This window comes from Camellia sinensis, chromosome 8 (genome assembly GCF_055761805.1).
Source record: "Camellia sinensis isolate YWXY chromosome 8, ASM5576180v1, whole genome shotgun sequence".
Lineage (NCBI taxonomy): Eukaryota > Viridiplantae > Streptophyta > Magnoliopsida > Ericales > Theaceae > Camellia > Camellia sinensis.
The window spans coordinates 10,939,028-11,083,206 of NC_138968.1; the positions used below are offsets into that span (position 1 = coordinate 10,939,028).

A 144,179-nucleotide genomic window follows, 5' to 3' on the forward strand; every position below is an offset into this window, starting at 1 on the left:
GCACCTTAAAAGTGGTCCAGTGAAGGATCTCCTGTAGAGTTGGCCTTCCACTGTTAGACTGAATCTGGCCGATTTCAGCCTAATTTTATGTGCTTCTTTATGGTCTTCTGGCAGCTTCCCCTCTTTTAGGAATGCAATGATTGCATCCATCCAACTTGGTCCAAGGCCCACGCACATTGCTTCTTGTTCGATGCTTTGTTTACCTATGCTCGGGGCCGACATGTAGTCGATCATAATTGTCCTTGTTTTTCCAGTTTGAATTGAGCTGGCCAAGTTGGCTAACGCGTCGGCGTGGGTGTTGTCATCTCGGCTTACTTGGAGTAATCTGCAGTTCTGGAATAGGGCTGCCAGTCGGATGACTTCCTTTGCATATGCCGACATTCTTTCGTCTCTGGCTGCAAATTCCCCTGTTGACTGGTTAACAATCAATTGTGAATCACAAAAAACAATTACCTCGTCTGCCTCTGCTGCTGCTGCTAGCTTTAGCCCTGCAATTAATGCTTCATATTCTGCTTCATTATTGGAGGCTTTGAACCCCAGACAAATGGACTGTTCTACAATTTCTCCATCTGGAGATATCAGCAGTACTCCTGCTCCTGCTCCCTGGCGGTTTGAACTTCCATCGACGAATAGTCTGAATGAATCGCCGATGTAGATGCTGCATGGTCTGAGCTTTTCTTTTTCTTGCTTTTTTGTCTTTGACTGGGATTCTTTTTGCTTGTCAGGGCAATGTTCCTCTTGGCTCGACGGAGCCCGAGGTGTGATGGCTTCAGGTGTGAGTTCTGCGACGAAGTCGGCCAAAACTTGGCCCTTTATTGCTGTTCTTGGCCTAAATTCTAGGTCAAACTGGCCTAGTGTTACTGCCCATTTTGCTATTCTTCCTGTTAAGTCTCCTTGATGTAATAAGGACTTCAGTGGGTGCTCTGTTAGAACCACAATCTTGTGTGCCTGAAAGTAATGGCTCAATTTCTTTGAGGCCATTACCAAGGCTAGCATCAATTTTTCCAGTGGTAGGTACCTTGTTTCCGCGTTAGCCAGAGTTTTGCTTACGTAATAGACAGCCTTTTGCTCCCCTTTTTCCTCTCGGACTAGCACTGCACTGACTGCGTGTTCAGAGACTGCTAAGTACAAAAACAATTCCTCCCCTGGGATTGGGTTAGAAAGGACCGGGGTTGTGGTCAAGTACTTTTTTAGGTCGGCTAAGGCAGCTTCACATTCTTCTGTCCACAGGAAGTCTGTGGCTTTTTTCACCAGGTTAAAGAAGGGTATGCACTTGTCTGAGCTTCTGCTGATGAATCGGTTTAGGGCTGCGGCCCTTCCAGTGAGCACTTGAACTTGCTTTGCCGATGTTGGGCTCTGTAGTTCCAGGATGGCCTTGATTTGGTCTGGGCTGGCTTCAATGCCCTTTCTTGTTACCAGATATCCTAGGAATTTACCTGACCCAACTCCGAATGCGCACTTTGAGGCGTTGAGTCGGAGCCGATATGTTTTGAGTATGTCAAAGACCTCTTTTAGGTCGGCAAGATGACCTTTTGATTCCTTGGTCTTTACGACCATATCATCGATGTAAACTTCTACCGTTTTGCCAATCAGATGTCTAAACATCTTTGTCACTAACCTCTGATAGGTTGCTCCTGCGTTTTTCAGCCCAAAAGGCATTACCTTGTAACAGTACAGGCCTTTCGGGGTGATGAACGCGGTCTTCTCCTCGTCTGGAGGGTACATAGCAATCTGGTGGTACCCTCTGTATGCATCTAAAAAACTCATCCTTTCATGTCCCGAGGTGGCGTCTACCAGTTGGTCGATTTTGGGCGGAGGAAAGCTGTCTTTTGGGCAAGCTTTGTTGAGGCTGGTGAAGTCTACACAAACTCTCCACTTGCCATTCTTCTTTTTTACTACTAATACTGGGGCTTTTCGGATGGCCCTGGCTTCAAGGAGTCTGTCTACCTCTTCCTCGACTGCTTCGACGTGCATTAACGTCGGCCTTCTGGCTCGTTGAATCACAGGTTTTGCCGATCTGTCGACATTCAGACTGTGGCAAGTGACCTCGGGGTCAATGCCAGGCATTTCATAAGGTGTCCAGGCGAACGCCTCTATGTTTGCCCTTAAAAAATCTTCCAGTTCTTTTTCTTCTTCTCTAGCTAAGCCGGAGCCGAGAAGAAAAAACCGCTCTTCGTCGCCCTCCTGGACGAGGATTTTCTTTAGCGCCTCTTCGCTTTTCTCGGCTGGTTCTTTCCCGACGTCTTCTAGGACTTCCATGTCCTCGTCTTCAACTTCTGCTTTCTTGGGCTCTCGTATACTACAGGTGGATTTTATTGCTGCCATGGAGCAATTTTTGGCTTGTAGTTGATCCCCTCTGACTTCTTCAATCCCATGCTCTGTTGGGAACCGGAGTAGTTGATGTAACGTCGAGGGAACTGCCCCCATTGCATGCAACCACGGTCTTCCCAGGATGATGTTGTATGGTGAAGGTGTGTCAATTACCAGGAATTCCGTCCTGATCTTCTTAGTGTCGGCTTGTACCTCCAAGCTTGTTGCGCCCAGTGGCCATGTCGGCGTTCCATTTAAAGCCGACCATCGGGTCGCTGGATTGTTCTAGGTCGTCGGGGTGAAGGCCTAGCTCTTTGTAACATCTGACGTACATGATGTCACAGGAGCTGCCTTGGTCTATTAGGATGCGTTTTACTTGGCACTCCCCAACCTGGAGGGATACTACCAAGGCATCATTATGCGGATGTTGGACCAGGTCTAGGTCGGCTTCAGTAAAGGCTATCATTGGCCCTTGGCATTCTTCTGGCCGATGTCTCTTTTCCCCGACTTGGTAGATATGCTGTAAATGTCTTACCCTCTGGGTTTCTCCTCTGACTTCGTTTTCGTTGACCCTTGAATGGATCACATTAACTACCCTCGGTTCCCCTGCTTGTGGTAGCTGTGTTGGGGGAGGGGGTGCCGCTGGTGCTTGAGGCAACCTTGCCTGTTCTTCCCTCGTTCTGGCCTCGTCGACCAGGTCCCTCAGAAGGCCTTGTCTTACTAGGTCTTCCAAGTGTGCTTTTAAGGCTTTGCAACCTTGAGTTGGATGCCCTTCTTCATTGTGGTAGGCGCAACGTCTACCAACGTTCCTTCCCATGAATTCCCCTGGTGCTCTTGCTGGAGCCCTGAAATAAGGTTGATTTCGAATCCGATCTAAGATTTTATGGATTGGGATCCGGAATACCGTTGTTACCGCCTGTTTATTTCTCAATTCTATTTCTTGTTTGGTCGGTCCGTTGTTGTTTCGGCCTCGCTTTGGCGAGCCGTTTCCCTTTTCTTGTTTCACCTCCTTGTTTCCCGATGTATCTTCCTCGGCCCTGGCATATTTCTCAATCCTTGCCATGAGTTCTTCCATGCTTTTTGGCAATGTTTTTGCCAAAGATTTCCGTAGTGGGCAGTCATCGTTCAGGCCGTTCTTGAAGGATACGACTGCTACTTCCTGGTTGCATTCAGGTATTCGGTTGAACACCTCGTAGTACCTCTTTGCATAGGCCCTGAGGCCTTCTTCTTTGGTGATTCGTAGATCCATCAAAGCATCAACCCTCAGGGGTTGCAGCTTGTTGGTCACGAATCTGGCCACAAACATCTCGGCCAAGCCTTCCCATGTCTTTATACTTCCTTTTGGTAACTTGTGGAACCAATCAGATGCAATTTCCCCAAAGGACGAGGGGAATACTTTGCAGAGCAACGGCTCGTTTCCGCTATATAGCGCCATTGAATTTAGGTACAACCCAACATGAAAGTTCGGATCTGATTTACCGTCATAGATTTGAAACCTCGGCATACTGAATCTTTTGGGTGGTTCGAATTTGTCCAGTTCCGCCGAGAAGGCTGTCTTTGGTTTCACTGGGGAGTTTACCTCGGCTTCTCCATTCTGTTGCCTCCTCTTGAGGTAGTCCCTCAAGTCTTCTTTGCTCCTCCCTGGAGCTTGGCTGTCTTTGGATTTTAGTCTTTTTGGTATACTGCTTTCGGCCTCGTGGTGGGGTCGTTTGGATCTTTCTTCGTGGGATGTGTCAAAATGGAGTACTTGCCCCTGAACATGTCGATGTTCTCTGGGGTCTGGATTCTTCATGTGGTGTGTCCGTCGGGACTCCTCTTGCCTCGGCTTTTCCCGTCCGACTTCCCTGGAAGGTCGGTGTGAATGCCTTCCGCTTCTGGTATGCTGAGGGACCTCGGGGATTGTTTTTCTTACCTCCTTCTGAGTGTTGTTCGCTGGCATCGGCGTATCTTGCAGCGGGTATGGTGGCTGCATAACATTATTCTGCATCATGAAGTTGACGACTGACTGGAGGTCCGCCAACTTGTTTGCTAGTTCCTTTACTTCCTCATCTCTCCGTAGGCACCTGTCCCTCCATACCTGGAGGTTATCTTCATTGTAGTATTTTCCTTGGTTAGCTCTTTTTGACGTGTCGCCTTCTGGGATGACGTCGTTCTCTCTGTGACCCTGGTCACGGGCTTCTGCATTGCGGTTATCTCCTTCGATATCGAGATCAATTGGGCTGTCCCTCCCAGTGGGAGCGTCCTCCCCAATATTTTCCTGCTGTCCGTTACTGGCCATCTATTCTTCCTTCGTTCCCACAGACGACGCCAAATTGTGTGGGTGAAAATCTGACCACACTGCCCGTTTAGTGATCAGCTGGAGAGCACAAGCAGAATAGATGGCTAAAGTAACCTGAAACTGAAAGAAAAAGCTCCGGCGGTGGTTCTTCCACCCGGGGGTACTCCGACGATCAAGTCAGTATATCTCTCAAAGATAATCAAGTACTAAATTGAATACTCAAAGTATATGTTACATACCTTAGACCCATGGGGGTGCCTCTCTTTTATAATATACTCAATCCAAGTCCCACTAGAAGTATGACTTCTATGGATTCTAGTTCACTGTTTACTCTGGACTCCTTTAAGTGATATAGATAAACTTCTTGAGAGTGTTATCCTTATCTTGGTTCAATCCCCTTTGTGCCTTAGGACTCTTGCCCCATATCTCGGATTCCGATATCTTCGGAGATGACCTCGGCTCCTCCGAGATTACCTCGGCTTAACTACCAGGGCACGTGGCACCTCGGCTGACATGTCGGCGTCACCATGCCACGTGTTGGTATACAGAAAATATATCCCCACATTATATATATCAATAAATGTATTAATGGTATTCTTAGCATTATCCTTTGTAATTGGAAAATACTATAGGCGTCAAATTATTTATCAAACAAATGATCAAATGTCTGAGTGTGGGATTTACAAAATTGTGGACTCTATAGACATTTTATTTGTTTGGTAGAAAATTTGATATTCCTAGCATTATCCTTTGTAATTGAAAAATGCTATAGATCTCAAATTTTCTACTAAATAAATGATCAAATATCTCACATGGGTGTGCAGACTCCATATGAGACATTTGGTCATTTGCTTGATAGAAAATTTAGTATTCCTAATATTATCTTTTTATAATTTGTATCGGTGGTGCTACATACACCAATTAGTGTACACATTAACGTATCAATTAGTGTTATGATATTATTATTGACCACATTTATTATACAGGTTACAAATATCTAAAATTATACAAATAATAATACATCATCTATCAATATACTAATATGTATATTAATTGGTATATTTAATATTGTTCAATTTGTATAATAGGTGAATTGGTAATAATGACTAATACTAATTAATTTATTAATGTGTACATTAGTTAGTCCATGTAGCACCGTTATTGTTCACTGAATGAAGAGTGTTTTGGGAGGTTGATAAAAAATAATTTTTTTGACTTTTTAATTTTTTTGTGTAAAAAAATTAAAAAGTGAAAAAACTGAGGCGCCGTTTGGTAAGACTTTCTAACTATGATTTGAGAATATGAGTTGTATTTTGAATTTGTGTGTTTTAAAATTATAATTTGAGTATAGAAAATTTGTTTGGTTATGATTTTTCAATAGAGTGTTGAATTGAGTTTTGAATTGAGTGTGAAATTGAGTTTTGAAAATTTGATTTGACATGTGAAGTAAGAAAATTTGTTAGTTATGAGTTTTGGAAAGAGTTTTCAAAACTTAATTCAAATTGTTATAACTCATAACAAAACATGCTACTTTCACACTATTGAAAATTCTGATCAACACTCATAACCAAACTCTTTTTAAAATTCAATTAAAAAAATTATTATTAACAGAAAATAACATTAATCAATTTTTTAATTGAAAATATTACAAAGGAAATAATTTTTTTTCAAAATAAATATTCAAAAATTTTAAATCATAAATATTTAAATAATTTAAATAATCTAAAAAATTTAATACGTAAAAAATTAAAATAAATATTCAAAAAAATTAAATCAAAAAAATTTAAATATTCAAAAAATTTAAATAATTTAAAATTTTAATATTTTAAATTTTAAATTTTAATATTTTAAATTTAAAAACAATTCTACACTCAAATCGTAACCAAACACATAAAACAAAACTCAATTAAGAAATTATTTTTAAAACTCATAACCAACCACATAAGTCGAAACTACATACTATTTTTACAACTCTACACTCAAATCGTAGCCAAATACAAAACAAAAAAATTAAAATATTTAAAAATATTTTTATAAAATAGAGTTTGAATTTATTTTTATAAAATATTTTAAAATTTAAAATCGTAATATTTAAAAATTAAAATATTTAAAAGTATTCAAAAAATTAAAAAATCGTAATATATTTAAATATTAAAATATTTAAAATCTTAACAAAATTAAAATATTCTTAAAATATTAAAATATTGATTTAAATTAAATTTTGAATTATGTATTTAATTATGAGTTTTGAAAAGTAATAATTATATTTTGAATTGAATTTTAAAAAATAAATATAAAATTATAATTTAAAAATTCAAGATAAATATCACATTTAAATCAAATGAATAAAATTATAATTTGGTAGGCTTACTAAACGGAGCAAAGTTTTTTAAATTCTTTCCAAAGACCCCGAATGAATGCCTAATAATTATTTGAAATGACATAAAATAAAAGTTTAAATGGGAATATTCACGAACCCGTCATTGTCACTGTCTCGTCTCACGCCCGGCGGGAGAAGTCAAATGACTTTCCTGCTAGAAATCGCGTTGGAGAGTATTGGTCCTACAATCTTTAGGTTTCTCATCTAATTTTCCCGGAAACTTGTAGTTTTTCACGGGAAAATTCACTTTTCAGGGAAAACAACTTCGCGGTTCGGGGATTGAATACTGATTCTCTCTTGGTTTTGCCGAGGTGTTCTTGGATTTTCACGGACCACTCCAAGTAAGCTGATCAAATTTTGTATATACATATATATGTGTGTGCGCGGTTGCTTGCTTGTGATTTTAGCTGGATAAAGAAATTGTAGTTTTTATTGATTTGAATTTTGATATATCTTCTATACATTGTCAGTTGCCGAATTTAGATATTTGATAGTTTTAAAAAAAGTTTGTTTGGTTGGCGAGAAAATGTAGGTAAAGTAAATTTCTATTTGTATTAAAATATTCAATTTTGATGTCAGTAACAATTGGCTATGTTTTCTTATTTGTAGTTTTTCCCTTTACCTTTGGTTTATTGCGAATTAGAATGGAAGGTAAACTCTGTTTGGTTGCCAAGAAAATGGATGGAATTTAAATCATGAATCTAGGGGGTTTCATTGTCTGGGAGCTGCAAAGCTATATACTACACTCAACTATATCGATTTCAATTGCTTGCAAAGTCAAACTGATTATTGAATTTTTTTTCCCACTTTTTGAGTAAAAAACAGTTTTGATAAACGAGCCAAACAACCAGAGGAATAGTTAAAATTGTTCCAGCTTGATTTGAAAATTTTAATGAGTTTCAAAATTTGTTCAAGCTTGATTCATTAAACTTTCGAGGCGATCTCAAACGAGTTTTTGTTGAGCCAAACTCGAATAGTTCGATATTTTTATGTAGTATTAGGCTTATCAAACTGAGCCGAATGAGTAATTAACTGTTCAAGCTCGGTTCAAAAATTGGAAAAAGATTGAGGCCTCGAACGTGGCTCGTATTGTGTGTGTGTGTGTGTGGTTTTTTTTTTTTTTTTTTTTTTTGAGACTGTTGGTTTGGTTGTTTTTATTATTATTTTTTTATTTATTTGTTGGGTTGTATTAGTTTGGTTTTTTTTATTTATTTGTTGGGCTGTTGTTATTTTATTTTTATCTTCCTGATTTGAAATAAAAATATAATAGAGTCTCGTACAAAACTATATGGAATTAACAAATTTTAACCAGCAGTCTAACTGATCAAACAATTTTATCACCCAATCAGTCCAACCCAACTCACTCACCTTATCAAACTACATAGGCTAAGTTGTTGTTTTTGTTGTTGTTGTTCTTGTTTTATTTTTATTTTTTTTTATTTGTTGGGCTGTGTTGGTTTGATTTTTTTATTTTTTATTAAGGTTTAGATTTTAAGGTACACTTAACCACCCTTTCAAAAAAAAAAAAAAAACACCAAACCAAACCAAATCAACATAGCCAACAAAAAAAAAAAAAAATCCAATTCGAGGCAAATTCGCGCCTCTCTTTTCGAGGCCTTTAGCACGGCTCTTGAAAATTGTAATGAACTTCAAAATGTGTTCAAGCTTGGTTTGTTTATTTAACGAACTGAGCTCGAACAAGCTTCTAATGAGCTGAACACAAATTGAGCTTGAACTGTTTGGTTTGTTTATCACCCTAGTTAGAAAACAAAAAAGAGCTTAAAATTCAAAAACTTTCTTCTTTCCTTTTCCGTCATTTTTCTTGGCAATCAAATGGACGGTAGATAGTCCTTTCAATATAATGTGAGCTCTCCATTAGGCTATTTCTCTATTTGATGGCTATTGTAATTGCAAAGTTCAGTTGGAGTGCACTTTGCTTTCCTCTGCATCTGTTTTGTTATAATTATTACTAACTTTTTTTTTTACTTCATTTTTAATCATGAAGTTGGAATTTGATGCAGGCCCTTGCACCAAAATTTTTACCACTTTGATCGGTGATCAAATTCAATAGCCCCATACACAGTAGGATTGGAGTTGAGGGTAGTGTTTCTATCCTCACTCTACCTATAATGAGATGGCAAACAATGTAATTACTAGTGCATCGCTCGTTCTAGCTTCCGAAATCCTCTCTGAGACGATCCTGGCCATATCTGAAGCCATGAATGCCACCAAGTCAGTCCTTATTCAAAAGGAGAATTTCAACAAATTTACAACTTACTTGGAGAGAATTGCATTTGTCCTGAGAGAATTGTTCAAGTCAGATATAAAAACTTCAGTCAGCTTAAAAAATGCGGTAGAGATTCTTAATGGGGAGATCAAAGTTGCCAAGCAACTAGCTCTAAATTGTGGTAATAGAAACAAGGTCTATCTCTTATTCAATTGCCGGAGAATTGTTAAACGCTTGGAGAGCAGTACAAAAGAAATTAGTCAAGCTTTAGGCCTCATCTCTTTGGCTTGTTTGGATGATCCATCATCGGTTATAAACGATGAGGTTAGTATGCTATGCAAGAATATGTTGGAAACTGAATATCATTTGACGGTAGCAGAAGAAGAAATCTTGGAGAAAATTGAGTTGGGAATAGAAGAGAGGAATGTTGATCAATCCTATGCAAATGATTTGATCATTCGTATAGCTGAGGCTGTGGGAATCTCAACTCAGCAGGCAGAATTAAAGAGGGAATTTGAGGTACTTAAAAGTGAAATGGACAATGATGAGCAGAGGGAAGACGTGGTGAGTGCTTTACAGATGGAACGAATCATTGCGCTGCTTAGTAAGGCCGACATGATTACAACCCACAAGGAGAAAGAGATAAAGTACCTAACGAAGCGTAGTTCTTTGGGTAGGCAGGAATTGGAACCTCTCCAATCGTTTTATTGCCCAATCACGGGGGATATTATGGTGGACCCTGTGGAGACTTCCTATGGGCATACTTTTGAGAGAAGTGCAATACAGAAGTGGTTAGCAGATTGTAACCTTTGTCCTATTACCAAGAGTCCATTGAACGCATCACTTCTGCGAACCAACAAGACTCTCCAAAAATCAATTGAAGAATGGAAGGACAGGAATACAATGATTACGATTGCTTCCATGAAAGTGAAAATACAGTCGGACGAGGAGCAAGAAGTACTTCATTCTCTCAGCAAGCTGCAGGATCTATGTGTGGAAAGAGAGTTGCACAAAGAATGGATGATAATGGAGGACTATGTACCGATACTTGTTGGTCTTCTTGGTGCTAAAAATTTTGAAATAAGAAAGCATGCTCTTGACATCCTTTGCACCCTTGCAAAGGACAATGAAGACAACAAGGTATTTCTTACCTCAACCTGAAGAGGCTTAACTCGAATCTTGAAGTCAACTGTTTTAATTTGTCTGATGAATAGTAACTAAACATGCTTGAGTTTTCTTTATGTGGCTCTCTGTCATTTGCCCATATGATTTCTGTCAAACAGTGTTAACAAATGAAGATATCTTAGAATCTATCTTTTTCCTTCTGATAATATATGATAACATCATCAGCGTGTTGCCTGTTAGTCAATTTTTGTGTTCCCAATTCAGTTTTGATCTTACCCTAGTCATGGTAGTTCCTGTAATTTTTTTTTTTTTTTGTGTGTGTGTGGGTAAAGGAGTGGTTTATTTCCAAAAGAGAAAAGATATACATTGAAGCTCAATAGAAAGCATTCAAGTCTACAAACTACAAAGGCTAAAACCTCTACCTCTAAGAGGCTGCAATCAAAGGCCTACGAGGCCTAGGCTCTGCAAACAAAATAAACTCTCACAACCGGAGAGCCTAGCTCTAAATTTAAGTAAGCTCTCACAATATGAGAGGGTAGGTTAGCTAAGAAATCTTGGTAGATCTTGTATGATCTGTATCTTCCTAAAGTATTTGATTATATTTTGTTACCATTACCAGAACTATTTTGTTGGTCTGATGAGCAGTTAGGGTTTGTGTCTTCCTTCAAATTGTGTACTTTTTGGTCTGTTTTCTTAGATCAGAACTCTTTCTCTCGCAGGACAGAATTGCTAAAGTAGATAAAGCTGTTGAATTTATTGTTCGGTCCCTTGCACGTAAGGTCGAAGAGAGCAAGTTAGCATTGCAGTTGCTGTTGGAATTATCAAGAAACGGTGTAGTTCGAAACTTAATTGGAAGGGTTCAGGGTAGTATACTTCTACTAGTGACTATGTCCAGCAGTGATGATACTCAAGCTGCAAAAGATGCACATGAGCTTTTGGAGAATCTCTCCTTTGATGATCAGAATGTTGTACAGATGGCAAAGGCAAATTATTTTGGACCTTTGTTGCACTTTCTTTCTTCAGGTATTCCCTCTGTTTCCACTTCTATTGTCAAATTCTTGACACCATCATCTGAAAATTTATCAGGTACATGCATCTTTTTTTTTTTTTTTTTTTTTGGATAAGTCATATTATAACCAAAAAAAAGAAAGATATATAATGAAGTTCGATACACATCTTTTGTAGGGAGCACAAAAATAAACAAAAACAAACTACTCCCATCAAAAGAAACAAAACTAAGCCTATAGAAGACAAAACCAATATTCACAACAAAAATGATTCAAAATTTCCCACTAACACTCTTCAAGTTATGAAGTTTCGCTTTGAATTTTCTTCTGTTATCCTCCTTTGTAGTCTCTCCATTACTGGGGTTACTTGGAGATAGACTCCCTCCATTTTTTAGGCTCTTCATTTGGCACAAAAACTCTTGACTTGATTCCCTGTTCCCTAATTCTCCCATATTACACGATTCAAGGACATCAAAGGCATTAGATGTTGAGGGGGTGGTAGACTACATCTCTCTGTCTCTCTCTGTCTCTCTCTCTCTCTCTCTCTCTCTCTCTCTATTTATCATTGTTGTTGAACCTTACCCACCGTCTCTCCCCTTTTTCTTCACCTCTTCCCAATTAGTCAGAATTTGTATTTTAGTCTCCTTGATTCTCCACTCTGGTTTGAAAGAGGGAGGATTCACAGTCTATGACTTTTGAGGGCATAAATTAGTGGTATGACCAAATGTCTTACAAACATCACACCTTTGATGCTTCCATGGAACCTCAACTTGAATCTCATACGGGTCATCATAATTGAGATTTATTTTGAAAAACTCAAGGATCTCTTTATTTGCTAGCACTTCAATACATATTCTCACAAACGTAGGGCTGCTTCTCTTGAAAGTAGGCTTATCCAAATAAAGAAGAGTTTCCATGATGCTAACAATGTAACCCAAACCCTCTTCAATCCAAAGCTCTAAAGGAACATTATACAACTTCACCCACAATAGCACACTTGCTCACATTTTGTTAGTTTTAGTTCAGGTTGTCATTTTTTAACAACAATCAATCCAGCCCCAATGTAATAGAAGCCATCTTCCAAAATTTTATCCATAGCCTCTTCACTTTTTACTTTAAAAATAAAAAGGCCATTATCAATGGAGACAACATCCTCAAGCAAATTCCCCCAAAGTTTCTCTACCCAAGTTTTCACATAATGGAAAAAGAATCTTTTATCAATAAAGTATCCAACCAAGGCATTTTCCTAATGGAAAAACCCTTGTTTTGAGATCTCAACAGGGACATTGTACATGCCATCTACTAGGTTCTCAATCTTATGGGCACCTATCTTGTGCTTCAATTTTGACACCTTGTTAATCTCTTCTTTAACTAAAGAGCTCCAAGCTTGTAGAGGCTTACCTGATATAGCTTGTGTATCACCATCAAGACATTTACCCTTGTTAGATTGTGTGTCTTCCATATGTAGTTCAACCGAATCTTCATTTCTACAAGCTCAAACATTTTCATCACTCTTCCGTTGCTTGGTGCCCATTACTTCTCTCCTCTGATTATCATATTTGCATCTTTGTATCTGCCCTAAATCATTGTCATGATGAACCATGTGAAACTTGGTCATGTTCTCTGGCTTCTACATTATCCCTTCTTTTCTTTTCTTTTTTTCTTTTTTTTATTATTTTATATATTGATATTGCTTTAGAATTGTGTTTTCAAATTAGTTAATTTAGGTTTCTTTTCTTTATCTATTTTATTAGACCATAAATATTCAGCCCCAACTGTAACTAATCGTCCAAAGAGTAATTTGCTTAATGGTTCCTGAATTTCAGAAAATGTTGATTCTACATGTTTAAGGACTAATCATCCAAAGAGTAATTTGCTTAGCCGTTCCTGAATTTCAGAAAATGTTGATTCTACATGTTCAAGGAAGGTGTCATGGGTTATTTATCCAAAAAAAAAAAAGGAAGGTGTCATGGGTTTTGTTACTTCTTAGGAACAAGATTTGCATAATTCTTTTAAAAGTCATTCATGTGAACAGGACTTTGGTTACTAATGAACTCTTAGAGGACAATACTAAACATTAGTCCTCTTTCAAGTTTCAAGGCTTCCTTTGGCATCTGCTTATTAGACGTCTTCTTTTTTGTTCAGCTTATTTTCATCTTTAGTGAATTTTTAAAAAAAATTGTGCTAAGTTTTTTTAGTTGATGACCCTGAAATTTTTAAAAATTAAAAACAATTTCAAAAAAAGTTCACAATAAGCCAATTTTTTATATAAAAGAATTAAAAAGAAAATAAAAACTAGAAATTTCTTGTTAAATTGTTCTAACAGGAGGTTTCCAATCCTTAATATAAATTGCCTAGTCACAACTGTATTACATATTAGAATTCTCCAATTGATATGCTAATCAATATATATGTGTGTTGCAATTGATGCAAAAATAGATTATCATAGGTGCATTTGAAGTTATTTTAAAAGCATATATATTCTAAAATTTTAATTTAATTGTCATTCTAGCTAAAAATAACTGCAAATATGTTTCTGAAGTTAGACATGTTCCTATCAAATAACTTATAAAATCGGGTTGAGCTTGTAAACTACTCAATAACTTATAAAACCAGGTTGTTTAGCAACAAAACGTGCAATTATACTTGTTTTGATGCAGGAACTGAAAGTGTTAAAATGATGATGGCCAAGACTTTATCAGAAGTCGAGTTGACCGATCACAGTAAATTGTCTCTATTTAAAGACGGGGCGCAAGGACCGCTTATGCAATTGCTCTCACACGCAGATATAGAGATGAAGAAAGTGGCCGTTAAAGCTCTTCAGAACCTCTCAAGCATGCCACAAAATGGACAGCAGATGATTAGGGAAGGCGCCGTGGGCCCACTGTTTGAACTTCTCTACTGTCACAGGTTATCGTCATCAAGTTTTCGCAAGCAAGTAGCAGCTACGATTGCGCACCTTGCCATATCAAATACTTCCCCTGAAGAAGATGAGATGCAAGTATCAATATTTGAGTCGGAGGAAGATGTTTTCAAACTCTTTTCCCTCGTTTCATTGACAGGACTGGATGTACAAGAAAGCATTCTCCAGATTTTCATTGTGACGTGCCAATCTTCCTCTGGTTTTGAAATCAGGACTGCATTAAGACAGGTATGCATGACTCTCAGTAACAAACTTCTTCTTCTTCTTCTTCTTCTTCTTCTTTTCTGAAAATCTTTGTTGTTGTGTGTTTGTTTCTCTGCATAATGAACAAATTTTATGTCCTGCTAGTATTTGTTTTGTCATTTTTCTGAGGAAATTCAGCTATATTCATGGTTATGTCTGAAACTATGAACAACTGTTTGGTTGTGCATTTTGTTTTTTGGTTCTGGTTTCATGGGGAAAAAATATATTGTTTGGCAAATTATTTCCAAAAATTGTTTTTGGGGAAATTTTCAGAAACAAAAAACGAAAAATTAAAACAAAAACAAACAAGCTAGGCATCCATCACAGAATCATCACTTGTTGTAGTATAACCTGACTACCATTTCTTTGCCTTCGCCGTGTTTTAGTCCTTGTGGGATTACAAAGCTTCCACATCGGAGCATTTTGAACTCGCTTTTGAAATTCAGAAATCATTTTCATTTTTCTATCATATTGCTCACAAACCTAAGCAAAGCAAAATCTAGCTGCTATTTTGATGGTTATAGTTGTGTCTATTTTATTCATCAGATTTCTGCTACTAGAGTGCTGGTCCAACTATGTGAACTCGACGACTGTGCAGTCAGGGCAAACGCAGTGAAGCTCTTCTGTTGCCTGACACAAGATGGTGATGACAAAACCTTTTTGGAGCACGTGGGCCTGAAATGTATCGAGACCTTGTTAAAAATTGCAAAAACTTCTAACAAAGTCGAAGAGATTGCTTCTGCAATGGGTATCGTCTCAAACCTCCCTAAAAATCCTCAGATGAATGAATGGCTTCTTGATGCCGATGCACTTCAAGTCATCTTCACTTGTCTAGTGAATGGTGATACTGATACTTCTTCGTACAAAAGAGAGGTTGTAGAAAACGCTGCTAAAGCTCTCTGTCGTTTTACTCTCCCAACAAATCAAGAATGGCAGAGGAAAGTAGCCGAGGCTGGCTGTATACCCGTGTTGGTACAGTTGCTAGTATCTGGATCTGTTTTCACAAAACAAAATGTTGCCATTTCGCTAAAACAGTTTTCAGAGAGTTCCTCGAGTTTAAGCAGGCAAGCAAAAAAGCAGGTGGTTTTTTTCGGGTGCTGCTTCGCCTCACCTGAAATTGTGTGCCCTGTGCATGGGGGCATATGCACGCTCGAGTCCTCATTCTGTCTTCTAGAGGCCGATGCTGTGAAACCCCTCGTGAGGGTTCTTGAAGAACAAAACAGTGCGTGTGAGGCATCTTTGGATGCTCTCTTGACATTGATTGAAGGTGAACAATTGCAGAGAGGTAGCAAGGTGTTAGTTGAAGCCAATGCCATTGTTCCGATGATAAAATTGCTGAGCTCATTAACGCCGACATTGCAAGAGAAAGCTCTGAAGGCTTTAGAGAGGATGTTTCGATTGGTTGAATTGAAACAAAAATATGGGGGATCGGCAGAGCTGCCATTAGTTGACATTACTCAGAGAGGAACTAGTAGTATGAAATCTCTAGCTGCCAAGACACTAGCTCATTTGAATGTCCTTCATGATCAGTCCTCTTTTTTCTGATCAGAACCAGTGAGGATTTTTTATTCCTCCATTTTACTGCAAAAATTGAGCACTTCCATCTTCTAATACATTGGTTGAGTTTATGCATGCAAAATGGGTGTAGCTAAAATTTTCTTGTGGATAGATTAAATCCAATGGATATCTAGTTATTGATTCAAAGTCGATTGACTTTTCTACACAGTTATGGCTCCGTTTGGTTTAATTTTTGAAATGAATTTTGAGTTGCATTTTAAAAGATAAGTTGTTGAAAAAAGTTTTGAAAGTTAAAAATTTGTTTAATTATGAGTTTTGAAGATAGTTTTTTTGATGATTTGTATTTTTTTTTTTTTTTATTTAGTTGAATATAGGTGTAAGAAAAAAATTAATTAATTGATGTGTAGAATGTGAGAGAGAAGAGAGGAGAGAGAAAAAAATGATTGATTGATTTATTAATAATAAAAAAAGGAGAAAGGAGAGAGGAAATTGAATTTTGAGTTGTATTTTAAAAATTAATTAACTAACCAAACTTTTAAATTTTTTCATCCAAATCATGTTTTAAAAATCAAACCAAATACTACCTATGTTTTTATACAAGTTTGCCGAGGGTAAAAAATAAAAAATAAAAAAATGACTGATACAGGCGACAAATGACCTTGGAGGCCCAAAAAAAACTGAATGATTCTATTCACACGCAAATAATAACTTAGTACGTCCAATTAAAAAATAAAAATTTTAATTCTTATTATACTCCAGTATAAATTTAAAATAAGAACAATACACATTAAATTTTAAAATAAAATATTATTTTTTTTCATGGTACACCCAAACCGTATCATTCATATTCAAGTTTATTCATTTTCTTTTTCAAGTTTCAATTATTTTCACTTTATCTTCTTTCTCACTTCAAAATTAAAATCCATCCCATCAAAACTTATCATTATTATCAACATTATTGTTTCTTATTTAAAAAATAAAATCAAAATTTTAAGTCATGAAAAATGATTGATTTGTGACAAAAACTCAGATTGTTATTGTGAAGTTATTAATTCTATGATTGGTATATCTCAATTAGTTGCCAGACTTAAACAGCATTCCCATGATAAGAGTACACTTACTTGAAACAACTAAAACGGGAATTTTTGGGTTCAACAAATCAACTATCAATATAAAAAATAAATAAATAAATAAATAGAAGTGTGTTGACCGGATTCAACATATAATGGTGTAAAAAACAACCACTAGCTCATCTATTTTTAATATAGATTCCATAACTGTGTTAAAAATCAACAAAGCAAGCATAAACCCCAAACTAAACAAGAGTAGCGATTTTATAAACCCCAGGGTGAGATGGGGATTGTGGAGGAAAATGTAAATTCCCATTAGAACGTCAGGGTGCCGATTACCTGTTAAAACAATTTATAGATTATAACTTAACAGATTATAGATTATGGATTTAATCAGAAGTTGTTAATCTGTTTGATGTAACTGTTGGATTATAGATTTGAGTTATTGAGTAGTGTTTGTTAAATAAACTGTGAAATAGCTTTTTCAATTAATTTTTATTTTTTGTTTTACATTTCTCATAAATAATAATAATAATAATCTATAATCCATTTGAGTCTTTTTCTATTTTTAAAAAAATAAAAAATAAAAAAATTTAAGAGTATAAATATAAATTAACATGTCCACAGCAGAAACTGATAATCAGAAGTAAGGGGTGAGCAATTTCTCAGAATCAACTTTTTTGAGTTAAAATAAATTGTTAAAATCAGAAGCTGTTTGAAATAAGTTTAACCAAACAGTCCAAAATAACTTTTTCAAAGCTAAAAACCATAAGTTAACTCTGAAAAATTGAAACAAACACCAACAATGAGACGCCTTTAACTTTGCCTGACAGATTAGAATACCATGGTGCACAGAGTTAGCAAATAAATCACTCAGTAATAATGAGTTTCCCCTGAATGTTTAAACCGGACCTAGACAATGCAAACTAATGTGCGATGCTCTAATGACGAATGAGAGAGAGAGATGATGTAGTATAATTTAAAATTTTTAATTTGTTTATTATTTGTATGTACTTTGAAGGGTAATTTGGGGGAAAAAAAACATGGGAAGTAAATTATAATCCTAAATAATTTAATAAAACGTACTAAGAAATTGGGCAAACTTGATTTTTTGGGTACAAATAGAATTCTCCAAAGAACATTTAGATTGCAATGATAGACCATTGTCTAGAAAAGCCCCAGAAATCTGAATAAAAACAAGTCTCATTCTAAAATTTAAATATATATCAATAGAGCGACGATCCAATTGACCATCATTGCCATGGCATCTATCAAGACCAGCATGTGAACTTCCTCTGTTGAAAATCCCTTCATCTGGGAAAATAAATTCTTCAGACCGATGCTAGTGTTTGTTATTGGGTACTATTCTCCTTGAAGAAGCCAAAGATGAGGCGAAAAGAACTGCATTATCATTACACTTGCAAAGAAAATTCTTGTTGGATAAGGCTGATCTATGGCCTCTCCGGGAATGCTTTACGAGAGAACCAGATTAGTAGAGGGTCAATAGTGCCGCCACCAAGAAAGAACCAGTTGACATTTGAGTAGGGACTGAGGTCCCCAAAGATGCTGCAATGCCCAACTAGACCCCAAACAAATGCCGTCCACAGGGCGTGTCCACATATATAATTACTAATACAAGTGTGAAATGTTCCCAGAAGGAACCACCTGAAATGTGATCAGTTTAGCTTTCAGTACAAACATTGTTCTATTCTAGGTTCAAATCTTCATTTAGTTAGAAATGTTAAAGCTAGTTAAATGGCATAATAGGATTTCAAAAGAAAGAAAATTTTGTCTCAAAATGTTCCAAAATTGAGTTTGTTTACCTTCCCATTCCATTGATAGGCACTGGAGTTGCAGAAAAGAGCGGCAAATCTGACACCATATGTCCCGATATTCTCGTCAAGAGGAGAGTCGGAATCAACCATTTTCTACATATCGTTTACTGAACCACTCGACATGAAGAAATCATTGCAAAATTATTAAAAAGTTATTGGATTTGTAGATGTTGTACAATGGCAAACATTGGCTGTGGCAAACCATGAGGTAGCTAGTGAACTCCCAAGGTATGTGATCCAAATGCTCTCTACATTCAAATCTTAAGATGCCAATTGCAAGGCCTTGGAAGCCTCTGAGCCACTGACGAACGTTGAGGAAGAACTGGGTCCTCGTCGTGTCACCTTTGGTTCTGTGCTCATCCTCGTGACTTTGGTTCTGTGCTCGTCCCCATGTAAAGCCCTGCAACATATTGGTATGGTAATACATACAATAAATGCGATGCAATGACCCATTACCAGATATAACTACTTAACTGAATTAAAGTTCACACACACCGGTCAAGTCAGATAACAAAATAAATCCGAAAACAACAGCTGCCAAGGAAACTGGACAAGGAATAATTTTTCAAGACATGAACACCTAACGAGACCTGAACCAAATTACCCGACCACTGCATTTCTCCGGCGTGGAACCCTCTATTCCAAAAATTCATATACCTCTGTTACCGATATATTTCCAGCCACGCAATTGTGTCTCAAGATTTTTGACAAGAATTATAGGGACACAAGATCCCTGGTCCATTTGGAAAAGCCCTGTACACACCTAAATGTGAAGAAATTATCAATATTATGATCTTTTCAACATAATAGTAACATCATGGGTAACTATAATTATTCATGATAATGTGCTAGTTCGATTTATGCTTCTACAAAAGAAAGAGGCTATCATTAAATAACTTCTATATATGAACATGTCTTGGTCAGGCAAAAGGTAATTATATTATTATTTCAGAAAATTTCAAAATTTTGTCGAGTTCCATTGACTCAAAAATTGTTCGTTACTTGCCCACCATGATATGACTAGTTAGCCAATAAGATTATGAACAAGACAGAGAGAACATTCGAAACAAATCTGCTAGGATTATTGCATTCGAAGTATCATAGTAAGCTTTTTGAAATACTTTCATATTGTGTTTGGATCTTAAATTTGTGAAGTGATTTGTGGAGAAAAAATAACATAGAAGTAGGACTGCAAAACAAATCAAACTACTAGACCTTGACTTGTACTTAGCTCATTAAAAATTCATTTGAAATTAGCTTGTTATGTAAACTAGCCAAAAACTTAAATACATTTTAAAACTCGTTAAGTTTTCAAACAAGCTTGAAAAACCTACTATTCAACTCGATAAACTATATGCACAATAAAAAAACCAAACTACTCAAATTCGACTCGTTAAAAATTTATTTGAAATTGAATCATTATATAAACAAGTCAAACTTGAACATATTTTTAAATTCATTTAGGTTTTCAAACCATACTTGAACAACTTATTATTTAACTTGACTTGATTACGAAAGAAATTTCTTGAAAAAAAAAAAAAACTTCTATTTCATACATGTTTTTTTTTTTTTTTGGGTACAACTTCTATTTCATACACTATTTCCTCCTTTGTTTTTCTCCTCAAATTTCTTTTCAAATTCAAAATCAAATGAAATACACTCCAATCGCCAATGCTACTCCCCATTTTGTTTGGCAGATAAAGTTAGATGAAATTATGAGTATAATGGGATTGAATGTGGAAATTCTTAGTCTGGTAATATTAGGTAAGAGATGTAAAATAAATTGTATTTATTTGTGCACTAGAGTGGTATTATTAGTTATAGTTGTAACTAATTCTATAAAATTACGCAAAACGTCTTAAATTTGTTGATTTTATAAGAAGGGGGTTTATGGCTAGTCTTACCATTGGAGGGATTGCTAGCCCCATGGGATAGCTAATCCAACACTTTATTACCTCAAACAATGGAATAGCTAATCCCACGGACTACTAATCTAATCCCTAAACAAACAGATACATAAGATTACATTGGAGAGAGAATCCTGGGAGCTCACAAATTCCTTCGCCAACGAAAAAAACACCTACCAAATAGTTTGATTAATTACAAGTCACGAAACTTTAAAGCATTCTGTTCACAATCTTTAATGAGTTGGAGAGGGAAGCAACTGGTACCTACATTTCGTTGTCTAAATTTAACGAAATGTAGATGTTTTGTCTGTGCTGATAAGCAATATATATAACATATGAGACTCACAATCTCAGACTGACTGATATTATTCTCAATAGTAATTCTTGGCAATCTAAATTGTTTATTTTGTTTTTTAAAATTTTCCTTTACTGGACAAAACTATGGCGACGCCAAATTCATTATTTTAAATTACTTGAGAAATATTGCAAAACCAATTTTTTTAAATGACCAATATATATATTCAAACCAATTTGCCGTCTTACTCTTTCAAACAGAAAACAGAAAACGCAACACCCATATCGACAGTATCCCCTAAAAAGTTTTGATTGACAAATACAAAAGGCAACACAAGCACAACACCGTCCAGTCACCATTATGCTTTATTTCTTCTTCTTCATTTGTTTTTTTTTTTTTTTTTTTTCACAAGTAAAAACCACTAACGTTGTGTCATATTCTTTGTTTTCATAGGAGCAATGACAGAGGAAGCAACCCGCCTGTTGTAGCAGGGTGGCCTTGGGTGGCCTTTTTCTTTCACAACAGGAATTGAACGATTATCCCTACCCTCAGTAGTTTACGAGTTTATATCCATCCCACCCTCGACCAACTGCAACGGCATTTTCAAGATGGGTCAGGTATAGAGGATTGTAATGTGGATAATTTTAGCATCCTGAAATGAGACCAGGTTGCAGAGCAAACATTGAGGAAACCAAAAAATAAGTCCTCACAGCGGTCGTTTTCATCAGAAGAATGATGCCCTCATTGTGAAACTTTCCAATATTTGATTGCTATCATTCTTCAGATCAATGTAGACTTCTTCGAACATGCATGCCTCTGTAAAGCAGCCGCAACTGGATATATCCAATTCACTAATCAAGCTGCTTTTCTTCATTCATCAACAGCAAGGATCCACTAGTTAGCACATGCAAATCCGATTAAAAACTACCTGATCCATTATTCTGACGCTAATATGACTAGTTTAAACGATCGATTAAAACTAATATGGGACTAGTACACCCTTCAACGCTTTCGAGGTTAAAATAAGAACATGTGAATGTTACAGCCTAAGTGGTTCAGGTCATAGGCAAAGCTTTCCCACATCTTTAACAAAGCCAGTCACTGTTATTAGTTTCCTTCCATAATTTATGAGCATTAAACACAACACTACTTGAGATTAGGACCTCTTACCATCGTAACGCTGCTCCAACCAAGCTAAACCCCTTGAGGTGCATATGCATAATCATGATCTTCACTCCCCAAAAAGATCTCCTGGGGAACTTCATAAAAAAAGAGTATAATTTCCTGAGCCACAGAATTCCAGAACGATGTTCTTCATCCATCCACCTACTAAAAAGTCCTCACTTCCAACAGCAATTAACGGATTCGAATGCATCAGGACAGTTCGTTGTTTAATTCTCATGAAACCCATTACAACTGTTTGCTAAGAGAACAGTGACTATCTCCAATGTCAAAATAAATCTAGCAACAACCTTTTTCTCCTTTGTTTTGATAGATTGGAGATGAAAACAAGAGGGGAAAATACTTGAAAAATGTAAAATGTTTGAATTTTGCATAGCAAAAACAAACATATGAAAGTGGGGACCTTGACCACTAAACTCTATTTTTGTGGCTTAGAAAATCAAAATTAAATAAAGGACAAAAATGGACAAAGTTTTTTGTGTAGAACTATAAGTATATGAATAAAAATCTTTGGAAACAAGCAAGACAAATAAGAAGTAAAATGCTACAGTGCCTATCTCACAGCCACCATTGTTCATTACTAATTATAATATATATATTTATATATATCCAACTATGAAATCATGATCAAAGGACATAAAAAAGAGAAGCAATCTTTTGTTCTGAATCTAAATATAAAATATAACAGCACCATAGTCTACTGAAACAGTATTCAACAGAAATTAAAAAAAAAATAAAAAAAAATAAGACGCCTTATAACTTGAGCAACCGACCCTCAATTATTAAAATCCCACTCGGTACAAGCTTGTCCTAACGAATGCGCCAACTCAGGGAAATGCAAATTCTTGAAACTCCAACGCCGTTGATTAATCTCTCGCTATCACAAAACTCGCAGACTCAAGTGGGTCCTACACAAATGCGGGGTTTCACAATTTAGTGTGACTCGTCATTCCAAAATATACTTCCTTTAATAGAGCCTGATGGCCATTAATAGCAAAGGGTGGAACGCATGGGGGATAGTATTTGTCACCTGTAGAACCGCATAATTCAACGCTTGCCACGATGCCCGCCACCTGACCTTGCACCAGGGTAGCGAGCAAACTGCAGCTGTAAACTGACCGAGTCACGGTCATGCTCATCGAATTTATAACCTGCAAAATTGAGTTTGACTAATTCACGCCATGCAACTAACCACGCAATTGAACCACGATTATGGATATCATCATATAGGTGACAATTAGACGTACAATTATGACTTCAAACCAAATACAAAAACTCACTCGCATGAAACGTTCGTCATCACTTCCCAGTACCCTAAGGTCATGTTTGTTTGGACAAATTGGATTGTGTATCCTATCCCATGTTTGGATTGGCTCAGCATTTTGAAAAGGAATTTACAAAATCTTACCAATTTTGCAATTTAATTAGTCTAAACCTCTCATTAGTCCTCCATTTTGTATCCCACCCCTCTTGGGATCCAATAATCCCACATATGGGGGTTACTATGTCCGGATAGACTGTTAATCCAGACCTAAATTTTCTTAGCCAAACATCGGATTGGATTATACATTTTGTTGGATTATTAATCCAATCCCAAGTCCATATCCGCCCAAACAAACATGGAATAAGGTTGCAATTGCAGGTCCACCACTTATTATTTGGTTAGGCACAAGGATATGGCTGTACGAGCTGAAGGAAAAAAAAGACCATAGTGGTAGGTAAGTACAGCCAGGCTTTGTGTTGTCAGAGTTCAATGGATTAAAAGCACACAGTAAGGTGCAGTGTTGTTGGCAAGAAAAATAAGGAAAGGTGTCGCTACACATATGATTTATTAACAGCATTGTTGTTTTGTTAGACAAACAGCATGGCATGTCTAACAAGTGATCTGAGAAGCCACCTTCAGCAATCCAGGCCTACAGCGCGTGCATAGACAAGGCACTCATTATCCTAGCTCTTAGCATTGAGTTTTTCACATCAACTTGAAAGATTAGAGCCACCAATATTAGATTGAAGAGTTTTGAGAGTTCTTCATAATTTGGCTTATTTATTTGGCCAAATATCATGAGCTTTGGGACTTTCAACACGTGAAAATCTACTGTTCTTTATTCTTAACAGCACTGGCTGAAAAAATTGTATTGTCCCAGTAAAGTTATTTGCTTTCTATTTTAGTTCATTATATTTTTAAAACTGACTAGAAAATTTGATTATTTACCGATTTGATTTTAATCAAAGATTTGAAAGCTTTGTGAAAATTACAACATACATTTGCCCACAAAGAAATGAGGTAATGTTGCAGAAAACAAAAACAATAATCAAGGAGCCGGCTGATTTTCTTTTTCAGCTCAAATAAGTCATGCCTAAAAGGAACTTTGAGATCCCTAGGAGCTGATTAATATGGTTCTAGATTTTGCATGGATTTTTCTCTAGGTATTATGCGGTAAGGCCTTAGCACAGCATTAAACACAAAAATAGCTTCTCAGCAAGCAGGTGAAAGGTTGCGCACATCTAACTCTCCCCATACTTCAAATTAGGGGTGAAAGAAAAGCTGGTCACACCGATTGGACCGCCCGAAACTAACCGAACCAATTGAATTTGGTTAGTTTTTTATATCCCTCTCTGTATATATATTATAATTATCTCTCCCTTCAGCACTTTTCCACGAAACCCACATATTTTATACATAAGAATCTCACCTCCTAGTAAAAATAAACCCCTCGTCCCTCTCACTTCATCCATTCATTTCAATCATATTCTCCAATGAAAACAAAACCCTCTCTCTCTGTTCATCCATTACACCTCTCAATTCTCTCGCTTTTCTTTCATCATCTGTCCACTTTAATTCTCTTCTCTCTTTCCTCTCTACTCTTTCTTCTCAATTCTATCCACCCGTTATTCTTTTCCCCTCATTTTCTTCGTCACTTTCCCTCTCTGCTCTTTCTTCTCATTTTTTCTTCTCTATTTGCTATTATTTCTTTCCCCAGTTTCACAACTCCCTCCCCTCTCTCCACTACCTTCTCTTTTCACTCTATACCCCTTATGCAACAGACCATCACAATCCAATGAGTGTATAACTTGAAGCATATGTTTTGAAGCCTGAGTTGTTGATTCCACAGTGGTTGACCGGATTGTGGGGAATCCGTGGCTTTTGGTGACACCAAGCATGAAGAAACGAGCGAAAGAGATAACCCCACCAACATTCATTGAGTTACTGGTTTCTATAGTAAGATCCAACACAAGATCTATCACCTCAATGATTCTGGACTCGGAAAATTTTTCATCAACTACTTGGATTTTTCTTTTGGAGATTTGGAAAGGTAAGTTGTACATCTCATTTTCATATTTCGATTGGTGGTTGGTTTTTCTCTATTTATATATGTGTATGTATATACGTATTGTGTGTTTGTATGTAGTTGTGGCTGGAAAATGAATTCTCGCTCTCTTATTCTAAATTTTTCAACTGATGAAACTGAACAAACTAAACCACTATGAGGCAAGGACATTTCAAAACAAGTGTCGTATCTATGTCAGACACGCAAACACTGGGGTCATGCAGACAAGGCGGGTACACGTATGCAACACACTACATTGCACGTCCCCTTATTTAATTAATCTATTTTTAAATCATCGTGTCCCATGTCTGTGCCTACATCCGCATCCGTGTCCATGCTACTTAGTAGAACCATATTGGTATACATCAGTTCAGCTCGACTATCATTGGTATAGTCAGCGTCAGTGCTTGTTTTAAAAAAAATTGATAGATCTGGTTCGGCATGAATGTTTCCCTATACCACCACCAGAACAATCTGGGTCAGCAAGAATGTTTCACATTAGACTAGACCGAATCACACAACTTTCACCCCTACTCCACAATGGCAGGAGCCTTGTGCAATATGCTGCCCTTTCCTCTTCTCTTTTTCTTTTTTTTCTCTAGGTATTATGTATGCCATACATTGCATACTGGGATGTATAAAATCCAGCTATGAAGCATAGAGACAGGACATGGATACGACACAATAAGACACAGACATGTCAACACAACAAATTTCAAAAAAGTTGGGCATAGACACAGTTCAAATATGGCACAAATTTTAAATTATCTAAAAAAAATATCGCATAGTTATATATGTCCATAATATATGCAAAATTAAATAATTACTTTATACAAGTAAATTTTGTTTCTCTTACATGAATTTCTAGACTATTGAACCAAAGTAGTTTCCCTTTTTCATTTAATTTTATGTGAAACTTCTATAAGATTATTCTTAATAATTATACATTTTTTAAGGGTACAAGATATTCAAATCAAATTCTCAAACTTAAAAAGTCATATGTTAGCAAATTTCCAGTAATTGTTGTTCTCATTTATTTTTTAATGATAGATATGGTCAAGAACACGTCACAAAATGAGTTACAGACGTGTCTAAAATTAAAATTTTAATTTTAATTATGGACATGGAAAAAAGAGTTCCAGACACATGTTCAAGAGTATTTGAGTGTTGGTGTCTGACATAGACACATCACATTCTTAGAAGTGTAAGTGCTTCTTATATTTTCAAGCCACCATGGTTTAATTTCAACAATTATCTATATGCATATAAAAATAAATAAACACATCACCACCACAGTTCAACAAAAGACGGTCATTCCCTATTCAGATCATCATAAAGAACATATGAGATCTCACTGTAAGCAAGAACTAAACCACAAAAACGTAGCATGGGATGCATCAAATGTAGCAAAAGAAGAGACAGACTAAAGAGTTCAAAATTTGCAAGAGGAAGTGGCACTACAGCAGATATTGCCAGAACTACTTATATGTTAAAAGAATGTGCAAGTAAAGCTCACCTTGCAAAGCATCCATAGCAGTGGCAGCATGGGCTGGACTGGCAAAATCAACAAAACAAAGTACCAAAGGATCATCCCCAGACTGCAAGAACCACAGTAAGAGAATTTATTGATGAGATACTAATTATTGATCAGCACAAAAGTTTTAAAAAAAATAATTATGAAAAAGATTAAAAAGGAAAACTTACACGTCTTGGTTCCTTGGTCACCAGTCTCACTTCTTTGTATCCTACGAAAGGGCGAAAGATATCTACAACCCAAGTTAAGGAACAAAGCTACAAGCTAAAAATGTTAAGCAAAACAATAAAAGAAGAAAATTAGTATATTATGAAAGGATACGAGAAACCTCCCTACGTGTACAGTTTGCAGGCAAGCCCTCCACAAACAAAGTACTGCTAGCATCAGGAGGAAGTGGCCTACCACCTCCCAATCCAATGGAATGGCTTTTTGTGGTCACCACTGGGTCTGATCCCCCAATTCCAATCATTCGTGGGTCATCAATAGGATGCCCACTTAGTCCACCAGTCAAAGGTCTAGCAGAACCTCCCCCACCATACAATGAAATTTGCTGGTATATTACACCTAGTATTAGATCTGCATATACAACTACATAAAAAGGCACAATATTGGCACCTAGTTTAAAATATGAATAAATAACATATACCGCACTGCGCATGTAACGGTCATAGGATGCTCCAACGGAGTCAGAATCTCCAATAAAACGGTGTGCCACTCTTTCATCAAGACCAAAATAGCTAGGCAAATCACGACCGCCGGAAACATCTACAATGTTAAGCAACAAAATTTCAGCAATTATATGGGAAGGAGGGTGGTGCCCTAAGCAGCACAGACACGGGCATACGACACGACATTGACACGACATGGACACGCTGATACGTTAATTTTGAAAAAATGCAGGACATGATATGTTTAGGACACGTTAAAATTTTATATATTTATAAATTTATTATATTTCATATATGAATAATTTATTCAAAAATAATAAATAAAAAAAAGTAATATTACACTAAATTTAATTAAAAAGTTGCATATTTTTCATAATTGAAACGTCAATATATCATTCACATAAGAATTATATTCTAACGAATGCAAAAAAAATTACATAACATTATAATACACATGACGTATTCATCTTATAAATATTTCAAAACATATTTAAAGTGCATAAGTCAAAACATTGTGATTATGAAGTGATTCATCACATGGGGCATGTTTGGAGGGTTCAAGAAGTGTCGCCGAAGTATCTACGAAGTGTCGTTAAAGTGACCAATAATATAAATATGAATTTTTTAATTAAGATACGTTGAAGAAGTATTGGACACGCTTTTAGAAGTAGTGTTGGACGCGCTGTTAGAAGTGTCCGAAGAGTGTCGACGTCCAACACAAGTGTCGAACACGACATGCTCCCTCCGTAAAAGTGACCGTGCTTCTTACGTGGTGCTTGTAGTTGTGATTGGGGGAGGGGGTGTTTGAAGAAAGAAATAGAAAAAAAGAAAAGAGCAACAAAATAGATAAATCAAAATCCTACAAAGCAGAGGATCACCATTAGAAACTGGGCAGCATTGCTAAATACTTTTCCTAATTGCACTACTTTTTAAAAAACAAATAAACATGTAAATTTTCACAATTATAGAGTACCCAAATATAACTCATAGATCTCACAAACGGCCAAGTACTAATAGCCAGGAACCACCATTCACTCCTAATCGAGATGCTGAAATTGCTATTAAAAAAAAGGGCAAATTACAAACACTCCCCTCGAGATTTAGTAAAAATACAGATCCCCCTGAGGTTTGAGAAATTACAAATTGCCCCCTGAAGGTCAAATTTTCATAATAAATTAGGAAAAATTAGGAGAGAAACTGTATGAAAATAAAAATCTCAGGGGGCAATTTGTTATGAAAATATAAACCTCAGGGGGCGGGATGTAATTTCTTAAACCTCAGGAGAAAATCTGTATTTTCACCAAATCTCGAGGAGGGTGTTTGTAATTTGCCCTAAAAAAAACAAAAAACAAAAAAAAGATGAATAAAGAGGGAAAAATTCACCTTACCCCTCCCTTGTGGTATGACCCCAAAAAGCACTTTGAGAGTGCTACAGTTTCAATTTTCATCCAAACTAACAAAATATGTGGTTCACGGGCCAGATTTGAGAGTGGGTAAGAAAAAAATGCTACAGTTTTTAACCTAAAGTGCTACAGCTTCATTTTTCATCCAAACTAACAAAATATGTGGTTCACGGGCCAGATTTGAGAGTGGGTAAGAAAAAAATTTAGTTAAATTGAAAGTTTTTAAAGTGAAAAGGACCCTTAAAAAAAAAAAAAAAAACCTTATCTTCACCTCTAACTTTAAAAATCATAAACCTAAACTATTCACCCCTCCCGCCACCACATCCCCCATCTCCCCCACAACTGCCAAGTATCAATAGCCAGGAACTACCATGTCACTTCTAATCGAGATGCTGAAATTGCTTTAAACAATAAAAAAATAAAAATAAAAAAGATGAATAAAGAGGGAAAAACACTTTACCCTTGTGGTATGACCCCAAAGCACTTTGCCTTCTCGTGTTTCAAAAATGGTTTTAACCCAATGTGCTACAGTCAAGATTTTAAAAAGCGACCGCAACCATTTCATAACGGTTGTGATGGTTACCATCACTCGTTACGGCCGCTATACTGGTGTGACGGAAATTCACATGTGTAACGGCCGTTTCGGTGTTACATAACGGTCGTAGCGGTAATATAACGACTGTAACGGTCCGCTACACCATTTTATAATATTCTGAATAACTTTCTTTCCTAAAAAAATAAAAAATAAAAGTTTACAAAATAAGAATAAATACTCAAGTGATCCAAACCCAAAGAAAAAAACTTATATAAATTTATTTTCTTTATAATTTTTTTTAATTTTTATTTCATTATATTAGCATGTAAAATAAAAAATATATAAACAATGGTTGCATTTATTTTTATAATCATTTTATTTAATCTTTAATTATAAATATTTTTTATTTTTTTACTATAATGTGTTGTCTAAAAAATGTCTTCAAAAAACTCAAAAATATTTTTTGTTTATGGCACAATTTTTATTTTTATAATCATTTCATTTAATACTCAATTAAAAATAATTTTATTTAATTACCTGTAAAATGTTGTCTAAAAAAATGCCTCAAAATTTTTTTTTATTTATGGCATAATTTTTATTTTTATAATCATTTCATTTAAAAATTGTGAATATTTTTTATTTAATTAGTTTAGGTATTGGTCAAAAATAATTTGTAAAAGTTTAAAATCAATTGTCTTTAAAGTCATTAACTATTGAAATAAAATGTAGAAAGCTTCATTTATAGTAATTTAAAAATATGAAATATAATGAATCATACTTAAAAATTAACAAAAATTGATCAAAATCTATTTTAAGCACTAATAAATGTGATTTTAGAAAGAAAAAAAAATATGTATATCTGTAAGTTTTCTTTAAATTGTGCGAAAAAGTTTTTAAAAAAAATCACGATTTCGGTTACCGCAACTATTACACTACGGCTTTTTTACCCCGCAACCGCAATCACGCCACCGCAACCACGTTTCGAAACCTTGGCTACAGTTAAATTTTTCATCCAACCTAACAAAATATATGATTCACACGCCAGATTTGGGAGTGGAAAAGGAAAAAGTTTAGTCAAAATCAAAGTGAAAAGTGAAAAGGACAAAAAAAAAAAAAAAAAACTTACCTTTATCTTCTACCTTAAAAACCCTAAACCTAAACTTTTCACCCACCCCAACACCACACCCAACTTCTCCTACAACCCCCTCTCTCAGTCCCCCCTCCATATCCCCTACAACCCCCTCCATCCCTTCCAACCTCCCCTACCACCTTTGACCTCCTTCCTCGTTCCTTCACCTCCCTCCTCCCTGATCCAATGACGCTTTCAAAGTTCAAGGAGTTTCAAACTGCAAGTTCTTGTGATTGGAGGGACTGATAAGCTTCCGGCATCAATGTTCACCAAGGAAACGAAAAAGAAGAAGAATAAGGCACTTGAGATGAAGTTAAGCTTGTATAGAAGTACGGTTATGGGAAGTTGGGGAAGAAGTTGAGCTATAGTCTAGATGTATAATTATGTAATCAATATGTACAGATCTATAATTCATTTTGAGATCTATATCTATATCTGTAGATCTGTAATTCATTGAATGGAAATGGTGATTAACATTGCGTATATATATATATTTGTACGTATATATGAAAATATATAAATGTATAATTGGAAATGTAATTAAATTAAGGGCTTGTTTGGCATCGACTGTATAAGTCAAAAAGCCAAAAAGTTACTCCAAAATCCAAAAAGCTATCACTATTCATAAAAAAAAAAAATTTAAAAAATCAATTTTTTTCAACAATAGTACACACGGAATTGATGACCCGTGCAGCTGCTGTGTGGCAGTGGGGAAAACAAGAAATGATTGGGTGTGCTTTTTACACACACCGTTGTTCGTTTCATGGGGGCTATCACGGGTCCCATTTTGACAATCTGAACCGTTCAATGTGTAGAAATCGTCAGGTACTATATATTTGCAAAAAATCACATTGATCAGATATCGATAACTATATGATCAAGTCAGTTATGTACAACTAATGGATGGTGTTATAATTTATGATTGAAAAATAAATAAATCTGATCAGATAGCTATCGATATCCGATTAACGTGATTTTTTATAGGTACATAGTGTTCGACGCATTACACACATTGAACGGTTCAGATTATTAAAATGGGACCCGTTATGACCCCCACGGGCCAAACAAAACCGTCTAGTACAATGCCCAAAAATTAGCCAATAATTTCCTACTCCAATTCACACACGCAGGTTGTACGGCTGGGCCCACTTCTCTCTAATCTTCTCTTACACACTTTTTTTATACAATTTTTTAATACACATTTTTCCATAAAAAGTCAAAAAGTTAACCCAAACCTCCATATTTTTTTCTCAACTTTTTTAGTCCAAAAAGACAAAAAGTGCACTTTTTTAGGACACCCCAAACCAGCCCTAAAGATTGTGTTAGAAAGTTCGAAATTTATGTAAAGAACTATTAATTATTCCTAGATCTATATATATATTCACAGATTTGTAATCCATGAAATGAAAATGGTGATTAACAGTGTTTATATATGTATATGTATGTGTATATATAAATGTACAATTGGAAATGTAATTACGTTTGAGATTATGTTTGAAAGTTAGAAATTTATGTGAAGAGCTATAATTTATTCCCATATATATATTCTGAATATGTAATTAATCCATAGAATGAAAATTGTGATTATCAAGTGTGTGTACAATTGGAAATGTAATTAATTCCAGTTGCACAAAGTGGGGACGGAAAAGCGAGGAAATATAGAAGTTTTTACGGTTTGAAGCACCTATGAGAGCGTGTATATAATTTATAGATTTAATAGAAAAATATAATCTAACAATTTTTTTATGAATGGGTTATAAGGTGAGTGTGCAAAGTTAGGCATAGGCGAGTTGAGGTATTCACAATTTGTGAGATGAGTATTCAAATTTATAATACAGAAGATAGGCACACACCCAAAGAGAGAGTGATATGGTTGTATTGACTCTACGGGTGTGTATTTGGTAGTGTAAATGGGTGTGATTGTAGCAAAGCTGAATTTATAAATTTATGAGCGTTCAAAATACTCTCTATGGATGTGTGTTTGGAAGTGTAAGTAAATATGATTGTAGTAAAGTTGAATTTATAAATGTGGGTGTTCAAATTATGAAAAATTGGCTGATTAATATATATTACTATATATATACAAAGAAAAGAAAAGAAGAAAAGAAAAAGAAAAAAAAAACTAAGGTTATTCAATTACTGTTGGTTATGAGTGCCGCCACCTCTGGCCCCAATAAATCAGGACAAAGGACCATTACCACTATTGAAGAAAAAAGACTTTGAAAGCATATAAGTAAAGTTCAATAAATTCATTGGCGCATAAAGGTGAGAGAGATAAAAACAGCGACGTGCATGGGTTCGGAACAAGTCATATATCTTGTTTAGCAACGGAATCAATGCATCATTTGACAAAACGATACTCTCAAATGATGAGCTCAATCACTCTAAACTCACTCTTATATTTTGCAGGCAGATCTAGGACAACAAACTTCGAGACAGCTAAGCAAACCTACCAACCCAAAAAATCCTAAGAGTACTGACTCCAGAAGATTTGATCATTAAAAATAACCAACCTACCCTAACAAATTTAAACCAGATATGCATGTGTGTATCTGTATATATGGAGATAGGCATCAATCCAACAACATCTGAATCAAAATCTGAATATTTATGCTGAATTGGATATAAATAAATCGAAAGCTCACTGCTCATCTCCGCTAGGTCAAACAGTTGAATGAAATCACAGTCTTAAGTCTAACTATTTACTTTCGTAATTCGTAACCACAAACAACGAGAAATCAAAGATCGGAGAAACTTAACTCATTTACATTTTTTTCTGGGCAAACAAACGGAGAATTCATCACATATCTCGTGAAGCCGAAACCCTAGCTCCTCCGCAAACACACACACACACATAGATAGATAGAGAGAGAGATGGAGATTAAAAAAAAAATCAAAACATCTATCTCGTGAAGCCGAAACCCTAGCTCCTCCGCCAACACAAACACACACACACACATAGATAGATAGATAGATAGATAGACATATATATATATATATATATATAGAGAGAGAGAGAGAGAGAGAGAAAGATAATACCGAAATCGGAGCGAGGGCGTTTCGAGAAGAGAGAAGGAAGAGTTGGCCTCCTGTCGTCTAACCTCCGGTAAGAATCCGCCATTTCCGAGAGAGAGAGAGAGAGAGTATGAACAGGTGGAGACAAGCTGGTTGCGATTCTTTGAGGGGGAAAGTAGCTCTTTCGCGAAGCAATCAAAAGCAAAAGCAGACGAAGGAGTGAAAGAGGTCGATCGGTGGTTTATAAGCATCATCATTGGGCCGGGCCGTAAAGTAGAACCCATGCCCTCTCCTGGACTAGGCCGAGTATGATCCTTTACTAGAAAAGGAAGACTAAACGAAGTCACTTGGTATGTTGTTTGGTAACTAGTTTGTTTACGTAATTTTCTTTTTTTTAGTATTTATAAAAATTTTAAAAACTAGTATACAAACTTGTCTGGTACATTTTGTTAGTTTATAAATAGTTAGTTTCAGTTATAAATAAGGCTGAAAAGCATAAACACAAAAATGATGTTCCTACTTTTTTAAAATATTTTTTTTTTTGGGCATTGAACTGTTCACTTACTGTTGTTGGAGAATCCAATTGGTATTATATGATGGCATGGAATTTGTGTCCCAAAATGAGTAGAAGCTTCACAACTATATAATTGTAGTTTGTATTTATGTATAATATTATTATTAGTAATAACATATTGTGGATGCAATATATTTTTATGTTTCGCTTCATTATTGGTACTTCTTTTAATTAAAAGTTTAATTATTGTAATGGAAAACATAACCTAATTATGTATGTTTAACTTTTAAATGATCTATGGTTGGTATTGTACTAATACTAGGGATAACCCGTGCCTGAAGGCACGGTCAATAGTTTTTTTGGTACCACACGGGTTACGGAATTCAATTGTAATAAATCAATTTAAAATGATATATCACTCTAATTTAATACTTCACAAATAAGAAGTTGAAATTGTTTCTACATAGTAAACTGGCAAAAACATTCATAAATTTCAAATAACAAACTTCAAAATTACAGTCCAAATAATAAATTTTATATTACAGTGTAGCATAAGCAAATAATAGAATCTAAAAATATTTGCTAAAATTCAAGTCCAAACAACAAATTTTAGAATTCAATCCACGCTAAAATGACACATGTACAGCAAACCTTCAATAAAAGGATGTTACTGAATTAGTATCATAACTGATAACCTTTTCAGTTTATCAAATTTCAATACCTTCAAGAAAATGTGAACAAATATTTTGGTACAAAAGAGTAATCATTCTAACTAAAAATAATAATAATTAACCATCCGGTTTAGAATGAGCGCCAACTAACTACACACATAAAGAGAAGCAACAACCCAACGTTTCCAATACGGATCAGCCACCTACAACAAAATCACTCGCTTAAATTCACTTTAAAAAACCAATAGCTATGAGAAATCACATTAAAATACATATGAGAAATCAACAAAATGATTCTTTAAAAGCAACTCTAATTTGACAACAAAATGAACTCATTGCAGTAATAAAAATAATTTGAAGAATAATAACAAATGCATGAATAGCTTAATATAATATTATTGAATCAGATTATTTTACGGTTTCAATTTGAACAATACCAAAACAACTCAACAAACCCATGTTTATGAGTTATCTATATAATAAGAGAGAAAGCTTTTTGAAAATGTATAAAAATGTATGTGAGATACATTTTGATCCAATGGTTGAGATGAATCTTAGATATATATCAATGATTCAGATCAATCCTCTCAAATATTAGTTCCCGCCAAAAAACTCTTCTCTCTCCCATGTCTTTGAAAGGTTGCCGACCTATCCCCCCTCTGTCTCTCTCTCTCCCTCTCTCCTCATCCTTGATTTTAAACTCTGTTCATCATACTGTCACACAAACCTTCTCCATCTCTCTGTCCAGCTCTCTGGTTTCGGTTCTGGACTGGAAAGTTTTGGTTGTGTAACCTCCAACAAATGGGTTTCTAACTCTGTTTCTATCTCCAACAAAGTTTTGATTTCTCTTGAATATATTATTTCTCTTGAATATGAAATGAGTTTTGATTTCTAATATATTATTTCTTTTGATTTCTATCTCCAGCAAATGGGTTTTGATCTCTTGAATATTATTTCTCTCTGTGTAACCTCCAGCAAAGGTTTTTGTGGATTGCCCATTGGGTTTAACCTCCAGCATTTGAAATGTTTTTGTGGATTCAAACATTGGGTTTAATTTGAAATGTTTAATCATATATAATTAATTTCAAACATTGGGTTTTTATGGAGATTTTTGTGTAACAAAGTACTGTGTGTTGCAACAAATTAATTAGTTTTGGTTTAACCCAATGTTTAATTATATATGATTCCAATGTTTGAAATGTTTAACCTCCAGCAAATTATATATAAATCAAAACCATGTCGTCTTTTGTTGCTTTGTAATTGATTTTTGTAAATTGAGTCATCTTTTGTTGCTTTGTAATTAATTTTTGTGGATTTGATGGGTAGTTTGATCCTGTTTTCAATTTTTTGTACTCTTTCATGTGTGAATCTTGAGCAGCATTAAATTTTGCTTATTTCTTGAAGGTTGCCCAATTGCTTGGTTTGCATGAAGCATCTGTTCTGCCTAAAAAAAGCAATTCAGGTGTGTATTTTTATTTTGCTAATTATGATATATATAATTTGCTTATTTGTATATGTGTATGGCCCTGTTTGGTAGAGCTGTGGGAAAGTGCTTATAGCTTATGCCTCAACAGCTTATAGCTTATAACTTTCAGCTTAAGCTGATTTCCAGCTTATTCTTAAAGCATCTCCTGCCCCACTCAAAGAATAAGCTGATTTCTGACTTCCAAAAAGTTATAAGCTATAAGGTATAAGCTAAACTAAACACATCAAAATAGCTTAAATTAAGCTGAAAGCTGAAATAAGTTGTAATTAAGCTCTGCCAAACAGGCACTATATATGATTCCAATATGTATGTTTAATTTGAAATGGTTAATTTGAAATGTTTGCAGACACCCTCTGTAATCTGATGTTTGAAACATTGGGAAAACATTTCAAACATTTCAAACATTACCAGAACTTCAGATCTTGAGTCTAAGATCCAACGGGATATCAGGTCCTTTCCCTCTGATTTTTCCAAACTTGGAAACTTGACTGGCCTCTATCTTCAATTCAATAATTTCTTTGGCCCTTTGCCTTCGGAATTCTCGGCTTGGAAAAGTCTCTCAATCATCAATTTATCCAACAATGGTTTCACTGGTAGTATCCCTTCTTCAATTGCAAATTTAACTCACCTCAGACCAACTCGCTTTCTGGTGAACTCCCCGACTTGAATCTCCCTAGCCTGCAAGTGGTCGATCCATCCAACAATAATCTCACCGGTACTGTACCTCGATCTCTTCAAAGATTTCCAAGTTGGGCATTCTTAGGTAACAATCTTTCTGCTGGAAATTCATCCCCTCCTGCACTTCCACCCAATGCTTAACCATCAAAGAAATCAACAAAACTTAGTGAACCTGCAATACTGGGAATCATAATTGGCGGTTGCGCTCTGGGATTGGAAAGCTTGATTATTATATAGAACATTGATTAGTAATATATAGAACATTGATTAGAAATGAAATCCATATTCAAATTCTCATATCAAAAGCAGCCTAATGTAAACTTGAGTATATAAATTTGAGTGTTAGAAAGCCAACATCCCATTCTACAAAAACACTTTAAAGTTCAAATAGCGACGTCACAAACTCAAACATGCTACCAGGCAAAAGAATAATCCAAACAGTAGAATGCAATATAAATTTAATATACAGCTTCAGTGTTGCAGGTTAAGGCAACCTCGGAAAAATCAAGATATAGACATATATCTGTACAGAACTAAAGAGATAGTAAGCCTCAGCTCCCAAAATAACAAACACTCACTTGCCCAGAAAAGCCAAACCCACAAACAATCACATCAAATTAATCACATCAGATTCATACACAGACGAAAAAAAATAAAAAACACATATTCAAATTTGAAAGAGAACAAAAAAGAGTACCAATTTGGCTTATTGGATCACAAACAGGGGAAATTATACAAACCACTGTAATGTAAACATAAAAAGGTAGCCCCAAATCAAAGCCGTAATTTTCAATTTAAAACATAACTTTTCAATCCGCAAAAAAATGTTATATAAGCTAATTTTTTTTAGGTGTTTTAGAAAAAATAAGCTACACATTCCTAATTTTACACATCAAGTAATGCTCAATTTTGATCTCTTAAACCTATGCTCAACTGATGTTACACAGGTTTCTAATGTATAGAACATTGATTTGAAATGTTTGAAATGTTTGCCCAATGTTTCTAATCAATGTTCTATACATTTCAAATCACATTCCTAATCAATGTTTGCCCAATGTTTCTAATCAATGTTTGCCCAATGTTCACGGGCATACGCTATGTTTCTAATACATTTCACGGGCAAACGCTATGTTTCTAATCAATGTTTGCCCAATGTTTCTAATCACATTCCTGTTTCTAATCAATGTTCTATACATTTCAAATTGGAATCATATATAATTTGAAATGTTTGCCCAATGTTTGATTTTTCACATGGTTTTGATTTATGAAATGAGTTTGATTATTATATATATAATTTTGAACACACACCCTCTGTAATCTGATGGCTCTGTTAATTTGGTCCCCTGTGACTCTTTATTGAAACACCCATTATTCATCTTCTTTATGTAAAAAATTGTGCATATCTGTTAACCTTAAGTTGTGTTCGTATTAATTTTGGTAAAGTTTCTTTTGAATCTGTTAAACCCATGTTCTATTTTATTTTTTTGGTGCAAACCCATGTTCCAATTTTGGTTTGATGAGAATGTTTCTGTTTTTTGTTATTGCTCACTTTTTCAAATTTTGTGAAAGTTAAACCCATGTTTTCAAATTGCTCACTTTTGTGAAAGTTAAACCCATGTTTTAAATTTTGTGAAAGTTAAACCCATTTTGTGAAGTTGTGTTCGTATTGCTCACTTTTTCAAATTTTGTTCTAATTCTTGATGCTATCAATAGGATATTCTTGGTTTAAAATTATATTTAAGCTTGCCAATCTCAAATCGATTAACAGAAAGAGCTGTACAATCATGATATTTCTATGTCTATCTTTGTATTTATTTATTTCTATGTCATATGAACTCATGAAGGTTAAGTTGCATTTGTTGCATGCTAATTCTTATTTGGGCATAATCTGATCTCCACCGTCGCATCGCGTCGCCTCCAATCTCAACCCACAACGGCACCTTCGTCCTCCATCACAGAGAAACTGTAAATCATCTATACCCATCTCTGATTTTTATATTTTTTGAATAAGGGAGAATAGTTTTTTTTTTTTTTCTTCTTCTTCCATTAATTTATTATTAGGTTGGATGCTCTGTATTACTTTGGATGCTCTGTATTACTTTGGACAAATATTTGAACAAAATTCAAATATTGGATGCTCTGTATTACTTTGGACAAATATTGGGTTTGCTCACTCTGTATTATTCACTAAAACTGGCTTCTATTATTATTTTAATAATATTGGGTTCTTTTTTTATTTTTAATTTTACATTTTGTTTGAATGGCTGAGATTTTTTTATTTTTTATTTTATATTTTTTGAATACGGGAGAACGGTTTTTTTTTTTTTTTCTTAATTTATTTGCATTGGCTTTACATGGATTATTCTTAGCTATATCACTTGGTTGCATCATGACTTTCATAGTTGATAAAAAAAAATATTTTTTCTTTGGTTTCCATGTCAGAGAATTTCCTGTTCGATTGGAGAACCCTCATGTTATATCAGCAAATCAGATATGGGCTAGAGTTGTACCAGCTGGTCCATCTGGTTACTCTTTCAACTCTTCATATCGGAGTCGTGATTCCATAAAATACAAGTTGGAGCTTGCTAATGCTATTGGTATGTAATTAGGTACTAATAATGATAGTTTTAGGTGTTGGGTATCACAAGTACTATCAGTGGGTCAATGATTTGCATACCATGCACAATGATAGTTACAGGGGGTGATAAATTCTTTGAGCCCCCTTGGTTTAGCCAGAATGTGAGCTTTTTTAGATCTGATCCTGTTGAGCTTTTTTAGATCTGATCCTGTTTTCCTGACAGAGGGAAATTTGGGCTTTTCAGTGCACTTGATGAAGATGTCATTAACATTCTTAACTAGGAAAATTGCAAATGAACCGTTGATTAAATTAGTCTTCTATTTGATATCAGTAGCATCATTGCCATAATAACTACTTCATAAATTATTTGTTCCTTAAATTTGATGTTGCAGTCAATTTTGCATTATTTAATAAATTATTTTGTATAAGCATTATTTGACAATTTTCCATTTTCCATTATTTTGCAGTCAATTTTCCATTTTTATAAGCATTATTTGAATTTTCCTGTTTAAGTCATTTTATATTTGAATTTTACATTTTATATTTTCCCTTATTATAAAAATTCAAAAACCCTCTTCACTTACTTGACAATATGTTAAACACGTTTTTTTATTTTATTTTACTGTTTTTGTTGAATTTTCTTTCTTTTGGGTCAAAAAATAAGTTTTTGTTAAAGTTTTCATTGCCTAAGTTGCAATACATTTGCATAAGTTTTTTCTTGAATGACCTTATCTTATTTTTTTTCTTTCTTTTTGGGCCCATGATTTTATTATTGGTATTTATTGCAGAGGTGCAATTTTTTAATGGACCTATTTTGAATGAAGTAACTTTCCATACATTTTGGTGATTTTTTTATTATAGAGCCAATGCAAATAATGCTTATTTTGAATTTTGTCTGGGAACATTTTGTTTTGCTCTGAAGTCTATTGTGTAGTATTCTGCTTTGCTTAATTTGATGGAAGGGCTGTGATGGTGAGATAGTGGCAAATGGTTGTGTTCAAGAAATACCGGTATGAAGTTCTGACACAGTTGATTCTTATGCTATGAATGAGAAGAATATACAAATGAAGCATATTTTTGTATGCATATTTTTGTACATGGTGCAGCTCATTTTTCGAATAGGAATGCAAAAAAAATATGTGAAAGACAAACCCCGCAAAGGACTGATGGCTACTTCTTCCTACCGACAAATTTTCTTTGAACACAATTTTTTTCTTCCTAAAGACAGACCCCACATGAATATATTAAATTTTAAGTTTTTTTTTGGGTTAATTTTTCCTAAATTTTAATGATACCTACAATTATTCAAACAAAACTGGCTTATGTGTGGTGGCAGCATACACTGTTTCTAATATATTCATGTTCCCCATGATTAATTAAATGCTGAGGTTGCATTAAATTAATTAATTAATTGACATTATTTACACTGAACATTATAATTATATTTTAATCCCAACATTATTTACGCCGTGCCTTCAGGCACGGGCATACGCTAGTAATTGCATATTTCACAATTTTTTGCAATGATCTTTGACAAAAATCATAGAATCCAAAAATCAACTCAATAGGCAGGATAACAAACTGAGTGAATATTAAATTAAATTAAGTGAAACTTAAGACAAAAATCATAGAATCCAAAAATCAACTCAATCGGAATACTTAAGACGAAGCTTTAAAGATAGAAGTTTGGAATATATAAAACTTAACAAATTGCTTAAAATTTGAAACATTCTAAATGACTCAAATAGCATGATGAAATTCTCAACAACCAATAAGAAATTCTAAAAAAAGAAGACGACTTTTGCTAATGAAAGTTTGAAAAGTATGACACTACAAATTCAAACCAATTAAGATATTAATTTCAAAATCAATTAATTGAAAAATTCAAATCCTAATCATTAACACAAAGAAGCCATGCATTTGACCATGAATTTGAATCTTAGTAAATAAAAACTCGAACTTAGCTTTATAGCTTTAAAACAAATTAACTCATTAATTCTATAATTCTGTTAAGAGTCCATTGGTTGAATTTACAAAATCATTGCATTCATATAATGCCCTAATGTGACTAAGTGGTATTTTGGGAAGATGGTAAAAAGCAGCTTTTTTGCTTTTAACCAAGCTTTTTGGGAGTGTTTGGGAAGTTAGTAAAAAACTGTTTTTTTTTTAAATTAATATTTATTTATGGTGTCACATCACACCAAAATGACTAAAATAACCTCACCAAATTTAAAAAAATTACGTTTGACCCAAATCTATAAGATGTAAATATTGAGAGTAATTATGTAATTTCCTAACCTACTTTTTCTACTTACGAAATGAGCAAAAAAACGCTGCTGTGCGTTTTGCTCCAAACGCCAACCTGGCGTTTTTCCCTTTCCCCAAAAGAGCCCTAAACTAATCATGGAAATGAAAAAGTACTTTAAATAAGAGTAATTACACAGATGATTAATTTGGAAGTCATTAATTATATCAACTACAACCATTTTAAAATTGAAATTGTTGCATTAAAAAATAACTATAGTAAAAGGACTTTAAAATGGTCCAATAGTCATTTTAGTAACTATATATGAAATAAATAATAAAAAAATCAAATCAAATCAGACGGATTAAAGGAATGTTATCCAGAGAAAAAAAAAATGTCTAATATGAATTGCTAGCATATCACTCGTGCCTAAAGGCACTCCCATATAAACAACTTAAATTGTTAAATCTTTTCTCTATAAAAAATAAAAAATAAAAAATAAATCATACAACATAGAAGTTTGAAGAGATTACCTTAATTGGAGCGTTCAAGGGTGCCGTTGGTTTGTTTTCTCCTATCAATGAACAACCCTTGACTCTTTCAAAAGCTTCTTCATCTCATCCAATTCCTATAGATTCATATCCAACCAACAGTGGTAGAGTATTTAGCATGAATAAGGAAGAAGATCAAAAAAGCAAAAGTACTTAGGAACATGACATATTTCAAAAAATTATTTAGGAACATAAAGTCTAAATAGGAGAGTATTTAGGAATATGACATATTTTCATAGTACATACCGTAGAAAAAAGTAGAAAATTTAAAATTTACTTCGCAAAAGTGTCACCCTTTCAAAAATATATATTTAAAAAAAAAATCCATTTTCACTACTAAGATAAATGTGGAACATAAAAACTTCATAAAATTCATGTGAGTTTACCACTTTGGATGCCATTTAGGATAAAGATGAAAAAGATTGTCATATCTTTTCAAACAAATTGAACGAAGTATGCACAAATTGTTGCTCACTCGAGATTGCCACTCTTTCAACACTCATCAATCAAAGAAGTGCACGTTTAGTTTAATATTGTAACTCCCAGACAATAAATACAAAATCATTAGAGAGATAAGAAAAACTTAACCTTAAAAAAATGTAGACCTATAAAAGGGAGCCGATATTACCATTCGCTTCTAGTCTTCATTCACCTGTAAAATACAGAAAAGAGCCAATATGATAATTAAAAGAGACTACCCAATTCAAAACAAACACACGCATTGTCACACTATTAAAAGGTTTTTCATAAACCACCCAATTCAAACTAAACACAAACAATGTTGCACAATAATAATAGATTACCCAATGCAAACACTACCAAAAAACACAACACATTGTCAACACAGATACAAATTAATGACTGATAAAAACATCAAGTTACAAAAATCAATCAATATTTTCTTTGGGTTTTATTTTTTTCAACTCTTACTTTTTGTAACTTCCCTTAATTGATCACATAATGTTAGAGAGAAAATTTAAGAAATAAGTGTTCCTAAGGTCTTTGGTGATTAAATTTAAAAAACAAATTCTTTGCTTGGCAATTCAACAACAAACTCTAAGTAACTTAACTCCCCCATGATTTACAAATCAATATAGCCCCAAAACCCCCATTTACTTTGTCCAAAAACCCAAATCACCCATTCAGATTCATTTTGCTTCCAAGCTTGAACTGAAAATTCTGAATTCTGAAAATTCTAAATAAAATTGGAATATTTGTTAAGCAATACATGACGATAAGCAAAATATCCAACCAACCCCTTGCCACAACAAAAACAAAATTTATCACAGCTTACCAATCCTTACTCCCAAAGAAAGAAAGAAAAAATAATAGAAAAACACAAAAAAACCCAATAAATATAGAAAAACTTCATATCAGTATTTCAAAAGTGTTTAGCAAACTCATAAGTGTTTAGAATTAAAATGCATCAGAAACAACAATAATGCCTTTGTGTGATTTTTTTTTTGGTTGATAAATAATGCCTTTCATTGTGAATGTGACATTTGATGTTTGAGGTTTTTATATTGGTATAAAACTTGGACAATGCACTATTGTTATGAGATTCAATTTGTCTTGTTTTTGTTTTGAAACAAAACAGCATGGTGAAGGACTTTTGGTAAAACATCTTATTTAGCAGTTGTAGCAACCATCAAAATTCAGCTTTAAATTTTTTCTCTACTCTTTCATTCTCTTCAACAAAGCAAAAAAATTAGGTGCTACAAAAATCAACATTTTTTCTCTACTCTTTCATTCTCTTCAACACCGCACCTCATTACCAAACTCTGGATACTAATCTTAAAATGCAAGCTCCCATAGAGAGAGTAAGAATATTTTACAGAGCAACAATATGAAAGTAGTTTAAAGACCCAAGTACTCCATTTCAGCCTTTATCTCATCCACCCAGCCAAAGAAAATGCACTTTAAACTTTGGATACTAATCCTATGCTTGCTTGCCCTTGTTTACTTGCAGGGTTATAATAACAGAACAAAAACCAAACAAAGAAAAGATAACCCTGCTCTTGAAATCATAGAGAATGTTAAGCCCTTTGTGATATTCACGTCTTTCATAATGACTGAGAATATTTTACAGAGCAACAACATGAAAGTAGTTAAAAAAACCCAAGTACTCCATTGTGAATCTGAAACCCAAGTACTCCATTGTAAAAAAACCCAAGTAGTTAAAAAACCCAAGTACTCCATTGGTTTCAGATTCTATAAGGAATGTCTTCGTAATTATGTTACAATTGTGAAATTTGTTGTATTTTTTTTTCAAATCTCAAGGGAGGTTAGTGTAATTTACCCCCATTTTTTTCTATCAAATGTTTTCAGATTATTGCCTTTGCTTTCTAGGTATCTCTTCACTAAATTAACGGCAGTATATCTTAGACTTGGGGTTTTATGAGTTGCTGTGGTTTGATGCTCTAGTGAAACATGATGTTGAAAAACATAATGCATTAAGTTTTCTATTTGTTTATTTTTTGTTGTTATTATTTGAATAGAAAAATAAGAATGCATAGTTGTAAAGGTAGATGTGTAGGTGAAGATATACTTACAAAACCAGATTAGCCAATGTGAGAAGAAAAGGACACCTGAGAGTCTTTCTCACAAAGTTATCCATAATGTTGTATTGTATCCATCAAGTCAAAGTCAATTCTTTTGCCATCTCTTAAGGTTCCCAAATGATAGGGTCTCTTTCATATGTAGAAGCAGCTTCAGATTTGGCATCCTGTCCTCCTATGGATTATTATTATTATTATTATTATTATTATTATTATTATTATTATTATTATTATTATTATTATTATTATTATTATTTGTATATTGTATTTGAATTATAGATTTGAATAGAGATTTAAAAAGAAAAGACAAAACGTGAATGAAATATAATTATATTTTATTTATATTTCATTTATTTTTTTTTCTTTTCCTTTCAAAATTACTTCTCAAATTTATGAGAAGTAAAAAACCCAAGTACTCCATTGTAAAAAATTCTTAGAATCTGAAACCAACAGATTCTGTAAATATTTCTGTAAGTACCCACAAATTTGAAATCCATCTATAAATACCATATTTATAACTTGAGAAATATGAAATCCATCTATAAATACCAAATCTGAAATCCATCAATTAGCAGTAAACTGGAGAAATCTAACCATGTTTGTAATAGGAATCTTCAAAATCACAGAGAATGTTAGAAAAATAATCAAACTAAGAATAACATTAGCATGAATCTATATGTCAAATCACCAAAAGCAGTAGTTAGAGATTGAAAGTGCTAATGATTTTTGCATGGGTCTACCCACAACGCATACCATAATCTCTACTTAATAAGTATATACCATATTCTTAACTCTCAACCTTTTTTTCTTTTTTTCCAGTAATCATTCTGGTTCCAGGATATGAAATCTCATTACCTTAAAGACATTGGTGCAGGAAAACCTTTATGAGTTGAGCGCACCGAATAGAATGAAGCTAGAAAGTAAAAAGTAAGGAAAGAGATGGTCTAAAGATCTGGCAAAGATAAAGAACAAAGGTAAGAAGGTAGATATTATGAAAGGGAAGGTAAGAATAAGAGAAAAAAAAGCCTAAACAATTACCATATTGTTTTGTTTTTATGATATTGAACTAAATTGTTATTGTCAAATTTTTCGTTAAAAGTAATGAGGTATGTTAATCATATTGTTTGATTTTAATAATGTTTAAGTTGGGATGACAAATTCCCCCATCCAACCAACCAAAAAAAAAGTGAAGAAGAAAAAATAGTAGGGTGGGGGGTAACCTTCTTAGAACTCTTCTTCTCTCTTACTTCATACTTCTCTTGGCACATCTCTGACAACCATGCCCCTGACTCACCAACTGTTTCCACATCCAACCACAAATTCACAAATCATTAGAAAGAATCATAACCCACCCAAATCACTGCTGATTTTTCTTTTCTTCTTATCTTATTTTATCTTAGCCAAAAAGAAAAAGAAAACCCAGATCATATAACTGAAATTGAATTCCTTTGCATTCCCAGGTAATAATTTCAGAGACATAAAATCACACGCAGACAGAGACAAAGTCAGGGAAACACAGAGAGAGAGAGAGAGAGAGAGAGAGAGACTTACAAGTAATGTTCTTTGGATGATTTTGGCCCTTTTCTTAGGCCTCTGAGGAGGTTTACAGCCTTTGATGGCCATAAAATCCTCCTCTTTCTCTTTACTCGACAAACGTATATACAGCTTCGGCCAAACAATCTCTCCTCTGTTTTCATCCCCGCCACTACCACCAACTCTCTCTCCTCCATCCATCATAATCGAACCATCGGCCTTTCCATTCTCATCCAACCCCAACCCCAACCCAGCCACTGACCCTCTCGTGGTGTAGTACCTGTCTTCCTTCTCTGGAGAACCTGATGCCGACTTCCGATTCTCCGAATTCCTGCAAATCACACCCACATGCAAATCAATATGTAATGACAAAGTGAGGAAACACAAATCATTAATTTTTCAGTGAGAATAAGCCAATTTTATAGCTTATTAACATTTCTATTTTCCCCTTTGTTTAGATACTCTCAGAAGATAACAAATAAGATTGGTTTGCTCACCTTTAGATTCTTCTTTTTGCAGGGCGTTTGGGGCTGCCACTGTTAACGAAGAGGGATGGCAGAGACAGAGAGGGAGGAAGAGAGTAATTGGGGTTCGGGGTTGGGTCTCCGGCAAGGGAATGGGCTTCGATGGAGGTAGAGAGAGAGAGGTGTGTTCAAAATTTGAAAATTGAAAGAGAAATTTTGAGCAGAGATGAGTACATATGAGAGAGAGATTTTCAGCCACATTAGAGGTGAGAGACATTTTGGACCATTAGATGTTGATGGTAATTGATCTCAACCATTGAAATGTCTTTGTAGGACAAATGAGAATGAGACATTTTTAATCCTTGGATTGAAGTAATCTAATGATCCACATTTTGACACATACACATTTTTAATTTTGAATTCAAAATCATCCTTCCATTGTTATATAGATATTTACTAGCGTATGCCCGTGCCTGAAGGCACGGCGTAAATAATGTTGGGATTAAAATATAATTATAATGTTCAGTGTAAATAATGTCAATTAATTAATTAATTTAATGCAACCTCAGCATTTAATTAATCATGGGGAACATGAATATATTAGAAACAGTGTATGCTGCCACCACACATAAGCCAGTTTTGTTTGAATAATTGTAGGTATCATTAAAATTTAGGAAAAATTAACCCAAAAAAAAACTTAAAATTTAATATATTCATGTGGGGTCTGTCTTTAGGAAGAAAAAAATTGTGTTCAAAGAAAATTTGTCGGTAGGAAGAAGTAGCCATCAGTCCTTTGCGGGGTTTGTCTTTCACATATTTTTTTTGCATTCCTATTCGAAAAATGAGCTGCACCATGTACAAAAATATGCATACAAAAATATGCTTCATTTGTATATTCTTCTCATTCATAGCATAAGAATCAACTGTGTCAGAACTTCATACCGGTATTTCTTGAACACAACCATTTGCCACTATCTCACCATCACAGCCCTTCCATCAAATTAAGCAAAGCAGAATACTACACAATAGACTTCAGAGCAAAACAAAATGTTCCCAGACAAAATTCAAAATAAGCATTATTTGCATTGGCTCTATAATAAAAAAATCACCAAAATGTATGGAAAGTTACTTCATTCAAAATAGGTCCATTAAAAAATTGCACCTCTTCAATAAATACCAATAATAAAATCATGGGCCCAAAAAGAAAGAAAAAAAAATAAGATAAGGTCATTCAAGAAAAAACTTATGCAAATGTATTGCAACTTAGGCAATGAAAACTTTAACAAAAACTTATTTTTTGACCCAAAAGAAAGAAAATTCAACAAAAACAGTAAAATAAAATAAAAAAACGTGTTTAACATATTGTCAAGTAAGTGAAGAGGGTTTTTGAATTTTTATAATAAGGGAAAATATAAAATGTAAAATTCAAATATAAAATGACTTAAACAGGAAAATTCAAATAATGCTTATAAAAATGGAAAATTGACTGCAAAATAATGGAAAATGGAAAATTGTCAAATAATGCTTATACAAAATAATTTATTAAATAATGCAAAATTGACTGCAACATCAAATTTAAGGAACAAATAATTTATGAAGTAGTTATTATGGCAATGAGGCTACTGATATCAAATAGAAGACTAATTTAATCAACGGTTCATTTGCAATTTTCCTAGTTAAGAATGTTAATGACATCTTCATCAAGTGCACTGAAAAGCCCAAATTTCCCTCTGTCAGGAAAACAGGATCAGATCTAAAAAAGCTCAACAGGATCAGATCTAAAAAAGCTCACATTCTGGCTAAACCAAGGGGGCTCAAAGAATTTATCACCCCCTGTAACTATCATTGTGCATGGTATGCAAATCATTGACCCACTGATAGTACTTGTGATACCCAACACCTAAAACTATCATTATTAGTACCTAATTACATACCAATAGCATTAGCAAGCTCCAACTTGTATTTTATGGAATCACGACTCCGATATGAAGAGTTGAAAGAGTAATCAGATGGACCAGCTGGTACAACTCTAGCCCATATCTGATTTGCTGATATAACATGAGGGTTCTCCAATCGAACAGGAAATTCTCTGACATGGAAACCAAAGAAAAAATATTTTTTTTTTATCAACTTTGAAAGTCATGATGCAACCAAGTGATATAGCTAAGAATAATCCATGTAAAGCCAATGCAAATAAATTAAGAAAAAAAAAAAAAAAAAACCGTTCTCCCGTATTCAAAAAATATAAAATAAAAAATAAAAAAATCTCAGCCATTCAAACAAAATGTAAAATTAAAAATAAAAAAAGAACCCAATATTATTAAAATAATAATAGAAGCCAGTTTTAGTGAATAATACAGAGTGAGCAAACCCAATATTTGTCCAAAGTAATACAGAGCATCCAATATTTGAATTTTGTTCAAATATTTGTCCAAAGTAATACAGAGCATCCAAAGTAATACAGAGCATCCAACCTAATAATAAATTAATGGAAGAAGAAGAAAAAAAAAAAAACTATTCTCCCTTATTCAAAAAATATAAAAATCAGAGATGGGTATAGATGATTTACAGTTTCTCTGTGATGGAGGACGAAGGTGCCGTTGTGGGTTGAGATTGGAGGCGACGCGATGCGACGGTGGAGATCAGATTATGCCCAAATAAGAATTAGCATGCAACAAATGCAACTTAACCTTCATGAGTTCATATGACATAGAAATAAATAAATACAAAGATAGACATAGAAATATCATGATTGTACAGCTCTTTCTGTTAATCGATTTGAGATTGGCAAGCTTAAATATAATTTTAAACCAAGAATATCCTATTGATAGCATCAAGAATTAGAACAAAATTTGAAAAAGTGAGCAATACGAACACAACTTCACAAAATGGGTTTAACTTTCACAAAATTTAAAACATGGGTTTAACTTTCACAAAAGTGAGCAATTTGAAAACATGGGTTTAACTTTCACAAAATTTGAAAAAGTGAGCAATAACAAAAAACAGAAACATTCTCATCAAACCAAAATTGGAACATGGGTTTGCACCAAAAAAATAAAATAGAACATGGGTTTAACAGATTCAAAAGAAACTTTACCAAAATTAATACGAACACAACTTAAGGTTAACAAATATGCACAATTTTTTACATAAAGAAGATGAATAATGGGTGTTTCAATAAAGAGTCACAGGGGACCAAATTAACAGAGCCATCAGATTACAGAGGGTGTGTGTTCAAAATTATATATATAATAATCAAACTCATTTCATAAATCAAAATCATGTGAAAAATCAAACATTGGGCAAACATTTCAAATTATATATGATTCCAATTTGAAATGTATAGAACATTGATTAGAAACAGGAATGTGATTAGAAACATTGGGCAAACATTGATTAGAAACATAGCGTATGCCCATGAACATTGGGCAAACATTGATTAGAAACATTGGGCAAACATTGATTAGGAATGTGATTTGAAATGTATAGAACATTGATTAGAAACATTGGGCAAACATTTCAAACATTTCAAATCAATGTTCTATACATTAGAAACCTGTGTAACATCAGTTGAGCATAGGTTTAAGAGATCAAAATTGAGCATTACTTGATGTGTAAAATTAGGAATGTGTAGCTTATTTTTTCTAAAACACCTAAAAAAAATTAGCTTATATAACATTTTTTTGCGGATTGAAAAGTTATGTTTTAAATTGAAAATTACGGCTTTGATTTGGGGCTACCTTTTTATGTTTACATTACAGTGGTTTGTATAATTTCCCCTGTTTGTGATCCAATAAGCCAAATTGGTACTCTTTTTTGTTCTCTTTCAAATTTGAATATGTGTTTTTTATTTTTTTTCGTCTGTGTATGAATCTGATGTGATTAATTTGATGTGATTGTTTGTGGGTTTGGCTTTTCTGGGCAAGTGAGTGTTTGTTATTTTGGGAGCTGAGGCTTACTATCTCTTTAGTTCTGTACAGATATATATCTATATCTTGATTTTTCCGAGGTTGCCTTAACCTGCAACACTGAAGCTGTATATTAAATTTATATTGTATTCTACTGTTTGGATTATTCTTTTGCCTGGTAGCATGTTTGAGTTTGTGACGTCGCTATTTGAACTTTAAAGTGTTTTTGTAGAATGGGATGTTGGCTTTCTAACACTCAAATTTATATACTCAAGTTTACATTAGGCTGCTTTTGATATGAGAATTTGAATACGGATTTCATTTCTAATCAATGTTCTATATATTACTGTACGGGGGGGAAATAATTCTCCTTGTATAATCCTGTTGACCAAGTCCACGCTCCTCCGTACGACGTCGCTTTATCACCTGAAAACACAAACGTGAGCTAGCCGGCGGGTGTGTGCCGGAAACCTCTCCGATGCCTAAGTCAGTAAGCTTGACAAATAGACAAAGTTTTTATGTTCTCAGAAAGAATTGTGTTCAATTACCTCCTCCAAGGTGATGTTTGTGGGCTTTTATAAGTTTCCCGTGGCACAATCCTAGTAGGACTTGTATTTCTCCATGCAAAGTCCTCCTAGGATTCATACTCCTAAGGATAATGCTTATCCTTTTACACCCTCCCCCACTGCTTAAACCAAGTGGGATGGTTTTCTCCATGGCCGAACTACCATTTGACCGAAGTAAAGTAGGCCGAACTATCCTTAGTTCAGCCCTTCCCTTTACTCTCCCTTATATCGGTTTCTCATCTGTTCAACCTATGGTGTGTTTGGACCGAACCAACGACTCTCGACCGGTATAACTCCCAAACCGGTATACCTCTAGGGTCGATATAACTTCAAGGCCGGTCTAACTTCAAGTTGCTCCCAGACCGAAGTACATTTACAATCCTCTAACCGAAGTAACTTTATCATTTGTGAGCCGAAGTAATTTCACCTCCTTGGGCCGGAGTAACTTGTCTCCCCAAGGCCGGAGTAACCTTGCTCTCCTGGGTGGGAGTATCTTTTACGGCCTTTTTACTTAGTCCTTCGCGTTTTGGGCCTCAAAGCCCAACTCGCAGCTCGGCCCAATTTTTCCCAAAAATTACCCTCTCAATTGCCCCTTAATTCCATCTGCGCAACATGATTGGGATTATCAGTCTACTGGCCGAGCTAGAGTTTATTAAGCCTTTCCAACCGAGCTAAAAACCCTTTAGCCTCTCCAGCCGAGCGAAAAACCCTCGGGCTCTCCAACCGAGCTAATTTTACTTCGGGCTTCACTATGTCCGGTCAAAACGTCTCTTCAATCACAGCGACTGTAACGCTTCCCCTTCCAATGACACGTGGCGGGCTCTGATAGGTTGTGAGCTGTTATCACGCCGCCTTCGTACTTCGAACTTTTTGAACAGTCCCGCCTCTTTTTGCCGCCTCCTCTCTGTCCTTTTTCACAAAACAACTTTTCTACTCTTGAATCATTCACTTACACTTTTCATATTCTTCGTCTTCTCTCTGTGTGCTCTAGCTGTTCTTCCGTTGTACTTGAAGAGGCTGTGGTTTTGCTACCATTCTTCCCTCTTTGCCTTTGTTTCCCTCTGGTAAGTTTTGAAAAAACTTGTTTTTGCTTTCTTCTTTTCTGTTTTCTCTATCTTGGTGAAGCATGCTTGTGCATTTCTTTGTTTTTGCTTCTGCACTCTTATGAAAAAAAATATGATAGCATAGTTCATATGTGCAAGAACTTCCGTAAAAACCTTGCCTTAGATCCAAAATTAGGCAGCAACCGAACTAGGATCCTGTTTGCCCTAAATAAGTAGATAACCGTAGACAATCAACCGAACTAGAACATAAAAGTCTCAAAGAATCACCGATGCCCGACTCTCTTTAGCCGAAGTAAGATCACCCAGTTTTGAACATTTCAAACTAGGAACCTCGGTTTTCAACCGAACTAAGCTCTTGGGGCCAAGCCGGCTTTCTTAGTTCTTAAACCGAACTCAGAAAGCCGCCCCTAGAGGCTCAACCGAAGTAACTTTATTCACACTGAAACCGATTTAGGCCTTGGGGCTAAACCAGCTTTCTTAGTTTTTTAGACCGAACTCAGAAAGCTGCCCCTAGACGTCAAACCGGTCTACCGAGCAAACTGCTCAAACCGAGCTACCCAACCTTTTGATGAACCGAGATAGAACCAGTTTTTTGAGGTCGAAGTAGGGCTTTTATACCTTGCTCTTAAATTGTAGCACGGTCCGTTGATCAGTGCTTTAACCCCTCTGTTTCTTTACTTTGCAGACTTAGGTTGCCCAGGCACTCCTGTGTGCGCTCAACCGAGCTACTGAGCACGATTTTTGCACCGATATAACTTATAAGTAAATTATACATCAGATGGGTAAGTATAGGTATCTAGTTGAGACCCCTGGTGGCATGGCCGAATTTAGGAAGGACTACCAAATTCCAGATGACGTCCATCTGACGTTGGCCAAAAAAGATGTTATTCCGTGGGAAAATGAAGGTTTCGTCCCTTTTACTCTTCAATCCATAATAGAAACCGGACTACGGTTTCCTGTCCAACCATTGATCTGTGAGTTCCTTAGGCAGACTAGGTTATGTCCCACCCAACTGTCCACCAATACATACCGTATTATTATGGGAATAGCCGCACTAAACCACCAAACCGGTTTAAACCTTGGCCTTGCCGAAATATTCCATCAATATTTTATCGGCTCGAAAGATGCTGGGTGGGTTTATTACCTTAGGATCCGCCGCTGCCGAGAGAAGATAGTTAAGCACACACCGGACAAAGACCTTAATGATGATGACTTCTTCTGGGTCTCTGGGAATTTTGAGGATTTTCAAGCCCAAATTCCTAGCCGACCTATAAATTGGAAAAAGGAAGAGCCTGGTAATTTAACTTCGGTCTTCTTTCTTGTATGTTATCTCGGTTTTTTAGTCTATTGACCGAACTAACACTTCTCTTTTTTTTTTTCACAGATTTCGCCCATCTTCATTCCTTATACAGTTATCCAAACCTTGCAATTTTGCGAGCCGCACTACGGATTAAAGAAAGAAGCTGGACTAAGCTTCTAAACTTTGAGCCGACCTACCGGTACAGCGGTCGCCGAAAAGCAAGAGTAACTGACTTTCTTCTTGAAGAAGCCCAGAGCCGGACCCAAACTTGCCGCAAATAAGATTAATTCCTTTAACTGCCGAAGAGGAAATGGCCAAGAAGAGTAGAGTAAGGGCGCTTCTGACCGAAACAAGCAGGGCCGAAGTACCGTCACCAAGCCAAACGCAGCCTGCCGTTGTGGCCCTCCCCTCTTAACAACCGTCTTCATCGCGCCGAACCAAGCGCGCCCGAACCAGCGAGTCCGAACCAAGTTTGGTTGATGAAGATGAGACTGTTACTCCACCAATCTTGCCACCGAGCCCCCAACCGGAACCTACCGACCGAACTACCACCACTTGGGTACCAAAATTGACTTTTAAAAACCGAGATGTCGAGGATGCTGATTCGGTTGTTGCCGAAAAAGATCACGAGTTGGCCTTTAATCTGGCTAAGGGAGTGTGCCTCCCCAAGGATATGGAGCACCACAGAAAGCAGCTAAACACCGAATTAAAGTCCATTCGGTCTGCAACGAAGTCCATGATCCTGATATGCCGCTCTATCCATTTTTCTGTCTAATTTTGTTAACTTTTATCTCGGCTCATGGGGAGTCCTCGTTTTTTTGCCAGGCAATTCAAAAAAACTACAATACTCACAAGAAGGTGCTGGAACTCAGAAAAACTGCAAGGGATGCTGTTGCAGAAGCCGAAGTGAAGTCGGCCGAAGTAGAAGAAATCAAGAAGCAAATGGCCGAGCTTCAAGCTGAGAACAGCAGGCTGACCGGACTAGTTAGTTCGGCTGAGGCAGAAAGGCAGAAGACTGCCATAGCTCTTAAGGACAAATACCTGCGCGAGCTGGTGAAGCTCGAAAGAAAGAAAGATGCCGAAATAAAGGAGAAGGTAAAGGAAGCTGACAAACAAGGCTTCAAGAGGGCAGAGGATGCTTATGCCCAACAATGCAATGCTGCCAAGGAGCTGTTCTTTAAGTGCGGCTGGAGGGGAGCCGTTGAGAAGCTCGGTCATGATCCTCAGACCGAGGTTTTCAACCCTCCAGCCTACTTTATACCGAACTCCCTGATGGAATATGCCAAAGCCATGCAACAGCAGTTCCTTGAGGGCTCAGACGATGAAGACTCTGATGAAGACTCTGCCCATGAGGATACTTCGGTTGTGAATGCAGATCAGGTAGTTCGGTTGGAGCCCATGGTGGAAGATCTAACTATTGATCAACCAAGTGAAACCGTGGCTCCGGCCGAAACCATTCTTCCTTCTGAAAACGTCCTTGCTCCCGAAACTGGTCTTCGGGTTGACGCCGATGCTGCCTTCGACGCCGAGATCAAAGATCTTTTTTCTTGACTTTGTACTTTTTTCTCTATTTTTTGTTACCTTGTCTTTGTAACCGGGCTGTGCCCTTCTGTAATGACTTTTTAGTGAATGAAAAATTTGCTTCAACTCTTATTCCGGTTGTGATATGTATGCCTGTGCTTTGTAATGTCTTCTATTACTCCAACTGTTATTTCGGTTTTAGATGGTTAAACTATACTTGCCAGCCAACCACTCCTTAGCCGATATGCTTACTTCGGCTGAGGAGTAAGTACAGTTGACTTATTCCAGCCAACCACTCCTTAGCCGATATGCTTACTTCGGCTGAGGAGTAAGTACAGTTGACTTAATCCAGCCAACCACTCCTTAGCCGATATGCTTACTTCGGCTGAGGAGTAAGTAGAGTTGACTTATTCCAGCCAACCACTCTTCAGCCGTACCCTTACTTCGGCTGAAGAGTAACAAGTGTTGGTTTATTCCAGCTAACCACTCTTCAGCCGTACCCTTACTTCGGCTGAAGAGTAACAAGTGTTGGTTTATTCCAGCCAACCACTCTTCAGCCATGCACTTACTTCGGCTGAAGAGTAACAAGTGTTGGTTTATTCCAGCCAACCACTCTTCAGCCGTACCCTTACTTCGGCTGAAGAGTAACAAGAGTTGGTTTATTTCAGCCAACCACTCCAGCCATACCCTTACTTCGGCTGAAGAGTAACAAGTGTTGGTTTATTCCAGCCAACCACTCTTCAGCCATGCACTTACTTCGGCTGAAGAGTAATAAGTGTTGGTTTATTCCAGCCAACTACTCTTCAGCCATGCACTTACTTCGGCTGAAGAGTTATAAGTGTTGGTTTATTCCAGCCAACTACTCTTCAGCCATGCACTTACTTCGGCTGAAGAGTAATAAGTGTTGGTTTATTCCAGCCAACTATTGAAGTTAGTTTTTCCAGCTAACTTATAGTATTTGGTTATTCCGAACAAATGTCCTGCAGCCTGGATCCTTATCCTGGGCTTAGGAAGGGTGTTGGTTTAATCCAGCCAACCTCTGAGTTAGTTTTTCCAGCTAACTTAGAATAGAATGCTTGCAATATACTTAGTCTTTAAAGCTAACTTTTACAAAGAATGATTTGTGCTAAAAAGAATTTCTCATTTTATTGAAGGAAGAAAAAAGTACATATGTTTGAAAAAGAAGAGCTAAAAGTAAAATAACTTGAGATTGGCCGTATTCCATGGCCTAGGGATTGCCTTGCCATCTTTGTCTTCTAGGTGGTATGCCCCTTTGCCTGCTAACCCAACCACCTTATAAGGACCTTCCCAATTTGGGCCTAACTTGCCGTCTCCTGGGATTAAGGTGTTTCCCATTACTTTGCGTAGTACCCAATCCCCAATCTTGAATTGTCGTGGATGAACCTTTTTGCTGTATTTTCTGATTAACTCTTGTTGGTATGAGGCGATGTGGACTAGTGCTCTTTCTCTTCTTTCTTCTGCAAGGTCGAGTTCTAAGGCTATGGCTTCTCCATTTAAGTTTGGATCAAAATTTTCGCTTCGAATTGTGGGGAGGCCAACTTCTAGTGGGATCACTGCTTCCATTCCATAGGCCAAGGAGAATGGTGTTTCTCCAGTTGATCGCCGAGGCGTGGTGCGGTAAGCCCATAAGACGTGAGGAAGTTCATCTGCCCACTTGCCTTTTGCTTTCTCTAGCCTTTTCTTTAGTCCATCCAAGACGACTTTATTTGATGCTTCAGCCTGCCCACTTGCTTGAGGATATGCCGGTGTGGAATTATAGAACTCTATTTTGTATTCTTCACAAAAGCTTCTAAAGATTCTGCCGTCGAATTGAGTTCCATTGTCTGAGATCAGTGCTTTTGGTATGCCAAACCGAGTGATGATATTCTGCCAAACAAACTTCTTCACGTCTTTTTCTTTGATTGATGCCAATGCTTCTGCTTCCACCCACTTTGTGAAGTAGTCTGTTGCTGCGAGAAAGAATTTTCTTCCCCCGGGCGCTGTTGGAAGTGGTCCTACTATGTCCAAGCCCCACATTGCAAAAGGCCATGGGCTAGTTAATGGTAGGAGTTCTCTTGCTGGTTGATGTATTTGGTGCGCGAATTTTTGGCATTTCTCACACTTCTTCACATATTTTTCTGAGTCTGCTTGCATATATGGCCACCAATATCCTTGCGAAATAGCCCTGTAAGCGAGCGACCTTCCCCCTTGATGACTTCCACACACCCCTTCGTGTATTTCGAACAAGAATACTTCTACTTTGCTGGGATGAACGCATTTGAGGTAAGGTCCAGAGAACGACTTCTTGTATAATGCCAAAGATGGAGATAGCCAAAATCGCTGCGACTTTGTCCTTATTTTGTTGGCTTCTTTTTTCTCTTCTGGTAGGATGCCGTCTTTCAGGAACAGGATGATGGGATCCATCCAAGAAGGGCCTAATTCTGCGCAACATACTTCTTCTGCTTCGGGGTCTTTTATGCTTGGTCTTGGTAAGAAGTCGATGAGTAATGGATGAGGGATTGATGTATCTGCCATTGAGGCCAAGCCTGCTAGTTCGTCCGCTCGGCAGTTTTCCTCCCTGCCAATTTGTTCTATCCTTACTACATCAAACTTTTTGATCTCCGTTCTGACTAACTCTTGGTACTTGGCCATTCTGTCGTCCTTTGCTTCGTATTCGCCAGAAATTTGGTTTACAACCAGCAGAGAGTCACTGTATACCATTAGTTCGGTTGCTTTCATGAAGTGTGCTGACTTGAGTCCTGCGAGAAGCGCCTCATACTCCGCTTCATTGTTGGATGCTGGGAAGCCAAGGTTGATTGCTTGCTCTATAACCAGGCCGTCTGGAGAGATGAGGACTATGCCAAGCCCTGCACCATGTCGGTTGGATGCTCCATCCACAAAGAGCTTCCACATCTCTCCAACGAATAGTTTCCAGCAAATAGAAGGATCAGATGATGTCGCGGGGTCAAGAATGGTGTTTACTTCAAGGTCCATGTTGGCTGTCTGTCCTTTGTCCTCTGTTTGAACTGCTGGTGAGCCTTTGTTTGTCTCTTCCTTGTTATCCTTAGTATGGTCTGCCTTGGTGCTTGATTGACTACCTTCTACTAGGGGTTGCGCTATTCCGGCGTCAACTTCCGTCCCTAGTTCGGTTGTGTTAGTTAGGTCGACTGGGCAGATATGATGACTTCCAGGAGTAAACTCTGCGACGAAGTCTGCCAAAGATTGGGCTTTTATTGCGGTTTTGGGTTGGAATTTGATGTCGAATTGTCCCAACTCTACTGCCCACTTCAAAATTCGCCCACTAAAGTTCGCCCTTTCAAACAGAGCTTTTAGTGGAAAGGCTGTGAGGACGACTATGGTGTGGGCGTGAAAGTAGTGCGCCAATTTTCTGGATGCCATCATTAATGCTAATGCTAGTTTCTCCAAGGGCAAGTACCTTGTTTCGGCTCCCAACAATGTCTTGCTGACATAAAAGATGGGCAAGTGTTGTATTCCTTCTGCACGAACCAACACTGTGCTGACTGCGTGCTGGGAGACTGCCAGGTATAGAAAGAGTTCTTCACCAGGTACTGGTGTAACAAGTAGTGGTGGGGAAGACATGTACTCCTTCAAGCTTTCCAGAGCTCGGTCGCATTCTTCATCCCACTCAAACTTGGTTTTTAAAGCTTGGAAGAATGGTCGTAGTCTGTCTGATGACCTGCTTATGAACCGGTTGAGTGCAGCCGCCATACCAGTGAGGTGCTGCACTTCTTTGACTGAGTTTGGTCTCTCCAACTCCTGGATTGCTTTGATCTGAGAGGGGTCTGCTTCTATACCTCGGTTGGTCACCAGGAAGCCTAAGAATTTGCCAGATCCAACTCCGAATGCGCATTTGGATGCATTGAGGCGCAACTTGTGTTTCTTCAGGATCTGGAACATCTCGCCCAGATCTTTCAGATGGTCATTCTCATCCTTGCTTTTGACCACCATGTCATCGATGTAAGCCTCCATTGTTCTGCCTAACAATGGTTCAAACATCTTGGTGACCATCCTTTGGAATGTCGCCCCTGCGTTCTTTAGGCCAAAGGGCATGACCTTGTAGCAATATAACCCCCTTGGTGTTGTGAAGGATGTGACCTCCTGGTCTGGTTCATGCATTGCGATCTGGTGGTAGCCTCTGTATGCATCCAGAAAGCTAAGTCGGTTATGCCCTACCGTTAGGTCCACTAGTTGATCTATCCTTGGTAGAGGAAAGCTATCTTTTGGGCACGCCTTGTTGACTGTTTTGTAGTCGACGCAGACACGCCATTTACCATTCTTTTTTGGCACTACAACTGTGTTGGAGATCCATCTTGGGTAGTGTACTTCCCTTATCGCTCCTGCCTCCAGCAGGTTGCCTACCTCTTCTGCCACTATTTCGGCGTGGTGGAGTGCTGATCTGCGTGTGCGTTGGATGACTGGTCTGGCGGATGGGTGGACATTGAGTTGGTGACTGATGAAGTTTGGATCAATGCCTGGCATGTCGTAGGGCATCCAGGCAAACACTTCGATATTAGAGATCAAGAATTCCAAGACCTCTAATCTCTCAGTGCTGGACAATGATGAGCCAAGCAAGAAGAACTTATCCGGGTTCTTCTCATCTATTTTTACCTCCACCAAGTCCTCCACCGCTTTCTGATCAGCCTCTTTGCCGACGTCCGCGAATAGTTCATTACTTTCTGGTTCTTCCACCGAATGAACGTATCCTTTGGCAGCTCGGCTTCCATTCGCTGTGGCGAAGCATTGTTTTGACATGATCTGATCGCCATAGACTTCTTCAATTATACCGGTGTCGTTAGGGAACCTCATTACCTGATGGTATGATGATGCTACCGAACGCATGGCATGCAGCCATGTTCTGCCCAGGATGATGTTGTAGGTGGAGGGGACCTTTAATACCCAGAACTCTACTTGTTTCGTTACGCTCCCAGCTCTGACTGGAAGGATTATTTTGCCGACGGGCCACTCTGGCATGGAGTTGAATCCAATCAGGGGAGAAACTGCAGGTGCCAAATCTTTGTCTTGCAGCTTCAGTTGCTTGAATGTGTCGTAGTACATGATCTCACATGAACTACCCTGGTCAATCAGAATCCGCTTGACGTCAAAATCTTTGACTCGGAGAGTGACAACCAGAGCATCATTGTGAGGACAGTATATTCGATCCAGGTCTTTATCTGAAAAAGACATGACGTTTGTTGCCTCGGTTTTCCCCTTCTTGATGGCAGGTTGGGCACTTAAAACTTCCCTAAAGTGCTCAGCCTTCTTAATTGAACCTCTGAGCTCGCATACGCGCTCAGGTTCAAAAACTCCATGAATTACATTGATAATGCCTTGAGGTGGTGCATCGATTGGCATTCTGTTGGGATGGTCATTATGATCTTGGGGGGCCGGTTGCGTCCCTCCTTCAATGTATTTGTCCAAGTGGCCTGCTGCCACCAATTCTTCCAAGTGCTGTCTCAGTGGCGTGCAATTCTCAGTTCGGTGCCCCTTTTCTTTGTGGAAGGTGCACCGTGATCTGTCATCGTAATTTTTCTGACCTTCCCCTAGCTTGGCTGGCCACTTGACAAAAGGCTCGTCTTTTATTTCGCTCAGAATCCGATATATTGGTTTTTTGAACACCGTTGTTATGGCAGTGCGGATTCTCAACCATCTTTTGTCTGGGTCTTCTCCGTTATCTCGTCTGCCACGCCCGTTTTTGTTCTGCCTATCTACTGTATTGACCTTTGCTGAGGCCTTCTTTTCTGGTACCGTGGTTGCACTAGATTTTACTTTTGCACGTGCGCCATCCTCTTCTACCCTGATGTGCTGGTGCACTCTTTCCATCAGGGCCTCCATGGTGAGGGGTGGCGTCATGGTAATCGAATCCCTTAGTCTGTTCCCTACTGGTAGGCCTCTTTTATATTGCGCAATGGCTAGATTGGTGGGGTAGTCTCCAATCTGGTTGAATGTCTCCCAGTAGCGACTGTTGTAAGATCTGAGGGTCTCTTTTTCACCCATGTCGATGGAGAGTAACTGGTCTATCTCCACCGGTGTTTTAGTATTTGTCCGAAACCTCGTTACGAACGTTTCTGCCAATTGGGCCCAGGAGGCTATGCTGCCCTCTGGGAGCTTTTCGAACCAAGTCAAGCCTAGGTCGCCAAGACTTGATGGGAAGAGTATGCACATTAAGGTCTCGTTTCGTCTGTACATAGCCATGACTTGGCGAAAGTGGCTCAGGTGTGAATACGGGTCCGTCTTCCCTTCATATGTATTGAATTTCGGCTGAAGGAAGCCTGATGGTAGGGGCGCGTTTTCGATCGCTGGGACAAACGGCGAAGTCTGTAGTCTTGCCAATGCCTTGTCCGTTGGTTCGTAGGCCGGTCGCGGTATTGGCATTCCAACCTCGACGCTTCCATGCGTCCGAGGAGCCAACCGTTGTAAGGCCGAAACTCGGTGTGGATCCCTTGCCCTGGCGTCCTCCTTGCATCGTGCTTTTTCTTCGAGTACGGTTCGTAAGTCGGATGACCTGGGCAGCTCCGTTTGTCTAGATCTGGTTTGGTGTGAATGTGAAGGCCAATACGTGCTTCCTTCAGTGTATGATCTTTCGGATCTCGTCCTCTCAGACCTGGAGTGACGAGTCCTTGAAGATAAGGAGTGAGTGTCGCCTGTCCTGAGGCTTCTGCTCTCTCCTTGGGAGGGTGTAGTATTCCTACTACGATTCTCTGAGTGGCGAGGGGGCGTCTTGTGCTTGCGCCCCTCTCCTGTCGCCACATCTTTAGTCTTCATCTGGCGTTTTAATGCTTCCATGTCCGCCGCCATCTTCCGAATTAGTTCATCTTGTTCCTTTACGCGATCTTCCAGGGCTTGAGGATCAATCCTCCTCCTTTGCCTGTCAGGACTTTGAGAGTGACGAGGGCTGCTATTCCGCCTTCCCCTGCCACTCCTCCTGGAGTTATGTTGTTGGGGCTCCAAGTCCGCCATAGGAGGGACAGAAGGTAATCCTTCACGCCTGGCGCCCCCCTCTGGAGTTAGTCCGTCGACGGCGGACTGCGGCAAGTCTTCAATGTGTGCCATTGAATGAGAAAAGGAGAAGCTTAGTCAAGAGGTTTTTGTTCTTGTCTGTTCTTCCCACAGACGGCGCCAATTGTACGGGGGGGAAATAATTCTCCTTGTATAATCCTGTTGACCAAGTCCACGCTCCTCCGTACAACGTCGCTTTATCACCTGAAAACACAAACGTGAGCTAGCCGGCGGGTGTGTGCCGGAAACCTCTCCGATGCCTAAGTCAGTAAGCTTGACAAATAGACAAAGTTTTTATGTTCTCAGAAAGAATTGTGTTCAATTACCTCCTCCAAGGTGATGTTTGTGGGCTTTTATAAGTTTCCCGTGGCACAATCCTAGTAGGACTTGTATTTCTCCATGCAAAGTCCTCCTAGGATTCATACTCCTAAGGATAATGCTTATCCTTTTACACCCTCCCCCACTGCTTAAACCAAGTGGGATGGTTTTCTCCATGGCCGAACTACCATTTGACCGAAGTAAAGTAGGCCGAACTATCCTTAGTTCAGCCCTTCCCTTTACTCTCCCTTATATCGGTTTCTCATCTGTTCAACCTATGGTGTGTTTGGACCGAACCAACGACTCTCGACCGGTATAACTCCCAAACCGGTATACCTCTAGGGTCGATATAACTTCAAGGCCGGTCTAACTTCAAGTTGCTCCCAGACCGAAGTACATTTACAATCCTCTAACCGAAGTAACTTTATCATTTGTGAGCCGAAGTAATTTCACCTCCTTGGGCCGGAGTAACTTGTCTCCCCAAGGCCGGAGTAACCTTGCTCTCCTGGGCGGGAGTATCTTTTACGGCCTTTTTACTTAGTCCTTCGCGTTTTGGGCCTCAAAGCCCAACTCGCAGCTCGGCCCAATTTTTCCCAAAAATTACCCTCTCAATTACTAATCAATGTTCTATATAATAATCAAGCTTTCCAATCCCAGAGCGCAACCGCCAATTATGATTCCCAGTATTGCAGGTTCACTAAGTTTTGTTGATTTCTTTGATGGTTAAGCATTGGGTGGAAGTGCAGGAGGGGATGAATTTCCAGCAGAAAGATTGTTACCTAAGAATGCCCAACTTGGAAATCTTTGAAGAGATCGAGGTACAGTACCCGTGAGATTATTGTTGGATAGATCGACCACTTGCAGGCTAGGGAGATTCAAGTCGGGGAGTTCACTAGAAAGCGAGTTGGTCTGAGGTGAGTTAAATTTGCAATTGAAGAAGGGATACTACCAGTGAAACCATTGTTGGATAAATTGATGATTGAGAGACTTTTCCAAGCCGAGAATTCCGAAGGCAAAGGGCCAAAGAAATTATTGAATTGAAGATAGAGGCCAGTCAAGTTTCCAAGTTTGGAAAAATCAGAGGGAAAGGACCTGATATCCCGTTGGATCTTAGACTCAAGATCTGAAGTTCTGGTAATGTTTGAAATGTTTGAAATGTTTTCCCAATGTTTCAAACATCAGATTACAGAGGGTGTCTGCAAACATTTCAAATTAACCATTTCAAATTAAACATACATATTGGAATCATATATACACATATACAAATAAGCAAATTATATATATCATAATTAGCAAAATAAAAAAAAATAAAAATACACACCTGAATTGCTTTTTTTAGGCAGAACAGATGCTTCATGCAAACCAAGCAATTGGGCAACCTTCAAGAAATAAGCAAAATTTAATGCTGCTCAAGATTCACACATGAAAGAGTACAAAAAATTGAAAACAGGAGTTACCCATCAAATCCACAAAAATTAATTACAAAGCAACAAAAGATGACTCAATTTACAAAAATCAATTACAAAGCAACAAAAGACGACATGGTTTTGATTTATATATAATTTGCTAGAGGTTAAACATTTCAAACATTGGAATCATATATAATTAAACATTGGGTTAAACCAAAACTAATTAATTTGTTGCAACACACAGTGCTTTGTTACACAAAAATCTCCATAAAAACCCAATGTTTGAAATTAATTATATATGATTAAACATTTCAAATTAAACCCAATGTTTGAATCCACAAAAACATTTCAAATGCTGGAGGTTAAACCCAATGGGCAATCCACAAAAACCTTTGCTGGAGGTTACACAGAGAGAAATAATATTCAAGAGATCAAAACCCATTTGCTGGAGATAGAAATCAAAAGAAATAATATATTAGAAATCAAAACTCATTTCATATTCAAGAGAAATAATATATTCAAGAGAAATCAAAACTTTGTTGGAGATAGAAACAGAGTTAGAAACCCATTTGTTGGAGGTTACACAACCAAAACTTTCCAGTCCAGAACCGAAACCAGAGAGCTGAACAGAGAGATGGAGAAGGTTTGTGTGACAGTATGATGAACAGAGTTTAAAATCAAGGATGAGGAGAGAGGGAGAGAGAGAGACAGAGGGGGGGTAGGTCAGCAACCTTTCAAAGACATGGGAGAGAGAAGAGTTTTTGGGCGGGAACTAATATTTGAGAGGATTGATCTGAATCATTGATATATATCTAAGATTCATCTCAACCATTGGATCAAAATGTATCTCACATACATTTTTATACATTTTCAAAAAGCTTTCTCCCTTATTATATAGATATTTTGGATGTTTATTATATTTTTATGATTTGTATAATTTTTATTGTCATAAATAATTAAAAAACAAAGTAAATATTTTATGCATTAATATTAATAAACATGTGTTTTGAGTTTATTTTTTTAATTTTTTAAAATATTTTGTTCAAAACAAATGTGTTTGCAGTTTTTTTTTTTTTTTTTAAATAAACAAAAATTCATTTATAATTTTTTTATTAACATAAATAAAAAATGTAAACATTATCGAACGCCAAACAAACACTTTTTTGTTTGTCAAATCTTAAATTTGTTTAAACTAACTGGCAGCGCATTTTGTTTTTTGTTCTGTTTTCATGGAAAGAAACTATATTATTTAGCAAATTGTTTTCAAAAATTGTTTTTGGGGAAATTTTCTGAAACAAAAAACGAAAAACGAAAACACCACCAAACAGGCTAGACATCTATCATAGAAGCATCACTTTAATGTAGTGTATCCTGACACTGCCATACCTTTTTCCTTCGCTCTGTTTTGTCCTTGTGGGGGATTAGGAAGCTTCCACATCATAACATTTTGAACTTATTTGAAATTCGGAAATCATTTTCATTTCTGTCATTACTCACAAATTTAAAGAAAACAAAATCTAGCTGTGATTTTGACGGCTATAGTTGTGCCTATTCTATTCATCAGATTTCTACTTCTAGAATGATGATCCAATTATGCGAACTCGACAACTGCACAGTTAGGGCAAATATTAGAGTGATGATTCAATTATTCGAACTCGACAACTGCACGGTCAGAGCAAATGCCATGAAGCTCTTCTGTTCGTTGTGGCGATGACATAACCTTTTTGGAGCACGTGGGCCCGAAATGTATCGAGACCTTGTTAAAACTTGCGAAAACTTCCAAAATGTCAAAGAGATTGCTTCTGCAATGTGTATTATGTCTAACCTTCGTAAAAATCTTCAGATGAATCAATGGCTTCTTGATGCCGATGCACTGCAAATCATCTTCACTTGTCTAACAACTTGTGATACTGATACTTCTTCGTACAAAAGAGAGGTTGTAGAAAACGCTACTAAAGCTCTGTCAGTTTACTCTCCCAACAAATCAAGAATGACAGAGGTATGTAGACGGGGCTTGCTTCATTCCCATGTTCATACAGTTGGTTGTATTTGAACTGTTTTCACAAAACCAAATGTGCCATTTCGCTAAAAACAATTTTCACAGAGCTCCCCTGGCTTGAGCAGGCAAGGCAAAAAGCAGGTGGTTTTTTTCACTTCACCTGAGATTGTGTGCCCTGTACACGGGGGCATGTGCACGCTTGAGCCCTCATTCTATCTTACAGAGGCCGATGCTGTGAAACCCCTTGTGCAAGTTCTTGAAGAGCAAGATGTCAATGCGTGTGAAGCATCTTTAAATGCATTATTGACGCTGATTGAAGGTGAACAATTGCAGAGGGGCAGTAAGGTGTAAGTTGAAGGCAATGCCATTGTTTCGATGATAAAATTGTTGAGCTCATAGACGCCAATGTAGCAAGAGAAGCTCTGACGTCCTTAGACAGGATATTTCGATTGGTCGAATTGAAACAAAACAAATTATGGGGTATCAGCACAGCTGCCATTAGTTGACATTACTCAATAGAGGAACTAGTAGTATGAAATCTCTAGCTGCCAAGACGCTACCTCATTTGAATGTCCTACATGATCAGTCTTCTTTCTTTCTGCTCGAAACAGGCGAGGATTTTTTATACCATTTATGCAAAAAATCGTGCACTTTCTTCTTCTGATAAATTGATTCAATTTATGTTTCCATGAGACACGTGGAGAGGGTAAAAAAATCTTTAAAAAAGGGAGACCACAGAGAACATTTAGAATACAATTATGGAGAATGGGTCTAGAAAGCCCTCAAAAAATTTCACCCAAATGTGTCCTCTATTTATCTTAGGTTGTATTTGGATCATGAATTTGGATAGAAATTTAGATAGAGAAGGAAAAAGCGTGAAATATTTCATTCACATTTCACCAATTTTTTCTTTTCTTTTTCTAAATCCCTACCAAAATCCATCAACCAAATACAACCTTACAACCTTGGGATATCAATAAACACCAGTCTGTTAGAGTATAATTCTTTTTAAATAAAAATGAAAATATTTACAGAAGACATAATTTTTTAAACAGCTTGAAAAAATAACAGGACAGATGATCAACTGATATTCCTTAAATCATTTTCTGACAAGATGCCAATGGGTTGCCTATCTGGACTGCCACTGCACCATTGAAGGGCCATGAATATCAACGCCAACACAATGGCTGTTCCCGCATTAAGACCACCAGAAAGGACATGACATGAACAGAGGCATCACAGAAAACACTGTCCACAGGGCTTGCCCACTCGCTGTTAGGCTGGCAGCAATGTGGTATCGTGATGGTTCCTGTCAGCCACCATGCAGTTGACTCGTATACAAATACTGACACGAGTGTGAAATGTTTGCAGAAGGCACCACCTGGAATGTGATCAGTTTTAGCTTGCAGTACAAACATTGTTCTATTCTAGGTTAGAATCTTGGCACAAAAGTAAAAGAATTTCAAGGAAGAAAAAATTTGTCTCAAAATGTCCCAAAAATGGGTTTGTTTACCTTCCATTCTATTGATATGCACTTGCTGAAAGTCGAATCAAACACCACCATATGTGTACATGACAAAGAAGGCGCTCATACGTAGAGAAACCATATTTCCCATAAGCATTCTCGTCATTGTCGTCAAGATGAGATTCAGAATCAACGATGTTCTACATATCACATACTAAAACATTTTACATGAAATGAGCGTTGCAAAAAATTATCGGAAAATTATTTGTTTTTTTCCCATATGCCACTGATGAAGGTTGAGGAATAAGTGGGTCCTCATGTAGAGCTCTGCTCTGAAACAGTTACATACATGCCTTACAAACTTAGATAGTGAAAGTTCACAAAAACAATGAAATTGGACAATAAATAATTATCAAGATATGGTCGCCTGAATAATGAGACTTGAACCAAATTACCCTTAATGTTGGAGACTCATAATTTAACATTTATAATTCACCTTTAATGATAACAAATTAAAAGTTGACACATAACATGTCATGCCATTGTGGATAAATTTGGAGAGACTTTTTAGAAGTCTCAATCTTTCCGGTGTAAGGGTTAGTTACACAGAGACCCCCTCAACTTTTAGTGAATATCATTTTACCTCCCTCATTTATCAATCCGTACATCCTGGCTTCCTCAACTAAAAAAATATATCACTTTCAACTCTGTTAGCCACCTCCAAAAGAAATGTATTTGTATAGTCTTCAAAATTGAGGTGATCAACATGTATGAATTGATAAATGGATAAATATGGGAGAAAAGGTAATATTCACTAATAGTTGAGGAGTCTTGGTGTAATTAACCCTGGGTAACTATAATCATTCATGATAATGAGCTAGTCTGATTTATGCAGCTACAAAAGACAAAAAAGCCACCATTGTATATCATCTATACATATAAACATGTTTTGGCCAGACAAAAGGCAATTATATTATTATTTCAGAGAATTTCAAAATTTTCTCAAGTTCTGTCAACTTCAAAAACTGCTCGTTACTTACCCACCCACCTATGGCTAGTAATCCAATAAGAAGACTATCAACAAGACACAGAGAACATCCGAAACCAAACTGCTTAGGATTATTGCATTCGAAAAGGATTGTGTATCCTATCCTATTTCATATACTATTTTTCACACAAACCCCCCCCCCCCCCCCCAAAAAAAAAAAACCCCCTCTTTTTTAATATACTATTCCCTCCTTCGTTTTTTTTTCACAAATTCCTTTTCAACCATTTAACTGGAGTTCAATCAAATACACTCTAATCTCCCCATTTGTTTGGCGCATATTTGACAGATTAAGTTGGATAAGATTATAATTATGATGAAATTGAATGATAAGATTATTAGTATAATAGTACTAGGTTGGAGATGTAAAATAAATTATATTTATTTGTACATTAGTATAGTAGTATTAGTTAGTTGAGACTAAATCTATGAACTTACATAAAGGCTCTTATCAGATATAAGATAACTTTGTTGATTTTATAAAGTAAGGCCACGTTTGTTTGGCGGATTAGGTTGGATGGATTGTTTGTGAAATGATGGCTAGTGAAGAGATTGTTAATGTGAGGATTGTTAGTGAAGGGATTAAGTAAAAGTGTGTTTGTTTTGATGATAGTATGAGAGATGGTTAGTGATAGGATTATCAAATTATTTTTATATAAAATAAATAAATAAATTATTTTTATATTAAAAAAATTAAAACAAACAAGTACACTCGGTAAAAATATATATATATATATATATATATAAAAAAAATAGATTCAATCCCCCCATTATTTTTCTATTCCCACCCAAAACTCAGCCAAGCTAAGATTACTAAGCCCCTTGAACCATCAATCTGCCCTCCCATTTCACTACCAAACATGCTGTGAGTGGGACCCACAGCCATGAGTCACTCAAGCCGCGAAACAAACATGACCTAAGAGGCAAAATTGTTTTTCAACCACCAATCCATGAGATTGGATTAGCAGTCCCAACCCCCAATAATGCTAGTCTTACCATTGGAGGGATTGCTAGTCCCATTCTATTTTTCCTCAAAAAAACATGGGTCAAGATAAGGTCCAAAGAATACTAATCTAATCACCAAACAAGCAAATGTGTACAAAGGATTAGATTGGAGAGAGAGAGAGATAGAGAGACCTGGGAGTTCACGAATTCCCCCAATGACAAAAACATACCAAATAGTTTCATTGATTAGAAGTCACAAAATTTCAAAGCATTTTGTTCTCAATATTTAATGAGTTGGAGAGAGAAGCAACTGACACCTACATGTCTAAATTTAAAGAAATGCAAATGTTGTTCGGTCTGTGTTGATAAGCAATATATGATACTCGCAATCTCAGACTGACTCATATTATCAATTACTTAAAATAAGATAGGCTCTCAATAGTATTTCTTGGCAATCTAAGAACCAACAAGAGATCATTTTTTTTTTTTTTTAATTTACACTTACTGTACAAAACAATGGCAACCCCAAATTCATTATTTTATATTCCTTGAGAAATATCACGAAACTATTTGGGAAAAAAAAAAAAAAGGCCAAGATATACATATATATATTATTTTTCAAGCCAATTTACTGCAGTCCTCTTTCTAAAGCATCCCCTAAAATTTTGATTGACAAACATAGAAAGGCAACAAAAACACAACGCTGTCCAGCCACTGTTACTGTTTCTTTCTTTCTTGTTCACGAGGCTAAACCACTATTGTTGTGTCCCCCTAATATCCCCCAGGTTACAGAAACTCCTCATAGTACCAACGATAGAGGAAGCAACCCGCTTGCAGTGACGGGGTGACCTTCACAATAGAAATTGGACAATTATCCCTACCCTCAATAGCTTTTGAGTTTACGTCCATCCCACCCTTGACCTACTGCAATGGCGATTTCAAAATGGGTCAGGTAGAGAGGATTGTAACGTGGATAATTTTAGCATCCTGAAACGAGACCCTGTTGCAGTCATAACAAGGGGGAAACCAAAAATTAAGTCCTCACAACGGTCTTTTTCATCAGAGTGATGCCCTCATCGTGAAACTTTGCAATATTCGATTGCAATCATTCCTCAGATCAATGTAGACTTCTAAGATCATGCATGCCTCTGAAGCGTCAACTGGATAAGTCAAATTCACAAATCAAGCTGCTTTTCTTCATTCATCTACAGCAAAATTCCGCTAGTTAGCACATCCAAATCCTATTAAAAACTTCCCGATCCATTATTCTGGCACCAATATGACTGGTTTAAATGATCGATTAAAACTAATATGGGACAAGTACACCCTTCAATGATTTTGAGGTTAAAATAAGAACAAGTGAATGTCACAGCCTAAGGCCCCATTTGTTTGGGGTTATGGGGAGGGGATTGGGTTTGATAGTGGACCTAGGCAAAGCCTTCCCACATCTTTAACAAAGCCAATCACCGTTACTAGTTTCCTCCATAATTTGAGAGCATTAAACACAACACTACTTGAGATTAGGACCTCTTGCCATCGTAACGCTGCTCCAACCGAGCTAAACCCCTTGAGGTGCATCTGCATAGTCATGATTTTAACACCCCAAAAAGATCTCATGGGGCATTTCATTATTAAAAAAATAAAAAAAATAGTTATCTATTTCCGAACCACAGAATTCCAGAACGATGACTCATGCTACGCCCACCATGTTCTTCATCCATCCACCTACTAGAAAGTCCTCACTTCCAACAGCAATTAACAGAATCGAACGCATCAGAATTGTTTGTTGTTTAATTCTCATGAAACCCATTACAGCTGTTTGCCAAGAGAATGGTGACTATATCCAATGTCAAAAAAATATTTGTAACAACTTTTTACGCCTTCGTTTTGATAGATTTGAGATGAAAACAAAAGGGAAAAATACTTGAAGAAAGCAAAATGTTCGAATTTTGCATGGCAAAAACAAACATATGAAAGAGGGGGCCTTGACCACCAACCTACTATTTTTGTTGCATAGAAAATGAAAATTAAATAAAGGCCAAAAAGGGGACCCTTTTTTTAGTAGAACTATAGATAAATAAATAAAAATCTTTGGAAACAAGCAAGACAAATAAGAAGCAAAATGCTACAGTGTCCATCGCACAGCCACCATTGCTCATTACTAATTATCCATATATATATAAATCCAAATATGAAATCCTGATCAAAGGACATAAAAAGGAAAAAACCAAATATTTTGTTGTGAATCAAAATATAAAATATAACAGTACCAAAGTCTACTGAAAATGTATTCAACAGAAATTAAAAATAAATAAAAAAGATAAGACGCCTTATAACTTGAGCAACCGACCCTCAATAATTAAATCCCACTCGGTACAAGCTTGTCCTAACGAATGCGCCAACTCAGGGAAATGCAAATTCTTGAAACTCCAACGCCGTTGATTAATCTCTCGCTATCACAAAACTCGCAGACTCAAGTGGGTCCTACACAAATGCGGGGTTTCACAATTTAGTGTGATTTGTCATTCCAAAATATACTTCCTTTAATAGAGCCTGATGGCCATTAATAGCAAAGGGTCGAACGCATGGGGGATAGTATTTGTCACCTGTAGAAACACATAATTCAACGCTTGCCACGATGCCCACCACCTGACCTTGCACCAGGGTAGCGAGCAAACTGCAGCTGTAAACTGACTGAGTCACGGTCATGCTCATCGAATTTATAACCTGCAAAATTGAGTTTGACTATTTCACGCCATGCAACTAACCACGCAGTTGAACCACGATTATGGATATCATCATATAGGTGACAATTAGACGTACAATTATCACTTCAAATCAAATACAAAAACTCACTCGTATGAAACGTTCGTCATCACTTCCCAGTACCCTAAGGTCATGTTTGTTTGGACAAACTGGATTGTGTATCCTATCCCATGTTTGGATTGGCTCAGCATTTTGAAAGGAATTGGCAAAATCTTATCAATTTTGCAATTTAATTAGTCTAAACGTCTCCTTAGTCCTCCATTTTGTATCCCACCTCTCTTGGGATCCAATAGTCCCACATATGGGGTTGCTATGTCCGGAAGGACTCTTAAGCCAGACCCCAATTTTCTTAGCCAAACATCGGATCGGATTATACATTTTGTTGGATTATTGATCCAATGTCAAGTCCATGTCCACCCAAACAAACATGGAATATGGTCGCAATTGTAGGTCCACCACTTATTATCTGGTTAGGCAAGGATATGGACATACGAGCAAATGGAAAAATGGCCATGGTGGTAGGTAAGTACAGCCAGGTATTGTGTTGTCAGAGATCGATGGATTAAAAGCACACAGTAAGGTGGAGTGTTGTTGGCAGGGAAAATAGGTCAAGGTGTCGCTAAACATATGATTTATTAACAGCATTGTTGTTTTGTTAGACAAAACAGCACTGCATGTCTGACAAGTGATCTGAGAAGCCTCCTTCAGCAATCCAGGCCTATAGCACGTGCATAGACAAGGCACTCATTATCCTAGCTCTCAACATTGAGTTTTTCACATCAACTTGAAAAATTTGAGCAACCAATATTAGATAGAAAAGTTTTGGGAATTTTCATAATTTGGCATATTTATTTCGGAAAATATCATAAACTTTGGGACTTTAAACACGTGAAAATCTACAGTTCTTTATTCTTAATAGCTCTAGGTGAAAAAATTTATATTGTCCCAGTAAATTTATTTTCTTTCTATTTTAGTTTATTATATTGTTAAAACTGATTAGAAAATCTGATTTTAATCAAAGAAATGAGGTAATGTGCTGCAGAAAACAAAAACAATAATCAAGGAGCAGACTGATCTTCTTTTTCAGCTCAAATAAGTCATGCCCAAAAGGAACTTTGAGATCCCTAGAACTGATTAGTATGGTTCTAGATTTTGCATGGATTTTTCTCTAAGTATTATGAGGTAAGGCCTTAGCACAACATTAAACAAAAAAATAGCTTCACAGCAAGCAGGTGAAAGGTTTCACACATCTAACTCTCCCCATACTTCAAATTCAAACTAGGGGTGAAAGAAAAGCAGGTCACACCGATTGGACTGCCCAAAACTGACCAAAGCAATTGGTTTTGGTCGGTTTTTTATTACTCCTAATCTGCTTGGATTTTTTATGAACAAAAACTCGATTTTCAATTATTTTTGGTTTTCAAAATGTAGGAACTAATATCAACCAAGCCAAACACCCATATCCCTCTCTCTATATATGCTATAATTATCTCTCTTTTGCACTTTCCAAAAAACCCACATTTTATACATAAGAATCTCACTTCCTAGTAAAAATAAACCCCTCGTCCCTCTCACTTCATCCATTCATTTCAGTCATATTCTCCAATGAAAGAAAACCCTCTCTATCTCTGTTCATCCATTACACCTCTCAATTCTCTCGCTTTTCTTTCATCATCTATCCACTTCATTTTGTTTTATTTTTTTATTTTTTTGATGTCCAAAACACTCCAAGGCAGGACCCTTAAGATCTACCCTTACAAGCCAAACTAGGGGAAGCTAACCAATCCAACTAAACCGTCGGACTTCCACTTGAGTAGTAAAAGATTCGAACCCTGGTCAGTAAGGAGAGGAGCAACCTCCCTTACCAACTAGGATGGCCACTTGGTGGTACTCCCTCTCTTTTCTCACTCTATTATTTCTTAATAATTTCTATCCGCCTGTTATTCTTTTCCCCACATTTTATTCAACACTTTCCCCTCTCTCCTCTTTCTCATTTTTTTTCCCCTCTATTTGCTATCATCTCTTTCCCCAGTTTCAGGTCTCCCACCTCTCCACTACATTCTCTTTTCACTCTCTACCCCTTATACTACAAACCATCAAAATCCAATTAGTGTATAATTTGGAGCATATGTTTTGAAGCTTGAGTTGTTGATTCCACAGTGGTCGACTGGACTGTGAGGAATCCATGGCTTCTAGTGTGTTCAAGCATGAAGAAATGAGCGAAAGAGATAACCCCACCAACATTCATTGAGTTACTGGTTTCTATGGCAAGATCCAACACAAGATCTATCACCTCAATGATTTTGGACTTGGAAAATTTTTCATCAACTATTTGAATTTTTCTTTTGCAGATCTGGAAATGTAAGTCGTACATCTCATTTCCATATTTTGATTTCGTGGTTGGTTTTTCTCTATTTATATGTATATCTATAAACGTATTGTGTGTTTGTACGCAGTTGTGGCTGGAAAATGAATTCTCTTTCTTATTCTAAATTTTCCAATTGATCAAACCAACCAAACATAACCGTATTGGTACACATCAGTTCGGCTCAGTCATTATTGGTATAGTCAGCGTCGGTGCTTGTTTTAACAGAACTGATAGATCCAGTTCAGCGTATACCACCAGACCGATTGGGTCAGCGAGAATGTTTCACTATAGACTACAAATCACACCGCCTTGTGCACTACGCTGCCCTTTTCTATTTTTTTTTTTTTTCTCTCTCTAGGTATTATGTATGCCATACATTGCATACTTGAATGTATAAAATCCAGCTATGAAGCATAGACACAGGACATGGATACGACACAATAAGACACAGACATGTCAACACAAAAAATTCCAAAAAAGTATGACATCGACACAGTTCAAACATGGCACAAATATTATATTATCTAAAAATATATTACATAGTTATATATGTCCATAATATATGCAAAATTAAATAATTACTTTATATTAAGTAAATTTTGTATCTAATTCTCTTCCATTAAATTTTAGACTATTGAACCAAAGTAGTTAAAAATCAGACATATGTAATTGTGACATTTCCTTCATGCTCCTTAGCCATTGCTAATACATTCACATATCGTTTCCATTTTTCATTTAATTTTATGTGAAACTTCTATAAGATTATTCTTAATAATTATACTTTTTTTAAGGGTATAAGATAATTATATCAAATTCTCAAACTAAAAAATGTAGCTAATTACATCAAATTCTCAAACTTAGAAAATTATACTTTAGCAAATTTCCAATAAGTGTTGTTCTCATTTATTTTTTAACGATAGACATTGTCAATAATACGTCACAAAATGTGTTTCGGATGTCTCTAAAATTTTATTTTTAATTATGGACATGGAAAAAAGAGTACCGGACACGTGTTCAAGAGTGTTCAAGGAGTGTTGGTGTTTGACACAGACATGCCACATTCTTATAAGTGTCCATGCTACATAGATTTTCAAGCCACCACGGTTTAATTTCAACAATTATCTATATGCATATAAAAAAATAAACACATCACCACCACAGTTCAGCAAAAGACAGTCATTCCCTATTCAGATCATCATAAAGAACATATGAGATCTCACTGGAAGAAAGAACTGAACCATAAAAACATAGCATGGGATGCATCAAATGTAGCAAAAGAAGAGACAGACTAGAGAGTTCAAAATTTGCAAGAGGATGTGACACTGCAGCAGATATTGCCAGAACTACTTATATATAAAAGGAATGTGCAACTAAAGCTCACCTTGCAAAGCATCCTTAGCAGTGGCAGCATGGGCTGGACTCACAAAATCAACAAAACAAAGTACCAAAGGATCATCCCCAGACTGCAAGAACCATTTATTGATGAGATACTAATTATTGATTAGCACAAAAGTTTTAAAAAAAATGATTACGAAAGAGATTAAAAAGGAAAACTTACACGTCTTGGTTCCTTGGTCACCAGCCTCACTTCTTTGTATCCTACGAAAGGGCGAAAGATATCTACAACCCAAGTTAAGGAACACAGGTACAAGCTAAAAATGTAAAGCAAAGCATTAAAAGAATAAAAATTATCATATTGAGAAAGGATACGAGAAACTTCCCTTCGTGTACAGTTTGCAGGCAAGCCCTCCACAAACAGAGTACTGCTAGCATCAGAAGGAAGTGGCCTGCCATCTCCCAATCCCATGGAATGGCTTTTTGTGGTCACCACTGGGTTTGATCCCAAAATTCCAATCCTCCGTGGGTCATCAATAGAGGGACCACTTAGTCCACCACTCAAAGGTCTAGCAGAACCTCCCCCACCATACAATGAAATTTGCTGGTATATTAAACCTAGTATTAGATCTACATATATAACTACAAAAAAAGTCACAATATTGGCACCCAATTTAGAATATGAATAAATAATATATACCGCACTGCGCATGTAACGATCATAGGATGCTCCAACAGAGTCGGAATCTCCAATAAAACGGTGTTTCACTCTTTCATCATCACGACCAAAATAGCTAGGAAAATCATGACCAAGGGAGACATCTACAATTTTAAGCAACAAAATTTCAACAATCATATGAGAAGGAGGGTGGTGCCGTAAGTAGCATAGACACGGACACGCGACACGACATTTACACGACATGGACATGCCAACACTTTGATTTTGAAAAAATGCAAGACACGACACGTTTAGGACACATTAAAAATTTATATATTTATAAATTTATTATATCTCATATATGAATACTTTATTCAAAAATAATTATAAAAAAAGTAATATCACCTTGTTTGGTTTTGATTGATTTTCTAAAAATTGAGTTTTTTGTTTTTCGTATTATTATGTTTTCAATGAATTTTTTTACTATTTTAAGTAATTTTTTTACTTTCCACATGCACATAACTTAGATGCACCTAAAAAGTAAAATATTTGTGAAAAAATATTTTAAAAATTCAATAAATACACAAGCATACCAAAATGCACCGCATTTTTGTATATTTTTTGATGTTTGATGAATTTTTTAAAATATTTTTTCTATAAATATTATACTTTTAAGTGTATATAAGTTAGCTGCATCTAAAAAAAAAAATACTTAAAATATTTAAAAAATTTACTAAAAAAAACACAAGTAAATATTACACTAAACTTATTTAAAAAGTTACATATTTTTCATAATTGAAACGTCAATATAACATTCACACAAGAATTACATTCTAAAGAATACAAAAAAAAAATTACAGAACATTATAATACATATGATGTATTCATCTTATAAATGTTTCAAAACATAAGTTTTGTTTTGAAGAATGCAAAACATTGTAATTATGAAGTGATTCATCACATAGGACAAATCTGGAGGGTTCAAGAATTGCCGCCGAAGTGTCAATAAAGTATCCAATAATATAAATATGATTTTTTAATTAAGAAACGTTGAAGAAGTGTCAGACATATTTTTAGAAGTGTTTGAAGAGTGTAGGCGTTCGACATGGGTGTCGGACCTAACATGCTTCCTCCCTAGAAGTGACCGTGCTTCTTAGGTGGTGCATGTAGCTGCGATTGGGGGGAGAGGGTGTTTGAAGAAAGAAATAGAAAAAAAGAAAAGAGCAACAAGATGGAGAAATCAAAATCAAAGTTGCCTCAATTTTTTGAAACCAAACAAGGTAAATATTACACTAAACTTATTTAAAAATTACATATTTTTCATAATTGAAACGTCAATATAACATTCACACAAGAATTACATTCTAAAGAATACAAAAAAAATTACAGAACATTATAATAATACACATGATGTATTCATGTTATAAATGTTTCAAAACACAAGTTGTGTTTTGAAGAATGCAAAACATCGTAATGATGAAGTGATTCATCACATAGGACAAGTCCAGAGGGTTCAAAAATTGCCGCCGAAGTGTCAATAAAGTGTCCAATAATATAAATATACTTTTTTAGTTAAGAAACGTTTTTAGAAGTGTCGGACACGTTTTTAGAAGTGTTTGAAAAGTGTCGGCATCCGACACGGGTGTCGGACCCGAAATGCTTCCTCCCTAGAAGTGATAGTGCTTCTTAGTTGGTGCATGTAGTTGCGATTGGGGGGAGGGGGTGTTCGAAGAAAGAAATTAAAAAAAAAAAAAAAACAAAACAAAAAAAGAGCAACAAGATAGAGAAATCAAAATCCTACAAAGCAAAGGATCACCATTAGAAACTGAGAGGCATTACTGAATACTTTTCCTTACTGCACTACTTTTTAAAAAACAAATAAACATATAAGTTTTCACAATATAAGAGTACCCGAATATAACTCATAAATCTCACAAACAGCCAAGTACTACAAGCCAAGAACTACCATGTTACTCCTAATGGAGATGTTGAAATTGCTCTTTAGGGAGGGGGATAAAGAGGGAAAAATTCACCTTACCCTTTGTGGTATGACCCCAAAAAGCACTTTGCCTCCTTGTGTTTCAAAAATAGCGAAATACCCCCCTATGTGGTTTTCACCTAAAGTGCTACGGTAACATTTCATCCAAACTAACAAAATATGTGCTTCCCGCGCCAGATTTGAGAGTGGGAAAGAAAAAAAAAATAGTCAAATTCAAAGTTTTTAAAGTGAAGTGAAAAACAAAAACGTTATATTCACCTTTAATCTTAAAAACCCCAAACCTAAACTATTCACCCCTCCCACCACCACCTTCCCAACTTCTCGCACATCCCCCATCTCCCCCACAACCGCCAAGTGCTAATAGCCAAGAACTACCATGTCACTCCTAATCGAGATGATGAAATTGCTATAAAATAGTTTTTAAAAAAAAATCAATAAAGAGGGAAAAACACCTTACCCTTGTGGTATTACCCCAAAGCACTTCGCCTCCTTCTGTTTCAAAAATAGCCAAATACCCCCCTATGTGGTTTTAACCTAATGTGCTACCGTTACATTTTTCTTCCAAACTAACAAAACATATGATTCACACGCCAAATTTGGATGGGGAGAGGAGAAAGTTTAGTCAAATTCAAAGTTCTATATTGAAAAGGACAAGCACCACCCTCATCCCCCCTCCATCTCCCCCACAACCTCCCCTACTACCACTTCAACCTCCTTCGTCGTCCCTCAACCTCCCTCCTCCCCAATCCAATGATGCTTTCGAAGTTCAAGGAGAGTTTCAAACTGCAACTTGTTGTGATTGGAGGGATTGATAATCTTTCGGCGTCGGTGTTCGCCAAGGAAACAAAGAAGAAGAAGGCACTTGAGATGAAGTTGAGCTTGTAAAGAAGTACGGTTATGAGAAGTTGGGAAGAAGTTGGGGAGCTGTAATCTAGATTTATAATTATGTAATCCATATGTATAGATCAATAATTCATTTCGAGACCTATATCTATAGATCTGTAATTCATTGAATGGGAATGGTGATTAACATTGTGTATATATGTATTTCTATGTATATATGAAAATATATAAATGTATAATAGGAAATGTTATTAAATTAGAGATCGTGTAAGAAAGTTAGAAATTTATGTAAAGAACTGTTATTTATTCCTAGATCTATATCTATATTCATAGATTTGTAATTCAGGGAATGAAAATGGTGATCAACAGTGTCTATATATGTAAATATAAATGTACAATTGGAAATTTAATTAAATTAGAGATTATGTTTGAAAGTTATAAATTTATGTGAAGAGCTATAACTTATTCCCATATATATTCATCATAGAAATGTAATTAATCCATAGAATGAAAATTGTCATTAACAAGTGTGTGCACAATTGGAAATGTAATTAATTCCAGTTGCATGAAGTGGGGACGGAAGAGCAAGGACATATAGAAGTTTTAAAGATTTGAAGCACCTATGGGAGCATGTATATAATTTATATATTTAAAAGCATACAAGTAAAGTTCAATAAATGCGTTGGCGCATAAAGGTGAGAGAGATAAAAACAGCAACGTGCACGGGTTCGGAACAAGTCATATATCTTGCTTAGCAACGGAATCAATGAATCATTAGCCGAAACGATACTCTCAAATGATGAACTCAATCACTCTAAACTCACTTCTATATTTTGCAGGCAGATCTAGGACAACAAACTTCGAGACAGCTAAACAAACCTACCAACCCAAAAAACCCTAAGATTTCAGACTCAGGAGGTTTTTATCATAAAAAATAACCAATATCCTAACAAATTTAAACCACATATGTACGTGTGTGTGTGTGTGTATGCAGATAGGCATTAATCCATTAACATCTGAATCAAAATCTGAATATTTATGCTGAATTGGATATAAATAAATGGAAAGCTCACTGCTCACCTCCACTAGGTCAAACAGTTGAATCAATCACAGTTTTAAGACGAACTATTTCTTTCAAAATTCGTAACCTCAAACAACGGAAAATCAAAGATTGGAGACTTCTAACTTATTTGCAATTTTTTTTCTCGGCCAACAGACGGAGAATTAATGGCCTATCACCATAACAGGAAGAAAAAAGAATAAATCAAAACATCCATCTCGCGAAGCCGAAACCCTAGCTCCTCGGCCAACATGTGTGTACCCGAGGGCGTGCACACACATATAGATAGATAGATAGATAGATATAGAGAGAGAGAGAGAGAGAATACCGAAATCGGAGCGAGAGCGTTTCGAGAAGAGAGAAGGAAGAGTTGGCCTCCTGTCGTCTAACCTCCGGTAAGAATCCTCCATTTCAGAGAGAGAGAGAGAGAGAGAGAGTATGAACAGGTCGAGACAAGCTGGTTGCGATTCTTTGAGGAGGAAAGTAGCCCTGTCGCGAAACAAGCAAAAGCAAAAGCAGACGAAGCAAAAAAAGGGTCGATCGGTGGTTTATAGGCATCATTATTGGGCCGGGCCGAAAAATTGAGCCCATGCGCTCTCCTGGACTAGGCCAAGTTTAAATTTTTGGCTTTGGGTTGGGCCACATTAGCTCACTCGAATTATCCCAACTTACAATTCCACTTTTACCTTTATTCATAATTTTTTAACTCTCATTTTTCAAATCCTAACCCTAATCACCTCCGGTAATCACAACTATTACCAACCACCTCTCACCACCACTCACTTGGTCGTAACCAACCACCACATCCACTAACAAGCACCCACATCCATTACTTCATCATCGTAGCCCATCTTTCAACTCCTAGATCTTCTTTTTCTTTTGTAATCACAGAGAGAGATCAAGTGAGAGCGAGAGAGAGAGAGCCACACAGAAAGAGATCTTTACCTTAATCATCACCGCTGCGATTGCGATCTTACAACGTTCACAAGAGAGAAAGAAAAGAAGATGAAGAAAGAGGCGAAAACGTGATGGTTGTGGCTTCAGCAGTAATGATGAGTGGCTGCGAATGTGGTGGTTAAGACGGTAGTGATCGCAATGTGGTGACACTGGTGACGATCAAAAATGCAGCAGCGGAGGTAAGCTAGCAGTGGTGGTTGCTGAAGTTGGTGGGGGATGGAATTAAGGTTAGGGTTTGGATTAGGGTTAGGGTTTAGGTTTGGGTTTGGGTTTGGATTTTGATTTGGGATTAGGGGTATAATTGTTATTAAAATGGAGGTGTAAAGAGAAAATTGAAAGGTTTCATTTTGTTGAGTGGGGATTTAAAGAAGTGGGGGTTCAAAATAAAAAGAAAGGGATAAATAGCCGTCCTCATTTTAAAATTTTAGTTTATATTGTATTGTAATATAAATTTATTAATAAGAATAATACATATTAAACATTAAAATATAATATAATTTTTTTTCTCATGATACACTCAAATTAGTTATGCATATTCTTCATATTCAACTCTTTTCATCTTATTTCCCAAGTTTTAATTATTTTCTTTTCATCTTTTTCCTCACTTCAAAACTTAAATCTACTCAGCCTTCATTTGGCATCCCAATCTTGGGCTAAAATAACCACAAAATAACAAAATAGGTTAAAAAATCAATAACACAAAATGTCACATCTAAATCATAATTATTTCATTTTTTCTCTCACAAAAGTCAAAAAAACAAAAAAACCTATCACAAGCAAGACTTTTTAACCCAGACTAAAATGACCAAATAGCCAAAAAGCCAACACACATCCCAAACGAACCCTCAAGCAAAACTCACTATTGTCATCAATATTATTGTTTCTTATTGAAAAAGTAAAATAAAAAAATTGAGTCGTGAAAAAAGACTGATTTTGTGACAAAACTCAGATTGTTATATCAATTTTATTTTCAAAGCTCAACTTCTCACTACTCCACGTTTAATAATAAAGATTAAAATTTTATTTTGATATTTTTTTAGATAGTAATATTTTTACAAAAAGAAAGTATTGACAACACTATGAACCAACCCTTATCAACTCATAATTTACTTAAAAAAAGAGATCAATTGTTCAAATTCGTTTTACTCATGGATTTTACACTTCATCAATTTAATTTTCATCACATAAATCCATTCGAGATAAATTACGAGTTCCTAAGGGTGGGTTCATAACATTTTTCAAAAAGTATCCCCTATCACACCTTTTCATATTCAATAGCCCACACGGTCTCAAACAGCATCCACCGGTAAATCTCAATTACAACACTACTCATTCTCACTCTCCCATGGTGTCACTCTCGTAAAACCCTCTTTGATGGAACCCATTTCTAGGGTTTTAGTTTTTGCAAAGAAATGGAGAGGCCAAGCGTACCCAACGATGAAAAGATAGCAAAAACTCTAGTTTCTTTTTTATTATTTTACTTTTAATTTATTTGAGTGCACTTTGAAGGGTAATTTGAGAAAAGAAAAACATAAGGTATATTAATTACATGTTTGGCATCTCCTAAAAAAAACAAAAAGTTAAAAAGTAACTGAAAAAGTAAAAAAGTTAACACTATTCACATATTTGGATGGGAAAAAAAAGGCTGAATAGACAAAGGGTAAAAAGATAGAAATGCCCTTGGTTTTGTCCTTTTCCAATAGTGCACTTTTTAGTGGGGGGAAAAAAAAAACAGTACAGCATAGTTGGGCACAGTGCACTGACGACATAGTGCAACACAATGCGGGATGGTCACTGACATGCATGGAAAACATGTCAATGCTCAGAAGGATATGAAGGTAATTTTGCTAGTTGATATAATATTTTAAGAATGCTGCTATTAGCACTCTATAAATCATTTTGGACCCCCAATTTTTAGTTTTTTTTTTATTACAATAATAACCTCAAACAAAATTACTACAAATGACATCATTAATTTTGGGACACCGCATCTCACAATTAAACCTACATACCCACTACATCATGAATTAAGATTTATGAGAGCACCCACCTCCATCATTGTAATAACCTCGACCTTTGATTAACGTTAATTCATGATTAAATATGCATAATAAGTAATTAAGGTGAAATTCTAAAGAAATTGCATGTGTGTCACATTATTTATACTCATATTTGTCTAATGTAGAAATATTTGTTTGAATTCCTGTTTTGTTTTGTGAATTGAACGCCTTATCGACATCTGATCATGGAATCGACTTGCTGTATGTGTTAGTTGGAATTTTTGGAACTTTATGGTAGGTTTAATTAAAATTCGGTTTGGAACGATTGAATTATAATAATTTAATGCTTATTAGATTAGTGGTAAGCTAATTAATTAATTTCTTTAATCAAGCCTATTTAAGGCCACCTCAATATCTCTTATAGACTTTTGCACTCTCATTACCTCTTGTTTGAGCTCAAAAACGTGTAGAGAGAGAGACTAGGGAGAAGTGACTTCAAACAAAGGAATTGCTTGAGAATTTGGAGATTTGGATAAGAACTTCAATCAATTAACTCTAGAGAGCATAGTTGAGCATCTAAGGTAAGAAATCCAACCCTTAGTTGTGTAATTGAATTAGTTTTGTAAGAATTCTAGTGAAAGAGGTAGAATGACATGAGAATGAAGCTAGGATTATAGAATTGTAACCCAAATCATGCATGCATGCATGTATATATGATGGCATTTTGAGTAGATTTTTAAAGAATTGTCACATGCATGTGTTTATCTTGACTTGGTTTTGAAAATTCATCACATTTCTTACCATTTGACCTTAATTGATCATGTTTTGGAAAGCTTAGTTCAAAGTAATTCATGCATGTCATGTTTATGGCATATTCATAAATTTCAAGTTGAAGTTTTGATTAATTAGCATGCTTTTGGGCCTTGATTTAGTGAAATGATCTTCAAATCATGGTATTTTGCAAGTTTCTAAAAGTTTTATGGAGTTTTGGCCCAAAAAGATGAGTTTTGAAGTGTGTAATTCGAGTTTGAAGCTTGAGAGTGTAATCTAGAAATTCTAGATTCTGCACTTCCGTTCGAGCGACCACTCTGTGATCTTACACAGAAGTCCGTTCGAGCTACCAAAAGTCCGCTCGAGTGTGAAATGCGAGCTCCCAGAAGTTTCATGTTTTTGCAGACCGCTCGAGCGACAAGAGTTGTGCTCGAGTGAGGACCTGAGTCTCACGCTCGAGCGATCGTTAAGTGTCTGTCGAGCGTAAAAATCACACAACCAGTACTTTTTCAAAGTTTGCAGACCACTCGAGTGAAGGAAGTTGCGCTCGAGCGGCCCCTCACATGTTTGTATGTCCGCTTGAGCGGAACCCCTGTTTTGAACAAGTTTTGTTAAGGTTCCAAAGTGCATTTTGGCATCCACATTGCATCCTAGGCATTCCTAGACTATGATTAAGACTCAATAAGAGGTTAAGACCTAGAAACACACTAAGAATGAAATGAAAGAAGTTATGTACCCAACGAGTGTGTGTTTCATTATGTGTTTCTATTATGTGTATGAAGGTCACACGCCACAAGTTATCTGATTTATCTGTTCTGTAAGTGAAGTCATCTGTGAGTAATAACTTTGTAAAGTTATATTTACATCTAGTAATTTGTTATATGATATGATATGACAAGAAATGCTTTGCTTTATGAAATGTTATATTATGTCCAATAAATGATTGTTCAATTTCTAGCAAGTATTCGTGGCATCCTTAGCACAAGGCCCTTGCCCGGGAGTAACAATACCGTGGTTTATAAGCAAGGCCCTTGCTTGGGGGTAATAATACAGTGGTCTCATGGCCCTTACCCGGGGATAACAATACCGTAGCCCAAGTATATTACAAGTTCCCGATACCGGAGGTTCCTTATGGAACTAACAAGTATGATAACGTTATTGGATGTACCATGTATAATGAAGCATGAACTTTAATTTTTGTATGAAGTTGAACATGAAAATGAATAGAAATCTATTTCTGATATAAACTCTGGTTTCTGATTCTATTATGGACATTATTTATTTAAACCCTTTACTCTGTTATTATTCACTAGGCTTACGCTCACTGTTTATATTATGTATGTAGGTGAACAGGCGCGTGACTAGGCCTAAGCTGCTGCTTGGAGTTTTTGGTCAGCCAGCCACTGTGCCTCTCGGGGAGGTTCCCTTTTGAAATGTTTAGTTTTATAACCTTGCTACAGATGTTTTCGCTTTGTTTTGCTTATTTGTACATTGGGCTAAGTTCCCTTTTGGCTTTTTCTGTGTAAATGGGTGGCGTAAGACTAATGTATTTATGATGTCACATATATATATAAGTTGTTTTAAAGTTTTCTGTCTCATATATGTTAACACAGCTCTATGGACATTGTATTTTGTATAATTGCTTCCGCAGCCCCTTATATTTTTGTTATTCTGTTAAGAGGCCTTCGGTAATCCAATGATTACTGGGCGGTTACGACGCTAAACCCATAGGGGTGGGTTTAGGTTGTGACAATCACCACCCATCCATCTTTCCCAAATCCCACCTTCAAAACCTACTAACTCTCAAAACCTTGAAAATCCTTTGGCGGCAATGTTGTGGCTATAACGATGACAACTATTTGATTATCTACACTTTTCCGGCTATGACAATGAGTGAAATTTTTTCTGGTAACCACAACTCTATAAGACGAGGGGAGTACAACAATAAAAACTTAGAGAAGGTTCATAACTTTGATGTTGTTCTTAGCTTAGAGGAAATTGGCCTTGTATGGGTAAGTTTCTTGAAAAAAATGCCAAAAATAATAAAATATGTTCGTTATTTTTTTGGGACTGAACTCCAGAACATATGATCGAAATTCGAGAACACAGGCCCGGACATTGTTTACTTGTTCGGGATTCGGTAACCGAACATTGATTTTGAACTTTTTGTGATCTGGGATGAGTTTAAAATGAAGAAAACTAGAAGAGCTAAACCATTTTAAGAATTGGGAATCGGAGATTTTAATCTTTAAAAAGTGATTGTATGATAGGCTAAGATAAGTAAGGTTGGTGACAACCATAGACAAGTTTTGTATTAGAACATCCCCTGAAAGATTATTGTGGCTCAAATAAAGAGCTGGGATTTGAGAACAATGAAAAATATCAGATGTGAAGTTGGTTAATCGACAGATGTAGACCCGCCCCGAGGGCTTTGTGCTGTGCTACAGTTCGGACTCAAATGTCACGGTTCTTAATATGATCTCACAATGTGCAATGTGAGATTGATAAATTGCCAAAGAGTACAAATCTGATAAATCGTTTTGGAAAACTGATTTTTGTAAAGAAGTTCCAAGCAGGGACTACTTTGCCAGATACAGAGTCGCCACTTAAATATTTTATTTTGGAAAATTTAGAAAACCCTGACTCGTGCCTAAGGCCACGTGTCCGTCATCACCAAAGTTGCCTCGGCTCGGGAACTTGGGTACAAGAGGGGAAGGTCATGCAATGAGCACCCTCGCTCGCCCGATCGAAGATCGGCCTTTACTAACATGATATCTTATTTTTTAAAATACATGCGTTCTTATTCTGGTTATTAGCCTAGAATTACTATGTGATGCGCACAAAACACAAGTATAGACTAGATCGCCTAAGTTGGAACAAATCATCTCATGTTTGTTTGTTTGAAAATTGTTTGAAGGTGCTATTCGCAAGTAGGCTAAGACGTGGATTTGCCACCCTCAAGTGGGCTTATAAAACATGATTTTGCCACAATCAAGTGGGCTTAAAACTCGCATTACAATGAATTGTTCCAATTCAAGTAATCTAACCTTTATCCACAGGCATTCAAGCAGTTATATCGTATAAGCAGTTAGTCTCATGGCAAGCATGTGGTCATGTTAACACTCACACTCATGCAAGATGCTAAAGCATAAAAGCTTACCCAGTACTCCGAGTCAAAACAATAGCTAGTTAGTAACCAATGCATGATCCTAGCTATGTTAAGATGCCTAATGCAACACATGCAAAATGCAACTAGAGATAGGCTTGACTATCTAAGAATGACATGTGAAATACGACAACTCGATACACGTATTCAAGTTAGAATTCAAATACTATGCGGTTAGTATGATGCGCCGAGCTCGGTGCATGCAATACAGATGAATGATGCAAACATGCGAGCATAAGGATGCTAATTGAAACATGACCTAAAACTAACCATTGAAAGCAGGTAAATAAAAGGAAGAAAGACGTGGGGTTGGAAGACATTCACACACTTACGCATACTTATTACAAAATTCGTCCTCTCAACGGAGGGTCCGAATAAATAATACAAATCAACTAATAAATTAACTACCCTAACTAATTAATTATTACATAACTCTTAACTAATTTAAACAAATTAACTAAGCTATGAAACTAAAGAGGTCGCTACAGCTCCGCCTCGAAATGATTGAATGATGCATGCTCGATCGCCTCGCTTGGAAACCCGTTGCTATGCCACATGTTGCCTCTGTTTGCACTGTTCTGCACCTCTGAAAACTGCAAAAGTCCCAAGGATGCTTCAGAACCACTCCCTGAGCACTGTGAGGTGTCACTCGCCAAAATATAGGAACATCGACCATGTGGAATTGATCATCGACCATTTGTGAGGATCTCGGCTAACAATGTTTAGTCGATCGGCACTAAAGATGGCCGGCCAGCCATATCTTCCTGCAGAATATTATTTTGCTGCAGCAGAGGACAAACAGAGCATGTCAATGCATTTTCAAGGCAATGTGTGCACAAACACCCTCCCTATCATGTCATGAGCTCAAGGGAGTGTAGTGCTCGACCCTTGGGCCATTAATCATGCATGTCGATATATGATGGCCAAAGAAGCCAAGTGTGCGATTCAATATGGAATGAATGTACAAAAACACATGAATGCCTAGAACCCTATCATGTTGGATCAAGAGTGTCGGCGATCGAGGATTGAGGCACGTTTCGTCACTTCAAGTACAAACGTCCCTCGGTCCTCGTGTTTGGTTCGACACCCAAACCAAACATAATGCAATGTAAGTATGCCAAATACGATGCAACATGGAAATGCAATACAATGCAACATGAGCATGCCAAAGGCAATACAACGCAACCTAACATGTAAACAACATGGCATACAACAAGTATGCAACAATACTATGTAACCTAAACATACAAATATGCAATGTACGAAGCATGCAAAATGCAATGTACCAAGTATGCAATAACGACGAAATGGAACAAGCATGCAACAACATGCAAGAATCGTGCAAGATGGACTTAAACTAAAATGGGCAGACCTCGGCCATGCCCAAATCAGTGGCCAAAACACTAAAACTAAGGCACCAACATGCAAAACAAACATGTACACTTATTGGTCCATCACTTAGGCACAAAGAGGACAACTCTCGAAAGCACTCAAAAAGTGAAAAGCATGCAAGCGTGACAACACTACATGCTCTGAAATGATGTCAAGGAAGATGCCAAATCATACATACAAGTCAAGCATAACATGTAAGAAAGCTCAAGGCTTAAGGCTAGCCAAGAAGCTTGTACTAAGGCCACATGAAACAAGCTCCAAAGAGCCAAGGACAACCAAAACAGTCCTAGATCATGCTAAAGGGAGTCTAAAACATGTAAGGGCCAAAGCTAAAATAAGCCAAAATGAAGGGCCGAAAGCAAGATGCAAGTAAGGCCAACAAAGGGGATTACACTACACCTTTTATAACCAAACATGACATAACTTAACCAATGAAAAACAGAGACATGACATGTCAAAAGAGGCCCAAAAACCCACTTAGATGGCATCCCGAAGACCTAATCATGGAGGCATACACAATGACCTAACCTTAAGGCATAAGACACCAACTCTTCAAAGCTTTGAAAGGATGATAAATACAAGTGTAAGGCTGCACTACATGGACTGAAATCAGATATGAGATGATGCCAAATCATGAAAAAAGGTCCAAGTAGTGCATGCTAATGACTTGGACATTCAAAGCTAGTAAGCGAGGATGTATGGTAGCTATACAAAGCAATGCATATATGATCAAAACAACACCAAACAGAGCTTTAGCATGCTAAAATATGACCTAAAGTTCCTTTGAGTTGAGCCAAAATATGTAAGTATGATAGTCCAAATGTTAAATGCATGTTAAGGCAATAGAGGGGATTACAGGGCAAGTATATGGTGCATGCAAGAAGCCATTAAACCAACCTAGAACAGAGGTATATCATGACCAAATGACACCAAATACTTGCTGAAATAAAGCCAAAACATGCTAAGCAAACATGCTACCATTACAAGCCATTAACACAAGCAAATGAGACACAAGGAGAGAGGGGTGTCCCTCTCTTATACAAGACTCTAAAACCACCTTTCCATCACTGAAAATTCTCTGGATTTCAGTGGTAGAAAGGTCAAGCCAAAGCAAGAACAAAGGCCAAAAGAAGTGGCTCAAAATAAGGCCAAACAAGGCTTAAGAGGGGGTAGATAACCCCCAACCAAAAAGTGACCTTAAACAATCATCTTAAGCACACAAAAACAGAACTTTTTTCAGTTTATAGTTAAGCTTAAAACAATATGCAAATAGGTCTAAAAGCTTAAGCCAAAATAGGAAAACAAAAGGTTAGTTGCTCACCCTTAAAGAACACTTTCAAGAACACAACTCCAGCCACTCACTTGGATCAAAACCAGCCCAAGAACTCTGAAACCAACTTCCTAGTGCCTTAGCAACCAAAGAAAGGTGTTCTACTAGGTGCTATAGTGCAAAAGTATGAACAAAATACACTTTTAAGGCACTAACACACACACAAATATAGAGAGAGAGATATATAGAGAGAGAGGGATATATGAACTCTATATCTATTTTGCTGAACCTCTGGAAAGGGAGGGGAGGCTTCCCTCTTATAGGAAATCAAATTCAAAGCTTCTTAGAGAAGCTAAGCTTTGGTTCAAATCTCTCCATATACGTGTATGGAGGGGAGGGTCTGTGCTCACCAGCTGGCACAACTGGCATGCACAATGCTTAAAAAAGGCAAAGAAAAAGCCTCGGCCAGAAAATATGGCCGATCGACCAAAATAAGTGCCGACCGACCAACAAAAGTGCTGACCGGCCAACATTTATGGCCGATGGCAAGGAAGCAAGGCCGATGGCATCATGCCATAGCCGATGGGGTATGGGGATGGCCAACAAGCCACCCCTTCCCTCAGAAGCAAAATCACAAGTCCTTGGTCCACAACCAAGCATAAAATAGACAAGTTGAGAGATCCTAGGGCAAGACACGCAGCCGAGACCTTTGAGAACTCAAAATGAACACGAACGTGGATGATTATCGAGTGTTCAAACGATGACATCCAAGTCCTGATGACGGTCAAAAATGGGGTGTCTACAGCAGAGATAGTATTCTTTTTCTTTTTTTTCTTCTTCTTCTTCGTGGGTTCTGAAAAGGATGAGACTCTTCTTCTTCTTAGTGGGTTTTGTTAGGGTTTTTTGGAAGTGATGTTTTTTTGGAGGTGTGAGTTTTGCATTCAATGGGTGGAATGTTTAAGGATAATTTTGGTATTATTTGGGGAGAGAAAAGAAATTTTAAGGGTTTCAAAATTTATAAGTGGGGGTCCAAAGAAATGGAGGGTCCAAAATAATTTATGGGGTACTAATAGCACCACTTTATTTTAATACATATTTTTTTCGTAAAAAGTCAAAAAATTATCCTAAATATACATCTTTTTTTTCTCTACTTTTTTAGCTAAAAAGTCAAAAAGTGTCCTTATACAGTTCATCTCAAACAACCCTTAAAAGTAAATTATAATCCCAAATAATTTAATAAGATAAACCAAGAAATTAGACATACTTAATGAATATTTTAATTAATTAAAATTAAAAAAAAAATTCAATTCACTTAGGTCAAGTTTGGGAAGACTAAATAAGTGCACTTTTTGACTTTTTATGAAATATGGGTTGGATTTGGATTGGGTTTGAAGTGATGTGTTAGAGAGGTGATGTGACTTAAATAAGATGATGTAACTTAAATAAGATAGTGACTTTTTGACTTTTTAGATTTTTTGGAGGACACCAAACTTGGCCTTAATCTTTTTAATATACTTAAAAAGTAAAAATTTTGTACAAAAAATTTAAAAAATCCTTTGAATATAACAAAATATGAAAATATATTGAAATTATATATATATATATATATATGTATATTTTGTGTTTTTTAATTAGAGGTATCTAAAAAAAAAAAAAAATTAAGACCGTGTGCCCTGCACACGGGCAGACACACGCTTGAGTCCTCATTCTATCTTATAGAGGCCGACGACGTGAAACCTCTTGTGCGAGTTCTTGAAGAGCAAGATGTCAATGCGTGTGAAACGTCTTTAGATGCACTCTCGACACTGATTGAAGGTGAACAATTGCAGAGGGTTAGTAAGGTGTTAGTTGAAGCCAATGACATAGTTCCGATGATAAAATTGTTGAGCTCGTTGACGCCAACGTCATAAGAGAAAGCTCTGAAGGCCGTAGACATGATGTTTCAATGGGTCTAATTGAAACAAAACAAATTATGGGATGTATCGGGACAACTGCCATTACTTGACATCATTCAGAGAGGAACTAGTAGTATGATATCTCTAGCTGCGAAGGCACTAGCTCATTTGAATGTCCTTCATGATCAGTTTTCTTTTTTCTGATCGAAATTGGCAAGGATTTTTCATTCCATTTATGCAAAAATTGGGCACTTTCATCTTCTCATAAATTGATTGAATTTATGCATGTATGTATGCATGAGACCCCTGGAGAGGATAAAAAAATCATTAAAAAAGGACTCAAAAAAGAGCAAGGTCTGATATATGCCCTTGGAGACCAGAAAGAACATTTAGAATGCAAATTATTGAGGAAGGGTCCGGAAAGCCCTCTGAAAATTTCATCAAAATATGTCCTCTATTTAGGCCTTGTTTGTCAAACTATACATTTTAGTCAAAAAATCACTATAAATTGTTACATCACTCTCTCTACTTTTCTGTACATTTTTTTGTAAAAAGTCAAAAAATTACTAAAATAACTTATTTTCAAACGAGGCCTATGTTTGAATCATGAATTTAAATAGAAATTTTGAAAATAAAAAGGAAAAAATGAAATATTTCATTCACATCTCACCAATTTTTTTCTTCTCTCTTTCCAAATCCCTATCAAAATCCATGGACCAAATACCATCTTTCAACCTTAGGATATGAATAACACCAGTCTGTCTGAGTGCAATTATTTTTTTTAAAAATAAAATTAAAATATTTACGAAAGACAATTTTCTAAACAGCCTGAAAAAATAACTGGACAGTTGATCAACTGATATTCCTTAGTCATTTTCTGAGAAGATGCCAATGGGTTACCGATCTGGACTGCCACTGCACCATTGAAGGGCCATGAATATCAACACCAACACGATGGCTGTTCCGGCATTAAGACCACCAGAAAGGACATGCCATGAACAGAGGCATCATAGAAAACATGGTCCACAGGGCCTGCCCACTCACTGTTAGGCTGGGCAGCAATGAGGTATCATGATGGTTGGTGATGGTTCCTATCAGCCACCACGCAGTTGACTCGTATACAATTACTGACACAAGTGTGAAATGTTTGCAGAAAGCACCACCTGAAATGCAATCAGTTTTAGCTTTCGGTATAAACATTGTTCTATTCTAGGTTGGAATCTTGGCATAAAAGTAAAAGAATTTCAAGAGAGAAAAAATTTGTCTAAAATGTCCAAAAATGGGTTTGTTTACCTTCCATTCCGTTGATATGCACTTGCTGAAAGTCAAATCAATCACCATATATATCCATGACAAAGAAGGTGCTCATACGTAGAGAAACCATATTTCCCATAAGCATTCTAGCCATTGTCATCAAGATGAGATTCAGAATCAACGATGTTCTACATATCACACACTGAACCATTTGACATGAAATGAGTGTCGCAAAAAAATTATTGGAAAATTATATTTGTTTTTTCCCCCATAAGCCACTGATGAAGGTTGAGGAATAACTGGGTCCTCATGTCGAGCTCTGCTCTGCAACAGTTACATACATGCCTTACAAACTTGGATAGTGAAAGTACGCAAAAACAATGAAATTGGAAAATAAATAATTGTCAAGACATGGATGCCTGAATAATGAGACTTGAACCAAATTACCCTTAATGTTGGAGACTCATAATTTAAAATTTATAATTCACCTTTAATGATATTGCATGAGAGTTAGGCCAGGTTAAAATTTGAGACAAATTAAAAGTTGACACATAACATGTCATGTCATTGTGGATAAATTTGGAGAAACTTTTTAGAAGTCTCAATCTTTCCGGGGTAAGGGTTAGTTACACCGAGACCCCCTCAACTTTCAGTGAATATCATTTTACCTCCCTCATTTATCAACGTACATCTTGACTTCCTCAACTAAAAAAAAATATCACTTTCAACTCTCTAAGCCACCTACAAAGGAAATGTATTTGTATAGTTTTCAAAATTGAGGTGTTCAATATGTACGGATTGATAAATTGATAAATAAGGGAGCAAAGGTAATATTCATTAATAGTTGAGGAGTCTTGATGTAATTAACCATATGTAGCTATAATCATTCATGATAATGAGCTAGTCTGATTTATGCAGCTACAAAAGACAAAAAAGCCACCATTGTACATCATCTATATATATAAACATGTTTTGGCCAAGACAAAAGGCAATTATATTATTATTTCAGAGAATTTCAAAATTTTCTCAAGTTCTGTCAACTTCAAAAACTGCTCGTTACTTACCCACCTATGGCTAGTAAACCAATAAGAAGATTATCAACAAGACAGAGAGAACATCTGAAACCAAACTGCTTAGGATAATTGCATTTGAAATCCTAGTACTGCTATGTTACTCCTAAGGATTGTGTATCCTATCCGATTTCATATACTATTTCACACAAACCCAAAAAAAAAAAACTTCTATTTAACATACTATTCCCTCTGTTTTTTTTGTCCACAAATTCCTTTCCAACCATTTAACTGGAGTTCAATCAAATACACTCTAGTCTCCCTGTTTGTTTGGCGGATGTTTTACAAATTAAATTGGACGAGTTTATAATTACAGTAAAACTGAGTGATGAGATTATTAGCATAGTAGTACTAGTTTGGAGATGTAAAATAAACTGTATTTATTCATACACTCGTGTAGTGGTATTAGTTAGTTGAGACTAAATCTATGAATTTACATAAAAGCTCTTATTAGATATAAGATAACTTTGTTGCGGTGGAATTGATTGATGAGATTCTTAGTATAGTAGTATTGGGATGGAGATGTAAAATAAATTTTATTTATTCATACACTCGTGTAGCGGTATAATGGTATTAGTAAGTTAATCTATGAACTTACATAAAAGCTCTCATCAGATATAAGGTGACTTTGATGATTTTATGAAGTAAGAGGCAAAACAGTTTTTCAACCACCAATCTATGAGATTGGATTAGTAATCACAACCCCCGATGAGAATGCTAGTCTTACCATTGGAGGGATTGCTAATCTCACACTAATTTTCCTCAAACAATCATGGGTCAACATAAGGTCCAAAGAATACTAATGTAATCCCCAAACAAACAAATGGGTACAAAGGATTAGATTGGAGAGAGAGAGAGACCTGGGAGTTCACGAATTCCCCCCATGACAAAAACATACCAAATAGTTTGATTGATTAGAAGTCACGAAATTTCAAAGCATTTTGTTCTCAATATGTAATGAGTTGGAGAGAAAAGCAACTGACACCTACATGTCTACATTTAAAGAAATATAAATGTTGTTTGGTCTGTGTTGATAAGCAATATATGAGACTCGAAATCTGAGACTGACTGGTATTATCAATTACTTAAATAAGATAGGCTCTCAATAGTGTTTCTTGGCAATCTAAGAACCAACCAGAGATCATATTTTTTCTTTTTAATTTGCACTTACTGGACAAAACAATGGTGACCCCAAATTCATTATTTTACATTCCTTGAGAAATATCGCAAAACTATTTGGAAAAAAAATGACCAACACATACACACACACACACACACATATATATATATATTATTTTCCAAGCAAATTTACTGTCTTCCTCTTTCTAACAGAAAACACAAAGCGGTATCGACAGCAACCCCTAAAAAGTTTTGATTGACAAATATGGAAAGGCAACGAAAACACAGCGCTGTCCAGTGACCGTTTTTATTTCTTTCTTTCTTTTTTTTCTTGTTCACCAGGCTGAACCACTATTGTTGTGTCACCCTAATATCTCCCAGGTTACAGCAAGTCCTCATAGTTCCAACGACAGAGGAAGCAACCTGCTTGCTGTGACAGGATGGCCTTTTTCTTTCACAATAGGAATTGGACAATCATCCCTACCCTCAATAGCTTATGAGTTGACATCCATCCAACCCTTGACCTACTGCAATGGCATTTTCAAGATGGGTCAGGCAGAGCGGATTGTAACGCGGATAATTTTAGCATACGGAAACAAGACCATGTTGCAGTCAAAACATGGGGACACCAAAAATTAAGTCCTCACAATGGTCTTTTTCAGAATAATGCCCTCATCGCGAAACTTTTCAATAGTTGATTGCAATCATTCTTCAGATCAATGTAGACTTCTACGAACATGCATACCTCCGTAAAGAAGCAACAACTGGATAAATCAAATTCACAAATCAAGCTGCTTTTCTTCATTCATCAACAGCAAAGATCCACTAGTTAGCACATCCAAATCCTCTAGCGCTAATATGACAGGTTTAAACGATCGATTAAAACTATAATGGGACAAGTACACATTTTAACCCTTTCGAGGTTAAAATAAGAACATTGAATGTTACAGCCCAAGTGGTTCAGGTCATAGGCAAAGCTTTCCCACATCTTTAACAAAGCCAATCACAGTTATTAGTTTCCTTCCATAATTTAAGAGCATTAAACACAACACTACTTGAGATTAGGACCTCTTACCATCGTAACGCTGCTTCAACTGAGCTAAACCCCTTGAGGTGCATCTGCATAGTCATGATTTTCACTCCCCAAAAAGAACTCATGGGGCACTTCATTTAAAAAAAGAAAAGAAAAAAAGTAACTATTCTCGAGACACAGAATTCCAGAACGATGACTCATGCTACGCCCACCATGTTGTTCATCCATCCACCTAATAAGAAGTCCTCAGTTCCAACAGCAATTAAGGTAATCGAATGCATCAGAATTGTTCGCTGTTTAATTCTCATGAAACCCATTACTGCTGTTTGCCAAGAGAACGGTGACTATATCCAATGCAAAGTAAATCTTGCAACAACTTTTTACGCCTTCATTTTGATAGATTGGAGATGAAAACAAAAGGGAAAAATACTTAAAAAAACCAAAATGTTTGAATTTTGCACAGCAAAAACAAAACATTTGAAGGTGGGAACCTTGACCACTAACCAAATATTTTTGTTGCATAGAAAATCAAAATTAAATAAAGGTCAAAAAGGGACAGTTTTTTGTGTAGAACTATAAATAAATAAATAAAAATAAATCTTTGGAAACAAGCAAGACAAATAAGAAGTAAAATGCTACAGTGCCTATCTCACAGCCACCATTGTTCATTACTAATTATATATATATAAATCCAAATATGAAATCCTGATCAAAGTACATAAAAAAGACATAAGCAATCTTTTGTTGCGACTCTAAATATAAAATATAAAAAATACCAGAATCTACTGAAACTGTATTCAACAGAAATTAAAAAAAAAATAAAAAAGATAAGATGCCTTATAACTTGAGCAACCGACCCTCAATAATTAAAATCCCACTCGGTACAAGCTTGTCCTAACGAATGCGCCAACTCAGGGAAATGCAAATTCTTGAAACTCCAAAGCCATTGATTAATCTCTCGCTATCACAAAACTCGCAGACTCAAGTGGGTCCTACACAAATGCCGGGTTTCACAATTTAGTGTGATTTGTCATTCCAAAATATACTTCCTTTAATAGAACCTGATGGCCATTATAGCAAAGAGTCGAACGCATGGGGGATAGGATTTGTCACCTGTACAACCGCATAATTCAACGCTTGCCACGATGCCCGCCACCTGACCTTGCACCAGGGTAGCGAGCAAACTGCAGCTGTAAACTGACCGAGTCACGGTCATGCTCATCGAATTTATAACCTGCAAAATTGAGTTTGACTATTTCACGCCATGCAACTAACCACGCAATTGAACCACGATTATGGACATCATCATATAGAGGACAATTAGACGTACAAGTATCACTTCAAACCAAATACAAAAACTCACTCGCATGAAACGTTCATCATCACTTCCCAGTACTCTAAGGTCATGTTTGCTTAGATGAACTGGATTGTGTATCCTATCTCATGTTTAGATTGGCTCAGCATTTTGAAAAGGAATTGACAAAATCTTATCAATTTTGAAATTTAATTAGTCTAAACCTCTACTTAGTCCTCCATTTTGTATCTCACCCCTCTTGGGATTCAATAGTCACACATATGGGGGTTACTATGTCCGGAAGGACTCTTAAGCCAGACCCCAATTTTCTTAGCCATACATTGGATCGAATTATACATTTTGTTGGATTATTAATCCAATCCAAAGTCCATGTCCGCCCAAACAAACATGGAATAAGGTTGCAATTGCAGGTCCACCACTTATTATCCTGTTAGGCACAAGGATATGGCCGTACGAGCAAAAGGAAAAAAAGACGATGGTGGTGGGTAAGTACAGCCAGGATTTTTGTTGTCAGAGTTCAATGGATAAAAACCACATGCAGTAAGGTAGAGTGTTCTTGGCAGGGACAATAGGGCAAGGTGTCGCTAACCATATGATTTATTAACAGCATTGTTGTTTTATTAGACACAAAACAGCACCGCAGGTCTGACAAGTGATCTGAGAAGCCTCCTTCAGCAATCCAGGCCTATACCACGTGCACAGACAAGGCACGCATTATCCTAGCTCTCAGCATTGAGTTTTTCACATCAACTAGAACGATTAGGGCCACCAATATTAGATTGAAGAGTTTTGGGAGTTCTTCATAATTTGGATTTTTTATTTGGGAAGATATCATAAGCTTTGGGACTTTCAACATGTGAAAATCTACTGTTCTTTATTCTTAACAGCACTGGATGAAAAAAATTATACTGTCCCAGTAAATTTATTTGCTTTCTATTTTAGTTCATTATATTGTTAAAACTGATTAGAAAATATGATTATTAACCAATTTGATTTTAATAAAAGAAATGAGGTAATGTGCTGCAGAAAACAAAAACAATAATCAAGGAGCTGACTGATTTTCTTTTTCAGCTCAAATAAGTCATGCCCAAAAGGAACTTTGAGATCCCTAGGAGCTGATTAATATGGTTCTCGATTTTGCATGGATTTCTCTCTAGGTATTATGACCTTAGCACAACATCAAACAAAAAAACAGCTTCTCAGCAAGCAGGTGAAAGGTTGCGCACATCTAACTCTCCCCATACTTCAAACTAGGGGTGAAAGAAAAGCAGGTCACACCGATTGGACTGCCCGAAACTGACCTAACCAATTGGTTTTGGTTGGTTTTTTATTACTCCTAATTTGCTCGGTTTTTTTATGAACAAAAACTCAATTTTCAATTATTTTTGGTTTCCAAAAGTTGGAACTAATATCGATCAAGCCAAACACCCATATCCCTCTGTATATATGTTATAATTATAACTCCCTTTAGCACTTTCCGCGAAACCCACATTTTATACATAATAATCTTGCTTTCTAGTAAAAATAAACCCCTCGTCCCTCTTACTTCATCCATTCATTTCAGTCATATTCTCCAATGAAAACAAAACCCTCTTTATCTCTGTTCATCCATTACACCTCTCAAATCCCTTGCTTTTCTTTCATCGTCTGTCCACTTCAATTCTCTTCTCTCTTCTCTCTTCTCTCTCTGTACTATTTCTTCTTAATTTCTATCCGCCTGTTATTCTTTTCCCCACATTTTATTCATCACTTTTCTTTCTCTGCTCTTTCTTCTCATTTTTTTTCTCTATTTGCTATCATCTCTTTCCCCTGTTTCACGACTCCCTCCCCACTCTCCACTACCTTCTCTTTTCACTCTATCCCCCTTATGCTACAGACCATCACAAGCCAATGAGTGTATAATCTGAGCATATGTTTTGAAGCCTAAGTTGTTGCTTCCACAGTGGTCGACTGGATTGTGGGGAATCCGTGGCTTCTAGTGTCGCCAAGCATGAAGAAACGAGCAAAAGAGATAACTCCACCAACATGCATTGAATTACTGGTTTCTATGGCAAGATCCAACAGAAGATCTATCACCTCAATGATTCTGCACTCGGAAAATCTTTCATAACTATTTGGATTTTTCTTTTAGAGATCTGGAAAAGTAAGTTGTACGCCTCATTTTCATATTTTCATTTGTGGTTGGTTTTTCTCTATACATATGTGTATGTATATACGTATTGTGTGTTTGTACGTAGTTGTGGCTGGAAAATGAATTCTCTCTCTCTCTTATTCCGAATTTTCCAACTGATGGAACTGAACAAACAAAACCGTATTGGTACATATCAGTTCAGCTCGGTTGTTATTGGTATAGTCAGCGACGGTGCTTGTTTTAATAGAACTGATAGATCCAGTTCAGCATGAATGTTTTGTTATACCACCACCAGCCCGATCTGGGTCAGTGAGAGTGTTTCGCTATAGACTAGACCGAATCACACTGCCTTCACCCCTACTCCACAATGGAGGGAGCCTTGTGCACTATGCTTCCCTTTTCTCTTTTTTTCTCTCTAGGTATTATGTATGCCATACATTGCATACTGGAATGTATAAAATCTAGCTATGAAGCATACACACATGACATGGACACGACACAATAAGACACATACATGTCAACACAACAAATTCCAAAAAAGTAGGACATCGACACAGTTCAAACATGGCACAAATATTATATTATCTAAAAATATATTACATAGTTATATATGTCCATAATATATGCAAAATTAGATAATTACTTTACATTAAGTAAATTTTGTATCTAATTCTCTTACATGAAATTTTAGACTATTGAACCAAAGTAGTTAAAAATCAGACAAATTATAGCAAACATATATAATTGTGACATTTCCCTCATCCTCCTTAGCCATTTGCTAATACATTTACATATAGTTTCCATTTTTCATTTAATTTTATGTGAAACTTCTATAGGATTATTCTTAATAATTATACATGTTTTAAGGGTATAAGATAATTATATCAAATTCTTGAACGTAGAAAATCATACATTAGCAAATTTCTAACCAGTGTTATTCTCATTTATTTTTTAACGATCACGTCTCAAAATGAGTTTCGGATGTGTCTAAAATTAAAATTTTAGTTTTAATTATGCACGTGGAAAAAATAGTACCGGACACGTGTTCTAGAGTGTTCAAGGAGTGTTGGCGCCTGACACAGAAATGTCACATTCTTAGAAGTATCCATGCTACTTAGAATTTCAAGCCACCACAGTTTAATTTTAACAATTATCTGTATGCATATAAAAAAATAAACACATCACCACCACAGTTCGGTGAAAGACAGTCATTCCCTATTCAGATCATTATAAAGAACATACAAGATCTCACTGGAAGTATGAACTGAACCATAAAAATGTAGCATGGGATGCATCAAATGTAGCAAAAGAAGCGATATACTAAAGAGTTCAAAATTTGCAACAGGAAGTGACACTGCAACAGATATTGCCAAAACTACTTATATGTGAAAGGGATGTGCAAGTAAAGCTTACCTTGCAAAGCATCCATAGCGGTGGCAGCATGGGCTGGACTCACAAAATCAACAAAACAAAGTACCAGTGGATCATCCCCAGACTGCAAGAACCACAGAAAGAGAATTTATTGATCAGCACAAAAGTTTTTAAAAAAATGATTATGAAAGAGATTAAAAAGGAAAACTTACACGTCTTGGTTCCTTGGTCACCAATCTCACTTCTTTGTATCCTACGAAAGGGCGAAAGATATCTACAACCCAAGTTAAGGAACAAAGGTACAAGCTAAAAATGTAAAGCAAAGCAATAAAATAAGAAAAAATTAAAATTTACGAAAGGATACGAGAAGCTTCCCTACGTGTACAGTTGGCAGGCAAACCTTCCACAAACAGAGTACTGCTAGCATCAGGAGGAAGTGGCCTGCCACCTCCCAATCCCATAGAATGGCCTTTTGTGGTCACCACTGGGTTTGATCCCCCAATTCCAATCATTCGTGGGTCATCAATAGGGTGACCACTTAGTCCACCACTCAAAGGTCTAGCAGAACCTCCCCCACCATACAATGAAATTTGCTGAGATATTACACCTAGTATTAGATCTACATATACAATTACATAAAAAGTCACAATATTGGCACCCAATTTAAAATATAAATAAATAATATATACCGCACTGCGCGTGTAACGATCATAGGATGCTCCAACGGAGTCGGAATCTCCAATAAAACGGTTTGCTGCTCCTTCATCATCACGACCAAAATAGCTAGGCAAATCACGACCACTGGAAACATCTACAATTTTAAGCAACAAAATTTCAAAAATTATATGGGAAGGAGGGTGGTGCCCTAAGCAACACAGACACTGGCACAGCACGACATTGGCACGACATTGACACGATATGGACACGTCGACATGTTAATTTTGAAAAGATGCAGGATACAATATGTTTAGGACACGTTAAAATTTAATATATTTAAAAGTTTATTATATCTCATATATGAAAAATTTATTCAAAAAAAATTTAAAAAAAAAAGTAATCACCTTGTTTGTTTTTGATTGATTTTTTAAAAATTGAATTTTTTGTTTTTTTTTTTTGTTTTTAATGAATTTTTTTAATATTTTAAGTACATTTCAAGATGTGCATAACTTAGATGCCCCTAAAAAATAAAATATTTGTGAAGAAATATTTTAAAATTCAATAAATACACAGAAATACAAAAATTTACCGAATTTTTGTATATTTTCTATATTTGATGAATTTTTGCTATAAATATTACACTTTTCAAGTGTATCTAGGTTAGTTGCATCTTAAAAATAAAAAATAAAAAAATTCTAAAAAAAGTAAAGGGCTTGTTTGGTTTGTTTTTCTGAAATTTTTTTGAGAAATTCTCTACAAACAAATTTTCAAGAGTAATCAAACTAAACAATTTTTTTCAAAAAAAATCTCAAAATTTTGTTTGGTTACCTATTTTCTAAAATCACTCTCTCTCTCTATACATCAAATCAATCACTTTTTTTTAAAACTCTCTCCCCAAAACAATTTTCCAAACCATTTCTGAAAAAAGGCAAACAAACAAGGTTTCGTACTTTTTATCTCAAAAACTACTCTACAAACACAAACCAAACACACCTAAAATTTTTCACCAAAACAAAAAACGAAAAAAAAAAAAAAAAACTCAAGGTGTGTTTGGTTTGCTTTTGAGAGAATAATTTTCAAAAAAAAAAAATTGAAGAGAGAGTTTAGAAATTTTTTTTGATTTGTTTGGTTGTATATTTTGAAAGTAGTTTTAGAGTTTTGGAGTTTGGGATGCTTTGATATTTGTTATAATTGAGTAGATGTGTGTCAGAGAAAAAGTGATTGAGAAGAAGAAAGAAGAGAGAAAAAGTGATTGATTGATGTATAAGAGAGAGAAAGTGATTTTGGAATTTTTTTGAGAAAAATCACAAACCAAACAAAATTTTGGAAATTTTTTTCAAAAACAATTCTCTTAAAAACAAACCAAACAAACCATCAGTTTCTAAAAAGGGGCCTAAATTTTGCGAAACAATACAAGGTGAATATTACACTAAACTTATTTAAAAAGTTACATATTTTTCATAATAGAAACATCAATATATCATCCACACAAGAATTACATTCTAAAGAATAAAAAAATTACAAAACATTATAATACACATGATGTATTCATCTTATAAATATTTCAAAACATATTTAAAGGGCATAAGTTGCGTTTTGAAAAATACAAACCATTGTAATAATGAAGTGATTCTTCACATAGGACATGTTCGGAGGATTCAAGAAGTGTCATCGAAGTGTCCGCAAAGTGTCGATAAAGTGTCCAATAACATAAATATGATTTTTTAATTAAGACACGTTAAAGAAGTGTCAGACACGCTTTTAGAAATATCTAAAGAGTGTCGGTGTCTAACACGGATGTCGGACACGACACACTTCCTCCCTAGAAGTGACCGTGCTTCTTCAGTGGTCCATGTAGTTGCGATTTGGGGAGGGGGTGTTTGAGGAAAGAAATAGAAAAAAGAAAAGAGCAACAAGATAGATAAATCAAAATCCTACAAAGCAAAGGATCACCATTAGAAACTGGGAGGCATTGCTAAATACTTTTCCTAATTGCACTAATTTTTAAAAAACAAATAAACACAAAAGTTTTCACAATTTAAGAATACCCAAATATATCTCATAGATATCACAAACAACGAAGTATTAAAAGCCAGGAACTACCATGTTACTCTTAATCGAGATGCTGAAATTGCTATTAAAAAAAGATGAATAAAGAGGGAAATATTCACCTTACCCCTTGTGGTATTACCCCAAAAAGCACTTTGCCTCCTTGTGTTTCAAAAATAGCGAAATACCCCCCTAAGTGCTTTTCACCTGAAGTGCTATGGTTACATTTTCACCCCTCCCACCACCACCTTCCCAACCTCTCCCACATCCCCCATCTCCCCCACAACCCCCAAGTACTAATAGCTAGGAACTACCATGTCACTCCTAATTGAGATGCTGAAATTGCTATAAAATAAAAAAAATAAAAAAGGGTAAATAAAGAGGGGAAAACACTTTACCCTTGTGGTATTACCCCAAAGCACTTAGCCTCCTTGTGTTTCAAAAATAACCAAATACCCCCCTATGTGGTTTTAACCTAATGTGCTACGGTTACATTTTTCATCCAAACTAACAAAACACATGATTTACTCGCCAAATTTGGTAGTGGGAAAGGAAAAAATTTAGTCAAATTCAAAGTTATAAAGCGAAAAAGACAACCCCCACCCTCATCCCCCCTCCATCTCCCCCACAACCCCCTCCATCCTTTCCAACCTCCCCTACCACCTTCGACCTCTTTCCTCGTCCCTCAACCTCCCTCCTCCCTGATCCAATGACGTTTTTGAAGTTCAAAGAGAGTTTCAAAAGCAACCTATTGTGATTGGAGGGACTGATAAGCTTCCAGCGTCGGTGTTTGCCAAGGAAACAAAGAAGAAGAAGGCACTTGAGATGAAGTAGAGCTTGTAAAGAAGTATATAATTATGGGAAGTTGGGGAAGAAGTTGAGGAGCTATAATCTAAATGTATAATTATGTAAACTAAATGTATAGACCTATAATTCATTTCGAGATCTATATCTATATCTATAGATCTGCAATTCACTAAATGGAAATGGTGATTAACATTGTGTATATATGTATTAGTATGTATATATGAAAATACATAAATATATAATTGGAAATGTAATTAAATTAAAAATCGTGTTAGAAAGTTACAAATTTGTGTAAAGAACTGTTATTTATTCCTAGATCTATATCTATATTCATAGATTTGTAATCTATGGAATAAAAATGGTGATTAACAGTGCCTATGTATGTATATGTATGTGTGTAAATATATATATGTACAATTGGAAATGTAATTAAATTAGAGATTATGTTGAAAGTTAGAAATTTATGTGAACAGAAGAGCTATAATTAATTCCCATATATATATATATATATATATATTCTGAATATGTAATTAATCCATAGAATGAAAATTGTGATTACCAAGTGTGTGTGCAATTGGAAATGTAATTAATTCCAGTTGCACGAAGTGGGGACGGAAGAGCGAGACCATATAGAAGTTTTTAAGGTTTGAAGCACCTATGGGAGCGTGCAGATAATTTATATATTTAATATAAGAATATAATCTAACAATTTTTTTATGAGTGGTTTATAAGGTGAGTGCAAATTTAGGAATGGGCAAGTTTTACGTATTCACAATTTGTGAGATTAGTATTCAAATTTATAATAGAAAAGATAGGCACACACCCAAAGAGAGAGTGATATGGTCGTACTGACTATCTCTATGGGCGTGTATTTGGGTGTGATTGTAGCAAAGTTGAATTTATAAATTTATAAATATAAGTGTTCAAAATACTCTCTCTATGGATGTGTTTGGAAGTGTAAATAAGTATGATTGTAGTAAAGTTGAATTTATAAATGTTGGTGTTCAAATAATGAAAAATTGGCTGATTAATATATATTACTATATATATACAAAGAAAAGAAAAGGAAAAAAAAAAACTAAGGGTATTCAATTACTGTTGGTTATGAGTGCCGCCACCTCAGCCCCCAATAAATCAGGACAAAGGACCATTACCACTAGTGAAGAAAAAAAAACTTGAAAGCATATAAGTAAAGTTCAATAAATGCGTTGGCTCATAAAGGTGAGAGAGATAAAAACGGCAACGTGCATGGATTCGGAACAAGGCATATATCTTGCTTGGCACCGGAATCAATGCATCACTTGCTGAAACGATACTTTCAAATGATGAGCTCAACCACGCTAAACTCACTTCTATATTTTGCAGGCAGATCTAGGACAACAAACCTACTAACCCCAAAAATCCTACGATTACTGACTCCGGATGACTTGATCATAAAAAATAACCAACCTATCCTAACAAATTTGAACCAGATATGTATGTGTGTATCTGTATATATAATATGGAGATAGGCATCAATCCAACAACATCTGAATCAAAATCTGAATATTTATACTGATTTGGATATAAATAAATGGAAAGCTCACTGCTCACCTTCGCTAGGTCAAACAGTTGAATCAAATCACAGTTATAAGTCGAACTATTTTCTTTCGTAATTCGCAACCTCAAACAAAGGATAATCAAAGATCGGAGACTTCTAACACATTTACATTTTTTTCTGGGCAAACAAACGGAGAATTAATCACATATCACCATAACATGACGAGGAAAAAAAAAAAAAAAATCAAAACATCTATCTCGCGAAGCCGAAACCCTAGCTCCTCCGCCAACGCAAACACACACACACACACACACACACACATAGATAGATAGATAGATAGACAGACAGACAGATAGACATATATATATAGAGAGAGAGAGAGAGAGAGATTGAGACAATACCGAAATCGGAGCGAGGGCGTTTCGAGAAGAGAGAAGGAAGAGTTGGCCTCCTGTCGTCTAACCTCCGGTAAGAATCCGCCATTTCCGAGAGAGAGAGAGAGAGTATGAACAGGTGGAGACAAGCTAGTTGCGATTCTTTGAGGCGGCAAGTAGCCCTTTCGCTAAGCAAGCAAAAGCAAAAGCAAAAGCAAAAGCAGACGACGCAAAAAGGTCGATCGGTGCCTTATAAGCATCATTATTGGGCGGGCCGAAAAGTGGAGACCATGACCGCTCATGGGCCCAGCATCATTTTTTGATGTTTTGGTTTGGGCCGGCTCATGGGTTAAAATTAGTGGTAAACATGGTCCTCTTTGGATCGATTTAGGATGAAATCAGAACTAATCTATTATCTATTAAACTAAACCATTAAAATCATGGATACGATTCGAACCAAATTATTTAAATACGGTTCAATTCAGTTTGGAATCGCGATTTTACATAATCTATTAACAAGAAAAATCGTATTAGATTTTAAAAAAAAATCAACCTATCATAAATTTTAAAAACAATAATAAAATGTCTTATCAAATAAATTACTCTCATACTATTCACTAGTTAAGCAAAAACATAATTTTAAGCAAATATTATTCAATATTAATCTAACATGATTTTTCGAAACATAAATTTTCAAAATATAACCGTGCACGTTGCTCCACCATTAACTTAAACAAACATAATATCTAGCAAATAAACATATATGGATTAGATTATATGGTTTGGTTCGATTCAAATCCAGAATCATGGACATAAATTCGAAACTAATCCACGGAGATAGGTTCTCTAATTTTTCAAACTAGGACCAAACCACGAATTAAAAAAATAAAACCAAATCCATCGAATGGGTCTAGAACGATTTGGTTTGCAGATTTTTCAATTTCCTTACTCATCCTTAATCAAAAATTTAGGTTCAAATTGCCTAATGAGCTTGGGCCACACGAGCTCTTTGGCACGGATAATAGACGGCTTGTTAACTGCCTCTCACGGGCCAACAATAGATAGACAAGATTTAAGTTTTATTTTTAGGTAAATTACAAATATATCCCATAAAGTTTGCTCAAAATAAGAATTACTTCATGCCATTTTGAAAATGATACCTTTAATTTTTTAATCACATAACAAATGAACTATTTTATTAAATCAATTAACAATTTATTATTGGGGTAATTACACCCTAGTTGATGTCAAGAAAAAAATACATACTCATGAAAAAAGTTTATAATTTTTCTTATTATAAAGGGTCTAAGTCCATAAATCCATTTTATAGACTTAAAAGGCCATAAATCCACACGGCTTTTGTTTTGGGTCCATAAAGACAACCACATACTCATCATTTGGGTCCATAAAAGACAACCACGTACTCATCATTCAAAATTAAAAAGCCATAGACCCACGCATTTATATTTGGAGTGCTGCTATTAGCACTTATCAAAATTTTTTGGACCCCCATTTCTTTAGATCCCAACCCTAAATCCTAAATTTTAATAATATTTTTTTGGACACCCCACTTATTACCAAATCTACCCATATTCACAATAAAATGCACACCCACCTGAACCCATTCCAATTCCCTCTCTTCTCTCTCTCTCTCCTCATCAGTGATGTCTCTTCTCACTCTTTTCTCTCACTCTCTCAAAACCCCTTTTGTTCATATGAGAAAGTGAAGATTTTTCTCTCTCTTTTCTCTATTTTTTTTCTCTCTCTCAAAACCCCTTCAAAACCCTATTTTTTTTCTCTCTTTTCTCTCTCTAACATTAACCGCATCTAAAAAGTGGTTCCTAAAAACACAATGCATTTACTTGTGGGGTTGGTGTTCTTCATCGATTAGGATTTCGACGACGTGGGTCTGTTTGGAATTTGCCATTGATTGGGAAATTTAGATGAGAAAGTGAAGATTGATGTGAATTGTAGGAATAGAAAACAATGTATATATATGGAAAACTAATCTCTATAATATTTCCATAATATTTTCAGAATAGAAAACTAATCTTCATATTTTCACAATGAAAAGCACACCCACCCAATTTGTTCACCACTGTGTAGCCGAAAAAATGTATTTTGTTCAGAACTGTTTTGTCGAACAATAATGATCCCGTCAGCACTGTATGTCCGAAAAAAATTTGTTAATCACTGTATAACTTGAATCCATTCTAATTCACAACTTAAAATAACATGAATTAAATCCATTTAAAATACATAACTTAAATACGTTCCAATTCACTCTTTTTCATTCTAAGTTAGTTTAACAAAGAAAATTACATAACTGACTATCTGCATTAATGTTCGGAACTTATGTATTGAACGAAAGGATTATGTTCAGTATTGTGTTACCGAACATAATTGTAACAGTCAGCAAACTAGTACCGAACAGCTCGAACGAAATAAGAACGACCGAGAATGTTAATACAAGACAGACAAACGACCGAGAATGTTGTCCTCGTCCTTCATTGCTCTACACCGTGAAATAAGTGATGAAGTATACGTTATACTTGAAGCAAAACTTTCAAGTTCAATAGCGTTGATGATGGTGATGAAGATGATACATTCAGGATTTAAGATGATTATGAAAAATAATAGATTTAGGGTTTATGTTAATTGGTTATAAAAAGTAATAGGTTTAGGGTTTACAAACATGGAATACGTATAGTTGGAGTTAGAGGTGAGGGTGGGGGTGTGGGTAAGTGTCTAATATTATAGAGTATTAGTTATTATTGATAGGTGGGTGTTCCATTTCATAATGTCTTTTAATGTAATTTTACTTTAGGGTATAATTGTAATAAAAAAAATTATAAAATGGGGGGTCCAAAGAATTTTGGCAGGTGCTAATAGCAGCACTCTTATATTTGTCCAAATTATGGGGCAAATTCAAAATTAATACTACGTACCATCTGTTCAAATTGACGTGTCTATCTGTCAAAATGATGGGATAAATTCAAAATTAATATTACGTACCACCTGTTCAAATTGACATGTCTATCTATCCAAATTATGAGACAGATAAGTTAAAATAATTTGGACAAATAAGCAAAAATACTAGGACATATATATTCAATTTGGATGGATAAGCAACAAAAACTAGGAAAGATAGGGGAAAAAAATCCTAAGATTGATACGAAAAAATATTAGTACAAAAAGATTAAAATAATTTGGATAGATAGATTAAAAATATTAAAATAATTTGGACAAGTAGATTAAAAGTACAAAAATATTGGCATATATAGGTTAAAATAATTTGAACAGATTAGTTAAAAATATTCGAACACATATGTTAAAATAATTTGGTTTGGACAGATTAATATAGTTAAGTTCAAATAATTTGGACAGGTATGTTAAAAATATGAGTAGTGATTGGTAGCTTGAATTTGAGCCATCCGAATTCAAAAAACGACGTCGTTTTTGAAATTTATTTTATTTATTTATTTATTTATTTTTTCAGAAGAAGAAAATCAGAGAAAAGAGGAGGAAGAAGGAGGAGGAGAAGAAGAAGAAGAACTGGAGGGGAAGGGGCCAACAAAATCGGGCTGGAGGCGGAGGCGACGGCGGCCGAAGGCGGGGCTGCGACGAGCTGCTGCTGCGAGATCGGAGCTGCTACGACGATCGGCTGGTCGATCTGCCATCGATCGGCGACGGCGGAGGCTCTCTCTCCATTCCCTCTTCTCTTTCTCTCTTTCGGGCTGTTCGGGAGGGGGGGATTTCGGGGGAAAAATCATTTCCCTAAAAATATTGAGAAAGATAGGTTAAAATAATATGGATAGATAGGCTAAAAAAACTGAACAAATATGTTAAAAAATATTGAGAAAGATAGGTTAAATAATTTGGATAGGTAGGTTAAAAAATTGAACAGATAAAGTTTTTTACTGATTTGTAATTATTTTCTCAAAAATCCACTTATGTGATATTTCCCCTTTATTATTTATAAGGAAACAGACACACTTCGATTCTAAATACTACCATATTTCAAGTTCATTCACTTCACAAATTTACAATTTTTATTTTTTCTTAATACACTTACCCCACCTACCATCTCTCCACCACCTATTTCGATCGCCACCGCATCCACCACAAAAATTGGAATGTAAAGAACAACAGATTATTAGAGTTAAGGCAATAAATGACAAATTTATTCCAGTTAAGTTCGTCAAATTAAAAAATTTGTATTAAAGTTGATATATTAGGGACTTATTTATTCATCAATAAAAAATATAGATGAAGAATCTTTTTTACTGCTTTAATGATAATATGGGAAGGAAAGACCTTCAATGGTAACAATACACGAAGATATATAGCCGGCTTTAGGAAAGAATGTTTCATAAATCTAGACCAGTAATATTGTATTTCTCATGTAAATTTGTACAAATATAACAGAGATCTTATGATAATGATGAATAGTTTTTACATACTTGTTCTAACTGCTGTTCTTATATGAACTGTCAAATGATCTAGAGTAGCATAAATCTCCTCTGTTCTCTGATGAGATGTGTCACACGCAACAAAAACATGAATTTGATTTCTATCTTCAATCCAACTACATCCTGGATTCTTCTGCATTTCTTTCTCCTTAATCAACTGTCTCGTTCTAGCTACATCGCTCCATCTCCCTACAGAAGCATATAAGTTTGCCAACATAACATAATTCCCCGTGTTTTGTGGTTCCAATTTTATGAGCTTCTCCGCTGCAATTTTTCCTAAACCAACATTACTGTGAATCACACAACCCCCGAGCAATGCACCCCAAATCACATTATCAGGGTCCATAGGCATTTCCTTCACAATGGTGTATGCTTCTTGAAGGTGTCCTGCACGGCTAAGAAGGTCTACCATACATGTGTAGTGTTTTAATGTCGGATTCATGTTATAATAGCCCATCAAGTTGAAGAATTCAAGTCCCCTCTCAACCGATCCTGCATGAACACATGAAGAAAGAACCAACAAGAAAGTTATGCTGTCTGGTTTGAAACCGTCTAGCAGCATTCTACAGAAGAGACCAATTCCTTCCACTCCATGTCCGTACATGGCATATGCAGAAAGCATGGCGTTTTGGCTAATCAAATTAGGGTTGTCAATCCTATTACAAGCCATCAATGCATGTTTTATGTTTCCACATTTTGCATACATATCCACAAGGGCTGCTCCGATGTGGACATCTGATTCAAACCCACTTCTGATTGCATGTGCGTGAACTTGCTTCCCTCGTTCAATTGTTGTCAATCTTGAACATGCAGGTAAAATTATTCCAACTGAATAAATGTCGGGTCTCAAATTTGAAGTCTGCATTTCAGAGAACAATCGCATTGCTGATTCATAGTGGCCATTTTCGACATGACCTGAAATAATTCCATTCCACGTGTATATGTTCGGATCAAATCCGTCTTCCTTCATATTTTCAAGAATATTTGGAATACTTTCAATCTGATTGCAACGGGCATAGCCTGAGATAAGTGCATTCCACGTGGGTATATCCTTTTCAGTTACTTCATTGAAAGTCATCTGAGCAGCCTTTACATCTTTACATTTGCAGTACATCTCGATCAACTCTCTACCAACAAAAGGATTCGAATGCAGGCCTCTAACAATAGCATGTGAATGTACCTCTTTCCCTAATCTTAAAGAACCGATTTCAGTACAAGCGGTTAGGACACTTCCTAAAGTAAAAGAATCAGCTTGAATCCCTTCTGTCATTAGCAATTCTTTATACAAACTCAAAGCCTCATTGAACATTAAGTTATCTACATAACCCGAAATCATTGAATTCCATGATATTATGTCTTTCCTGATCCCTTCCAGTTCCATTCGATTAAACAACTCCTCTGCCTTGGAAATTTCCCCATTCTCACAGTACCCAACAATCATTGTATTGAAAGAGACACCATTTTTCACTGAAAATTTTGAAAATATCTTGAAAGAACTTCCTATATCAGCACACCTCCTATAAACATCAAGTAATCCGTTGACAACAATAGGGTTAGACATAAATCCATGCCTTGTGATATAGCCATGGATTTCCTTCCCCAAGCTTAGCTTTTCTAATCTTGCACAAGCAGGTAGAACACTTGCTAGTGTTTGAGCATTCGGTTCAAAACCCGCAGCTTGCATTTTAGACAACATCTCAATCGCTTCGTCGTCATACCCATTTTTCGAGAATCCACCAATAACAGCACTCCAAGAAACAATATTTGAAGTTGATTTATCCAACATTTTTTCCAGAACCTCCAATGCCTCGTAAACCATGCCATTGGTAGCGCAAGCAGTAGCTAAAGAATTCCATGAAACACAATCCTTCTCCGGCATCATTTCTAGAACTTTCTTGGCAGCATCTAGACTTCCACATTTACCATACATATCTATCAGAGCATTCCCCACATATATATTACAAACAAACCCATTCTTTATCAAAAACCCATGTAATTGCCTACCCAATCCCACCCCACCAAGACCAATACATATTTTCAACACCACAGGAAACACAAAGAATTGTAATTCCAACCCAATATCCCCAAACAACAATTCTTGAAATACCAGAAGAGCTTTCTCAAAAAACCCATGACCCACATATAAATTGAGAATTGCCACCCATGAATATAAGTTTCTCATTGGCATTTCGTCGAACAAATGAGTTGCATCTTGAAAACAACCACATCTTCCATACATTTGAAGCAACTTTGTTTCCACAAACTCATGCCCATGAAAACCCATTTTGAGGGCATGTGCGTGAACTTGTTTTCCGAGAATAGGGTGATTGCAAGCTTCGAGAATCGAAGCATAAGTGGTTGAATTTACAGGGCCATCTAGAGAAGAGAGATGGGTTTGGCAATTGGTTGTTTGAGAATGAGATATGAGTTGTTTTTGTTTTACTGTTTGAAATGGGAGGCTAGTGGGCTTGGAATCATGGGAGGGTAATCGTGCAGGAAGAGGCGTTGGAGTGATAGGTTCTAAATGGAAGGCCATTTGGTCTTTGTGGACTGTGACAGTGGGGAACACAGATAGCTAATAGGGTGGGTTTGTGGTTGATTTTTTAATTAAAATTTTTTAAATTTTTGAATAAATGACAAACATTTCTCCTGAGATTTACTTAAATTATCAATTATTTTTTTATATACCTCTTAAAGTTTTTAATTTCATAACAAATAGGTATTTTTATTAATAAATCATCAAGTTAATTAACAGTTTTTAATGATATTAAAATTTTATTTCAATTAATAATTCAGATAATTTTATTATTGTATAGGAGAATAGTTAGAAATTTTATTTTTTTAGTTAATTTTGTTAAATAAAAAATTCTAACGATGAGGTATTTGTAATTTTTCAAATCACAAGGAATAATTCATATTTTAAGTAAATCTCAGGAGATGTACTTGTAATTTATCATAATTTTTTTTATTTGAGAGTTTTAAAATTTTAATTTGGATAAATTACATATATACCCCTTAAAATTTATTTAAAATACAAATTGCTCCATATATTTTTGAAAATTACATTCTGTCCCTTCAAGTTTTTAATTGTATAACAAATAATCTATTTTATTAATAAATTACCAAGTCAATTAAATACTTTTAATGATATTAAAAATATATTTCAATTAAAAATTAATATAATTTTATTGTTATATTGAAGAGTAGTTAGAAATTTGATTTTTTCTATTAATTCTGTTTAAAAAAAAATTGATAATGAGGTATTTGTAATTTTCAAAACCATATGGGACAATCTGTATTTCAAGTAAATTTAATAATAATAATAATAATAATAATAATAATAATAATAATAATAATAATAGAGTTGACTCAATAGAAGTAGCAAAGCAGTAAGCAAAAGATCTCAACATAACTTGGCTCTGATACCAAAAGGGACGGAAGCAGAAATATAAAGAACATGAAGAATGAAACAACACTAATAATACTAAAAATAAGATAAACTAAAACTGAAATATAATACTAAAAGAAAACAGTTTAAATAAACATTAATAATAAAACTTACAATTGTTTAATGGAGTGAAATAAACAATTCTTCAAAATACATAACTTGAAAACGAACTTGAAAAGAAAATTACAGGGATAGGTTTTTCTCTTGAGGAAGGAATGCTCTCAATTTTTTCTAACTCTGCCTTATTCTTGACTGAAGAGGCCCATTTATAATAAAAAGAGACCACTGTTAGCCTTGTAAGTGAATACTATGAGTCTTGTGAGTGAATAGTCTTGACTTGAAAGGAGTATCAGAAGCACATGAGAGTTGTCTGCTGCTTTCGGTGAATGACTAAAACTTTTACTGTGTTGAATTTGTCGGTGGGATGAATCATGATGAATGATGAATAGTAATGTTGACTTTTTGATGAATAGCGAATAGTAAAGTTGACTTTTTTTACTATTTATTGCTTGGAGGCATGTGACTGAGGGAATCAATATAGATATATATACCAGCAGCTTTTCTCAAAAGATGAGTATTGATTGAAGCTGATAATTATAGCTATATAGAATCCAATGACTGAATTAAGCATATGGGTCCTGAGCATCTTGGAACTTGGGTCCATATGGATTTTGAGTAGTTGAACCTTCAGAAGAGGTTGAACTGTTTGAACCATCTTCTGAATTGCTGTTATCCGAGTCTGACTTGGCTTGGGCCATGAGTAGACAAGCCATTTGGAGGAGCTCATCTTTGGATAACTTGGACTTGGGCTTAATCTTTGATTTGGATTTATCCTTTGACTTGGGCTGGTCAGAACTGGGCTTTGCGGACTTGGATTTAATCTTTGATTTGGATGACTTGGGCTTGGAAGAACTGGATGATGGGCTTCCAAGATTGACTGGAGGAAGTTGGCTTCCTTGAGTGACTGGAGCAGTTGGGATCTACTGAGCTTTAACCATGGCAGGTATAGGAGCATGAATGTTAATAGGGAACTCAGTTTGAACAATTTCAACAATTCGTTGAATCTTGAAGTTATCCCACCATTTAACCTTATGTAGCCGCCGAATCACTTTACCAGAAATACCATATTGCTATTTGAATATCCAAGGGATTTTATATTTGGATATAAAAATAAGCAATTGAGGCAATTCTCTTTGCTGTGGAGTAAATGAGAAAACAGTGGAGAAGTAATTGACTTGATCCAAAATTACTGATGGGAAGATGTCTGGAATGGCACCATAATGGGTCCACCATCTCAGAAACCAAGTAGGTAATTCTGACTTAAACTTTTGATCAAATTGAAGAAACCATAAGTGACTAAATGTTTCATTTTGATATAGGAGGACTTTGAACCAGGCATTAATATAATCATAATAATTATACTGAAGGGAGTGATTAGGCAAATCTCGAAGTTGATAAGGAGAACCTCATTCAACTAAGGAAACAAAATTGTGAATATAAAGTGAATGGTAAACCACTTTACTAGTGTAAGTACGATCATAAATGGGTTTAATCACAATTGACTGATGGTTGAGCAGAATGTCTTTATAGAAGGTGATTGTTTTCTCTGGATGGAGAGGAACAAAATGCCATCCAGGAGGGAAATAAGTTTTAACCAGATCATTAACAGATTGACTCTTTGGGTGACTAGGTTCTTTGAAAAAGAGATTAGTAGTTGTTGAGCCAACATAATCAGATCGAGCAGTTTTAATAGGATTAGCAGGGTATGGAGTAACTGCTTGGCTGGATGAGGCAAAAGGATCAGTGGCCAAAGCAGATGTGAAACTAGGTCGAGGAATATTACTAAGAACGTGGTAACGGTTAATCATTTCAATAGGCTGGTATTGGGTGACTAACTCCAAAGGAGGAATAAAAGGTTGACTAGTTGGGACCAAGGCTTTAGAAGGGGGCCTTGGGGGAGACATCTGTTTGAAAAGAAATAAAAGTTAGCAATAAAAATTAGCAACCACTAAGGAGATCTCAATAAGTTTGATGAAAATCCAAACAGTTGTAATAATCAGCAAGTAAATGGCGATGAGCTTGAATTTGGTGGTACTGAATGTATTGAGCACGTTTAGTAGTTTTTCTGGCTAATTTTAACTGGGCAATGCGATAAGCAGTTTGGTGAATCAGATCATGGTAATGGGTAATTTGGGTTTTATGGTAAGCAATAAATGGAGTGGCCATCCCTATCCCCCCTGTAAAAATTCCCGGGTAAGGAAATCAGGAATGGAATTGTAACAACCCTCATGCTGCTTACTGACTAATGACTGATTAACCGCTAATTACTGTTAACCGAGACTGATTATGACTGATAATTGAACTGAATAAACTACGGAACTGACTGACTGAAAACTGGAACTGAATTGACTGAGTATGTACGTTTGAATTGCATTTTATCTGTTGACTGTATGTTTGATCTGTTCATGACTTGTGTTTAAACTGCTCATTGAAGGCCTTATCGGCGGCCGAATTAGAAACCGATTGGTGTTTTATGATCGCCGTAATTAATGTGATTTTATAGTGTATTTATTTGAAAACTGATTAGGTATGATTAAATTAGATTAAATATTGATAAAATACAGAGTTGGCCTTAATTACAACCTTGCCCTTGAGTGGGCCACTACCTATACACTTTTGAGTTCATTGCACTTGAGCCAAAAACGTTTACCTCAGCCTTCTTCCTTGCCTTGCCGACTAGAGAGAGACTAGAGGAGAGAATTGAGTTCATTTTGTTGAATTGGCTTGAATTGCTTGGTGTATTGCTTGCTAATTGAAGTGTGGATTGCTAAATTGAACCCCTAGACTTGCATCCAAGGAACTTAGGTATGAATCTCACCTTCTCATTCTTGTGTTTGAACTAATTCTTGCATGGTCCATGTTAAATTGTAGAGCTAAGTCATGAATTGGTTCATTAATGGTGAATTGAAGCTCATTTCATGCATGCGTGTTTGTAATATAGATGTTTGAGTTGTTTTCATGGCAAAAGGGTACATGCATGCTCATAATTATGTTTAAGTCCATGATTTCACCATGTTTTGAAAAGATTGGCTCCTTAGAGCATCAAGTTGGAGCTTCAAAATGATTTGAATTCATGCATGTTTGCATGTTCATCTTGTTCTTGAAAAATGGTTTGAAATTGAGTTTGAATTAAACACCCTTGGGCTTTGATTTCTCAAATTGAGCTTTGAACCATGTTATTCTATGTGTTTATAAATGTTTTCCAGAAAATGGGCCCAAGAGGATTGGTTTTGATGTATTTGAATGTGAGTTTGAGCTTGGAGGTGCAATCTGGAATTCCCAGATTCTGCACTTCCGCTCGAGCGGGGGAAGTGCCGCTCGAGCGTGGAATTCAAGCATCCAGTATCTCTGCACTGTTTTACAGTCCGCTCGAGCGGAGGATTGGGCGCTCGAGCGGAGTCATGTCTCAAGCTCGAGCGGGCGTCGAGCGGAGATTTCACCCATCCAGTACTTTTACAGTACGCTCGAGCGGGAAAATTTACGCTCGAGCGTGTACCTCTGTTGCATGTCCGCTCGAGCGGGGAAACATGCGCTCGAGCGGGACTCTGTTTTTCTGAAAATTCCGAGACTGTTTTCTGATCACATCTTTGCATCCTCATCCCATTTTAGACATTCTTAGACCTAGTCTAAGGCATCTCATTGAGGATATAGATGTAGAACACACCGAGGCAAATTAGGGATTAAGTTGTTATCTTTCCTAACTGTGTAACTTAGTGTGTGTTCAACCTGTGAACTGTGTAGGGTTGGCGACTGGGGAGACACGCTCTAGCATACTGTAGCCCAAACTCTGTGAGTAACAATTGTGTAAAGATATGTTCAAATGATTATCTTCTGAATACTGAACTGAACTGTTTACTGAACTGATATTGTTTATTGAATGAATGTAATGTATGTCCTATCTTCTAAACTGTATTGTGGCATCCTTAGCACCTACTGTTTACTGTTATTGTTACAGAGATCTCTGTCGGTTTCCTCGTGGAACCACTACTGTTTACTGATTGATGGCCATCATTACTGTTCGGTCTTTAAGACCTACTGTTTACTGCTATGCTAATGGATGTACCACATATGACTGAATAACTGTTCTGACTGAAAGACTGAAGTATTGTTTAATGAACTGATTTCATTACTGTAAGAACATTTTATTCATAACCCCTTTACGCATTATGTTATTCACTGGGTTTTAGCTCACTGTTTATATATATATGTAGGTGCTCAGCCGCCAGATCGGAGCTAGGAGCGTGGGTTAGACTCCAGTTTTGTCAAGCCAGCCTTTGTGCCTCACTGAGAGGTTCCAAGTTGCCATGTTATGGCTTTGGGGTGTCTTGTTTTTCCCCCGTCTGTCTCCATACTGTTTGGATTACTGTATAGACTGTTAACTGCTAACCGTACTGTTATCAAGGGATTAGGTCCCTGTACTGTGACTGTAAATTTTGTATAGACTGTACTGTTTGTATATGTGAATGCATGAAAAATCTTTTTGGCATACAGACTGACACAGCTCAATGGACACTATTCATTTACTGTATTGGCTTCCGCCAGGCCCTGTACTCTGTTTTATTATTTTACTGTTCTGCAGGCCTTCGGTAATCTCGGATTACTGGCCGGTTACGGTGCTAAACCCATAGGGTCGGGTTTGGGTCGTGACAGGAATTTTGACAACCAGGTATATATTCAATAGTAAAATCGAAAATACTTAAAATAGATTGCCAACGGGCAAAAATTTGCTTACTAGCAAGATTTTGAACATCTTTTTCTAAAACATATTTAGCAGATTTGCAATCAACACGAAGTAAAAATTTTTGATTTAAAATATCATCTTGAAATTTACTGATATATAAAACAGTAGATAAAATTTCTTTTTTAATAGTACTATAATTCTTTTGTGCTTTATTCCAGACACCAGAATGATAACGAACAATTTGTTCAGATGACTGAGGAGTAATTTGCTGTAGAAGGATGCCGCCATAACCGATATCAGAGGCATCAGTTTGGATAATTTTGAATGAATTTTCAGTAGGAATACCAAGACAAGGAAGAGACTTGACATATTGTTTAACCTGTTTAACAATAGTAGTATGAGTAGAAGACTAAGGAGGAGGATTGTCTTTTAACCGATCAAACAGGGTTTGACAAGTTTTCCTAAGGTCTTTGTAAAATTCAGCAATATAATTCAGCGATCCTAAAAAACGTTGTAGCTGAGTTTTATCTAAGATTTCATCAAGGAATTTAGACGCAAATTCAATGGAATGACTAATAGGTAAAATAGTATTCTGGTGAATATCATAACCTAAAAATCTGACTTTGGTTTGAAACAATCTAATCTTAGGAGCAGAAATGACTAGACTATGACTCTTAATGGTATAAAAGAATGCAGTAAGATGTTTCCAGTGTTCACTAATTGATTTTGAAAAAATAAGAATATCATCTATATAAACTATGGAAAAATGACTAAATGGATTGAAAATATCATTCATTATATTTTGAAATTCACTAGGAGCATTTTTTAACCCAAATGACATGACATTCCATTCATAATGACCAAAAGGTGTAGTAAAAACAGTTTTATATCTATCTTGAGGATGAATTTGTATTTGTCAAAAATCACTTTTTAAATCAAATTTACTAAAAATAACAACTTGACTAAGTCTTTTAATCAAATCTTTTTTATTAGGAATAAGATATCGAATCCATTCTAAAAGTTTATTTAATGGTTTATAATTGATGACTAAGCGAGGGACACCTCGTTCTAATTCAGCATTTTTATTTACATAAAAGGCAGGACATGACCAAGGTGATTTACTTGGACTAATTATTCGATTTTTTAATAGTTCATTGATTTCTTTTTTACACATTTCAAGTAATTCATGATTCATTTGAATAGGTCTAGATTTAGTAGGAATTTGACTTTCATGAAAATTCTTAATATATGGTAATGCGACTACATGTTTTTTCCTATGCCAAAATGCAGTAGGTAAAGTAGAACAAACGGTAGTTTCTAATTTTAATTTAAATTCATTAATTTGAGAAATAATAACTGGATTAGTTAATTGTTGATCAATTCTTTTGTAATTAATTTCTTCCTTAAGATATCTTAAATGACGAGTTAATCGATTAATCGTTTGAGAAATAGAACAATCTTTTAATTGATTTAATTCTAATATTTCAGGAGGAGATAAGAATTTAAAAGTAACAGGTTGCCCTAAAACATGAGTAGTTATTCCTTTACTAGAGGTGGTAAATGGGTATAGTAAAAATATAAATGGCGTTCCTAAGATAACTTTATCAGTCATATTTTTAACCAAAACAAAGGAAGTTTTAAAGCAAACATTATTTTGACATATATGAACTTTAGGTATGTTATATTTAATATGCATTTTACTACCATTAGTAGAAGTTCATTTTTCACGACATTTTTCATAATATTTAGTAGGGAGTAACCCTTCTTGAATACAATTAAGATCGGCACCAGTATCAATTAAAACGATAACATCTAATTCAAAATTACTAAAAACTATTTTAATTTTAGAATACCATTTTTGAATATGGATTTTGTTAAGGAGATTTAATCTATTATCTTCATGATTATGAGATTGAGATTAATGTGATCAATTATCAAATAAAAGATTATCAGGGTTAGTAGGTTCATCAGATTCATGTTCAGATTCATTAGGAGAAACATTATTGGTTTTGAAATTATCTAAATTTTTATTAAGTTTTAATGTAATAATTTCATCTTCTAAATGTTGATCTTTATTTTGTAAGTATTTAATGGTTTGTTTAATCTGATTAATTTCTTGTTGTAAATCTTGTAAGGTAATTTCTTTGTGTTTATTTTTAAATCTTTCTAAGGTTTTAGATAGACTAATAATAGGCTTATCAAACTTAAGTTTATGATTAGTATTGATTAACAAAGATTTTAATTTATCAGTATATTTCTTTTTTAATTCAGAATCTTCAAGTCTACTAATTAATTCAATAAGAGCAGTTTCTTCTTGATTTTGTTTAGTAAGAACAGTAATTTGTTTAACAGGTTTACAACAAACATCATTACATCCTAATTCTATATTATTATCAGAATCTTCACTAGGTGAATTGTAATTAGATGAAGTATTAGAATTATCAGGAGAGGAATTGCTAACAGATTGATTTAATTGAAAGATTTCAAATAATTGGTTTTTTGATTCATCATTAATTTGAAGTTGATTAACTTTATCTTTTAATTTCTGTTTTTCTTTACATTTATTAGAATAATGACCTTTTTGACCACAGTTGTAACAAGTAATATCTTTATTAGATTTAGCTTTTGGATGTGATTTCTTGTAATATTTCTTTTTAGGTTTAGTATAGAATTTATCATTTGATTTAGAAGGTGAATAATTCTTTTTATACTTGTTTGAATATTTGTAATGGGATTTACTATGTTTTTTTATGTGTTTTCCCACGGGAAGGTGCAACAGGAGGTAAACTATATTGTTCACAAAAATTACCTAATTCATATTTAGCCTTATGTTTATCTTTAGTAGCTTTGTGACTGAGTTTAAGATCAATACACATTTTTAATCCTTCTTTTTGAATAGTGCTAATGATATCACCATAAGTTAAAGTGTCATATGCAATGATACCAGTAGGTTGACTAAGAACATCTCTAATTTTGTGAGCAAAAAAACTAGGTAATCCGTTAATAAATTTTTCTTTTCAAAAAGATTTAGTACAATCTTCTCTTAACATAATTTTAGAGGTAAATACATCTTCATACCATCTAAAATCACTTAATTTTGGACAAGTAAGGTTACTAAGTTGATCATGTATGCGAGAATATATATTAGTAGGAGTACCTATGAAATGTCTAACTATGGTATAGATTAATGTGTTAACACCATCAGGTTTGTAATAGCCAATAGTTTCATCAAAGATTGGCAAATCATTTTCATCTTTTTGATTTGCATGTAAGATTGATTCTCTTTGATCTTCAGTAAGGTATTTTTCCCACCAAGATTTGAGCATACCGGTAAAATCAGAGGTAATTAAAGAAGTAATTTCAGGTTGAGAGTAATCAGGGTAGTTAGTAAGATAACTATTTGCAACCATAGATAAGTGATTTAATTTTTGAAGTATTTGATCTTCACTAAGACCATCAATATTCCATTCATATAATTTTTTAGCAGATACAGAAAATTGATTAGAAAGATTAGTTTCTTCATATTGGAGGTCAGGTGGAGTAGGTCGAGAATACCAATTTTTAGTAAGAGTAGTCGATTGAGGTTTAGGATAGTGGAGTTTATTAAGATGAGAAGATTGAAATTGTTGAGCTAATTGATCAATTTCATTATCAGTTGTATCAGTTTCTGATTGAGTAGAAGTCTTGTCTAAAGGTTGGTTTAGGACAGTAAGACCTTTTTCCTTAGATGGTGAAGCTTGTTCCGAAGTAGTTAATTTAGTGAATAGTTGTTCTATAGCTTTAACAGTAGAAGTATCTTGAGTGACTAAACTATTTCTTTTAGAACGATTATTGGGTAAGTTAATCAAAGGTTGATCTAAAGATTGTTTAGTGGATGTAGTGTTAGCAGAATAATCATCTAAATTAGTTTATAGTTTATCTAATTGTTTACCAATTGTTTTTAAACATTGATTAGTATAATTATTTTGTTCAATAACTTTTTTAATTTCAGGGTCAGTGCCAGGCAACTTAAAAGGAGAGGCTGGCACTTCAGATCCTTGATGTTCAATAATAATATTAGATAAAGGAGGATGACTAGAGCTAACAGAAGTATTTGGAGAAGTTTTCCATTTATGTTTTGTGATTGTATTAACCTTTTTGTAATAGTTGTCTAAATATTAATAATAATAATTGCCAAGTCACAAGATGAAAACAATGCTTCTGATGGTTCAGCCTCATCCGAAGCCTCCACAAGTCATAATCCATATGGTCCACAATTTCAAGATGCTCAGCACCCATATTCCTAAGCACATTCATTGGATTCCATATATACATCAGCTTCAATCACTACTCCCTTTCCGTTAATCATGCAGTCACATCTCTTTATCGAAAGTAAATGAATCTTGAAAAAAGTCACTATTCACTATTCATGGCAAAAGACAAGTTAAAGTAGACAGCTCTAAATCAGTCATCGAAAGCAATAGATAGCACCCATGTACCTCATACTTTCCAGTCAGAATTGCTCACAAGTCTCACAGTCATCTCCTTCTCCTATAAATAAGCTTCTTCAAAGAGAGAGAAGGGAGGAATTTTACAAGAATTGAGAATTCACATCTTCTATACCCTCTGAAAAATTGTATGTTTAAGAGTTTTTCAAATTCAGTTTTTCCACTTCAGTTATGTATTTTGAAGTTATGCTTACAAGCTACTTCTAGCAAACAATTGTAAGTTTATTATTTCAAGTTAAAGTTTATATTGTTACTCTGTTATTATTCTGATTATTTGGTATTAAAGACAAGTTGGTGATATAGCTTATTAATTAGTTATTTCTGATTATCTACTCTACTTCTATCTCTATAAATCGCTTCAAGTTATCTTTATTCTCTTAAACTTATCACTTATTTTCCACTCTACGAGTAGCCACCCACCTTTCGTCCCACATCCTGTGTAAGTCCTTAGGTTAGGCTGTTGACAGATATAGGGGTTCCTGGAAAGGGTATGATCAAAAATATGGTATGTGAAAATATGATAAGTTATCCAAGAATATAGATTACTTGAATCTTTTGATAGTACTTAGAACAATAAGTCAATTATTCCGAAATAACTTTTCAGTCAGCTCTAGAACTACAACACTAACTCCCATACCTAATACAATAGTAAATGAAGAAGAACATGAATTTCAAGGTTTAAAGATACATTTAAGTTGTAATATCCCAAAAGTACCAATTAAAGAAATCTATAAAACCAATTTTTTAAAGTCATTTTTTAATATTGATTTAAATGTAAAAACTATTGAACAAGTTTGTACTTTAACAAAAATCCAAGAAATGTCAATTATTGACTAAAGCATCAATCAAGAAACACCTGTCCACTGGTCATAATTTTATGGGTAAATTACAAGTACACTCCCTAAGATTTGCTTAAAGTATGGATTGCCCCTCTGTGGTTTCGAAAATTACAAATATCCTATTGTTAGAATTTTTTATTTAACAAAATTAACTAAAAAAATGAAATTCATAATTGCTCTCTAATACAATAATAAAATTACCCAAATTATTAATTGAAACATATTTCTAAAACCTTTAAAAACTGTTAACTAACTTCATGATTTATTAATAAAAGGAGCAATTTATTACGAAATTACAAACCTCAAGGGGTGGAATGTAATTTCCAAGACTATAGGGGGTGAATCGTATTTTAATCAAACCTCATGGGGTATAATTATAATTTACCCTAATTGTATTCATATAGGCTTAATTCAAGTCGTAATCAAACTATTAACAACTCAAGGACGTATCTCTTCTGTTTTGTTATGTTTGCGAGATACTCGATTTATCAATTATTATGATAGTTTAATGGGTGTGATAGAATCTAGTCTTCATAAAAGACCTGTCCATTTCAATCGTTTTCCTGATTTTACTTTAGGTCTCCATGATCCCACATATTAAAAGCTTTAATATAAAACATCCAAATTTCTGGTGCATTTACCAATATGCTCGGTGGTGCTCATTTTATTGCTTTAATATATCATATCTATTACAAATGTATTAAAACCAATCTTAACGTTCATGTCTTAGTTAAAAGTCCAAAAGATAAAACCTTACGCATACAAGGTAGTACTAATGAAACCAATATTGAGGTCCCTACAACTATTTGTTGGAAAGAAGTCACTCTTCTTGATAATTGGGTTACAGTTAATGAAAATTATTCTCACCCATACCAATCTAATAGTAATGATGTCCAACAAATCCAACAATACGATGATGGTTTTGTCCACATACTTTTTAATCGCCTCACTTGTAATCAATCCTCTCGTCATAGTACCTCCAGTATCCCCACTGTCGATGATGAAATTTTTAATACCCCTTTATTTACCCGAAGAGACAGAAAGCTTCAAATTAGTCAACCTTCTCACCCTAATGATAGTAAGTTAAAAGGCATAGATAATTCTTTTACCTCTTTGATTAGTAAACATGTTTATTCAACACAACCACATCTCCATGATAAAGATACCGTATCTCAGGATTCATCCACTCAAATTGATTTTGAAGTCATTCCTCCTGTTAATCCTCAATTATTAACCATTACTAAACCCTTTATGCCCAATTTAAATAAACTCCATGCTGAATTCAAGTCGAAAGCTAATAAATTAAAATGACAAGCTTACAAGACTAATTATAATGAACAACAATAGTCTAAAATCACTAGGAAATGGTATAAATTTATGAATGAAATAGGTACTGAAGTCAATTTCTTTGATTATCTGGAAAATTATTATTAAAAAATAAATACTATTACAAATACCAAATGGAAAACTTCCATGAATAACATAGTTTCTTCCAGTCATCCTCCTTTGGAAACTATCTTTATTGAACATAAAGGCTCTACTTTAATTGCTTCTCCTTTTAAAATACCTGGTGATGAATATGAAATTAAAAAAGTTATTGAGCAAAATAATTATAAAAATCAATGTTTAAAAACTACTAGTAAACAATTAGATAAAATTAAAACTACTTTTGATAATTACTCAAATAGCCATACATCCACTAGTAAAACTCTAGAAAAACCACTTATTAACCTTCCCAGCACTAGGAATCGGTTAAGTCTAGTCACTCACGATATTAATACAGTTAAAGCCATTGAACAACTATTTACCAAGTTATCTACACGTTCCAAAGACAAAGGAATTATTTTATTAACTCAACAACTACCTTTAAATATTGACTTTGACTCGGACACATCTGCAGCTACTAATCATGAAATTAGTCAATTAGAACAACAATTTCAAACTACTAATCTAAATAGAATAGTACATCCAAAATTTAACCCTACTACTCTTACCAAAAATTGGTAAACGAGACCAATACCGCCTGATCGTTAATTTGAAGAAACTAATATCAATAATCAATTTTCTGTTTCTACTAAAAAATTGTATGAATGGCATATTGATGGTCTTAGTGAAAATCAAATTTTTCAAAAATTGAATCATATGTCTATGGTAGCCAATAGCTATCTTAGTAATTATCCCGATTATACCCAACCTGAGATCGTCTCTTTACTTACCTTTGGTTTTACTAGAATGCTTAAATCATGTTGGGACAAATATCTCACTAATGATATGCGTGAAATAATTCAACTTGCCATCCAACTAGATGGAAATGAATTCCCTATCGTTGATGAAGAAATAGGAATGAGTAAGCCTAATGGAATTAGTACTCTAATATTTACTGTAATCAAACATTTCATAAGAATACCCACTAATGTTCATTTCCAAATCCATGATCAACTTAGTAATTTAACTTGCCCCACCTTAAGCGATTTTAGGTGGTACAAAGATGTCTTTACTTCTAGAGTTATGCTTCGAGATGATTGCACTAAATCATTTTGGAAAGAAAAATTTATTAATGGCTTACCTAATCTTTTTGCTCATAAAATTAGAGATGTCCTTGTCAACCTGCTGGTATCATTGAATATGATAATTTAACTTATGGTGATATTATTAGTATCGTACAAAAAGAAGGATTAAAAATGCATAGATATGAAACTTAGTCAAAAGGCTGCTAGAGATAAACACAAAGCTAAATATGAATTAGGAAACTTCTACGAACAATACAGTTTACCTTCGATAACACCTTCGAAATGAAAACATAATAAAAATAAATCTTCACACAAATCACATACCAAATATCGTAAAAAATATTCGCCTTCTAAATCACCTGAAAACTATTATACCAAACCAAAAAAAAAAATATCACAAGGAAACTAAGCATATTAAAAAGTCCAAATCTACTCAAGATGTTACTTGTTACAGTTGTGGTAAAAAGGGTCATTATTCTAATAAATGTAAAGTCAAAGAAAACCTTAATCGACTACAGATTCCCCAAGAACATCAAAGTCAAATATTTGAAATATTCAAATTAACCGATACTCCAAATCAATCTACTACATCGAGTAACTCCTCAAGTGATATTAACCCATCAAGTTCTACTTACTATTCTCCCAATGACACTGCTAACAATGATCAAATTGAATTAGGATGTAATGATACTTGCTGTAAACAAGTCAATGTTTTTAGTAAATCACAACAAGAAGAAGATTCATTAATTGAATTAAGCAGTAAATTAGATAATCGTGAATTAAAAAGAAAATACACTAATAAACTAAAATCTTTATTAATTAATAGAGAAAGTAAACCTCATCAAGATAAACCAATAATTAGTCTAACTACTACTCTAGAACGATTTAGAAAAGATAAACATAAAGAAATAACTTTACAAGATTTACAGAATGAAATCAATCAAATTAAAACAACTATTAAAGAACTAAAAAATAAAGACAAATTATTAGAAGAAGAAGTTGTAATATTAAAAATTAATAAAAATTTAACTGATTTCCAAAAACATGATGATACCTCATCAGATGAATCTAGTTCTAGCCATGATCCAAATTGAGTCATCTTTGATAATAAATCCACTAAAACTCATAGTGATAATGGTAATCAAGAAAGTCATCGATTAAATATGATTAGGGATGGAAATGAGGGTTAATAGGGTGGATATTAATTCCCTATCCCCATTCCTCTATAATAAATCTTCCCATTCTCCATTCCCCATGAGTACTACCCTTCCTATCTCTTAATGGGTTTGGATTTTCCCTAACCTAACTTGACCCTATTATTTATTTATTTATTTATTTTTTTAAGGTTCACAACCAAAGCTAAATATACATTTAATCTTATTTTATTTTATTTGGTTCAACAACAAAATCAAATACACATTAATTAATTAATTAAAAAGTTTAAAATAATCAAATATATAATTTTGAGACAATCAAATAAGTTTTAGTAATTGAAAAAAAAAATGTGAAAGAACGTGGAAGATTAAAAAAATTAAAATAAATTACAACCATCTCTCTCTCTCTCTCTTCCCATCCCCCCTACAATGTTATAAGGGCCTGTTTACAATGTTATAAGAGCTTGTTTGAAGAAATAAAATGTGAAAGAACCTATTTGAAGAAAGTGTTATAAGACTCATATTAAATTGCATCAGGGCATAAACAAAGAATTATTTGCTGATCTCTATCAACCAACACTAATACAGAGCTACCAATGTACATCCCAATGGTAGCGCACACAAAAAAATAAAAAAATTGTGCCACGCCTCACTTTTTATTACTCGGAGTCATTACCAAATTCTTTAACTTAATCCAATTTCAGAGATAACATGCGGAAATAAACTCATACATTCAATCCGTAGAAATGATTAACAATACTCTCATTCGTATGCAAAGTAAACATTACATGAACTAACTTAATAAATTGCCCTTGGGCTTACATCATTAAAAGTACAAGAAGAAGGGTGTAACCCTTTACAACAATGGCATTCCGCCAACATAACTAAGGCCCCGTGGCCAACATGTAAGAAGATCCAAATCTTGTAGCACACCCTGCTAAACACCTGAAAAAGATTCAACAACGTGGGATGAACATATAGTCCAGTAGGGAACTCAACATGCTCCTTAACAATAACAACATTACAGATAGCTATGATCATGAACATCCATTCTCATACTAGAATAATAATGTGACAGTTTATACAAAATATATATATAAATATATATATGAACTTTTCTTAAAAATAATCGTTTAATTCACCGCTATAAGCGATTTATCCTCCCTTTTTCCTTTCATTAACCCCCGTTCCCAATCTTTTATAACATTAACAACTACTTAGAAACATAGATTCACTAAGCCCATTACTCTTCCATTTGCCACACATACAACAGATGTGCCTTTTCAAAACATATTTGGCATTTCGATGCAATTCCAATTATATCATAATTATCCATGCACACCTCTATAAAAAAGATAACAACTCAACTACGTACATAAAATCAATCAATGAGTCAACTCGTCCCTCCAACACTGTAACAAATACAATCCACAATGTTTCCAGATACACTGAAACAATAACAAAACAACACTGCACTACTAGCTATATGCGTAGTAAGCCAAAGATACACTTCTCACCACAATCTACCAGTTTACCAGGCGCTAACTGGAAGGGTATGGTACCTTAGATTATCAGCGCGTCAGTTCTCCAGGCGCTAGCTGGAAGGGTATGATACCTTTGATTATAAGCGCTGAACACATAAGTGTGTGGAGTCCATCCCCTATCTTCTCACACACACTGGAGTACAACCCCTCTCTTCTCCCAAACCAGTATACAAATATAATGTAATTCAGCATTTCATTACATATATTGTTCAATCAACAATGGTGTATTACATACACAGCAATTCAACACAACCACGTCATCTTCCACCGATGACCAAGGATAAAACCTCTAGATGCAAATATTTAGTACACCTATTAAAGACTCAATTACTATGAGACCACAAACCCGACAACAACATTAACATGGTAGTTCAAGATACAATTCCACACATGTGTGTGTTCAACACTCATGAAACAATAATCCAATTTTCATACGTATTTCAAAACACTTTTCCCATTTCACAAAACAAGTTCCACTTCCCTCTTTGTTTTAACAAAACCAACTCCGTCTCTTTAGTTGTCACAAAACCAAACCCATCCCTTTTATTTTACAAAAACCGATTTCTACCAATAAGGAAGCCATAACTCACATTAGTACACTACATACATTTCAAACCCATTTCAAAGCCAAAGTTAACCCCTTAGGCATTAACACCTTCACCCACTCACATCAGCAATAGAGAGTTACAATTTGGGCTCATTATTCTCCATTTTAATTTATCAATCAAAATATGATTTAGGCCTTTTTCCTTTATCAACTACAACATGCTAATTTACACTCCAATTAGCCCAAAACAACTCTCAATGATAACATAACCATTTTCAAATACCCAACCCTAGGTTCCTTCCCATGATTTCAAACAAATCCAACATGGATATGATTTTTATGCAATACAAAATTACCACATGTCTATCTATAGACGAAGTATTGAAAAAGAACAAGGAGAATCCCTACCTCAAATGTAGAACTCAAGGAGAAGATGAGTAAAACTCGGAAGTGCTCCAAATCCCAAATTTCTTGGATCACAACGAAGCCCTCGACGATCAACACACTTCTTACAAAGGCCCAAGGTGGGGAAAACACTCTAGCTAGATCAATCCTAAGAGAGAAGTTAGGTTTTAGAGTGAGGTGCTCTCCAATGGAGGTTTTGAAAAAGTAAGAGAGAGAAAGGAAATCAAAAAGTGATCAAAAAAAGTGATTTCACGGACTGATATAAAACAGGTCCGCTCGAGCGTACAACACCCCGCTCGAGCGTCAGACACAGGTTCACGCTCGAGCGTCCAAAGATCCGCTCGAGCGCCGGATGCACTCTCCCAGAATTTTCTGCAGACGACCAAAATGCTGAGAGGAGGAAATTCACGCTCGAGCGTCCCAACTGCCGCTCGAGCGGAAAGGCAACAACAAAAACCCGCTCGAGCGTCAAATCGCCGCTCGAGCGTAGAGACCAAAACCTGGGCAAAAATTCTAAGTTTTAAAACACAACCAACTTATTCCCAACTTGCCCAACACAACCCAAAACTCTAACACAAAGAGTAAGGGATAGAAATGAGAATAAAACAACAACGAATCCATGGAACCGAGTCCGGATTACGGTTAAACAATAGCAGGGAATACCGGGATCGCTATAACCTCCCCCCCTTAAAGAATTTCGTCCTCGAAATTTAAGGATACACCAAAACACAAGGCCAACTGATCACACAACACCAACACCCGAGTACTAGGAAAGAAACTACTCTCACTACAAACCTTTAATCCACTCTTACCAAGGAAGAGACAAACCGAGGGAACACGTTCCAAATGACAACACTGTAGGCATAAAAGCCACAACAAAATCAACCCTTCTGAAACAGTTTACTCACATCTGACCAGCGCTTCAAGCTAAGTCACTATGCAACAACACGACCCAAACAACTTTTGGAGTAAATAATAAGAAAACATTTCCTTGTTCAAGAGACATTTCTCAAAGATAGCCAAATTTTCAATGCTGACATTGCGAAATAAATTTTGCATTTTCCATGCGAAACTCAAAAACTTTGTATACATTTTTCACCAACACGGTGTTATCTAAAACACAGTCATCCATCATTTATTTGCCAAAAATCATTCATTTGAAATTCCTCAAAACCCTTGAATTAAATCAATCTCTCAACAACACATTTAGATGGCCCAAACACTAGGAAAATTTTGTTTTCCGTTTCTTTTCCAAAACAACACCATCAACAACCATCACTCACACAGTGATGTCACAACCAACATGGAACAAAACATTTCTATAATGATAGTTAATAGAAATAACAATAGTATTATCAACACAAAAGGCATAAGAAATTCACAGTTTTGCAATTTCAGCCGGCCTCCCTTTACTTAATCAGTTTAATAACATACACCTGGCTCAGAACCTGGCCAACAAATTAAATGAGATAGTAACCCATATAAAACATTTTTCACTTCACCATAGACAAGCATATAAGCTATATCAATCTTTCAATAGATACACATTTTGGTGCTGTATCGTCGGAGTCCATCCCCTATCTCCTCCCAAACAATATACATATATAATGTATAAAAAAAAAATCCAATCATTTACAATGATCATTCAATGCACAAATTTGCTGTATTATTATAACCGTCATATTCAATGACACAACCGGATGATTAGTTTCGGTTTTCCTCAATCAACACACAAAGTCTACAACGAATGAGACTAACTTCACGGTGACCAAGGTCAACCCAAAACCCTATACCAGTGAGCTGACTAATCAACTCAATAAACTCCACACTCAGTAATCCACCCACTGATGTGCCACTAACCCCACACACGGAGTTCCCCACACAAACCCCCAAATTTTGGAATCTCACTGGATCTCCTAAAATCAAACCACACCAACACTATGTCTAAGGGAATTACTATTTCCCCCCCCATGGCTACGTAGTAAGCCTACTCATCTCCTCGACCAAAAACCGACTTGGTAAACCTCAATTACAATAACCCAATCACGAAGGACAATTTTGACCAACGCTATTCTCATTACTCTAGAACTCAAACTGTTCTCCCTCCAAAGAATGTTGCCAGCATTCACTCACAAACCATACCCCACAATTGATAACCAATCTCAATACAAACACTACCCCCATACAATCGATGGGGTCACCACGGACCTCTTAACTAGCAGGGCCCAAAACACAAATTTACACATAGGTACCAAGCAAACAACAACATCAGGATCATTGATCCCTTACACAACTCCTCAGCAGAAAAAGAGGATTCGTGTCACGACCCAAACCCGGCCCTATGGGTTTAGCACCGTAACCGGCCAGTAATTCGAGATTACCGAAGGCCTGCTGAACAGTAATACAGTAAAACAGAGTACAGGGCCTGGCGGAAGCCAAAACAGTAGTTAAACAATGTCCAATGAGCTGCGACGGTCTGCATGCCAAAAAGATTTTTCATGCATTCATACATACACAAACAGTACAGTCTATACAGAATTTACAGTCACACAGTACAGGGACCTAATCCCTTGATAACAGTACGGTAAACATTCAGTCTATACAGAACAGTTAGACAGTATGAAGACAGGCGGGGGAAAACAAACAAAACACCCCCAAGCCATAGCATGGCAACTCGGAACCTCGCAGTGAGGCACATAGGCTGGCTTGACAAAACTGGAGTTACCCTGACGCTCCTAGCTCCGATCTGGTGCCTGTACACCTACATATATATATGAGCAGTGAGCTAAAGCCCAGTGAATAACATAAAGCGTAAAGGGGTTTAGAATGAATGTCCTTACAGTAATGAAAACAGTTCAATTCAATCAGTATTTCAGTTGTTCAGTACAGCAAACAGTCATATGTGGTACATCCATTAGCATAACAGTAACAGTAGGTCTTAAAAGACCGAACAGTAACGATGGCCATCAGTCAGTAAACAGTAGTGGTTCCACGAGGGAACCGACAGAGATCTCTGTAACAGTAACAGTAACAGTAAACAGTAGGTACTAAGGATGCCACAGTACAGTTCAGAAATAAAGGACATACATTCATTCAGTAATACCAGTTCAGTAAACAGTTCAGTATTCAAAAGATATCAGTTGAACATATCTTTACACAATTGTTACTCACAGAGTTTGGGCTACAGTATGCTAGAGCGTGTCTCCCCAGTCGCCAACCCTACACAGTTAACAGATTGAACACACTAAGCTACGCAGTTAGGAAAGATTAACAACTTAATCCCTAATGCCTCGGTGTGTTCTACATCTATATCCTCAACAAGATGTCATAAACTAGGCCTAAGAATGCCTAGGATGGGATGAGGATGCAAAGATGTACACTTAAAAGCATTTTCAGAAAAACAGAGTTCCGCTCGAGCTCAGGTTTCCCCGCTCGAGCGGCAATGCAACAAAGGTACACGCTCGAGCGTACTGTAAAAGTACTGGGTGGGTGAAATCTACGCTCGAGCTCCCAGTCCTCTGCTCGAGCGGACTGCAAAACAGTGCAGAGAGATGCTGGATGTTCGGATTCCATGCTCGAGCGGCACTTCCCCCGCTCGAGCGGAAGTGCGAAATCTGGAAAACCCAGATTGCACCTCCAAGCTCCAAAACCAAGTTCAAAAGCATCAAAACTCGACCTCTTGGGCTAAATTTCCAGAAAACACATGTAAACTCATAGTTAAACATGATTCAAAACTCAATTTGAGAAATCAAAGCCCAAGGGTGTTTTATTCAAACCAGATTTCAAACCATTTTCCAAGGACAATCCTCAAACATGACATGCATGATCTTTAAATCATTTTCAAAGCTTTAATGCTGTTTCAAAAGAGCTCAAACCTTCAAAAACAAGATGAACTCATACAGTATGACCAAAAGATGGACATGCATGTGAGGTATTATGAACTACAACCTCAAAACTCCAATATATGTACATGCATGCAACAATCAAGCTTCAATTCAACAACAATGAACCAAAACAAGACTTAGTTCTACAATGAAGCATGAATCATGCAAGAACAACTTAAGGACACCATTAAGATGATGAATGATCTACCTTAGGTGTAGAATTAGAAGTGAGGGAGCTCAAATAGGCAGATACACTTCAATTTCAAGCAATTCTTCAAGTTGACTAAGCCAAACCCCCAAGAACAATTCTATTCTCTCCCTCAAGGTCGGTGATGTGCTCAAAATGAGCTGAAGAAATGTTTTGATAAAGCATACACAAGGCTCAAATATGAGTAAACAAAGGCCCCACTAGATGGCAAAAGTGTAATTACGTCAAACTCTTTAATTAGCTTATTTTAATCTAATTTAATCATACCCAATCAGTTTTCAGGTAAATACACCATAAAATCACATTAATTACGAGGGTCATGGAACATCAATCGGTTTCTAATTCGGCCGCCGATAAGGCCTTCAATTAGCAGTTTAAACATATAAGCATGAACAGATAATCATACAGTCAAACAGATAGAATGCAATTTAACTAACATATACTCAATCAATTCGGTTTCCAATTTCAGTCAGTCAGTTCAGTACTTTAATCAGTTCAATTATCAGTCATGATCAATTCAGTTTAACGATAATCGATGGTTATCGGTAATCAATCAGTCATAAGTCGGTAAACAGTATGAGGGTTGTTACAATTCGAGATTCCACACATACTCCCCAATGCATGAGGGTTTAACAAACAACAATACGCATACATAAGCGATACATAAACATGGTGCCTCAGCATCCAACAGTACACCGGTCAACAACAAAATGATTCATAAGATACACCACCGGTCAACAATACAAAAGTCCCCCTCCAGGGTAATACTATAGGACTAACTAATAAGTCGCCCCTCGCGAGGCTCCCGAAGCCTGGCCTGACCGTTTCTGGTACCGATAGCGCCTCCGACTGGACGGGTACGACTGAGTCTGACTAGGTTTTGAAACACTTGCAGAGTTCACACGCAAAGGGCAAAAACATCTACTATGGCCATGCTGGCAGCAAACGAAACAACCATCAGACCCCCTACTCTGAGACTGGTCTGAAACCTGCACTTCCCCGGACCTTCCAACCGAAGTGTCTGAAACCCCTGGCGAAGAAAAGGAACCAGCCCCTGACTGAGCATGTTTCCGCCTCCACCCCTTACTGAGCCTAGAGTATTTAGGAACCGAAGGACTTACCACTATAATCTCCTCCTTAATCCCATCATCACTCGCAACCATGGCCTCCACATGGGCCGCTGCCTCAACTAAATAATAATAATCATTCCAAAAGGATCCAGCTACCTTCTCCCGAATATTGAAACACAACCGCCTTTCAAACTCAAAACAACGACGCTCCTCTGTTGCCACCAACTCTGGAGCAAACCTCGACAAGCTAGCAAACCGCATCTCAAACTGTGCCACAGGAGTATCATCCTGACGCAACTCCAAAAACTGATCCCTCAACCTTTCCCGAGCAGAAGGAGGGAAATACTTGGCCAAAAAGGCCTCGGTAAAAGCAACCCACGTGCTACCTACGGTATTCTTAACATACTTCCACCAATAACTCGCATCACTCTTCAATTGAAAAGTTGCCAAAGAAACCCTCAACTCCTCATCTTCGACTCTGAGCATATCAAGAGTCTTGGTAATCTGTTCCAACTAACTTTCTGCCTCCAACGGTTTAGCCTCCCCCGCAAACTCTGGTGGGCCGGAGCGGAAAAACTCCTTAGTAAGCTTGAGAGCATGTCCACTGCCGCCCCCAGTGCGAGCTAGGGCGTCTTGTACTGCTCTCACAATCTCACGTGCGACATCCTCGCCGACAGCCGATGCTGCAACGGCAGGTACTAAAGGAACTGTTGTGCCTCTACCGACACTCCTACTACTCAACCGTCCTCTACTTCCTCATGTAGACATCCTATAAAGCACAAAAGCAATAACCACGCTTAGTGTACAACACAATAGCCTTCTCCGAGGCACACTCCACTACTAAGTCACAAGATATGCACCTCTATTGCATATAAACATCTAAACATATAAACACATAATCGAATCAAGTCTACAAAGATAGCCACTCATCCTAGAACTCTCAAGGAATTCCCATCAGAAACCACGTTGATCAGGCGTGTTTCCAAAAGGACCTCAAAGCAAGTTCACCGGCTATGAATACTATCCGAGAGACTAAATCCCATGCTCACATAAATGCAACACATAAGTCCTAACTTTCATGATATCTATATGCAACGTCCTCACAATACGTAGTAAACCCACTGTGGTAAAAAACCACTTCCCACGAGCCCAAAGTATTCAAACCCGGCTCGCTCTGATACCAAGTTGTCACGCCCCACTTTTTATTACTCGGAGTCATTACCAAATTCTTTAACTTAATCCAATTTCAAAGATAACATGCGAAAATAAACTCATACATTCAATCCGTAGAAATGATTAACAATACTCTCATTCGTATGCAAAGTAAACATTACATGAACTAACTTAATAAATTGCCCTTGGGCTTACATCATTAAAAGTACAAGAAGAAGGGTGTAACCCTTCACAACAATGGCATTCCGCCAACATAACTAAAGCCCCGTGGCCAACATATAAGAAGATCCAAATCTTGTAGCACACCCTGCTAAACACCTGAAAAAGATTCAACAACGTGGGATGAACATATAGTCCAGTAGGGAACTCAACATGCTCCTTAACAATAACAACATTACAGATAGCTATGATCATGAACACCCATTCTCATACTAGAATAATAATGTGACAGTTTATACAAAATATATATATATAAATATATATATGAACTTTTCTTAAAAACAATCGTTTAATTCACCGCTATAAGCGATTTATCCTCCCTTTTTCCTTTTATTAACCCCCGTTCCCAATCTTTTATAACATTAACAACTACTTAGAAACATAGATTCACTAAGCCCATTACTCTTCCATTTGCCACACATACAACAGATGTGCCTTTTCAAAACATATTTGGCATTTCAATGCAATTCCAATTATATCATAATTATCCATGCACACCTCTATAAAAAAGATAACAACTCAACTACGTACATAAAATCAATCAATGAGTCAACTCGTCCCTCCAACACTGTAACAAATACAATCCACAATGTTTCCAGATACACTGAAACAATAACAAAACAACACTGCGCTACTAGCTATATGCGTAGTAAGCCAAAGATACACTTCTCACCACAATCTACCAGTTTACCAGGCGCTAACTGGAAGGGTATGGTACCTTAGATTATCAGCGCGTCAGTTCTCCAGGCGCTAGCTGGAAGGGTATGATACCTTTGATTATAAGCGCTGAACACATAAGTGTGTGGAGTCCATCCCCTATCTTCTCACACACACTGGAGTACAACCCCTCTCTTCTCCCAAACCAGTATACAAATATAATGTAATTCAGCATTTCATTACATATATTGTTCAATCAACAATGGTGTATTACATACACAGCAATTCAACACAACCACGTCATCCTCCACCGATGACCAAGGATAAAACCTCTAGATGCAAATATTTAGTACACCTATTAAAGACTCAATTACTATGAGACCACAAACCCAACAACAACATTAACATGGTAGTTCAAGATACAATTCTACACATGTGTGTGTTCAACACTCATGAAACAATAATCCAATTTTCATACGTATTTCAAAACACTTTTCCCATTTCACAAAACAAGTTCCACTTCCCTCTTTGTTTTAACAAAACCAACTCCGTCTCTTTAGTTGTCACAAAACCAAACCCATCCCTTTTATTTTACAAAAACCGATTTCTACCAATAAGGAAGCCATAACTCACATTAGTACACTACAAACATTTCAAACCCATTTCAAAGCCAAAGTTAACCCTTTAGGCATTAACACCTTCACCCACTCACATCAGCAATAGAGAGTTACAATTTGGGCTCATTATTCTCCATTTTAATTTATCAATCAAAATATGATTTAGGCCTTTTTCCTTTATCAACTACAACATGCTAATTTACACTCCAATTAGCCCAAAACAACTCTCAATGATAACATAACCATTTTCAAATACCCAACCCTAGGTTCCTTCCCATGATTTCAAACAAATCCAACATGGATATGATTTTTATGCAATACAAAATTACCACATGTCTATCTATAGACGAAGTATTGAAAAAGAACAAGGAGAATCCCTACCTCAAATGTAGAACTCAAGGAGAAGATGAGTAAAACTCGGAAGTGCTCCAAATCCCAAATTTCTTGGATCACAACGAAGCCCTCGACGATCAACACACTTCTTACAAAGGCCCAAGGTGGGGAAAACACTCTAGCTAGATCAATCCTAAGAGAGAAGTTAGGTTTTAGAGTGAGGTGCTCTCCAATGGAGGTTTTGAAAAAGTAAGAGAGAGAAAGGAAATCAAAAAGTGATCAAAAAAAGTGATTTCACGGACTGATATAAAACAGGTCCGCTCGAGCGTACAACACCCCGCTCGACCAAAATGCTGAGAGGAGGAAATTCACGCTCGAGCGTCCCAACTGCCGCTCGAGCGGAAAGGCAACAACAAAAACCTGCTCGAGCGTCAAATCGCCGCTCGAGCGTAGAGACTAAAACCTGGGCAAAAATTCTAAGTTTTAAAACACAACCAACTTATTCCCAACTTGCCCAACACAACCCAAAACTCTAACACAAAGAGTAAGGGATAGAAATGAGAATAAAACAACAACGAATCCACGGAACCGAGTCCGGATTACGGTTAAACAATAGCAGGGAATACTGGGATCGCTATAAATTGTAACAAAGCAAAATGCATAGCAAAGATCCTAAAGACATAACCAACAAAATAATGTCAAAAAACTATTTGCCAACCAAAACCCACATATGGATAGCTTCACTCTAAATACACATGTATGTCAAAGTATCTATCTGTGTAATTCTAAACATCATAAATGAATTGCACAAAATTATTAAAGTAGTTAGATGTTCATAGTAAGGCTTAATTCAGCTAGAAATGAATTGCACAAAATTATTAAAGCAGTTAGATGTTCATAGTAAGGCTTAATTCAGCTGGAAGCAAAACCCACTAAACTCCCAATGTACATTATTTGGCATTTCAACTCCCAATTCAACAAAGTGCATTCTTTGACATTTCAACTTTAATTTTTTACAAGTTTCTTACAGCAGCAACACTCCAGTAGCAGTAGCATTCTAACAGTAGCAACGCTCCAGCAACAAAACCTACACAAGTATAATAAAGATCAAAGAAAAAAATGTTGCTTGACTCTGATTCACATCCATATACTAAAAGACAATGTATAACATGTAAAAAAATCCAACTATGAAAGTTTGAGCTGCCCAACAAGAGAAATGCAAAAGAAAGATCAACTCTGATTCACATCCATCTCATCATATATAGTAGCGTAACCAACTAGTTCCAATGTTGAATTACCTTGAAAAAAAAATAAAAAATTAAGTGCTGAGACTATTCAATGAAAATATATTTATTTTAAAAATAATTACATATTGTTTTATTCAAGTACCTTACGTCTCTATAACCCACAACCAACTTTGTGCACACATCAATGCTTCCAAAGTATGTGGATGAAGTCTACTCCGATACAGGCTCACCAACCTACCACTAGTGCTAAATGCAGACTCAGAAGTAATAGTGGATACCAGAATAGCTAAAAAATCCGTAGCTATTGCCGGTAAAGTTGGATACTTCGATGCATTTGATTTCCACTAAGTCAACACATCAGAATTGGGGGTTCTCGTCACAAAATCCTCTTCTAAATAATGGTCTAACTCTGACGTTACATTGTTGACCTTTTTTCTTCACTTTCTACTAATAAACAAATCATAATCTGAAACCACTTCTGAATCCCCAAAATTTGAATTTGTAGAAGATTCAACATTAGCATCCGTCCCCAAACTAAGTTATTTTTGATACTCTTGCAACAAATCATAACAAAGTTGGCGAATCTTCGCAATTTTCTCTTCAACTGTATCTCCATAAAGTTTATCAAAATAAAACTTCAACACACTGAGTTTGTACCTAGGATCAAGTACAACAGCAACTCCTATAAGACCATGTATAATAACCTAATATTTATCAAACTTTCCCAACATTTTTTATGCCATTAATGTCGCGACCCAACCCCAAGGGCTTAGGGCTGGAATCGCAACTAACTAAATAATTATAATCGTAACAAATTAAGTGGCGCAAGTGTAGACAAAATGGAAGTAAGAAAATAATTAAACAGAAAATTAACTTCATACGACTATTTTGATAAAAGAAAGTACATTTACAGGGCTTTTATTTATTTATATTATTCAGTGACCGGCCCTCAGTAAAACACAAAAGGAAGAAAAGAAAAGAAAAGATAACAAAAATAACGTATCAATATCAAATTCTTATGTTCGTTCCACTACACGAGATTACGGGTATTCCTTACATCTCATCACCTGAAAGGGAAACAGCTATAAGCACGCAGTAGAGTGAGAAATATTATGCTAAGAGTATAGGAAACAGAAAATAACCATGGATAGTTACTTATGCTAAAACATTTACATAACGTAATTTGAATAAACAAATTATTTACATGGCATAAACTGAAATACAAAAATTAGGTAAATAAATAATCATAACCACGGTACAAAACAGAACAGAATAGAGGTCACTAGAGTGACAGTCAGAATAGAGGTCAATGGATCCATGACAAACAGAGGCCCACAAAGTGGCCAAACAGAGGCCAATGGTTATTTAAGTCTCTCAAGGCATGAAACTCCTGTGGTGGTACTTATAACAAATAACTGTTTACAAAATCATTGTCAAATAATTTCTAAAATTTAAATAAACATATCCATGAGTTTCATTTTAAGCAAATAGAGTTCAGAAAATAATTAACGTAATCAAAATATTAATATAATTTATAAAACATAGATTGCATAAAATAATTTATGGTAACCCAAAACATACGTAAAATATATTATGGTGACTCAAGGTATAATATAACTCACCTTAATATTGATCCTTTATATTACCAAAATTCCCCCATTTGTACTGACTTATTTGAAGCACCCTTCTTCCGTTCCTTATTTTTGTTTCTTATCTTCCGATGGTTAGACTATGCTTTGTGCTCCTATTTATACTTGTGTTGCTCCTGTAAACTTTTGCCACGTTTCCTAGGTCTATTGTCCTAGGAGCTAAACCTCCTAAGCCCTATCTCCAAGCAACTTAACTTCCAAAGATGCAGGAGATTAGTCTAGAGTTCATGCTTATTTATACCTAGGCCTAGAGTTCATGCCTATTTACACCTTGGCCTAAATATCCAAAATCATTACACTTTTTTTTTTTTAATAATTTCTATTGAGCTTATCTATAACTTTGCTTAATTCTATATTTATCCTAATTAGTATAATAATTGCGCAATAACCCCTAATTTTAAATTAAAATACATGTTTATCATATACATTTATAAAATTCAATATTTTATTTTACTTTTGTTCTTATTATATTAATTCAATGTTTGGGGTGTCACATTTCTCCCCTTGTAAATAGAAGTTTGTCCTCAAACTTGACGTACCTTAGCTTTCGAAGAAGTGCGGGTATTTGGCTCGCATTTGACTTTCCGTTTCCCACGTAGCTTCTTTGACTCGATGATTTCGCCACAAGACTTTTACAAAAGGAATAGTGTTGTTTTGGAGAACCTGATTACGACGGTCGAGAATCTGCACTGGTTGTTCTTCATACGAGAGATCTTCTTGAACTTCCAGATCCTCGTAATCAACAACGTGCTCTGGATCTCGAAGGTACCGCCGAAGCATCGAAACGTGAAACACATTGTAAATATTGGATAGTTCAGGTGGTAGGGAAAGATGATATGCTACTGGACCAATCATTTCTAATATCTCGAATGGCCCGATGTAACGTGGGTTTAACTTTCCTTGCTTTCCAAATCGGAAAACTCCTCTTGTTGGTGAGATCTTGAGGAACACATGATCCACTACTTGGAATTCCAAGTTTCGTCTCCGTGTATCTGCATAACTTTTCTGGCGGCTCTGGGTAGTGTGAATTCACTGCTGGATGAGTTGAATTTTATCACTCGTTATTTGTACGATCTCAAGGCCTAATAACCTCCTATCTCCGACTTCCGCCCAACACAGAGGTGATTGACACCTCTTTCCATACAGTGCTTTGTACGGTGCCATTCTGATGCTTGCTTGATAACTGTTGTTATAGGCGAATTCCATTAAAGGTAGGTGCTCTACCCAATTACCTTTGAGGTCCATCACGTATACACGTAATATGTCTTCCAAGGTTTGGATTGTTCTTTCGGATTGCCCATCAGTTTGCGGGTGATAAATAGTGCTAAACTTTAGTGTAGTCCCTAAATCCTCATGCAATTTGTTCCAGAAGTAAGACGCGAAGTGGGGTCTCGGTCAGATACAATTGAAACTGGAGTACCATGCAACCGAATGATTTATTTGATGTGCAAAATGACAAACTTATTAAGGGAGTACATGATTTTGATTGGCAGAAAATGCGCCGACTTCGTCAATCGGTCTACTATAACCCATATTGTATCATTCTTAAAAAATGACTGTGGTAGCCCGACCACGAAGTCCATAGTAATGTGCTCCCATTTCTATTCAGGAATAGGGAGTGGTTGCAGCATTCCTACAGGTCGTTGATGTTCTGCTTTAACATGTTGACAATGCAGATATTTGGAGACATGGGTTGCTACATCTCTTTTCATTCTTGCCCACCAGTAGTGTTCCTTTAGATCGTGATACATCTTCGTATTGCCAGGGTGGACCGCAAACCTCGAGCTGTGAGCTTCTACCAATAGCTTCTTTTTGAGTTTCGAAATGTCAAGTATGTAAATTCGATTTCAAAATTTTAGTATCCCATTGTATATAGTGAACTCAAGATCAGGCGTACTCCTTTGCTCCTCGTATTTTTTCTTCAAAAGTTTATCTTCACATTGGCGTGCTTTAATTTCTTCAATTAAGGTAGGTTCTACGGTTATGTTGGTGAGCAGTCCATTGATCTTGCGGGGAAACGAGAGTAC

General features: G+C 35.9%; 5 protein-coding genes and 1 long non-coding RNA gene across 24 annotated transcripts; 1 reads left to right on the top strand and 5 right to left on the bottom strand.

Annotated features, from left to right (window-relative positions):
* The first annotated feature begins 7,011 nt into the window (after positions 1-7,011).
* LOC114299044 (U-box domain-containing protein 24) lies at positions 7,012-16,218 on the top strand. Of its 4 annotated transcripts, none has more exons than XM_028243711.2 (5): positions 7,012-7,309; positions 8,990-10,335; positions 11,040-11,343; positions 13,988-14,478; positions 15,040-16,218. In XM_028243711.2, the coding sequence occupies exons 2-5, from the start codon at positions 9,103-9,105 to the stop codon at positions 16,036-16,038; spliced, it is 3,027 nt and encodes a 1,008-aa protein (XP_028099512.2). In that variant the 5' UTR covers positions 7,012-7,309; positions 8,990-9,102; the 3' UTR covers positions 16,039-16,218. The 4 variants fall into 4 exon arrangements, with proteins under 4 accessions (XP_028099512.2, XP_028099513.2, XP_082738161.1 ...); XM_028243712.2 differs by having other exon boundaries at positions 7,046-7,309; positions 8,974-10,335; XM_082882035.1 differs by having other exon boundaries at positions 7,046-7,309; positions 8,974-10,335; positions 14,114-14,478.
* Positions 16,219-18,132: 1,914 nt separating this feature from the next.
* LOC114299064 (RNA-binding protein 2) lies at positions 18,133-34,286 on the bottom strand. Of its 10 annotated transcripts, none has more exons than XM_082882039.1 (10): positions 33,938-34,286; positions 27,810-27,928; positions 27,485-27,713; positions 27,334-27,395; positions 27,146-27,227; positions 23,331-23,451; positions 22,289-23,208; positions 19,521-19,679; positions 18,905-19,316; positions 18,133-18,746 (listed from the first exon to the last, which is right to left on the bottom strand). In XM_082882039.1, the coding sequence occupies exons 1-6, from the start codon at positions 34,017-34,019 to the stop codon at positions 23,348-23,350; spliced, it is 678 nt and encodes a 225-aa protein (XP_082738165.1). In that variant the 5' UTR covers positions 34,020-34,286; the 3' UTR covers positions 18,133-18,746; positions 18,905-19,316; positions 19,521-19,679; positions 22,289-23,208; positions 23,331-23,347. The 10 variants fall into 10 exon arrangements, with proteins under 10 accessions (XP_082738165.1, XP_082738164.1, XP_082738163.1 ...); XM_082882038.1 differs by having other exon boundaries at positions 19,507-19,679; XM_082882037.1 differs by having other exon boundaries at positions 19,412-19,679.
* Positions 34,287-67,083: 32,797 nt separating this feature from the next.
* Positions 67,084-81,308, bottom strand: LOC114299065 (RNA-binding protein 2). 4 transcript variants are annotated; one of them, XR_003642192.2, is made up of 7 exons: positions 81,106-81,308; positions 76,918-77,039; positions 76,593-76,821; positions 76,441-76,502; positions 76,264-76,345; positions 67,807-67,972; positions 67,084-67,674 (listed from the first exon to the last, which is right to left on the bottom strand). XR_003642192.2 is itself a non-coding variant. In XM_028243736.2 (7 exons), the coding sequence occupies exons 1-6, from the start codon at positions 81,185-81,187 to the stop codon at positions 72,372-72,374; spliced, it is 681 nt and encodes a 226-aa protein (XP_028099537.2). In that variant the 5' UTR covers positions 81,188-81,307; the 3' UTR covers positions 71,900-72,232; positions 72,355-72,371. The 4 variants fall into 4 exon arrangements, 1 of the variants encoding a protein (XP_028099537.2); XR_014337348.1 differs by having other exon boundaries at positions 67,807-70,953; XR_003642193.2 differs by having other exon boundaries at positions 67,807-67,958; positions 81,106-81,307.
* An 11,552-nt stretch (positions 81,309-92,860) lies between these two features.
* Positions 92,861-107,326, bottom strand: LOC145788663 (RNA-binding protein 2-like). Of its 4 annotated transcripts, none has more exons than XR_014337349.1 (7): positions 106,976-107,171; positions 102,211-102,332; positions 101,886-102,114; positions 101,734-101,795; positions 101,564-101,645; positions 93,522-93,801; positions 92,861-93,391 (listed from the first exon to the last, which is right to left on the bottom strand). XR_014337349.1 is itself a non-coding variant. In XM_028243734.2 (7 exons), exons 1-6 carry the CDS (start codon positions 107,055-107,057, stop codon positions 97,835-97,837), a joined length of 681 nt encoding a protein of 226 aa, XP_028099535.2. In that variant the 5' UTR covers positions 107,058-107,326; the 3' UTR covers positions 97,366-97,696; positions 97,818-97,834. The 4 variants fall into 4 exon arrangements, 1 of the variants encoding a protein (XP_028099535.2); XR_014337350.1 differs by having other exon boundaries at positions 93,522-93,628; positions 106,976-107,169; XR_014337351.1 differs by having other exon boundaries at positions 93,522-93,806; positions 106,976-107,169.
* LOC145796814 (uncharacterized) lies at positions 95,965-96,451 on the bottom strand. Its single transcript, XR_014337352.1, has 2 exons — positions 96,319-96,451; positions 95,965-96,198 (listed from the first exon to the last, which is right to left on the bottom strand). It is a non-coding gene; the product is annotated as an uncharacterized LOC145796814 (long non-coding RNA).
* Positions 107,327-111,316: 3,990 nt separating the features above from the next.
* On the bottom strand, positions 111,317-114,006 carry LOC114299067 (pentatricopeptide repeat-containing protein At5g27110-like). Its single transcript, XM_082882031.1, has one exon. It carries the CDS (start codon positions 113,954-113,956, stop codon positions 111,404-111,406), a length of 2,553 nt encoding a protein of 850 aa, XP_082738157.1. The 5' UTR covers positions 113,957-114,006; the 3' UTR covers positions 111,317-111,403.
* Between the last annotated feature and the right edge of the window lie 30,173 nt (positions 114,007-144,179).

Coding starts and splice junctions, on each gene's coding strand:
- LOC114299044 (XM_028243711.2), top strand. CDS start 9,103: ATGGCAAACAATGTAATTACTAGTGCATCGCTCGTTCTAGCTTCCGAA. Junction 11,344..13,987: donor GTTGCACTTTCTTTCTTCAG/GTATTCCCTCTG, acceptor GTTTTGATGCAG/GAACTGAAAGTGTTAAAATG. Junction 14,479..15,039: donor TCAGGACTGCATTAAGACAG/GTATGCATGACT, acceptor TTTATTCATCAG/ATTTCTGCTACTAGAGTGCT.
- LOC114299064 (XM_082882040.1), bottom strand. CDS start 34,019: ATGGCGGATTCTTACCGGAGGTTAGACGACAGGAGGCCAACTCTTCCT. Junction 27,929..33,937: donor ACGCCCTCGCTCCGATTTCG/GTATTATCTTTC, acceptor TTAACATTGTAG/ATGTTTCCGGCGGTCGTGAT. Junction 27,714..27,809: donor ACCGTTACATGCGCAGTGCG/GTATATGTTATT, acceptor GTAATATACCAG/CAAATTTCATTGTATGGTGG.
- LOC114299065 (XM_028243736.2), bottom strand. CDS start 81,187: ATGGAGGATTCTTACCGGAGGTTAGACGACAGGAGGCCAACTCTTCCT. Junction 77,040..81,105: donor ACGCTCTCGCTCCGATTTCG/GTATTCTCTCTC, acceptor TTAAAATTGTAG/ATGTCTCCCTTGGTCATGAT. Junction 72,476..76,263: donor TGCTAAGGATGCTTTGCAAG/GTGAGCTTTAGT, acceptor TCAATTTTGCAG/GTTATAAATTCGATGAGCAT.
- LOC145788663 (XM_028243734.2), bottom strand. CDS start 107,057: ATGGCGGATTCTTACCGGAGGTTAGACGACAGGAGGCCAACTCTTCCT. Junction 102,115..102,210: donor ATCGTTACACGCGCAGTGCG/GTATATATTATT, acceptor GTAATATCTCAG/CAAATTTCATTGTATGGTGG. Junction 101,646..101,733: donor TGACCAAGGAACCAAGACGT/GTAAGTTTTCCT, acceptor TGGTTCTTGCAG/TCTGGGGATGATCCACTGGT.
- LOC114299067 (XM_082882031.1), bottom strand. CDS start 113,956: ATGGCCTTCCATTTAGAACCTATCACTCCAACGCCTCTTCCTGCACGA.